General features: G+C 45.4%; 3 protein-coding genes across 7 annotated transcripts; 1 reads left to right on the forward strand and 2 right to left on the reverse strand.

Moving 5' to 3' along the window:
• Positions 1 to 23,597: 23,597 nt before the first annotated feature.
• On the reverse strand, positions 23,598 to 44,272 carry MOGAT1 (monoacylglycerol O-acyltransferase 1). The gene is made up of 6 exons (XM_032193392.1): positions 44,179 to 44,272; positions 34,477 to 34,655; positions 33,839 to 34,040; positions 30,908 to 31,082; positions 27,163 to 27,362; positions 23,598 to 24,972 (listed from the first exon to the last, which is right to left on the reverse strand). The coding sequence occupies exons 1-6, from the start codon at positions 44,270 to 44,272 to the stop codon at positions 24,818 to 24,820; spliced, it is 1,005 nt and encodes a 334-aa protein (XP_032049283.1). The 3' UTR covers positions 23,598 to 24,817.
• Positions 44,273 to 44,693: 421 nt separating this feature from the next.
• Positions 44,694 to 80,977, forward strand: FARSB (phenylalanyl-tRNA synthetase subunit beta). 4 transcript variants are annotated; one of them, XM_032192986.1, is made up of 17 exons: positions 44,694 to 44,770; positions 45,129 to 45,184; positions 46,354 to 46,508; positions 47,089 to 47,161; positions 47,634 to 47,749; positions 48,198 to 48,348; positions 49,538 to 49,646; positions 52,091 to 52,161; positions 53,473 to 53,534; positions 53,621 to 53,672; positions 55,185 to 55,246; positions 55,654 to 55,861; positions 56,288 to 56,368; positions 58,577 to 58,669; positions 60,321 to 60,438; positions 66,697 to 66,849; positions 80,299 to 80,977. In XM_032192986.1, exons 1-17 carry the CDS (start codon positions 44,713 to 44,715, stop codon positions 80,448 to 80,450), a joined length of 1,770 nt encoding a protein of 589 aa, XP_032048877.1. In that variant the 5' UTR covers positions 44,694 to 44,712; the 3' UTR covers positions 80,451 to 80,977. The 4 variants fall into 4 exon arrangements, with proteins under 4 accessions (XP_032048877.1, XP_032048878.1, XP_032048880.1 ...); XM_032192987.1 differs by lacking the exon at positions 80,299 to 80,977 and adding an exon at positions 77,091 to 77,161; XM_032192989.1 differs by lacking the exon at positions 80,299 to 80,977 and adding an exon at positions 68,238 to 69,872.
• A 2,056-nt stretch (positions 80,978 to 83,033) lies between these two features.
• Positions 83,034 to 109,467, reverse strand: SGPP2 (sphingosine-1-phosphate phosphatase 2). Of its 2 annotated transcripts, none has more exons than XM_032193371.1 (5): positions 109,219 to 109,467; positions 99,081 to 99,239; positions 92,507 to 92,686; positions 90,369 to 90,458; positions 83,034 to 85,232 (listed from the first exon to the last, which is right to left on the reverse strand). In XM_032193371.1, the coding sequence occupies exons 1-5, from the start codon at positions 109,465 to 109,467 to the stop codon at positions 84,693 to 84,695; spliced, it is 1,218 nt and encodes a 405-aa protein (XP_032049262.1). In that variant the 3' UTR covers positions 83,034 to 84,692. The 2 variants fall into 2 exon arrangements, with proteins under 2 accessions (XP_032049262.1, XP_032049263.1); XM_032193372.1 differs by lacking the exon at positions 109,219 to 109,467 and adding an exon at positions 107,298 to 107,355.
• Positions 109,468 to 130,106: the final 20,639 nt, after the last annotated feature.

The raw sequence follows: 130,106 nt of genomic DNA on the forward strand, positions 1-130,106 counted from the left end.
TAAAGCAGGCTGGGGGTTGTACCAGCCCTGGTGGCAGCCTCCGCTGTCGGAAGGGTTGGGTTTGTTCTCCCCATACATACAGCTCGGGTTCTCTCACACGGCCCCAGCCCTGAGCAGCACAAGGACCACGAAAGGCGCATTTCAGTGATAAGGGCAAGAGCTGAGCCCAGCCTCACCTGCAGCTCACCCGGCAGGGAGTCACGTTTATACACTGCAATGGATAGCAGCACACGGCATGTGTCCCACCAAGTCCCTCCTCCCTTCCCTTCACAAACACCATGCATTTCAGAGGAAAAAACACGCCTTACATCTCTGGTTGCATGTGGAGCCCTTGAGTGGCAGAAACATGCCGACTCTTCCTAAAAGGTAACTAACAGGGTACGTACTTCTCACCCAAAGAGCAGCTGAAGTCACCTCGGTTACTGGAAAAATTTCTTCCAAGTATTTAGAAGCGGAACACAGGAGAAGACCAGCTCTGAAAAGCAGAACACGTTACCCACAGGAGACATTGGAGACACAGAGGTGGTGAACTGCCCAGCCAAAAAAGATGCTAGCTGAAGGATGGGTAGGAGCACAGAAAAACAGTTTCACACCCATTGGGGAAGAAAAAAAAAATGAAAAAGATAAGTACACTTGGCAGGAGAAGAACCTCCTTTTTCAAAGATGGAACACGTGGGCATTTCTGCAACAGGAGAGAATTCAGATGGCTTTCTGCCAAAGGGTTCACTTACATCAATAGAGACAAAGTAAACTTAATAAATATGACATCTCAATATGAAAGGAGTCCTACATTTGGCTCGTGTAAACTTTCACATTCCAATCAAGGCAAAGAATTTTCAGGATAAAACAAGGAAAGCTCTTTTACAGAAAAGAAGATGGGCAATGTAACACTGGATAGTGGCACGGGGCAGAGCTCATCTCATTGAATTCCTGAGTAATCACCAGTGCCCAACACCACAATACCTAGGCAAAAGCCCCGCTTTGAGAAAGGCATGGAAAACACAGCTTGAAATTAAACGCGACCCTTCATTAAACTGCTAGATCTGAATCCTATCGAAGTACTCAGTGAGATAACAGCTACGTTATCCAAACAGTCGCTCCATGCCTGTATCGGATGAGCTTGCTACAAAACCAAAGCAACCAAAGTACTTTCATTGCTCTAGAAATATCAGTGGCCTAACCCCACCTGGATGCCCTATGGGCAGGACTATACGTCAGGCATTCAGAACACAGCATTTTTTATGTCCCCAAAAGCTGTCCAGTGCACTCCGTATCTTCAGACAGTTTAGACGGGAGTAAGCCATTCAAGTAACAACAAAAATGCCTTGAACGAACTAGGAAATCTTGACAGGTTTTGAAGTTTTCATTCATTAATGATCAAACCAGTTTCTAAGGAGTTTTAATTTAAAAGGCTCGATTGTGTCCAATCCCATTAATCTACAGTGACATCTCTTACACTTTCCTCTGTCCTGTTCAGTGCTGGCAGCTGCTGGAGGCAGTGCTCCAGGTTAGACAGCCTGGCTCCTGCCATTCCCTGTGCTCCCTCATCAGAGGTGAAAGATCACCTGCAGTCCATGCTGATTAAGCAACTCCAGAGCTAGAGACACCTAAGTTTTAAACATACACAAACACATGACAACATACTGATTTAAACAGATTTCTACATATATTCAGTATTCTTTTGAACCTCTTTATAGATTCCCCATCTAGCATAGGCAAAGTTTTACCTGATTTCAGGGACTGTACCATATTATTCTGCTTGAACACAGTTTGGTACAGAGTTGGGTTTTGGAAGGTGTGGAGGATAGCAGTGTAATTAATGTGTGTTTTACACTGGAACGCTTTTCCTGTATAAGGTGCATGTGTTAGAGACTGTGGGAGGCTGCAAGCTTTCCTATACAAACTATGTACGATGATAAGAACTGCCAAGTTAAAATATTAGCTAGTTTATATTTTAAATAAAAAGGCACAGCAGCACAATTAAAGGCAATAAAGAAGTTCTTGTGTCACCCTAGGCAGCAAAGGAGTTTCTCTCACATTCAGGCAGTAAAGGAGTTTCTGGGAAAACATACATGGCTCCTACAAATTGCATTAATATATTCACAAACACTTGATTTATTTATTTTTTTTTCAGTTTCCAGTAAGAAACACTCATTAACTGTTCTCACTTTAAAAAGTTTCAGGCGTCCAGTGAAGGGAAAAGGAACGCTGCCGTATGTTTTGATCAACAACAGAGAAGGAATAGCAAGTAGTAACTAGCAGGGGAGCTTGCAAGTGAGCTTAAGAAAATACTGATTAGGAAATGCAGTCAACTGACTCATCAGGAAAGAGAACAGAGAAGCAATGTTATCTTGTTAAATACGGCCAATTCAAACTAATATCCAGTGGGAATTAATAAAAACAAAAGTAAGAGCTGCACTGAAAGAGGAGAGTCTATGGATGGGTAGATGTGTGTGGAAGGCTGGCATTAATCTTTGATGAGCATACTGCTGCGTACTGATACTCAGGAAGAAGCCAGAGGGGGAAACAACAGTGCCACGGATATAACAGATGTGAAAGCTTTTAGCTAAAAATCCCTGGAGGGACACAAACAAAATTAAGAACTTCAAGAAGGTGCATATGGTTAAACTAAAACCAAATTGACTTCTTATGTGAAATAACAGAGACAATTAAAGGACTTGGGTAGGACAAGTCTCTTCGTCTGGATAGAATGTATTTCTTTTGTATGCCTTCAGACTTGTGAAAAATAAATGACTCTATAATTAGCAAGCTTTCTCCATGACTCAATAAGTTATTGAGCATTACAAATGAAAATAGTATTACTCAAATTAAATGGATTTTAACTAAAGAGAAGATGTTAACTAAAGAGATGATTTTCATTAAAGAGATGAAGTTTTCAAACTGCTTGCTTAGAACTTACTTTGTTTTGGCTACAAACAATAACCCATCCAGCAAAAGGGCACGCACACCTTGCATTTCTTAATTAAACAATCAAATTGGCGTTGCAATGCTCTGTTTCTAAAGATAGCCTGGCAGTGGCATTCCAAATGCCCTCTTAAAACACGGAGAAGGCTGAACCAATAGTGCAGGGGGCAGGGAAACCAGCTGGGCTGCAGGTTCTGGCAGCAGAAGCTGCTTCTGTTCCTGAAGTGATCAATTCCCACAACTACTAATTTGGGGGTGTTGTTTTAAAAGACGGATTTATTTTTCTCCTAGAGAAAGCAGCATGAGGTTTCTGTGCTGAACAGTCTCCACTTACGTATCAGTACATTTGACTCATTTTTATCCGTGAAGCTTTTTGTTTCCAAATAAAGGAACAAATGAGTAAGTTGCTAAGCTGAAATTGGAAAGCAGCAAACTCTGGCAACATCCCCCAAATGATTAATTATTCAGTAGACCAATTGGTAATATGGTCATGCCCAGAGCTAATATGCACCGCCACTTCTCACAGAGAGAGATTGATGACATTAATAATAAGGTGATCAAGGGTAGAGTGTAAAATTCATCATCACTTGACACAGTTCCGCTTTGTAAATGCTTGTGTACTTCTTTAAATGCTTCTCTTGTATTTTCTAACGCCAAACATATTGCTAACCTATTGCAATAAATCAGCGTGCCATTTCAGTATTAATAGTATGATAACCCCCCGAAAACCTGAAGTTTCCAGCTGGGGGAGGCACGTAAATCTGTAAACCAACCTGCAAGGCGCGCTCTGTAACACCACCATGCTCTGGACCTTCCATGCCATGAGAAATTGCGTTGCCCACGCAAAACCAGAGGCAGGATTAAAAATAGATTTTATTTCTGCTCTTGAACTTCCTTGCTCAAAAGCCTCCTGTCACTTTCTAGGCCAATGAAACTTTACAGCTGAGCTGACAGCGTCAAAGGCAGCCAAGAGGAATCAGAAGCGTCTCACAATGAACAGTGACTCCAGCCTGCAGATAAAAGGTGATCCTTACAGGCTCCAAAGACAGCGATGTCCTGAAGGACCAGGGCTTTACAATACAATTTAATCATCAAATAGACCAAAGAAACACCCAGACACGGTCTGAGCCCCTGCTCTGTCTGAGCTCCAACGTGCCTGCCGGCTGGCACCTCACCACACACTCAAACTTCACTCCACGGGCACTGGTGTGCCGGGCATGCCACAACCTGGCGTGCCAATGCCTGCTGCAGCTTTGTGCTCGGTATTTAATCCACCTCATATTTCAGGTCGCAGTGCTGTTGGCAGCACAAGCAGCCTGTGTGCTCAGCGCCCAGCAGGGGCCAAGCCGCCCTGGTGGGACCCTGCTGGGAGATCTTGGCTTTCACAGCACCATCGTCAGACTCCCCAGATTTGTCCAGATCACCCTGTGCTCACCTGAGATTTGAGAAGGAAGCAGGAAAAAGGCCAATTCCCAAGCCAGACTTGCTTTCTTCGACAGTTTTGAGCAAACAAACACGGCAAAGAAGCAGTATTGCAGATGGAGTCGGTAGTTATGAGCTGTTTGTAATGGACAGCGAGTGGCTCAAACAACGCCTGCCTTCCCACTGCAGCAAGTGAAAGCTGCACCGGCCTCTGAGGTTTGGCTTTTCTTTACAAGGGTTTGTTTAGTCAACTACCGTGCAACGTGTTCCTAAAACAGAAACATTTTCCAGTCTGAGACTTTGACGATGAAACAAACATGGTCAAGAGTTTCCGAAAGAGAAAGTTAAATTCAGGCTCTTGTGCAAGTCAAATGTTTGGGGTTATTTGAGAAAATCATTTGAGGTAAACTGCTGAATACTTGGCAGTTTGGGAAACATTGGGAACTTAACTAAACTTGGGAAACACTGTTACTGACTTAGGAGCCTGAATGTGCCTGGATGTGTTTGGGGAAAACATCCCCCAATTCTCATGTCTTCTGTGCAAACCAAATCCCTGATGTAACTCCTCCACAGACATTTGCAATGTTCTTCTGTCGCAAGGGTCTACGTCTGCATAAAAATTTCATGAAATTAGTCATTGCTACCCTACTGTATTTGTATAGCATCACTTCAAACGTGATGCTATAAAACGTGATGCTCTAAACCTGAGAATCGTAACCAACGCCAAAAGAAAATCAAACATGAAAAGCAAAGGGAGGATGAATGAATACTGTTTCTTTCTCTGGCGTATTAGCTGAAGATAAGTAAAGTTGCTTTGGAGCAGAGCAAATTTCAGACACAAAGTTGTGACTAAGTATAACAGTACTCTCTGGTGAACTTGGTTATCCTGGAAATTAATAGAGAATTATAAAAGTAGGGCTAAAAGGATTTAGAGTTCTGCCTAAACTATAAAGCAAGCTGTGGAATCATTCAAGCAATGGATTCATGCACTGCAGGTTCACCAGAATAATTTAATTATAGAGAAGTCATTCCTGGAAAAACAAAGTCGACTTCTGTAAAAAACAGGCAGTTGTTCTATCTCTTTTGTGATGTGTACAAAACAAAAGTTTCTTTCAAAAAAGAAAGCCATTGCAGTAAGTCTCTGGACTGGTGTGTAAAAATCAAGTGTTTTGTGACTCACGGACACCAAAGTGCTGTTGATCAATACATTCAGGGTCAGATTATTCAAACCGCATTATGTACTCATCTTTGATTTCGAATCTGGAGTTGCTTGAATCCTAACACCTGCATCTGATTTCACTTTGGCATGACAAATCAATCATTCTAATACCCATGAAATTTAGTGCGTGAAAAATCAGTTCATGGAACATGCCTGGATGTCCTCTGCAGCGAAGTGCAGCAACGCTTCAGTAAAACTGTGAAGCTTCAGAGGAATGGCTTTCAGCACGCTGTGTACAGGAGGGAGCAGCTACCTTCCCCCTGCCAGAGGCAAGGGAACTAAACTATCACACGGATTTCACTAAGCTCAGATAGCCAGTCCTTCACAAAGTTAGGCCTGCAGCAGACCCGTGCTGTCCTGCAGGCTGTGCTCAGCAGTGCTCCACTCACTGCTGCTTGAGGCTTGCATGGCAATAGTTTGCTGTGTTTAGGTAAGACAAACTGCTCTTTGCACATTAAGCTTCTGTTTTGGAGCCTGGAGCTACAGAGCAGCAGAGGAGGCAACCTTAAACATGTTGTTAATGGATGGGTGGGAAAAAAAAAAAAAAAAAAAAAAAGTTAACTCTTCCCATAAAACCTAATTTATGACAGATTTATGACAGTTGCACATGTATAAAAACTGTGATTATTCAGGGACTTGCATGTCCACAGGTTCTTCTGGGCAGTGCCAAGCAGAATGTCACATCTGCTCGATTCTACGTTTACAGTGTTCCCTACTGATTGCCTCAGACAAATAATTCAACATGCTGCTTAAGGCCACCTTCGCTCTTCAGTTTACTCTTCAGTAATGGCAGGAGATTCAGTTAAGGTTTGACTGATGGATGTACCCCTTTGCTTCACAGTGATTGCCTAGTGATTGAAAATCTGGCATCAGAGACAGCAGACAATAAAATAGAACTTGGCTAGCAGGTAGATTTTCTGTGCCTAATAAAAAGTAATTACAAAATTCAATACATTTCAAGGATTTCTCACAGCGGTAGCAGAGAAAGGGATCAGCAGCTTTAAAAAAGCAAAATAAATTCTAAAACAGTGATACACTTACATATTAATATTCTATTCTATATAGCAAAAATATATTTAAAAGCTGTAAATATTGAACTGAGAACTTATGGCAACAAGTAAAATTAGAATATATATAAGAAAATATCAGAGAATAGAAAGCAAATATTCAGAGACTAAGAACAGGAGGGTTTAAGAGAAAAGTCATATTCAAGAATTTATTCTGCAGGGTGCAATAATGAAAGTACAATACTAATCCTACATCTTGGCATTCTTCTGAAGAATACAAGAAGGCATAAGAACTGGAAGACAACGTGGTCTTTTTGATGATTACAGTGATACAACACTGAGCTCAGATATAGGGTGGTTTGGGTTTAGGGAAAATAGGTCAGTAATATCTGAGAGCATACAGAGAATTCATCCTCACCTGACACAGGAAAGGTCTAAGGATTAGAAGGATTAAGATTAAGGCAGACAGTTCATGCATGAGGAAGACTACAAGCACGTTTTCTTAACAGCAGATAAATGAGGACATCCGCATGACCTACATCCCTAGAAAACGTTTGTTTGGTCAGCTAATGGGCCATAGGCGTGTTCTTCAAAATACTGCACTATGTACCTCTTACCTCTACTGATATTTCCAAGACAAGAGCATTTCCAAGAAATGAAAGTTGAATATACGTGAATACGTATTAAAAAGAAAAAATAGAAACAACAAACACTTTGTATGCGCAGTGAATATTTTTAAGCATTTGTTCCCCAAAATCTTTCCCTTAGGAGACCAAAGATTTATTACATTTGCAGGAGAACATCGTAACTCAAAGAAATCTTAAGTCATAAAGGAGCAATCCACCTTAAACACGAGCAGCATTTCTTGCTAACTACTGCATGCTGGCCCTTGCTGGAGACAACCCATGCCAAGAAATTCTAACCTCAATCCAAATATACGTTACCTTTGGCAAGACGACAACAAACATGACTTTATCCTCTCAAACTATAAATAACTCACAAAATACATTTTCGGCTTGTCTTTGGTGGCCAATTAAGCACAGAAAGAATGCAATATGCTCGGCATGCAGTGCAGACGAGGACCATTGCATTCCTCTGCAGCCTGCTGTCATCCAACAGCGTGACAGATAGCACAGGTATTCAGAGACCTCCTATAAGCAAAGAAAGCATGTTTTTAATATAGTAAGCTTTCATGCCTACGACAACCTGGGAAAAAATGAACATACTTCAGCTAGTAGTCATCACCGACTCACTGTAATATTTTAAAACTATATCTGTGCTTCATTTAGGTTATCTGGGTTGTTTTTAAGGGCGCTTTGTCTCATCCGTTTCTCTAGTTGAGACAAAAGCCTGGAATTTCAAATCGTCCTAATTCACACAGCTCACCCAGGTCATGTTCTCACACAACCTGTTCTGCTCCTGGAAGACATTCAGAGAGAGATTACCAAGCTCAATTGCATCGACTGAGTCAGCTCCATTTTCTTCCAGAATAGGACGCTAACACAGTCAACAGCATTATTTTGCTGGTAGCAAGGCAATGCTACTCACTGGGTGGGGGCAATAACTACCACTTAAGTAAACAAGTAGAAATGAACTGTGTATTCTGGAGGCCCAGGTAAAAGTTTTATTAATTCCTTAAAAATTATGTAAATAATTTTACACAGATGTAAAATCCTGGACCTGATAAACAGTCATCGTACACTTGAAATTCTATTTAATCTCTTATATTAAAGTAATAAAAGTGATTAGCTTTGTACTGTGTGGACTTGTTAGGTACGTCTGCAAACTATAGGGCTTTTTAGCACACTGTCTTCTACGAATAAATTAGAGCACCATTTTTTCAATTTTGAGTCTGTAACAGACAACAATACTACTCTGGTGATACTGTAATTAGCAATGATGTAAATGTAATAGTGAATAATTAACATAGTTACCCAAAGCGTGTTGTGGAATATCTAATCTGCGTGTGAAATCTGGATGCCTCTGGGATATGATCAGCCAGCAGAACTGTCATTAGGTGCCATTTGCTTTGTTCCTGCTGAGCCAGTGAAAGCTTGATACAAACCACCGAGAACTAATAGCTATTAAGAAACCTAGCTTAAAAAGCATTAAACATGTATCTCCTTATTTTTATTGTATAAGGGATATCAGATTTTATGGAAATGTAAAATTTTCTGTGACTTTTTCAAAGAAGAAAACAGAAAACCAATGTGCTTAACTGATCCCTCTTTATTTCTACCTTTAGCAGTTTGCAACAGCAATACACGAGCCCCTTGAGACTTTTTTTATTACTCCAGCTCCTTCTCAGTACACAGCACTGAAGGTAACAATCAACAGCTCAGCAATTACGCCATGAAAAGAGCAGTTATTTTTTAAGCAAAAGAAAATCCAGCTTGCAGCCTGATTTTAGAAGTTGATTAGGGCTATTCTGCAAATTTAGGAAGAATCGTGCAGCGTGGAACAGATTACACCCCACCACCCTTACTCAGTAGTTCTATATTACATTCAGTAATTATCTCTTGCCTGGAGGAATACTAAGTAGCCATGTTCCTAATTCTAAGGCACCAAACAATCTCTCATTGTGCCAAAAAGCAATGCTGCCAAAGCACTTAGTCTTCATAAAAATAAATAAGCAAATAAATAAAAACCAGCAAGTAAGACTTCAGTGCTTAAATAAACAAAGTTTGAAATTTTGACAGGCTCAGAGTCCAGAATGTAAAGGATGCAATGTTAGGTTTACTGATTTTTCTTTTTTTTTTTTTTTTTAGATTTTTGTGGTGCAAGTAATTTTATATATATTTTTTTTAATTGTAGGCTTACAAAGTGGCTTTCAAGAAATACTTATCACCTACAGAACCCAGTCCTTGATTTAGCAAGTATCTATATGCTATGATATCATGGGAACTGACTAACGTAAGTGCAAAATAATTCCCACTTGAAATGCCAGCTGTGAAGCAGCACAGCTGTGCCCTCCTGAAAACACAGCCGGCAGAACTGCAACTGGCATTTCAGGAAGGAGGTGTTATATTTCAAGAATAGCTCTCTTAAAAGAACACAACAAAACTGGTGCCAAGGAAGGAGAGGCCAGCAAACAGGTAACCACCCCGTTTGACTGTGCTTTTTGTGTCCTCTGAAAATTCTGCTTCATCTCCTGCCGTATTTCTCCCTCCCTGCAGTAACTGTAGTTCTCACAAATGACTCCATCTGTACCTGGCTGCTCCCAGCACGTAACTCAAATGCTCCGACTCAGCTGCTGTAACCCCTGCTCTCCCTCACCTTTGCCCTTTTTCTTCTTTGACTTCATTGCTCGTTGTGGCAGGGGCAACACAGCCCTTGATCTTACAACAGTCCCACTAGACCAGCACCAACATTTACAGGCTAGCAAATTAGCATAGGAGGCTGCAACCACAAGGAAAAGGCCTTTTCATACTTGAAAAACAACATGCATACTTCTGCTGCCACGTAAGTGGCAACATGGTTATGGCTAGGCGCATGACGATGACTAACAAGGCTGCAGATTAATACCTCTTGGGTGCACGGAGATACGTTCACACCATCAGGAATGCTTACAGCGTGAGGGTTCTTCCCTGCCTTGCAAGTAACACCTTCCCCTCCGTGCTTTTATTTTTCCACCAGGAGCTAAGATTTCCAAACATGACAATAAGAACACCTGTGGATGTCCTGAACCAACAAACCGGTGTTTACCCACAGAAAGCCAGATACATTTTTAAAACAATTGGAAGTTGATGCATCCGCACCCCATCGCATTGGCACTAATTGCACTAATAGCCCCTCTTCGTAACAGGTTTAATGACCACGTTTCAGGGGCTGCATTCTCTGCCCCTCAGCTCTGCTGCCTGAACCCTCCCCTACTTGGGTGGCAGAGCGCTTGTGTGCAGAAGAGTAACAGACCAGTTCCAGTTCCCCAGCTCGTGTTGGCTCAGCCCAGCTCTTGCTGTTGGTTTTCATTCAGTCCTTCAATGGGTGACTGAAAGGATGGGATAATTGGCCTTTGATGTCATTCAGAGTGGTAATTCCCTGCTCGCCATGATCTGCAACCAGCATTGGCAGGAGAATGCTTCTCACTGGGATCAGTGGAGGCACTGCTGCTCCCCTAAGCCAGTTATTTTAAATCACATCTAAACACGGAATTATCAGCTTAAGATCAGCCTTTCTCCCCTGCAGCAGGTTCAATTAGATGCAATACACGTTAGCTAAAAAGAAGAATTACATCCCTCTCACTTGAGCCAACCCCCCCTGGCTTCGCTAGGTGCTGGCTCCTGTTTAATTAAAGAACTGGCAGCCTGGCCGTAGGTATGCGAGCAAATACCTCGGCGGGTGACGCAGCCGCGTGCCTGTTTGCGTAGCTGCATGCCAGACACTGAGGCACAGCAGTGCTCACTGCACACACTGCCCTGCCTCTTAATTCCTGACATCCTTGCCTAGGGCACACGTGTGACTCAGCGCCATTTCTTCTGCCTGGCAACACCTTGCTCCTGCTGGTATTCATTTGCCTTCTCTCGAGCTCGTCCCCTAAGCAAGAACAAACAGGCACAGCAACAGAAAGCACCCCGGGCTTCTTCCCACCTCCCCTTGTGCCCGTGCCCACTCCTGTCCCTCCTCGCAGTCAGTACCCTGCGTTTTCAGGCAGGTCTTGCTGTGCTGGTCAGCATGCACGTAGTGGCAGCACACCTACAGGCACTTGGCAGTGTGCTGCTATATTCCACGCACAGGCTAAAAGCCCGCCGCAGTCAAGGCCTTGGAAACATCAGGAGGCTTGCAAGGAGGATAACAGAACAAAAACACAGCTATGTTTTTGTATTTCCTATGGAGCTTTTTAATAAATAAATAAATAAATCACTAGGTCACCTATTGAGCAGGATTACCATTTAAAAAGAAAGAAAAGTATGAAAACAAGAAGACATAAATATTGCTCTTGCTAACAACCAACCCCCAGCCCCCAGTGTGGTTGCTTTTGCCAGACCCGGCCGGGGACAGCTCCTGCTGGGACGAGCAGCAAGCGCTGAAACGCAGCCCCCAGCAGGCACCGCTGGGTGGGGAAGCTCAGTCCCAAGGCAAGAAGGCGAGCCCCCCTTTTCTCATTGCTGAATTAAAACAGTGAGGGTAAATCCTCTATCCTCAGAAGCCAGAATGTTTCGTGTAACACCAGCCGGGTGAGGACTTCACCCGGCATCCAAATACCTCTGGAGTTCAGGCGAGCGCAGCTCCAGGTGTGACACTGGTGTCTTCCTTGTGCCCATGGTGGAGCTCCTCGGCTTCCTTTCAGCTTTACAGGCTCACGTCTCAGGCTGCAGCTCCACGGAGCATCTCCTCCTCAGGGCAAGCCCTTCTTTGCGCACAGCCTCTCAGCCAGACTTCTGAAATGATTCAGTGGAAGAAATCCACAAAATACACTCCAATACAGTCCAAGAGGCATGAGCAACAAGTGAGCAGTGAGAATGCCAGGAGCCCATAGTCACAGCCCCTCACTACACTAGATTACATGTAATTAAGATTGTGATTTAGCATTGTTGAACTAATTTTTTCCAATCCTCATTCATTTGTTTTTATTGAAGGGGAATGATCTGGAAGCAGCTGAAATCACGGTATTGGGTCGCCACATTCATCTGCATGTAGGCTTCAGCCAGGAAACTAGGTTCCAGCTTTGCATGTTTCAAGTTTAAAATGGAAAACTCCAGTCCAAACTTCTCTTGCTCGTTGTGCTTGTTTCCTTAGTTGCCAAGATTTGCTTGAAATTGATGCTGAACCAGGAAACTTTAGAAGAATCCAACCAGAAAAGAAATCAAGGTGAATTGTGTACATTTTGAAAGATTTCACTTAATTTTTCAATATTGCTGCACTAAGGAAAATATTTTAAAGATTCCAAGGATGCCCTTCAAATGAAAAGGTGGAACAAACCTAAGGCCAACAAAGAGAATGCTGATGGAACTACTTCATCTTTAAAACACGAAACCCTTTCCTTCAGTAATTTTTTGACTTTGATCTGGGATAGAGCAGAGCAACGGCAACCCTCAAATTGCCTTATACAGCATTGAGCTGGACTTGAAGTACCTTAGGAGAGAACTAAGAAAGCTTATTAGAGTTATTAGGAATGGAAGGTAGATGCAGAAATTCTCCCATTTTATACATACATGCACACAGACGTGCTTGTTTACATACAAATTAACATTTGACTTCTCCCATCCATGGCAGCTCCTTTGCTTCAAGCCCCTCACCAAAACTTAGGGGGTGGCTGCGCAGCCCCCTTCAAACATGAAGAGGGCCTGAACATTATGTTCTGATTCTTTTTATTTTGAATGGTGATAAATTCTTAAAAGGGACACCTAGGTAACTGTGCTGAGAAATCACGTTTTACCTGAGCTCAGGCCGATGGTTTAACAATACCACTTTTTTCAATACCTGGGCAATTAAAATGTAGTCCCAGTGAGCGCACAGATGAAAGCTCTTTTTCAGTTGGAAACATAATTGAAAGTTATCCAAAGTAATAATGACAAGAAAACCGTAGCAGCATTGGCATTAGATCAGAAGTCAGCCCTGGTGCATTAAAAACGTCCCTCTGTACCGCTCCTGATCAGAAGAAAGATTAAACTGCACACAGGGCTGGCTGGCGCTCTCTTAACGAGTTCTGGCAGCTGGGTTACAGCCCTGGCTAGCAGCGAAGCGTGCAGTTTTCACTTACAATCAAGGCTACAGCCTGAAAGGGAGAAGGAATCAAACTCCCCTCTTTGCACTGAGCGCTGGAGAGCAAGCACGCCTGGTATGTTCGGCAGCAGGTGGTAACGCCGGAGCCCTCTAACGATGACGGGATGCTTGGGTGTTCCCTTCCATTTTCCTTGTTTTAATGCAAGCGATTAAAACCACAGCTATCCACCTGCACCCCCAATGAGGGCTGGTTTTGCCTGCTGGCTGCACCCAGCGAGCGCAAGCAGCGGGTGCCTGCAGCGAGGGGAGGCGCTGGGACACCGCCGCGGGCAGCACAACCCAGATGCCCTCGGAGATAGATCAAGGCGGGGTGGCCGTGCCTGACTGCTGCTCAACCAGCACGGGGCAGAGCAGCCCCCCTGCTGCGCAGATGGGGTGAGGAGCTGCCCATCGAGCTGGACAGGAACGGCAGAGGAAGCTGAAAACACCACGCAGCAGTCTCACCTGGGAGCCGCATCCCAGTCTCGGCACAGAGCTGGAATTGTCAGGAGGTGTGCTGAGAGCACCGGGCTACGGCCTTCGTTGGAAGCAGAATCAGAATTTTGGATGCCGCTCTGCATGAAGTGCAATGCGGTTTTTAGCAATTTTAAATGGAAATTAGCACTCTTAAATGGAAAGGCTCTTATGCCTTTCAGTGTCAGGCTCTTATCTATTTTCTTCAGCTCTTACCACCTTGCACTGTGAAATCCTACACAGCAAACATAGAATAGAGTCAGGTGATATTGGAAGAATATCCTTCAAATACTGAAAAGGACACATCACATATAATAATAGCACAACTGACAACAATGCCTTATAAATATTAAGCACGTCAACACTAATATTCGGCTGCCACTGTGGACAATAGACAAATAGTGCAAGAAACATTTTTAAAACTGGGGATTTCCGTGCACGTAACCTTTTCCCCAAAGGTTCAGAGTGCCAGCCTATCAACACACAAAATCCATTGAAGAGATTCTTGTAGAAACAAGACGTGGGTTTTTAGGATTCTAGTTAATAAAATAATTAGTTCAACTTCAAAGTCATTTTATGTTGTTACATTCATACTTTTGGTTTTGTGCCTTCAAGTGGGGACCATTTACTTACATGCTTTGCTTTTTACTAACTGTAAGAAACCTGTTTGCTTCGTTTTCCCATCTCTTACCTGAAAGATCAAACCAGCTTTCAAAACAAAAATTACTGTCCGCAGGACTCTAGGGGCTGCCTTTTCTATGCAGGTAAACAGCAATACCTCAAAAAGAGTACTGCAGTCGGTGATTATCACTTACTGGTTTTACCTCCTCCACGTCATTCTGACAGCATATCCAGATTTAGATAAGGATCAGAGCTTTTCACACCCATGAGTGGTTTTCTTCAAAGGGAGATGAGCTTCTCAAGGCTCCCTGGCAGGGCTAGTCAGCTTGCAGAGAGGGTCAGGCTTTCCGCACTGGATTGTGAGAGACAGGGAAGTCAAGAGTTCACTAGGATCAGGCCGCGAAGATAACTTATTCTCGTCTGCTTTTTACGCCAGCCTGCAGAGACTGGTTATTAGGAGGGGGATTTGCAGGTGCTACAGGAGGAGCAGGAAGCAAGCCTGTGAGAGAGTGTGAGCACCAGCAGGCTTTGGCATCCAGCTGCACTGCCAGCACTCTGCAGCAGGAGCAGCCTGGGGAGCAGCGACAACACAGCGGCCAGAGGTAAACCAAGGCCCAGAGGATGAGGGCCCAGGCTGAGTCCCAGGGCAATCCATTCATGAGTGCTCATTTGTCTGTTACAAAATGATCAGCCCCATAACTCCTTTGGGAGTCCATTTCCTGCACACCAACCTGCTCCCGAGTCCGAGACCAGCGCTCAGGACTACTTGCTTGGTTAAAAGACCCAGAAGGCAGCAAAAGGCCCAATTTCCCCCTTGAAACTGTTTTCAAACACGAGAGACACTGTTACACCCTCGGTACCTATAAATGATATCCTCCTGAGCTGATTAGCCACTATCTGAAGTAACTTTTAACCAGTTTTTAGGACTGAATCAGGACTCTGAAGTTCTGGGCTCCCACACGGATTGTGCCACGGGGCTGCAGTCTGTCATACCTAAGCTTTCTGTTCTCTTCAGCAGCAAGCATTTTCCCAACAGTTTCTAAACATCTGGAGTTATATGGGACTGTCTGGGTGATGAGAAAACCTAAATGCTTTGCTCTGAAAAGGGCAGTCTCCTAAAACAACACTTCCTGCAAGGCAAAGAGGTCTTGAGAACAGATTCCTGCACGGCTTGCAAGAGGACCCCAAGTCTGAAAGCCAAACAAACAAAAAGCCCACGTTGTCTTCAAGGCAGACTGGACCAGCACTTTTTCCTCAAGCCCTACAAATCTCAGATGACCTGTTAGTGACTCTTAACTTCTGCCTCATGTAAAACTGAAACAAGCTTGATGCATAAGACCCAGGATACCACACTACACACCAGGGAAATTCAGCCTTCTCAGGTTTTCCTGCTGACTTCAAGACCTTTTCCCCCGCACTGTATGTTTTCAAAGAAAGAGAAAATGCTACAGTCAACTGCACTTCGGCCTTCCTGCTGCTTGATTCAAAGCAGATCTGAATTAGCTGCATCAGAAGAGTTGCTACACACCAGACACATTGCTTTGGGTTTATTTCTGTAGTGCTTCTCAGCATAGATGCTGTGAAGGTGCTGGTGCTTGGTCACTGAATCCAGAACCCGAGGACAGAGGCTGGGGGAAAGATTTGGCATGTCTGAATTAGCATTTTAGTTCAGATTAGGAATTGCTTCGGCTCATTTAAACTGAATCTCCCAAGCATAACACAAAGAATTGAAGTTACGGTTTGTGATGAGTAAACCCTGTAAAACTGACAGACCAATTCCTATGTACAACTTCACTTCTCACCAGGAAATAACACTTAAGCTAGGATTGGAAATGGAGACATCTCTTGCCTAATTTTTTGGATATGATGAGCACTGTGGACACAGCGTCCATAATGCCTTTTCAGTACACCTGTAAATCATTCTGCACACATTAATTCCTGATACAATGACTGTGAATATTTGGCCTTGGCTGCGTAGCACTTTTTCTCTCTCTCTCCCTTTCTCTGTTGTTAGCACCTGCAATTTCAGCTGCATTCCCTTCTCCGCAGCTTCCCTCCGTGCTGTCTGGACGCTACAGGTGCTCCACACCACCACATACAGGACATGCTGCAATTCAAAGGCCAAAAGTTGCTAAAGCTCTTATGCAAGTGAATTACTGTGCCTGTTTAATCCCACATAATGCAGATTAGCACTGTCAACTACTGCTCCAAGAGCAGTTGATGTAACAGACTGGCCCGCTGTCATTCACACCATCTTCCAGAGCAGCAGAGTTGCCTACCCTGGAGTTAGGAAATGCTGATCAGCGCTGGGAGTAGAAACCTCTCACGCTGTTCCCTGGGTACTATCAGTATGTAGGAAGCAGACACAGGAGTTAGATATGACAAGCAGGTTTGAAGAAGGTATTGGACCCCTCCTTTCCAGGTAAAAAGTGCACTCAGCTTTGATTCCATGCCCTGCTTTTGAATGACGGGATGAAAATCTTCTAAAAAAGGTCTCAGAGACAGCCCCACGAAGGCTGTCCTTTCTTCAAGACACTCCTCAATATTTGCCTATCAAACTAGAAAATCTAAGACATGTTTTTGTATCAAAATGAGTAGCAACAGGCAGTCTGACCTGAACAGGAAACCATCCACAAGGGAAGGAGATGGTGGAACGGCAAGGGGCTGATTGGGAACCTCAGCTTCTCACAACTTGAGTCAAATCTAATTGGATTAATTTACAATCATTACTCAGATAAAATGCCCTTTGGCGTCAAAGTGTGTTTACATAGCACCTGCTTATTCCTCAAAAGAGCGTGAATACCATGTCTTCAGATGCATAACTTCATGAATTAATGGCATGCCATACTTCAGGATTTCCAATAATGCTTTTCCTGTTCTGGAGGAGTAAATAATACCAGTTATCCTGATTTGTAAGTGGTTACCAAAACGCAGTTCGTACGCCACCACTGTTAACTAAGCTACAGTAATAACACACGCTTCCTCAACCAGCATATTATACGAGAGTTAAACAAATATTTTCCACCTCATCATATTTTTTATGGTCAAATTACAGCCTTTATCTCTGGTTCATAGCTGATAAAACTTGCTTTGACGGAGTTAATACTGACAGAATTCATTGATATGTGATAAGGCCTTCACCACTGGCTGTGAGTCAAGGCACAGGATAGTAAACTTATTAAAAGCATTTCTTAATTCTTGTGATTTAGGTATAGATGCAGTAAAACTCAATCATTGTTGCTAATATAAAAAAGGATAATTAAACATAAATCCTTTTTTTTTTTTTTTTTTTTTTAACATTGGAAATCTGTCTTCTGTGTTCTGAAAATGAGATTTTTTCAAGCAAGAAAAACATGAGTTTCAAAGATGAATGAATGTCTGTAAATTTTTAACGAAAACAAGCATGCTTTGCCTGCTAATCCCAATACCTAAGGGAGGACAAAAGTTTGCCTTAAACGGTAAGGTCATGCTGAAACACGTTCCCATAGCATCTGCCTGTCAGCACCCCCTCTGCAGCGATGCTGTCCTGGGGCAGCATGGGTGAGCTGCCACAAGATGCTGGAGCCAGGGCCCTCCCTGTCCATAGCTGCCCCATCCTCACACCCCTGCCAGTTTCTGCTGCCCTGAGTTTCAATGACGGCTTGAAGCAAGATGCCAGGCTGAGATGTGGACGTGCACCTTGTCCTACCAGCTCTGCTAAGGGAGGGATGACGTCCATCGAAGATGGGCAGGCAGCACAGTGGTGATGTCTCAGACACTGTGGCAGGATCTGCAGCAGCACGAGTACTAAAAACACTAATTTTTGCTGGTTCCCCAATGACAGGGTGTATTCAAAGAGGGGATTACCTCTGACTTTGCATGAAATAGAACAAATGTCAGGGAATGAAAGCAAACATTTTGGTCGATCATTAGCCAAGCCACTCACTTCACAGAGTGCTGGAATAGAAAGTTGCAAAAGAGGGAGACAAAAGCATCACGCAGAGACAACACGGCAAGTGCAGGACAGCAGAGTGGGGTTTGGGAGAGAGGCTTTGGGTGTTGTTCATCAAAAGGATGAACACAATGAACAACACATTCTGCTATAAAACATAACCAGGTTCCCAATCTGTGTTTGAGAATACTAAATATTTTTTCCACAGGGTCTTTTCTCCTTTTCTCTGAAGATCACGAAGTGATGAGACATTTCAGATAGCACCTGAAGTAGCAACAGTCTTGCCAGCTCTCTCTTCTTTGCCTTCCCTCCTCCTCCCAGCCTTAAGAACTCGGGAGGAGGAATGCAAAGCCACTAAGTCATTTAAATGGAGAAAAATGTCAGACAAAACACTGAGCCAGGAGGAAATCAGGTGGAAGAAGATGAGACAGCAGCAGGCAATGGATGCATCAAAGCAGCAGTGGCAACTCCTGGGCACAGGAGCACAACCACGCAGCCCCAAGCATCAGGAGGCAAGGAGTGGATGCATTAACCCCAGCAAGCTCGAGCTTTGTAGGGATTCAGCCCCAAGGTTCCCCAAGGGGCAGCAGGACAAGCTCTCCTCCTCTGCTGTCCCTCTCATGCCACCTCCCCAGGCTAGGGAGCACTGCCTAGTCACGGCTACATCCAGTTTCAGAAAGGAGCGCATGCCTCAACCTTGATATCCAGGGAGAGATAATAAAGAACAACCTCTCATAAGATGATAACGAATAGCCCTTGCAACCGAGGACCGGCTGTTCTCAGCACTTGTTTATGACTCTGGGGACCGGACCAAAACCAAAACCGTGCTGCCACCGCGCCTGCCTCAGAGGCTTGCTGTGCATGAGGACACGCCGCACACCCGGCCGCGGCACAGCGGCGGCACCTGGCGGTGGCAGGGGAGACACCGAGCCCGAGACACCGAGCCCGAGCCCCCGGCCCCGGCCCCAGCCCCCCGGGGCGGCCATGGCACCGCCGGCCCGGTGCTGAGGGGACGCGAAGGGGCCGGGGCTGAGATGGCCGCCGGGCATGAGGCGCCATGCCCCCGGGTCCCGCCTCAGCGGCTGCAGCTGCGCCTTCCTTCGCCGCCTGTACTGCGGACAGGGGCCTGGTTCAAATAAAACGTGGAAATGTGGGACCGGCCAGGCACAGCACCGCCTGTAAATGCCACAGCGACAGAGGAGGCTCGGCGAGCAGCTGTGGGACACGGCCAGCAGGGCGGGCAGCGTGAGGGACGCGCCACGCACCCCCTGTGGCAGTGGCGGTGTCCGGCCACCCTGCCCCACCGAGCCCTCAGCACCCTTCAGGTGGCAACGCAAGAGCCGGAAAAGAAAAGAAAAAAAAAAACACAGAAATGGCACCAGGATGAGGGAAAGCCAGGCAGAAGGTGGAGGAGGCAGCTCCTGTTTCTCTCCTCTGCCCCTCCAACCTCAGCCTGTCCCAGCGAGGGCTATGAAGGCACCTTAATGAAACAACAGCCCCTCACAAAGCTGCCCCAAAATCGGCTGCCAGGTGCTTTCCCAGGGCCTCTCATCCGTAACTGCCCCTCTGGCAAACAGCTCCCCAGGGCTCCCAGGGCCAACAGGCACGAGCGTCCCCAGCTTGCAGCTCTCGTCTGCTGCAAGAACCACAACGGTGCAGCAGGCACGGGGCTGCTTGTTTGGGCTGCACTCGCTGCTTTAGGCAGGCCTTTGCTGGGCAGGAAGGCACTAAGGAGGTTAGGGGGAATATTTGGTAGAAGGTTTCTCATTGTATTTTGCAGGAAAGTAATTCAGAGAAACATCACAAATCTTAGAAACACGTAAAGCATTGTAAAACGGGTTCGCTGTCAGAGAAACTGAGTATACAAAGGTAACAAGTATTTCTGGATCCCAGCACACGTCAGTGGAACACCTCTTTTCGCACCGCTCAAGGCCTCTTCACAAACTTTCTCTGTTTGTGAAACATACCTTTACAATATGGAGGGAAACCAAAAAGGATATGGATCTTCTTTTACTTACTTTTTTAGATTGATATCCAGCACATTCATATTTAAGTAAATTTCCTCCTTCTTCCTATCTTCTTTTTCTACAGCCATGTTCTGTCCGTAGAACTGAGAAAAGACAAGGGGCTGCTGGATCTGCACTGCAGGCAGCGCTCCAGCAACTCAGCTGACACAGAATTGATACAACTGTAAGAAATATCAGCTGAAAAGCTGTCTACGTCCTTCAGCCACCAAATTCCCCTCAGAGTCAACTACTTCAATATGGAGGTAACGTTATTTACCCATTACAAGCAGCTGTGATCGGCATTTGCGTCTCTGAAGCACTTTAGAAAGCAAGAAAATTCAGTCACAGTCCATTCCTCATTTTTCTCTCTTTCTTGCTTTCTGGGTATAACTTGCTTCTTTTTAGTATTTCAACAAAACTAAAATGTGATGTTGATGCATTGATAAACCGTGACATACCTCCCAATTACACACAGGTGTAATGAGACTACTTCAAAGCAATCCAAGGCCACTGCTTTTTATTCTTTATTCCATTTATGGTATACAGAGATGCAAAGTGGGATCCTTCCATAAAGGAAGTATTAAAGCAGTAACAAAACATCCTCAGCCTTTCTCAGGCTTAGGAATTTATACTTGCCAGTGGAGCTGTTAGTATAAGCATTGTTTTTGGTTTTTTGTTTGTTTGTTTTTAACATAAAAACTAAAAGGCATCAGTTTTAAGGTGGTTGTTTTTCTTCTTCTTGATAGAAAAATGCTGTTTTTGTTGTTGTTGTTTTTAATTTTATTTATTTATTTTACTTCAAGTGGCTATCTAGTTCCCCAATTTCTAGAGTTAAGTGGAGCCTCTACAGGGTTTGTTCTTTCTGGGGTTCTGATACTAAGAGCTTGACTCTTCAATACAAGTTTAACCTAAAATTCAAACTTACGCTTAAACTCAGTTGAATTCAACTCTAAAAGCTCTATCCCCAGTTCTTCAGGGGAGTCACCCACCCTCCTGTGCTCTAGCTTGCCTGTTGCATCTCCCTGGCACTATTTCTGGCTGTGGATAGCTGCAGCTCACAGCCTTTCCCCTGCCATGGATCCCTTCTTCCTCAAGCTCTTTTGGACCATCAGCAGGAACCTGGCTTCAGGTGACTGCTCAGAAGACTGCAGCAAGCAATCCATCCAGTTTCACTGACCACTTATTTAAGCACTGCCTTACAGCTCCTCTAATATGACCTCTTGAGTTCAGTCAGGCTCCCAGTGTCTGACAGATGAAGTGCAAATCCTGTATCGAATAGTAGTGACAAATATTTGAATTCCAGTCCACACAAGCATTCTTTGGTATAAACTTTTATTATCTCACACCATCTTGCCACATCTATCATTGATACAACTGACATTCATATTTTTCTGGTGTCATGAAGAGTTACAAAGAATGTAAAATATGCTTTGTAGTTCAGGAAGTAAAAAATCTTAAGGACTGCTGCTTAAAGACTTTTTGTGAATCAAATTTGGTAGAGATGTTCACTCACAAGGCAACAGGCAGGCATTGCCAGCTTGAGCACAACAGAGAAACAGTATTTGAATGGTAAACATGCAAAGCATCTATCTTTTTAATAGATGACTAGCTTCCCTGGGATTACCCATCTCATTAAAAGGCACTAAGAGTAACACACCACAGTGCAAGTCACAGTAAGCGTGGGCATCACAACAGATCTACAGTTTCCAGGTTGCTCTGAAGCAACCTGGTGTTCAAGCAGGGCTGTTTTACAAATCCAAATATTATTTGGATTTGTAAAATCCAAATTATTTTAGAAGACAGCATGCCTATTAGAGATTGATACTGTATTTTAAAATCGGCCTAAACATGTAGAAAATTTAATAAAAGGTAGTTTGTAAGGACCATCACAGGCAATATGCAGTAGTTATAGAGAAGAAAAAATACTCATATTGCTCAAAGACTTTTTTCCTCCATCTTCCCGTGTTACAAAGCATAACAAATACTAGTAGTCACAGCAACACAATCCCTACTTGTTCTAACTATGCCAGTTATGAATGATATTCAGAGCCCACAAATAATTTTCTCATGGAATTCAGAAGTAAGCCTATTTGCAGGGTACCCTCTGGACCAGGTATTGCCCCCAAATCAGTATCTTTATATTCCTTAGAATTTTTAGCTAAATTGATTTTATTACAATCACTTCCCATCCTCACCCCAATGCTAATGCTTTCAAATTTACATCCTGAGCTCCTGTATCATTAAGGTATTAGGAAAAGAGCAGGTTGAAAATGAGAGGAAATATCTCACTAGAGCAGATGATTTAGGACGGAAGCCTGACACAGACTCCAAATTCTTCTTTCATGACTGTATCAGCACTCCTCACCAGGGCAGACAGCAAAAAACAAAACCAAAGGAAATTTCACATAGCTGGCTAAGCCAAAATGGGTCAGTGATTATTTAGGGCTCATCACTACAGCACTCAGGATGCTGGAGGCCTCTTCCCAGGTATCAGACCTGCCACATTTGACTTCCCTAGACATACACCCTTCCAAGAGCTGAAACAGCCCTGATCTTAAATTCATGTTAAACATTCACACTCATAGTGCTTCCTCTTCTCAAGCTCTGCTCGTAACTCCCCTGTTTAGCCAATATTCTTTATTTTGTCTGCACACACAGCTCTTCAGAGATCTTATCCCAGGGAGAGAGGAACAAGGCAGGAAGAAGTGATACGTCTACACCACAGTGATCATCAGGCACCAAAAGCATTGGGAAGGCAACAGCAAGAATTCCAGCTCTCATCCTGGCTCCCAGAGAGACATCCATAGTCCTGAAGAAAGTGGGAACAGGATTCACTGGCTGGTCACCTCTGAATGACTGCTATATACCAGAAGGTATATATCGGCCCTCCTAAGGAAATCAATCTGCTGCTGGAGGGTTTCTGGAACTCCAGCCCAACACACATCTGGTCTGTCTGGCAAGTATCTACACAGCTTTGGGGCTTTGGTTCATAAGGAATCCACTCCTCAGGAGTCAAAATATTTTGACCCTTTTCCTTGAAGACCTTCATTTTGCTATGATCTTTTCTTTACAAAGTTTTAACTTTTCCCAAAATTCCAACTGCGTTTCTCCTGAGGAGAATCAGATGCGTCCAATGTAGCTGTGCTTATGGTGCCAGCACCACCATTCCCAGAGCACACCTGTGCTGAGCCGACCCCACTGCAGATGCCCCATGCTGCCCAATGAGCAAAAACTGCTTAGAGCAAACCAAACACTTCAGTAAAACCAGGTCTGCAAAGTCCACACACAGATGAAAAGCATTTACAAATACAAGAATTTCATTTAAATATATATATTTATATTTATACTATAATTCTCTTTACAAATCATCTCAGAAACCTAGGCACTTTAATTGAAAAAGAGTTTGGCTAAGATATTTTTTCTTCTTCTCTTAGATGGATATCCACATTTCAGATAAACCTCTCACATCTAGGCAGCTGGTTTGCACACCAAACATCCTCTTAACCTGCCGCACCCTACAGCTGTCCTCCCACTGCTTTGGCAATTACGGCTGTCACTCCAAGGCACTGCTTTCCACGTATTTCCCCACATCTATCAGTGAGGAAGAAGATATAAATCAAGTACACTTTCCTTGGTGAAATTTCAGAACTAGACTGAACAAATTGGGCTCCCCTTCCTTGTGTGGAAGTGCTTGGCATATGACAACTTTTCATTTGCGTAAGAGGTGAAATTCATGATTCCCACACTAGCTTCGTTGGTGTACTTCCGTCCTGTGCCTGCCATCTTCTCTGAGACTAAAACTACCGAACAAAGCTGATTCATCTTACATACTGGACAGCTGTCCAAAAAAGTCACATTATTGAGTGCTTACCCCCACCCAGCACATATGTGCACAGAGTAACTCAACACTCTGTTCTTCCTGCAAACAGCGTTTGGTCTGCTCCATTGGTTGGACAAACTGCTTTTGCTGATATCCTGTTCAAGGCAGAAAACTCATTTATTCATGATTTCACATGCAAATGGCTCGTAATAGCCATCTACTGAAAATACACAACTTGGTTTGGAAGAGCAGCAGGGTTTTTTTTTTGACATTAAGAAGACAACTTGTGTTTGATACATGTTGGTTACAGTCCCAATGTCTAATGACAGACCTCTGTGGTATATACACTTTTCCTGCTCTTGCTCTCATGCTGGGGCAATTTCCTCTGCTCAAGCTATGGTGAAGTACCATGGTAGTAAGAACATCAGTGTCGAGTCTCTCACTGGCATTTCTAGTACAGATGAACCTAAAAGGACAACTCAAAACAGCACTGGCTTCACGGCTTGCACCCTTAGGATGCTTTTTTTTGTTTTCATAAAATAAAGATCAATAAACTATTTAATAATCCCTTCCTAAAATTATTCCTTACACAAGGATAATTACAGATTGCAAAACACAGATTGCAAGAAAGAACTCTTTCAGCATACAGTAGTTTTTTCCATGAGATTTAGAATGATGGATTGTGGTTTACTACTCAAAGATAAGAGTTTTATGCTCAGGGATCCCATAATTTCCTTTGTGTTCTTCAAACAATTTTCGTAGTTCCTGTAGATATACCGCATGTAGCTGTTCAATCTCTTCAGTGGTGGGATTCAAGTTCCGTTTTACAGGGATGGGGCTTCCCACTGGAAGTCAAACACAACAGCAGGGTTAGCTTCGTTGACATCTCTTTCTGAGTAAAACTGCTCTCCCTTTGATGGCTCTGCCCAGCTCCCAGCAAGCTGGCAGAGTCACAGCACAGCTCTCTTGCTCTCAGGCCTCATCCTGCCTCTCACAAACCTAGGCCCTGGGTCTGTTTTTTCCCTCTCTGTTGTTCAAATTCAGATAAAAGAGTGAAGCCTACAAGCTCGCAAACACGTGAACGCTGAGGGAAATGGAGATATTCTCCAATTTATACAAAATGGGCATCACTGCACCTGCGCCAGAAATTTCATCTGCTACCTCAGCTTAGGGAGAGGAAGCACTTGAAACCCCCAAACCCTGTGAGGTGTCTCTGAACCGTAAGTTGCTCACAAATATTCTTCCAACCTGAACATTCCCCACACGAGACACTGTGCGAAGCCTGCTATCACGCTTCTTCACCTGGAGTCAGGTCTGGAGGGAACATGAGGTAAGCCCACACAAGTCCAGAGGGCAGCCTCCTCCACAAAATGCTTTAGTTGAAAAAACTCCAATTTGCTGACAAAGACTTCCCACGATTTCACGTTGTTCACTCACTACAATTTTTGACAGCTGCTCTTCTTTCACTGAAGTAAATGGAGGCACTGAGAGCATAATAGACTTGACAAAGATTGCAGAGGAAGTAATCTTTAAATCTTCTTTTAACTTCCTTCTAGAAAAACAGAGAGTTAAAAGCACTCTCCAGGAGCTTTTTCAAAAGCACCTGAAAATCCCTTTCAACACATATCGCCACTTCAAATTGGGTGGTGTTGATTAACGGGAAGGAAAGTGCAGCCAGAGCCACTCTGCATACTCCTGCTGCAGGCTCAGCTGCCAAGAGCTCTCAGGTCCTACACGGGTGTGATCCTGGCCCTGGCTGGAGCAGGACTTTGATGGGGGGGGAATCACTGCACGTCAGACGCAGAAGATCTTGGAGCTTGACTGGAAACATCAAACCACGCCCCAAGCCTTTCTGCAGAAGTCTGTTCCAGGAGCAGAGAATTTCTTGTGGAATTAGAAATTACACAGATCTTCCTCGGATTCGGCTTTAAGCAAAATGCTCAAATCAATACTCTAGAGCTGATTCTGTTTCTGAAAAGCAGTAATAATTCACAGGAAAAGCAAAGTTACTTCACTTGTGAAGCCCTAAACACTCACACTTAGACTTCAGGGACCTTGCTTTTACTGAATTGTCTTTCTTTGCTTTAGGGACAACAGCTTCTGAGCTAGTGTCTGCTCCAGGAGGAGGATACTCAGATACCTGGGCCTCATGAACACAGCTAACCGGCTTGGGTGGAGGTCAGTACAACTCTGCAACTTTCGGTAGGTGAGCTAACACTTTTAAGCCTGCTTTGAGCCATACCACAACTCCCCCCACGAATGCAGGGAGATGGTAATAAATAGTTTTCAAACGTGAGGAAACAGAGACACCAAAGGTAAAGGATTTCACGAGATCGTACAAGTTCTGTTGCAAGAAAAATCTCTTCCAAACTGCCTGTCAACGTGGCATGCGTGTTCTTAATTAAACATAGATCTTTCCATAGCAAGGAAAAAAAAAAAAGGGGGGGTGGAGGCGGAAGGAAACACCACAGGGAGCTGAAGGCCTCCGTCCCTGCCAGTCCCAGTGAGCATCAGCTCAGAACAACACCAGCTCCTTCCAGCAGCCTTGCCCTGGAGTGCAGCTGCAGTGGCTGTGCAATACCAGGAACATCCCACCGCTGCTTCACTGCAGGGCTAAGAAATGAAGATGCTGGGCATCTTACAAAATAACTGTGGCACCCAGAATCCACAGCACTGGCTGCAGAGCTGTGTCAGCCCTCTGGTATGGGCTGGACAACTCCTTTGGTTTCCTTGAGGACTGCTGCAGCTATAAGCCTGGGAATAACTATGAATGAACAATACTATTTGTTCTGGGACAGAAAGGGAAAAGGGAGAGAGGATTTCCTCCTTTGACATGGGGGAGGAGAGGAATTAAAAATAAAATAAAAAAAATTTATATATATATATACAAAGGTTTATTTTAAACCTCACGTACTTGTTTTAGCTGCACAGTAGCCAGATATTTCTTAGATTTATAAATTTATACAGATATTAGGAGAACATCTATGCATTTTTAAATATTTGCAAAAGCATTAGAAAAGGCAAAAGGAACTTACCAACAGTGTGAATAGGTTGCCTGAAAGGTATTAAGCCAAAACTGTATTGAAATACTCCTCTAGCATGAAACAATGGTAAAGCAAAGCCCATTATCTTTTGCAGTTTCTCCTGTACGTTTCTGAGCCATGAACCTTTGGGGTTTGCAACTTGCTTGAATAGCTCATTTTCGCCAAAGGAAAACACTGGGACCAAATGAGCCCTGTAAAGCAACACAACGAACAGTGAGGATCCCACACCAGCCAGCATTTGCACTGTGGTTCACATCAGCAGTGTGGAAACTTTCCCAATAACCAGCACAGAAATCTTCAGCAGCTCTAGTATGTATCAGTAGCAGGTTCTTTTGATAGGGAGCTGCTTTTTGGCTGTGTAGGGTTTTTGGGTTTGTTTCAAAAAAATAAATAAATGTCATTCACAACAAGTAGCATTGAGTATTTGGACAGTATTTAGCTGTTTGCTACCCATTACAACCTTTTATGATCATTCATAATAATAAAAAATGAATAATTGTATGCATCATAATTATGATCAAATCCACCACTATTTCAGCAAGTCCACCCTTGTTCCACTGTATTCTCTCCTTTGGCAAGGAAAGAAGCCTCATTGCTAACCTTATAATGCTCCCAGCTGGGTGGTGTCAGAAACAGATCTTAGCCTTCCTCTGCCTTTTGACTAGAATAATGCAGGCACTTGATTTCGGCACAAAAAGCATGATAAAAAACAGACATCCATACAAACACGAGTACAATGCCAAACTCCCCCACTGTCCAACTCCCAGTGAAATCCTACTTCCTCCAGACTTCTTCGAAAACTAGCCTTGATCTATTTTTATCAGAGGTCAAATCATACTCACAGAAATTATATTAACTCATTCTGGCTCCTTCACAGCCTAATGAATTTTCATTCCGTTCATGAACTGGCTGGGAGGAAGGGCACTGACTAGCTCCTGGACAAACAAACAACTTAGGCAGATGGAATCAGTGCAGTCATCTCCAACAGGCAAAAGCATCACTATATTTAAAGCCTCAACTGCAGTATGTTTTAGATAAATTCTGAGCTTGATCAAACAGTATTCTACACAGTTTAAGCTTAAAAACAAAAATAAAGCAACAACAACAACAGAAAACCCTACCAGAGCAATCCCAAGCAGTCTCTGAAGGATACTGAGAGGTTTTATTTGCTTTACTGAAGCCTTAGTTTCATTCATTCCATTCAGCTTACACTATCTTTCAGAAAACACTGTAAAATAGTAGCATTGCCATAATATTGTTGAGATGAGTGATCACAAAGCTCTGAATGCCTGAGGAGGATACGTTTAGGACAGAGCTGTCTGGAAAGTACTGTGGACAACCAAAACTCTCCTGTATGGACAAAACAACTGCTTCTATAGTTTCTCAAGCGTGAAGATCCCCAAATACTGTCATTCCCACTCACTACCCTGAATGGTGTCTGCTCAGGGGGTGGTTTCTCATACAACATATCACCCAGCCACCTGTAAAGAAAATATTGGAAAGCCTGGTACATAATGTGCTGTGTAAATACTCCATTTTTTTACTACTACGTTAAGACAAACAGGAAAATCTGGTGATGCAATAGCACCCCAAGACTGTGAGATTTCTTCTAATCTGGATGGTAAAGACTTTTGCAAGACACTATGTAGGAGGTTGTGACAGAGAAATAAGTAACTTCTGATTGTGAAACTAAGGATAAGTTAGCTGATTCATCACTTCTTTCATATCTTTAGAATTTCTTCACTTCATATCAGATATCTGTATTACCTTGGACCAAAATGTCTTCCAGAAGTGCAGAGGACTTCAGCTTTCATACTTAAGAGTAAATTTGATGAGCTCCCAGCTGAGGAATGAGAACTTTTCTGTACTGGCAGTGTAAAAGCCAGGGCCAGGGAGCACAGGACTCCTGGTCTATGCACTGCCCTTTCCTCTCCTGGTATTTGATGCTGTGGATCACAAGCACCAGAAAGATACGTAGACACTTACAGCATGTGTTCTTTTCACCCTCCTCACGCTGCAGACCTCCCTTGCCCTTTCATTTCCACAAGTTGGAAGTTCATTTCAGATTTTGTTAGTTGTTAGAAACAAATGATAAAAGCAGAAGCATCTACTGGATGCCTTTGGCACAGGATCTCAGGCCTGCCTACAGTGCTGCAGGAGCTGTAGCTGCTGGAGTCTCATCATGTCCTATCATCATACAGTCCAAAACCAGAACAGAGATACAGAAATGAAGTCAGGTGTCCTACAGTTCACACAGAGGCTGTTTGTCTAGAAGGTGCTCAGACCCAGAATAACTCGTAGTCTAGTGGTTAGGATGATCATGTGTGAGGTGTAGGTAAGTCAGTCAGGTAGGGCATTATTTCCAGACACTAGGCCTTTCTTTAAGAGGAGAACCATGACTTGAAGTACTGAACTTAACACAGAACAAAGTGTTCATTATTGTGTTTTGTAAGTGCCCTGAGAGTGTTGTCATGTGTTGGGGATGCTCTTGAAATCAAGGCCTCGAATGGCACAGGAGTACCTAGTTTCTCAATCCAAATCAGTTTAGATGAGAGATAAATACCAGCCTTTGTGAACTGACAGATCAGGCATGCTAAAAAAAAAAAAAAAAAAAAAAAAAAGGACTTAAATAATCCTCCAAACATTATGGTAACAAATAAAAACTACTCATGAATTTAGTAGCAATTGAACAGAGATTAGTACCTTTGTGCGTCTTTGATCAAAGTCCCAATTTAAATACACGAGTGATGTTTCTGGGTACAAATTCCACTAAAATGTTACTTTACCAGGGTACAGCTCTTTTCTGAAAATCCTAGTGACATATATAGAAAAAACCTTCTTGGAATATTCTGACACATGACAGTTTCTAGAAGAAATTTACCTTAGCATCCTTTGTGAAAGCAGAACTCTTCTCAGAGCCCACCTTTTTTCTTCTAATTAGTAGTTTAAAAAATGTTACAGATCTGTCTAGGATTAATATTGTTTTCTTATCATTTTGCATGTCGATGTATAATCCTGGGAGCTTAACAGACAGCTTAGCGGGAATAAGTCATTGGTTCGAATACTTCCAGTAGTTCAGCATAAACAACAGCTCACGCTGTATAAAGCATTCAAAAGATATTAATGCTCTCTCTGCTTAGTTACATACTGATAGATGTTGGATAGTAAGAAGTAAGCTAGTTTTTCTTGAGATTCATTACAAATTTCCCCAAAACATACTTTTGTAAACAACAATCTTCAAAATCAAAAAAAAGTCTTCAGAATAAAGGTGAAAAGAAATCTTCCTGGAATACATTTTACAGCGATTTAATAAAACAGGGTCTAGCTTTCTAAATTTTTTTGGCTTAGAGTGGTAAGAAAATTCTGTCTTATTATAACTCCAATTTACATAAGAGAAAACAACGTCTGCATCGGTCAGCAATAAAAGCCAAGGTTTACTAATATTGTTTCACAATTCTCACTTTTTGCTACTGCAATATAGAACAACTAAAACAGATCACCAAGATATGCTAATAACTCCACCTACTGCTCATAAATTATGAAAGACAAAAAGGACTTTTCGACACCCAGATTGGATCGAGGTGTACAGACTAGCTCTTACATCAGATATCTGCACGTTCATACACAAATAGCTCTTTCAAATTCTAATTCTGAGTGTACTACACATAATTTGTACTATATTTAAGACTCTGTATTCAAAGCGTGCTTACTGGGACAGGCCAGATGGGAAACCTACCCATGTTTCAAGGCCATTTTAATAAAGCCTTTCCTGTTGAGGACGTTCAAAGTCAAACTTCCAGGATGTGCATTCAGGGATTCCTCGGCTCCTCCGATGACAATGATGGACGCGTGGCCACCTCCTTCATTATTCAGCACGTACGAGACACTCTCCTTGGAGGCTGAAACCATCCCTTTAGGAGCAAACATTCCGAGAGTCACTCACAGATGCTTCACTTACAAGTACAGTGGAATATATAAAATATTTTTAAATGATGTCTAAATTATGTTTCTAAACAGTTACAGCACAACTGAGTTGAAAGATTTGGGTTCAACACCCTCACTATGCGACAGATTAGGTCTTAGTTAAGTCCTTTAATTTCACACTGATGAGCTAAAATGCTGCTTGCCTACCACAGAAGTTTGAGATCTTTAGGAAGAGCCAGCTTTGTCTCGGCTGGCTGTCTGCTCAACTCCGCCTCTGCTTCTATGTCTGAGAACAGCACAGCTCAACCGCAGCAGGTTGTGCTGAAGCAGCAGCAAAAGCCATAAAGCACAGAGGGTTTAAGGGAATGACTAAAGGACTTGTTAACTCAAATGAGGACCTACAGTGCCAAGCTGTACCCTTCTTCTCAAAGCTACAAGCAGCAGCTCCGCCTCAGGCCATGGACACAGCAGTGTCCAAAGAGGCAGGAAAGGCCCCGCTGCACGATTCCCAGTGGCTGCATCAGCTTATTCTCTAGTAACCAGGACCTGTCACTCACATTTATTTAGGCTAATCTCTTTAGGCTAGAATAGCTTCCTGGTGCTCCTGCCAATGCTACTACTTCTAATCAGAGGCACACTGATGTAGGAGTCTGTAGCATCGACTCAGACCTTGCTCTGAGCTTGCTATTCTGAGAAGCGTCCTTCCTAACAGGAACAGCCGACCCCTCCAGAGCAACTTCGTGCCTAAGTCCTATTTAAAAGGCTCACACTGGTACCACTCACCCAGAAGCCATGTTTAGTTATATTGTGCTGAATTAATATATTCTAAATGACAATCTAGAAATCAAATCTAGGTTGTTGTGGTTTTTTGTTTGTTTGTTTGTTTTTCATTTTGTGTGTTTTTTGGTTGGTTGCTTGTTGTTGTTGTAGTGTTTGGGGTTTGTTTTTGTGTTGTTGTTTTTACAGGGCTGGTATCCAACTGTGCCGTTCTGGATGCTGAGGGAAAGATTCACCTCCTTTTTTCCTATTGCAGACATTACAAAATGGATTATGAACATGTCACAACAAAGACAATGACTGTGATCTGGTTTTGAGAGCTGGCCACCAAGAGTAGTAGCTGGATCTCGGGGCAAGTTCAGAGAACTCAGTAAAAAGCTATTTCCATTTGCCATATACTCCTTGACAGTCACTGCTGCTCTGAAGAAGGCAGCTGACCCAGGACACGAATCCTGTGAGTGATGCTCGTTCACCACTCAGCATGCATTTTCCCTGGAAGAGAAAGCGAGAGGCACTGTCCTTCCCCAGGACCAACTCCTCTCCTTGCTGAAGTGGAGGCAGGGGACTGCTCCCCACTCTCCCTTGCACAGCAGCTTGGGTAATGCTGTGACTGCTCTTCCCAAGGACAACCAGCAGACTTCAGACACAGGGAGCAAAAGATCCCCTTTGGTATAATACAGGTTATGAGTCAAATTATAAAACACTGGTTTATCAGCTGCACGCTGGTGAAAAACATGCTCAGATGCTGACTATTCTTTAGCATGATTTTTACTGCAGTTATTTCTTGCCTAGCACATAAATGCTTTTTTCTACAGGTCAAGATGGCAAAAAGAGGTAAACTGACCTCCAGGCTAGGCAATGTTCAAATTTGTCATCTTGCAACATTACTAATCCCTTAACCTTGCAAGCCTCAGAAAAACTCTGACAACAACATCTGCACTGAAAGGCGCTTCTGGTATGCTGAAGTGCACGTGGATTTGCAATTCCGGTATCAATCCGGGCACCCTTGGCATGCTTCCACGCAGGGAGCAGATAAATAGTTTGTCTGAAATCACACTGTCCATGTTGCAGGGAGGACTGAAAGCTAGATCTGTCTCCCAAACCTACTCTTGTCCTGCAGACCGTACTTACTCAAATGCTGTAGTTTAATGAATTTAAGTAAAATAACTCCTGTATTAAACCACTGTAGAGGAACACTAGTCCTGATTCACTTATATTTTTCTATTCCCCAAACTCTATTACTTATTATTTGTATCTTTTATTACTGCAGTACCAATGACAAACATGACCCTTTTATATACAACAGGTGCTGGAGGCTCCGTTCCCCTTCGCTGTGGGGCCAGGGAAAGTCAGCAGATGAAATCAGTTCAGCCACAGGCTCCTTAGCTCCTGTTCCTGCTCCCCTTGCTCCCCTTCTTGCCACATCTACAAGTATTAGGCAAAATTTTGCGGTAATACTCTAATGACCAGCAATTACTTGACCTTATCTGTTTAACTCAGATGGTGTTGTAAAGGGTAGAAATACAGTGTTTGACCATAACATTTCAGATTTAATAACCATCATTAACACCCAACAAAATCAATCTATTAATAGACCTTATTCTCTGAGCAGTCTTGCAAGAAGAACAACTACTGTGAGCTGTTCCTGCTGTAAAGCTCTTCCTTGCACCGGACCCACCTGCATTGCATATGCCACATACGATGCAACAGAGCAACTCAGACTTCCAGTAGGATCCATTTTAAATATTGATACATGATACAGTTTAGCAAAATTAATAAAACCTTTCAAAATTACTTTGCAACAACAGTTCATCGTATAACAGTTAGTGCCAGCGCTCTAAATTCAGCACTGATCATTTGAAGTGAAATAACTTCTAGGTACAGCTTATGGGTACAAGAGAAGACCTTACATTTGAAGCAGAAGCTACAATGTGGAGAACAGCTAAGACACTCTGATTTTACCTACCAGCACTCATTATGTATTCTCTGAAGAAGGGGCAGCCGAACCAGATGGGCATAATATGCAGATACGGAGTAAGCCCAGGAAATAAATTTTTGAAACTTGGGCCCGTGCAAAAGTTTCCAAAGGCTCCAGCTACCAGGACCCCATGAGGGTGAAAGCCAAGTAAGTAGTTGTGATTGGGATTCAAATCTGAAGTTTTTATAAGCTGAAAAAGAGAGATGGTGGAGGATGTTTTAATATTCATTTCACAGGGGTTCTCAAAAACAACACGTGGAAATTGCAGGTCGACAGGATACAGAACCAATGACAATTCATTTCTTTCTTCCAAGCACTTTACTGGTCTGTTTTAGCGCTGAATGAAGTTTAAATAGATAAATCTCCAAAAATTATCTCTGAAGCATTTACTGTGCTGAGGCACTATCTTGTGTCCCAACAGTCCAAGCAGAAATCCAGCCCCCGTTCCCCCTCCCCTGCCCATTTCTGATGCTAAATCTCAGGTTTCCCATGTTTTAAAAAGATTTTAAATGGTGTAACCATTATAATCACACCACAGATGAGTCCTAGACATTAGTCCTTGTTCACGGCTATTCAAACCGTCTCTGTTCAAATGTTTACAGTTCAGTGAGAAACCTTTTACTCACTTGAATGGGGAAGTATTCCCTGAAGTACTTCCAGACAGTCCAGCTCCTGACCCACTGGGACCGTCTGCCCCCAGCGCACGGCGTTTCCCAGTCGAGGTAGAGCCACACGAGGTACAGAACAGCAAGGAACCAGAAGTTGCCCAAAATCAAGATCACAAAGAATCCACAGCAAAACTGTGCTGCAAAAGGAAAGAGGTAAAAAAAAAAAAAAAAAAAAAAAGATATCACAACTAGCAGTAATCACGACTGTCTTTTTTAAGATCTCGAATTCCCAGCCCTCACATTGTTACCAGGGATGCTACTGAAAACGTATACAAATTGAAGTTGGCTTGTTCCACCTCGTGTGAATGTTGTTTCACTGAGGCAATTACCTCCAAGGATGCATCACCTCAGCCTGTACTTCTTACTCTGCACAACTGGGGGAATCAGCCTAAGATGATGCTTGATTTTTTAATAGAACAAAAGCACGAGCTGAGAACCAACACAGCTGTCTTCTCCCCGTGGTGAGGGTGAACACTGACACTTGGGAGGTAACATCTGGATTACCTAGGACAGACTAAAAGGAGGCAGCAAGAGCTAACAAAGACATGATGCTCCCATGAACAAGAAGATGGGAGGAGGGCTTTGAAAGGAGAGGGCTGCAACAAGATCTCTTTTCTAATAGGAATGCTGCTGGGCAATCACTTTCCCTTTCTGCTTCTTAGTTTCTCTACCTATCTAGTAGGGCTGGTACTTCTACTCCCTGCAGAAAGTGCTCTGCGACTGACGAAGATGTGCTAGACAAGACCAAAACATCACGAGGTTTCATTTCAGTCTGGACACGTCACTGCAATCAGAAACTCACCATTTCTGTGGGAGCACAGTACCAGTTTTAAGCCCTGCTACTTTCAGACACAGGTTAATGAGGACTGTAGCATCCTCCCACAACACCCACGTGCAGGCAGTGCATTATGCACAGTTCAAAAAGACAGGAAAAAATTATTACACGGAACGCGTTACTTTGGGGCTCAAACCTGAAATTCAGGGAGACTCCCTATGGAGACATTAACTTTTGTAGGATTTGCAGAATTTTGCACTCTTGCAGCAAATTAGGCAGCTATAAGCAGTGAGGTAAAGCCAGTGCCTAGGTGCACGCTGCTCCCTGCCCTGCAGCACACCCGACCAGCCTGCTTCCTCTGGCTTCTTGTGAGCAGAACGCATCAGGTCATGGATCAGAGTACAGCTGCAGATGCTGAATTCCAGGGAGCCTGGGCTTTGGCATCCTATATTTATAGGACAGCAAGCAAAACAGGACCCAGTCCTCACTGGCAGAGCCGCAGAACAGAGGCATTATTCTGAGGTATTTTACACGGCAGATTTTTAAGAACTGCTTTGTATGTCCCACGTTTGACTGGCTTTCAGGAGGGCAATATCCTGGTATGTCCTAAAAGGTGAAACACGTTGGGCCAGGCACCTCAGTGAGGAGAGAGGGGTGAAACCTTGGAAGAATTACATCAGGCAATAATTTGACTAACACAGTGTTAACCTTGGCAGAAACAAAAACTTTGAAACAGGCAGATGAACCAACACTAAAAACCAGTTGTCCTAGTTCAGATCAGCTTCATTAAAGACTTTCTCTAGCAGCATTTCTGGGAGCTGAAAACTCTCAGCAGATTCCCTCAAGCAGGTTTTGAGCTGCTGGAATCAGAGCCTAACTATGCACACTCCTCTATTTCTTCCAACGTGTGTACTTATGTTTTTCTGAACTTCTCCCAGCCTATCCCTGCTCCTAGCCCGGCTGTGCCTGCAGCACAGACCAGGAGATATCGTTGTGAGGTAGCTGAGCAGCAGACAAAGCAGGAAAAGCTGCCCGTTAGACTGTGTAGGAGAGGAATGAATGAAAATGCCCATTTCTGGCAGGAATCAGCAGAATACGGAATTGCATTTGCTCAAAGGAAAGAAGGGAACAACCCTAAGTCAAAACAGGATCGAACACCACTGTCTGAAGGACACTCCGTGCTTCAGTACAGTCAGTACAGAAGCCCACTGCCTCCTGCTTAAACAGGCAAACCTGGTCTCACACAAAGAAACACCTCAGCAAAAGCTCTAGAAGAATACCACGGCTCACTGAGACCCACAGACCTTCAAAGTCAATGTGGAAAACTCCCCCAGACTGCAAGTGAGCTCTGGGAAACACCTGCAACAGAGGACAAGCGACGTGGGTGGAGGACACTCACCTCTGCTCCCGAGGGAGGACTCCCTGGGTACCCCACGCTGGCAACACTTCAAAATAGGGAACAGGAGCATTTGGAGGAAAAGTCATTATCTGTTCTTTAAAAAAATGAATCCTGAAACTACAGAAATTCGCAGCAATGATAATCTGGACAAGATGACAAGGTTCATGCACTAAGCTGGAATAAGCACGAGAAGTTTTGTAATTGCCGTAAGTCAATGAGCTTTTAGTTCTCATGAGCTGGTGAGCATTTGTATTTCTGAGCTTTCCTTTCAGAAGACTTTTGGCTCCTTGCAGAATCCCATGGCTTTTAAGTATCTGTTACCTAGCCAAACAGCTGAAAGGGGCTTTGGATCAAAGCATCCTTGCTGAGAGAGCTAATTAAATCAGCAGCGAGAAGTGCAAGATAGCACTGTTCAGTGCTGTGCAGGCAAACACATGTGGAGATCAGCACGCTTGCTGCTTTGCTTTAGCAAGGACAGAGCCAACGTTACGGGGTGCACCTAAGGGGCAGGAGTGCAGTGTGCTCCCTGCACCTCCTGGGAGAAGCTCGGCGTGCTGTAGGACAAAACCCAATTATTACTGTGCTCACACTGAGACATGCAAAGCAAATTCCTTGCACCGCACCTCCTCATCATCTCAGTGCATTTACTCATAGCAAGGTGAGCTGAGCACCGGTGACTCAAAACCAACGTGCCTATAAACACAAAACCAGTGTCCTCTCCTTCAGAGAAGGCATTGAGCAGATAAATGGCAGCCGCTTTACCTTTTTATTTTATTTACCTTTTATTTATAAAAGGTATATTTACCTTTTATTTACCTTTATTTTATAAACAAACTCTAGGCAGAAGGTAATTGACTTGGAATTTGTCACTTCTTTGTATCCTCCTGAGATGCACTTCCAGTGTAATTTTTTCTCTCGAACCTGGATTAATACCAGCAGTGTTAGGTGGCAGCACCAGCAGCTGTCCTGCCCAAGGATGCTCGAACACCTGGGCACCAAGCCTAAGCTCACCCACGGGCAGAAAGCCTCCCATTGCCCTCAGAGCAGTCACAGACCACGTCCAGCCGGTGCAGGCGGATCCTCAGTGGCCAGGGTGCTGGTCTCTATCCAACCCACACTACAGGCTCCCCAGAGCAGTGGAGTAACAAGCAACTTCAGTCCATTTGCTTCCCAAACCAAGCCGCTCACACCTCTGGATTGCTCGACAGCTCAGGTCTGAACCACGCTGCAGGTCCTGCTGGAACAACGGCACACGGGTGCCCTTAGGAAAGCTTTTTGGAACCACATCGTGCTGCCACGGCTTAAATCGGTTGGAGGCTTTCAGAGCTGACTGATTTGAAGCTCATCCCACAAAGGGTGAGATAAGCAGGACATCTTTATGCCACTGGCATTCCCGTGAATACACATGTAGAGATGGGATTTGTAATATTGCTGCTCCTTTGGGCTTGGAGCGCACGTGCACACAAATACATAAAGCATGCCAGGGGAAGAGAGCAAGCTGAAAATCTTGTGTCTTGCTTCTACGGCCGCAGGGGAAAAATGAAAGATGGCATATTCCTTAACAAGCACAGGGACGTACCTAGGGCAGAGCAGAGCTTTCCTCAGCCTTATTCTTCGCAGCAGCAATGCTTATGAGCTGGCTGCTTGAGGAACAGAACATTGGGGGGAAAGCAGAGAGCTGCACAGTGATGATTTAGTCCCTAATGAGCATTTTTTCCTCTCTAGTATCTCGCAAGGTAACAGTGGTAAGTTGATTTTGGCATTACAAACTAGTTCTGCCTGCTAGTGGCTTCTTTCATTAGAGAAAACAAAACCAAAAAATGAACAAACAAAAAACCCACCAACCTTAGCTTCTGGAAATACTTTCTGAGCTATGTACAGATGGTAAAGCAAGGGGTAGAAACTCAAATGAAGTTATGCATACAGCAAATGAACTCCAACAGTCACACCCAAGGAAGACTTAACAGGAGGCAATCTGCAAAGACAACAGAGTAGTGCTCTGCAGCTTTTACCCTCAAAGTCCCTAAAATATGGAGTATGTAACACTAATACCACCCTGTTTAGATGCTACTAGTCTGCACAATTCCACCTACAAGCATGTTTCCACCAGAAGCACAGGAACTTGCTGCCTCTTTCTACCTGTGGCAGACTCCCAGATAAAAAATATTACCGCAGCAAAAATAAGGGGGAACTTATTTAAACTAAAATTGTCGAAATCCACGTGAATTTGGTAGCCATCTGCAGGACTGAGGTGGTAAGGAGGTGAGCGTGTGTTGAATGTGTACCCGTCCCTTCTCGGGGTATCAGTCCCAGTCACGAAGATATTTCAGCATTCCTACCAAGTGAGCTGTGTTTCAACACTACTGCGATAACAAATACAAACCCTCGGATGCCAAGGTTTGGAGGCTGGTTTGAGGGCTTGTTTACTCGGGAATTTGGTTGCCGTTCCCAAGGAAGCAGACCTTGCAGCGATAAATACTGATAAGCAAGAGATACGGAGCATTAGGCACTACTGACTGCTAGATAGAGCGGCCTGGATATGGCAAATCCCTGAGTTACTGATTACCAAATCCTGAGACAGCAAGCCAAATAATGTGTTAGTCCACGTATTTCCTAGGTCTTTTACTCCTCCTCAGGCATTCAGTACTAGTTATGCTCACATACATGATGCCACAGTAGGTGGTCCTCATGCCTGACACAGCACAGCCGTTTTTCTGCACTTACATCCCCGCAGACACGGCTAAATTCCCTCCCTGAGAGGCAGGCAGCAGCGCTAGCGTTCCTAGAAATACCAGTCAGGCATCGGCAGGTACCCTGTTATGCCCTGTGATCACACACCAATCCCTGCCCGAGGGCCAGCAGTGCTCGTCAGGGAGAGATGAGCACAGAGAGGCGTGAAACCAAGCAGCAATATCAGCCAGCGTGCCAGGAAGGGCTCCGAGTGCTGCAAGTTTAAAAAATAAAAATAAAATAATGAGATAGTGGCTTTAGTTAGCCAGCTACAGCTGACAAATCAAACCAGCACCAGATAACAAAACATCAAGACATGTTTGGGGAAAAGGATTTATTTTTTTTCCCCGCTTTAGCGCATCCCACTGCACACCTGCTTTCTCACCACTGAAGTCACCTATCATTGCAGCAGCAATATCTCACTCTGTGGCAAGTGTTTCATCACCTCTGTTATTTTGGGGAAGCTGGACCCACAACTCAAAGTTGTCTCCAGCCAAATTCAGTGTTTCATCCTACCTGCTGCATGCACAGAAGTTTAATCACTAGAAAACAGGATGCACATTAATATACACCACTGCCTTTAGCATATTATTTTGTGGCTTCATGCATACTAAAGTATAGCTTCTGTTCTGTATTGATTTTCTATTATTAAGTATTTTGAAAATAAACACAGGGGTACACATGCAGCAGTCACTTCCTAGATCCCCAGTAAGGACAAGACCAGCCCCACCACTGCTGGACGGAGAAAACAAGCCTTGAAAGAGGTCCCATGCTTCCCGACCACCTCCTCACCTCAGAACAAGACCCCAGTCCCCTTGGCTGACAAGGTTAAAAACCCTCTCTCCCCCATCTGTGTAAAATAGCTTTATTCGGTCCAATTGCCATTTGATTTATGCAGATCACAGAGCGTGAACAACAAAAGGTACAGCACCTGCACAGCAGCACCATAAGCGAATCTCACTGCATGAAAGGAGCACCTCGACCTACCTGCTGCTGCCCGGGCACTGAGCACCTCCCGAAACAAAGCGACCTCGTGCACAGCCTGGCAGCGCTCAGGCACACGGCTCGCCTGCACACCTCGTGTCTGTACCACGGGTAAAGGGCTGCTCGCTTACTCTGCAAGAGGAAGAAAACCTGCACCGGTTCCTAGCGGGAGGACATCAGGTGTTCTACTAACCCTAGTGAAAAGTGCTCAGTCAGGAACCTTAAGGAAAGGATTTCCAAGCTTAAAAACAAAGATCTCGCACTGAACGCCAGTGACACCTGTTGCATTCATGGCCCGTCACAGTTGCTTTTGGGAATGGGGTGGAAGACTGGAATGATGCAACCTCTGCTCTTGCCCCTGGTCGTCTCAGCAGCACTTGTGGGCTTGCAGGTCTCCTTTCTCCAGGTGACCTTCTGCCTGGGGTTTGGCTGCACAACAGCACAGGCAGACACCAGCGTGCAGCATCAGGCGCTGCAGGAGCTCGGCACGGCACCAGACCTGCCCTGGGACTGTCAGTCCCTTGGCAAGCCGATGAACATCCAGTGACAGTAATTAGACAGAAAAATGCGTTTATCAAAGCTGCAGCTTGCAGCTTTTTTTTCCAAAATAGGTACTCTGAAATTGCAACACTTCGCATACTTGCTGTTTCAGCAGTGAAACCCTTATGACTTGAAATTATGCTCGAGTCTGAAGCTTTTTTGGATTTCTGCTTAACACAGCAAGAAACAGCAGTTTTAGTGTTCCTTGTTTTTCAGTTTTGATAGCTTTAGTTTCCCAGACTCCAGGCTGGCAGTTTTCTTTTAAAAGCAACAAGCCCATTTGAGACACTTTTCTCTTTCATGGAACTTCACCTAAACTATTTTAGCCTGTTGCACTTCCACATGGCAGTTTCAGGCAGCACAGTGCAGGAAATTGTTAGACTAGCTGCTAGACATCACTTACAGTATTTTAGAGGTCATTTTTGCCTCTGGACTCATGCTCCTGGATAACCAACAGAAGACCCACTGCTACAATAAAAACTCGTCTTTTCTGCTTGAGGGGAAGAGTTGGCAGCTTACAGTAACAGCGCAGGAAAGCATGGGAACTTACACCCTGAATTTTAAGGAGGTTCCTTTTGTATCTAATGAAATGCTCCGTACATCTATGCGGCTTTCTGGAGGCAGAGGCAGGTTTGTTCTGCCTACGCTCTAAAGCAGAAGTACCGTGTTTGTAGCGCAGGCCAGTAAGCAGTGCGAAGGAGCAGAACTTAACCAGTTGCTCGCTGACTGATCAGCGCTTTCTCCAAGTGGTGATAAGCAACTGCAAGCTGAGGTTTGCTGTCTGAGGTAGCTATCGCGTGCGTGTACTTTGGCCAAACTGTGCAAAGCCTTTAGCCACACAAGCAGGAAGGCATTCTCAAACATCAGCTCCATGCCCTAAGAAAACCATGCAGCATTGCAACCAAGGTGCCAGGGAGAACAAGGTGCAAACGCCACCACAATGTACTTTTTACTTTAAATTTACCTACTTTAAAGCCTCTCTTAGCCAGGAAGAGAAAAACAATGCTGGATTTCCAGAGTCTTCTATCCAAGTCACATCACGGATTCAAAGTTACAACAGACTCACATCCCCCTTACAGCTTAGTCTGCACAACAAACCACGTTTTCCCATGCCACCTACCAGATTTAAAGGATGTCATTACCTGCTTCAGCTTCTGTCTTTCCAGGCACTAATTTTTAGAGTTCTCTTACTTCATCATTCATCCTACTAGGCTATTTTATTCAGCTGTGGCACCTCACCACATCCTCAATGGACAACTTTATGGACTAAGCCAGTACCCTATTTATTCGTTGCTCTAAACAGAAACACTGCATGATACCTGTAACACAAATCACTGGTTATCATCTGGTGCTACCGACTGATTTTTATATAAGAATCACTGAATCTGCAGAAAAGTCTTGCTTGGTATAAACTAGTTCCAGCTGCATTAGAAAAAATAATGATAACACCCACCCAAACACCACCAACCCCCCTTGACCTTCCCCATGAATTCACACAGTATTTCACTTGTGCCTGGGTATCGCCTGCACGATCTGAAGAGTCACTTTTGAATTCAAGAGCTTAAACAAACACTCTTTCCATGTCTGTTAGCTCAGCAGACACAAAAGGGTAAAGGACATCTACGCATAACTGCAATCCATGGCATTAGGAACCAACATCTTTTTCAGTTCTTACAGTTACTGAAGCCAACCGACTGATTTTTCCTGGATCCACATGGAATTTTTTAACCAGACCATTCTGACTGACCTGTAACTGCAAGGATGCACACACAAAATGACAAAGTCACCCCAGAAAGCTCTAAAAATAAATGAAAGCAGATTATTATTAGCATTAATTTGTCCTCTGTGGGGGCATTTGCCAACAGATTTTTTCATGGTTGTGTGTACTCACTGTATTCAGCTTAAGCAGCTGTGAGACCCACTCCTTGCTGACTTTCCTTGACACTTATTCCTCCCAGGCAGCACCAGCTGCAGCAGACAGCTGCCTGCTCCCCCCGAAATGCAGCAAGGGGGGATTCTCTGCTGCCCACTCCAAGGAAGCACAGAGGGATGGGGCTTCCCATATTCCTCAAGGAGGTGGCAGCATTGTCACCACATATGCTAGGATAAAAATTGTTTCCTTCCACTGCCGCTTGTATCCACTGCATTATTTAGACTGGAATAATGAGATGCGTCGAGATTTAACTCAATAACAGAGAATAAAAACCATGGGCTATTTACAGGGCAGCCACAAACATAAACAGTTTATAGTCCAACCCCATATAATTTAGAGGTAACATAAACCAGCCAAACGCTCGGGATAAGCCTGTGAAGATGCTCCATATCCCCCGTGCTTCCCCCACATACATAAATGACCTGGGTACGGCCACATAACCCAACAGTCATCTGAAGCACATCAGAGCAGCACCTGAATGATAATGGATTTCCAAGCTGTGCAAGGCAGATACGCATGCTCTCTTTTTCTCCTTGTAACCCTAAAGCACAGGTTTCTGTCAGGTGTTCCAGCGCTGGCAGCAGGGCACAGGCAGGCGGTCACCGCATCCCTCGGGTCGGGGCATCCCACACAGCCCTCCCTCCAACCTGTAGGGTCGGGGACCTGGTCCCAGGGGACTGAGGGCCAGCTTCCCTCCTCCAGCGGCTCATTTCAGCAAGTTCCCAACACCTACCTGTAGGCTTTGCTGTTACGATTAGATGTTTAGTGATAAGAGCCTGTTAAGATATTAGGAAAGTTCGCTACAGAAGAACAATCAGTGGAACGAGTTTACTAAGAAAAATTGTTAGGAAAGCTTTCTTAAAGTACGTTTTGCATTAGTTTACAGAAGCGGTCGCACTACTGGCTCTCAGTTCACTGCCAACCTTTATTCAAACTCACCACCCATTTAAACAAGAAGTTTATTGAACTACGGTACACGGAGTTATTAGACAGGATCAGCGTGAGCAGCGTTAGTGATGTAGCAGTCTTTATGGTGACGATCATTAAAAATTTCTCTCAGAAACCCAGTGGGCAGCCCGCGGAGGTGCTGTCACTAGCATTTCAGGAAGGTATTTCTAAAGGATTCCATGGGAAGAAGGAGACCCAGAGGAGGAAAAGCATCCAGAGCCCCCAGCCAGGAGAAGACCCCGAGCCCAGGAGCAGCCCCGCAGCAGCCCGATGCCCGGGGCTCGGGGAACAGAAGGAAACCCCCTCCTCTCCCCTTCCTCCTGGGGCATGGCGGGGGAGGCAGGCTGTTACCCAGCAGCAGGAACGAGAAGATCCACTGCAGCACCGCGACCGTCTGGATCCTCCGCTCCAGGGGGACGCTGACGGGGGCGAAGCGCAGCGCCATGCCGGGCGCCAGCACCGCGCCGCCACCTGCCCTCACGGCAACGGCCCGGGCGCGGCTCCGGCGGGCGGGGACCGGGACGGGGACGGGGACGGGAACGGGGAGGCGGCTCCGGGCACGGCTGGGCTCAGGGCTGGGCTCAGGGCACGGCTCCGGGCACGGCTCCGGGGACAGCCCCACACCCGCAGCTCCCCCTCAGCCGAGCCCCGCTGCCACCCCGCGGTGCCCTCGCAGCCTCACACGGTGGCAGCGCCCAGCGTGGTGTTTATAACCCGCCACACACACACACAGACCTCCCCTCGCCCCCCCAGGCAGGCAGACGAGGCAATTAGCGAGCTCATCCCTTTATTCCCAACACCCCCGCCCCGTCCTTCCCGGCGCCCCGGCAGGCGGCAGCGCTGAGGCGAGCGGGCGCGCAGGCGCGGGGCGGGCCGGGTGCCGCCATGCCGACCGTCAGCGTGCGGCGCGAGCTGCTCTTCCAGGCGCTGGGCCGCAGCTACAGTGAGTGCGGGCACCGGGCACCGGGCGGGGGGCAGCGCGGGGCCGGCACCGGCACCGGCCCCGAGCGGGGGTCCCCGCGTGTGAGAGGCCGGGCCGGCACTCGGGGCTGGGCCCTGACACGCGGAGCCCCTCGCAGTGACTGCGGCAGTAACGCCTCAGGGAACGCGCTGAGTCCTAAGGAAACTGCTGCGCGGGCGCTGGCAAACTGCTTCACGTGTTTCCCCCCCCCCTTTTTTCAAAATTGTCTGAAATTATCAAAATAAACGCCACAAAATTTAGTTTTAGGGTTCCGAGCTCTGCTTGTAAACCAAAACCCACTTTTTTTTTTTTTTTTTTTCCTGCCCCCCCCCCCCCCCAGCTGATGAAGAATTTGATGAGCTTTGCTTTGAGTTTGGCCTGGAGCTCGACGATGTGGTAAGTCCTGGTTTTGTTACCTGATGGAGCAGAATGACAGCAGGTATACACGGTAAGAGCCTGCGCTGCACATTGCCACCGGCTTCCCCGGTATAGTGCTGGACAAGGCCCTCACCGTGCGCCAGAGAAAACATCAAGTCAAGGTCTGGAGGGAACCGTGCCCGTGGGGCTGTGCTGAAAAAGTGATGCAGACAGGACTTCAGCGTCCCCTTTATCCTGTGCGATCCCTCAGCAGTACTGCAGCGAGCTTTTCCACCTGAAACCTTCTCATATATGTGTGTAGCACAGTCCAGAGTATGTAACACAGACCTTTAGGGTCTTGTATAAAATACTCCTGTAACAGAGTGTATTGACACAAGTGGTTTGAATCTGAAAAGGAGACCCCAAAGTTGCTGTTTTAGGGGGCAGGAGGCCCCCATGTGGCATAGTGCTACAGTTTGTAAAGGTTGGCAATCTCTGTTGACAAATAATTCGTTTAATTCAGCAGCATAAATAAGGCCACAAGGAAAATATGGCAAATATTAAACATATTTGCAAGGTCTTATTGGCTGTGTTTTGTATGCATTTTTGTGTGCAATACCACAAGAATGTTTCCCCTGGACATTCTGTTTCCTGAGTTGTAGCTCACTCACATTTCAAGTTTTGAACTAGATTCTGTACTTGTGAAAGTTTGCTGACCCTCTTGCTTGTATCAACATAAATCTTGTTCCAGTAGAACTCATTCTGGTTTTGCTTTTTGAATTAAATTAACAGTTTTTTTAATTAGGTTTTTTGAAAAACATCTAAACCCTATATGTCATGTTGTATTTCAGAATAGAACTGATAACACCAATCTTTCCTGATCTGTAGCTGTAAATAAGGTCCCAGTTCTCTACGGGAATCTGCTAGCTTGCAGACTCGTGCTTCTATCGCTGTTTTAACAATTCAAATTCTAATAGTGGTTTTTTTTTTTTTTTTTCTTTTGATATGTTACATTAAGATCTTTACATATCAGAAAGATATTGATTTTACATTATTTTTGATACTTGGCATGTATACTTGCTGTATAAATCCAAATTATACTTTTAAACTTTTACTTAATAGTTTTTCCTTTTACATTATCTCACTATCATTGTGCTGTCAATGTCAAGATATTTCAGGTTAAAAACATTTTTTTTGCTTAATTTCAGACATCTGAGAAAGACATCATAAGTAAAGAAAAGGGTGAAGGAAAGGCAGAGGGTGCATCTGACACCGTTCTCTATAAAATTGATGTTCCTGCCAATCGATATGATCTTCTTTGCCTCGAAGGGTTGGTCCGAGGACTGCAGGTCTTTAAAGAAAGGTAACAGAGTTGTGAGATTTTTGTGTGTTTTGTTACTTGTTTGAATACGCGTCCTTTTCTGGTCAATAACCTTGCTACTTGACTGGAGAGGGCAGTCTGAGGCATAGATCAGCTGGATTTGTCAGATGTCCATATGCTTCCCTGTTGTTCCTCTGGAGAGGGCCTGTTACATGCTTCTGAGAGACTAGACCAGAATCTTGTTACATTTTGGATCTGTTCTATAATTTTTTTCAACTGCTGCTCCAGCTGATACTCATCCTCTGTAAACAACGACTGCAGAGGCACTTTGTTGTGCTCCTCTGTAATACGTACTGATACAAATTATTTATTTCACTTTTCTGCTATGACTTTATCTTCACTAAGGCGTCCTTTCTATTTTAGTTATCTGTTTAGTATTCAATAGAAAACTTAATGTTTAAGCAGCATAAATAAAATCTACGTGCCCAAATCCCAACATCCAAAACCAGAACAGTTGCTAACAAAATTTTCTACATATAGTTGTTGCCATATTTCTAAAGTTTCCTGCATTTTACAAATATTCTGCTTTTCAACTATAGACTTGCTTCTATTTTTATTCTAGGATAAATCTCCCTAGGTATGAAAAGATAATACCAGCTAAAGGTGAAGGTCAGAAGCTGATTATCACTGAAGAGGTAAAAGTGTTTACTGCACTGTGGTGTATTGAACATTTCTCAAACAGAAAGATAGCTATGAAATTGATTATTGGGACCGATTTTATAGCAGCAGTGAGACTGGGAATCTTATTTGCAGAACAAGAGCTAAAGAAATTTAAATATTTCTACTCAGTTTGATTTGTTTTTAGGGAAGGGGGGTGGGGAGGAACAGACATTTTTCTGGGTGAATTTAGTAGCTAGTAGCAGGTCAAACCAAAGTTTCAGGTAGTTGGATAGCGTTTCCCTTCTGGGCTATTACAGGGTACATTGAAAACCTCATTGCCTCTACCAGACTTGGAGTTTTGTTATTTTTTCCTTGTATTTCTAATGTATTTTCATGATTTTTCATTTTGATTATTACTTTATAAAAGAGGATTTTATGAAGGAAAGGGCACACTTCATCAGTTTAAGTTTTGTATATTGCGTACTTGAAATTTATAATCTGTTGCAGACTGCCAAAGTCCGTCCTCATGCTGTAGCTGCAGTTCTTCGTAACATAACTTTTACCAAAGAACGCTATGACAGTTTCATTGACCTCCAAGAAAAGCTACACCAAAATATTTGCAGGTTAGTGCTTAAATGTAAAGTAGCATATAGTGTTTGTGTATGATTTGGTCACATTAAGATTTCACAGGCCTGTTGGGGAGAAGCATTATATTTATATTTGTGCTAAGGAAAATCTTTTATAACAGCTCTCTTGATCCTTCTCATTTCCTTCCCTGTTTCTGCCTGTTCTCAATACAGGCATAAATAGCTGCTACGTTTTCTGCAACAGTTGAGGAAAAATCCTTTTGCAGTAGTCCTCTTGGATTTGCCTTTGACTGTTGCGTGGGTTGTTAACGTTTGTATCTCATCAGTAGCATGCAGACTGAAATTAATTTCTAGGCTTCTCAACATTGTCCATCTGCTTTTTCAGTAAGATCTATGAACATACGGGAATATTGAGCATCATAACAAGATCTCAAATGAACTCCAGCTATTACTAGGAAAGTCATTATTTGCCTCCTTTCTCTAGGAGAAGAGCATTAGTAGCAATAGGTACCCATGACTTGGACACCATTGCTGGTCCATTTACTTATACGGCTAAAGCACCTTCTGAAATTAAATTCAAGCCCTTGAACCAATCGCAGGAGTACACAGCTCCACAAATGATGGATCTGTACAGGGTAAGTGTCATTTTTCAGAGCTGATGTGCTAAAGGCAGGAAGCTAAGTTTCCAAGAATTTGCATCTTGTATACCCCTGGCATTAAGGGTTGTTCTAACAAGAAAAACCCAGCCATCTTCTGTACCTTCAGCCAATGAACATTCCACATTTTGGTTACTCAAGAGAAATGCATGGTAATACTTAAATTATGTTGCCCATGAAAGATATATCACGTTGTTTGATGTCTAAACATAACTCTTAATATAGTGAATTCAATGTTAGCCTCCCAGTTTTTCAACACAAAGACTGTTTTTCGTGATATTCTTCATAGTACTGTAAAAGGTTTATATACGTGCCTCTACTGTAAATATATTCACTGTACAAAGCTGACAAAAAAGTGGATGTAAATAATTGTTTTAAATGTTATTTTAATTGGGCCAACTTATGTGGTGTCAACGTTAAATTATTTACTCAGCTACATACTATGCAGATGTAGCACTGCTCTTGGCCCAGTATCCTGATGAAACCTGGTCAGCATTAGGAAAAGATTTTAACAGGTCTAGTTTTACACTATTTATGAAGGCCACTTTAAACATCAGTACTTGAAAATGATACTATTATTAAAATATAGAACTCTGTTGGAGCACACATACAGAGGTAAAAAAAACTCTCGAAGATATCTGACTGAAGACAAGTAAAAGCTAGAAAATGAGGCATCAGACTAAAAGAAAACTATTTTTGGTAGAGCATATACCCATGTCATTGGAACAAATGCAAATTTTGAATCAAATTTAAGTGTAAATATGTCAATATTCAGCAATTCATCATTAAAAGCATCATAGTGAACATTTTTAGCAGTTCTAAGGAATGTTCTGATAAACTAAGGATGGGTGCTTGTGGGTTTGGCAGTAGCAGGTCTGCTGTGGTGAACGAGGGCATTGTTTGGGTAGCATGTGTTACGCGTTTTTGAGAGAATCCTTAAATAAATCAGTTATCTAACATTTTGGAAGAAAACAAAAAACAAGCTCTCTGATTTCCAAGTGTTCCTGCTTTTGACAGTGAATAGCTTTTGCTAGTGAAGTACCTAGATGTAAGCCCAATCCTGCCCTCTTTAAAAATTCCCATCAATGTCTCAGTAGAGGACTGTGGTAGAATGGAAAATTTGTAAGTGAGCTAATGTGAAATTTAGGGTTATGCTTTATTTCTCCAGACTGACAGCCATCTTCGGCACTATTTACACCTGATTGAAAACAAACCGCTTTATCCTGTCATATATGACAGCAATGGTGTTGTTCTGTCCATGCCACCAATCATCAATGGTAAGATTTCTGATGACCAGTTTGTGCTGTTGCTGCTGTTTTGTGAGTCAGGGTGTCTAACAGAAACGTTAATGTGCAATATGGTTTATTCTCTTCTATTCAAATTGTTTCACTTACAACTTCACATGGAATTCTATATTTCTTTCAGTTTAAACAAGACCACATTTTTTTGTTTCCTTGGGTTTCTAGTGTTCCTCTTTTCTCAGACAAGACAATATAAAGGTCCCACTGCAAACCTCTGCACTTATTTTCTCATATCCTTCTACATTTTTATAGTATAACCTCAGGATAGGTTTCTTGTGGTAGGAACCTTTGTTAGAAAAGCATTTTGTATACCTAGACATGTTGTTCATTCATCAACGATTTAGCTAAAAGAAATAAGAAATTATTTTGTAAACTGGTTTAAAAAAAAAAGGTAATTCTAAAAAATCTAAATTCTAAAAAAAATTAGTTTACTGGTAAACTGCAATAGTCTGCTTTGTAGTGTTTTAAATGGTTATAGCAGGGATCTTTATCTACATCTTAAGCCCAGTGTATTTAGCAGCAGTGTGAAGCAGTTCTTGTGAATCCTTTTGGTATCACAGGTAACTTCAAGAAGTCTTTAATGGGTTAAAAAAAAAATAAATTGGTCTAAACTTTTTTTGCAGTGTTTCCAAACATGAGTTTCCTCTGAATGCAAAAGAAGCTTTGGGGTGATTTTTGAGAACCATGTTTACTGAAACCAATTAATGACGTGGCAAAAACAACTCCCTTAACAGAGATAATTCAGTATATCTATACATCTACAGATTAATATAGGTCAAAAATTAGTAACCATTTCCCTACAGTGACTGATAAAATCTGCAGGGATAATCACATTGGATGTATTTTTCCTGAAAGTCTTTATCCAAATCTTAAACAGCTAACCTAAATCATCTTACAGGGCAGCTCAAATTCTGTGACAGAGTCTGGTTAAGAACAACTGTATCTGATCCTTCTCGGTTAGGCTTACTCCAGCCTCGGTGTGTTCCGTGTATAAACATTGCACATTGTTTACATTTTATCAGAAAGGTTAAGCTAAATTTCTTAAAAACTGTCTGTACTTTAAAGAGGAGTATTTGATAGAAGCTTCCAGGTTAACAGTTCTTTTTAGATAGATCAGGAAATGTAAATATTTGCCTTTTTTTTTTTTTTCCCATTACCTACAAGTATTTAAATGAAAGGTTATTTGGGCTTCAAAGTGAGGCCAGAAGAGCTGAGTACATTTCAGCTCTAAAGGGGTATGGCATAGCATCCTGGAAAGGGCGTACAGCATCCCTCCCTCAGTCTTCACCTCGCTGCTGTACCTGACTTTCTGTCAGTCTAGCTGTGACCTAGTGTTGCAGGTAGGAAACAGAAAAACAGAAGCTGAGTGACTTGTTTGGGATCAAAGGGAGCAAGAACATCTGTGTCTATCTAAGCGTCTGCTTCCCTTTCACTCCTGTGGGGTGCATCTGCACCAGGGAATGGGGCAAGGAAAGGTGAGAAGGACTAAGGTTTTATTTGGCACCACCTCAAACAATTCTAGGACTGCATGTGTCCACACCATTTGGTGACTAGCAATGAAATTCTTTCAAGGTACGCACTGGACATCTATGCCTAACAGGCAGTGTGAGGCAGATTTCTGTTCAGCCTCCTCACACAACTTGCCATTTACTAACAGAACCCCACTTTTTTAAGGACTTGACTACTGGGGACTTGGCATCCAATTTGCAAGGAAGACATTTTAGATGATGGCCCTGACTGCATTGTCTACCTTGCTTCTTCAAAATGACAAAGTTTTGAGTGCATCAGCCATGTGGTGCAGGGCATACCTCACAACAGCAAGTACAGGCAAAAACCAAAGCCAGGCTTAAAAGGAACCCATCCTGTGCACTAGGCCACTAATGTAGACAAAAGCCAGAGTATCTCAGATGACAGTCAAGATCTTGGTTATTTGCAGAAGCAGCTATGGATGTTTATCAGTGTAAATCACTTTTTAAAAAAACACTTCAATCTTCCCTATCCAAGGCTGCTTTCTTATGCATGTTACAAAGGCAGATGTGCTGCCAGAGCCGGGAAAGGGGAGGTGCTCTGGAAGTGAAGAACCACTCTGCCACCAGCAGATGGCTGCTGTTCTGCTAGCTTGTTTTTTCAACTGGATACAGAGAGTGGCTGTAGATTTGTGTACCTTCCAATGTAGAAGGACAGCCAGGTCAGCAAGTCTGGTCTGCCTTTTCTGATAGGAAGCGCGCTGTTTTTCCCCTTCTTGATTTATAATTTGAAAATAGAAAGTACTGTTGTTCTTGTAAGAATTCTGAGTGTTGGTGCAGTAGACATAGTGGTTTTTAAGCTGGGGAAGGTGCTTTCTGAATCACAAAAGCAGTCAGTGTCATTGCAAGATAAGTAATACCATTTCTCAATTTGTTATTCTCTTCATGTTTTAGGAGATCATTCAAAAATAAACCTAAACACAAGAAATGTTTTTGTTGAATGTACAGGCACAGATATGACAAAGGTAAGTTAATCTTTTCTGCTTTTGATACACTGTAAAGTCCCTGTTTTCCCTTTGGGTAATAGTGCTCCAGTACAAAGACCTGCAGTAGACAGGTGTTTATAGAGCAGACCTCCCATTTCAAAGGGGCAGGATAAGTTGTGGGGCTACGTGGAAATCCCTCAATAGAGTTTTAGACTTGCTTTGTGGACAGTGTTGTGTGTTCAGGGGGCTTTGTTTTTACTAGGTCTTTATGATGACAGTATGTGTTCAGTTTGTATTAGCAAATCTAAGTAAACTAGGTTTATTTTTGGTTTTGAGCACTTCTTGAAGCCTTTCAGACCTAGAAAAAGAGGAAAGTTCAGTAAGACTGCTTACTTCGATGGAATACTCTGTAAAAAATCATTTTGTCTCCAACTTCAAATTTAGGCTGAGGGAAGGGGAGAAGACTTTTTCTTTTTAGTTATCTTTTTCAAGCAGGGATGCTGTGCAAATTATTATGAAATGGAAGTCCTTCCATATGCAAATTCTGTAAGTCAAAGCGGAAGCATGAAAGCCCAGCGGTTATAATTGCCTATTCTCAAATATAGGTTGTGCATTCATTGATAGTTTCCCTAAAATGTGTACGTTGATGCTGAAGAGCAAAGAATGCTTTTAATTTACCCAGCTACACAATGGTGTATTATTGATGCAAATTTACATAGTGGAGAATAACTTCTAAGCAAACTAAAAATTAAATACTTCTTGCTGCTGCTTACTTTGATAGTGCAAAATAGTGCTGTTCTGTTTCCATGAAGAAAATTATACCGTGAGGCATCAAAAACAGTATTTGTAGATTGAGAAGTTGAGCTGAATCTCATGGTTATGTTCTATTATACTAATGTGTTAAAATATCAACTGTTCACTAAAAAGTTTTGCAAGTGAAGCTAATTTAACAGTATTTTCTTAAACAATGCACAATCCTCCAGCCTCTACATTCTCACTTGATTAGCAAAGTAACTAATTAAACTAAAGTTTTGGAAGATGCAATTCCAGCTGGAAATAAAGATCTCTGTGTATCTTCAGAACAGTTTTAACAAAAACATACAAGTATTTCAGAGCCTTGAAGAGCAAGGATTTCTGTTTTTCAAGCTTTAGTGTAGATATCTTCGCAGCAGAAGCAAAACATTTCTTAATACTTGGTCTGGTATTTTAGACTGCTATGATTCTGGATTCTTAGGTACTAAATAGCGTAGAATGAACAGAATGTAAGATTTTTTTCCCTTTTTTATTACACTTTGCTTTCAGTAGAAGTAGAGGACAGATTTCAATGTGATTATCATTTTTATTTTGTAGGCAAAAATTGTTCTTGATACTATAGTCACGATGTTTAGTGAATATTGTGAGAAGCCATTCACGTGAGTATAAATCTAGTCAGAAAGCTATTACATTTGGGCCACATTTAAAAAACACATTTTTAGTTCTGTTTTTCTGTCTCTCACAGTGTTGAAGCAGTAGAAGTAATTCTTCCTAATGGGAAGACCCACATCTATCCGGTAAGCATAGTGAGATGGTATCTTACTATCCTTGGGGAAAGGACTTTAATTACATGAAGTATAAGGGTGCTATTATTGATACTATCATCTCTTCTGTAGAGGTAATGAGTGAGTCAGGGCCTTCTCTAACCCCGCACAAAAAAGAACAGTGCCTCAGTTTCCCCTTATGTTGAAAACTCGTTCTGAAGCTCCACTAATTTATGATGAAGCTAAAAATAGTCTCACAGTTTGATACTCAAGAAAGATGGCTAGGCTTTAAAGTTACGTGTGGAAACCACTACTGTGGGTTTAGAGTTTGTGATAACAGACATTTTGAGAAACAAGCAGAGATTGCAATCAAAGGTCATAATCTGTGTCTAAAGCCTTTAAAACCTACCTGTTCCGTATCAGGAAAAAAGGAATGCAGAAAGAGGTCCTTCAGGCTGAAACCAGTGGGCAGCTGAAATCAGCCTCAGCATAACTTATTATCAGATCAGGAAGCTGTAATGCCTATGAGTTAAAATAACCTTTTAACACCAGATTTTTTCAGTCCTTCATTTTATAGACTCCAACTATATAAAGGTCTATTAGGCAGTATATTGACTACAAGTGCAGGTTTACCTGTACTAGGAGTGCCAGGTACATCTCTGTGCAGTGACAGAGTCGTTTTAGGAGAACAAAAAAGCATAGAGAGCAGTCCCTCCTGTTTCCTGGAAGTGACTGAAGACAGAGATCTGGTTGGGTTCGTAAAATTGGACGTATCAAGCAAGTACAAATTAATTAGGGAGAAAGAAACTTTGTTGTTGTTGAGAATTTTTTCTAGTTATATCTTAGCTCTTTCTTCTAACAATGGTAACTGCAGTCTTCAGAGGAAAGACCTAGAATCTAGAAGTGACATCCAACAAAACAAATCACTGTACTAGGCAGTGCAATTTCCCTACATAAAATAGAGCAAAAAATTCAGAGTTCTGGATGCTAAGGTTTTTATGGATTTGTTTATCTAGAAGTTTAGAAACACTTTAAATATACATACACAATAGCTTGCTATAGATGCATTACAAATTTCCTAGGTTAAATAATGGTAAACATTTCTGTGCCAATACAGAGGTAACAAGTTTTCCTTCCTTTTCCTCCAAATAGTCATTTGATCTGTACTAGACCATGCAGTCTCATGCATGACCATTCACTGCTTTAGGGCTTTGACTTAAGATGAACCGGTGACTGGAAACTTTCAGAAACCCTGTTACTTGCGTTTATCTGAAATTATCAGAAGTTTCAATAACAGTGATTTCATGCTGCATTCAAACTCCTAGCTTAACTGAGAACAGCTTTTGCATCATGTACTGTAGTATTATTTTCAAGAATCATGTTATCATAAAATACTGAATTTAATGTAATATTCCACACCTGTCTTCTGTGGATGACATTTGAGTATCACAGTTAGAAGAAGCTAGATTAGCAAGATGTCAAAACTGAATCCTTTTAGAGGTAGCAAGGGTTGTATATGCTGAAAAGCTTTACCTTTCTTTTTAGGAACTGGCTTACCGAAAAGAGAAGGTGAAACCTGAACACATTAACAAGAAGTTAGGAATCAGGTGTGTTACTGCAAATAAAAGCTTCTTTTATTTAAGCATTAATCATGAAAAAGGTACTTAAACACCGATTATTACATCGTTTTAAAAATGTTTACACCATGATTTTTAATCTATGAAAAAATTCTGGGGTTAACTTTGGTAATTAGATCAGTTCTGTAGGACTTTCTTTGCTGTTTTCACAAAAGAGGAATGGTTCTTCATGGCCTCTCACAACTGTTAAGAAGTAAAGAAAAATGACTGTCTCGGAGTCAGAATCTGAGCTGGCTTTGTTGGAATGCGGAGTTTACGTACAGTCTGTAAAGCACTTAGAGATTATTGGGGAAATAAGGCAACATAGCAGAAACACTGATTACTTTAAAAAGTATAGTGTAAGATCAGTAAATTACTACTCTCTTGTTTTGTTTCAGTGAAACTCCATCAAGCCTTGCAAAGCTGCTGACTAGGATGTGTTTGAAGTCACACGTCACAGGGAATGGGAACAATATAGAGATTGAAATCCCTCCTACCAGAGCGGACATTATCCATGCATGTGATATCGTAGAAGATGCAGCAATAGCTTATGGTTATAACAACATTCAGATGACTATTCCGAAAACGTACACCATAGCTAATCAAGTAAGATTGCCCCTTCAAATAAGCGCTCTGTTGTCAGTAAATGACTAGTGCATGCCAGAAGGGCTTTGGGGAAAACAGAACCTAGGAATTAAATATTTTGACATGCTTTGCCTTGAGAAGTATTTACCATGGATAGGATACAAAACAGATGCCCCACTGATTTGAATAAGTCCAAGACCAGTGGTCGCTGGTACTTGAAAAAAGACAGGGTTTAAGCAGGGAGCCCATATTAAATCTGTAATTGGGAGATTCATTTCCTCAGGCAAGCCTAAAGGCAGCTGGCTGATGCTTTCAAAAAATTTTAAGCACACAAGCAGAGTACCTCCCTAGTGAATTCACCATAATGTAAGAGGCAGAATCACCTCGGGAAAGAACAGAAGAGTGTTTTTAGATGGAAGTCAAAAACTGTGTTTTGTTTAATTTTAGCTCCCCCTCAATAAGCTCACAGAACTTCTGAGACTGGACTTGGCGGCTGCTGGATTCACTGAAGCACTCACTTTTGCCCTGGTATATTGATTGTATTGATTTAACATTTTTTTACTTGCATGTTTGAAAGGCAATGCACAAAAACTGTAGAGGATGGTTGAGACTATGCTGTTGTATAAATGTACCACTATTATCTGTTACTGTTTTAAGCAGGTGACTGCTTACTAGTGCTTTGGAATTACAGTGTAATATTTTGTGAGTTTGTAAGTCAGAAATTGACTGCTAATTGACAGAAACTGCTAATGTGGCATGCAATTCTACGTGTAAAGGCAAGAATAGTTGCTGAAGTACTGTTTTTAGTTTAACTTGACAGTATGAAATTGTAAGACAGCAACTCTCTTCAGGGATTTTGATCACCCAATGTGAAACTCATCATAGTTTGATAATCTGGAAAACAATTTATCAAAATTTAGTAATTTCTGGTGGATATTACTACAGTTCAGAGATCACACTTTCTATTTGTCTCTTCCCAGTATTGTCGCCTGCCCATGGTTCCTTGGATTAGATACCAAGTTGATATATAATTATTCAGTCACAGTTTATTTTAAGAATCCCTGTAGGCGCTATATAATGCAGACTAAGGAATCATAAGTGAAGTTTTGATAACGTAGTCAAAGATTTTAAGATACGGTGATGCAGGCTCCTAAAACATTTGCATGCATTTGAAAAGTTTAGGTATTGCAACTGAGGTTGGTAATCCAAACGGATCAAATAAAATTTTAACACCTTCACATTTTATGGAGCTTAAAATGCAAGATTTATAGTTACTCCGAAGCCTGAAAAATGTATTTTAGGTTTAATATTTTATTACTTGTTAAATGTTACTTGTTTAAGAAACAAGTCAGTCATAACTGATGTTACTTCCTGCAGTGCTAGTATTTGACGAAGATTACCTGTGGTAGTACCATCTTGGGGAACTGCTGTGTAAAACATGGTCAAACTTTTTATAATTCACTGCAAACGTCTCTATATAAATTCCTTTTTTGTTTCAGCACTGAATAGTTAGTATGCTCAAAAATGTCGAGTATATTCTATCACTACAATAGAGAACCTTTATGAACTGCCACAGCAGAAGATCACACAGTGTATTATTTTATCGCATTACATTTTGTATTTTTGCTATGGCACAATGAAACCCACAGTCTGCTGTCACCAACACTTCACTGAAACAGCAACATGAGGTCTGTCCCTATGGCAAACATCAGTTCTGCTACTACATTCTGTAACCCTGTGCTCTGTGACAAGCACTGCTTACATGTCTGTGAATGTAATCCTAGTTTTGGTTTGAGCCCTAAATTATCACTCCTACAAAGTAACATTGCTTTCTGTGGGGGCTTCAAATTAGCCAAAATGCACTTAGTTGCATCATAGTAACATACTGCAGTTTAGATACACATCTGCAAACTTGAACACAATTTTATCCTCCTAAGGTCAGCATTCATATAAGATTCTCTTTTTTAGTCAACAATCTACTCTTTCAGATGTTATCATCATCTGCTCCTTTTCCTCACATTTAGACTATCAACACACTTCTCGGAATGCTGCCAGTGCGAAGGGAGACTGCAGTATACTGGCAAATCCTCAATTACATGCCTAGTCTGCTATTGGTTTCTTAATGCATTAATAAAGCTATAAATTCTGAAAATTTGCAGTGTGGATCTTATCAGTCGCATCTGTTGCTGTATGTGCACAGACATTGTCTGAGCCTGATAAAGTACATGTGTATTGCTTTACTGATCAGCTTAACACTACACCTTGAGAATATGGACTTGAAAAATGTTCCAGCTCAGAAAAACAAAAACAGAGCTATGAGAATTTTTTTGTTGTTGTTGTTAGATAGTACTTTACTTTCTGTCAGTTACCCCAAAGGGATTGTTTTCTTTGGGAGATAGCTTGGGTACCATTCCCGTACTATTTTCCGAATAAGGTATTTTTTCCACTGCAAGTCAGCCTCTGACAGCAAATTATGACAGAAGCTTAAATAAACACTACTTTTTTTAACTAGCTTTATTTTGGTTAGTAATTAACATTTGTAGATAAACCAGTTTGCCTACTTTGTCTCAAGACCGGGGCTCAGTTTGTATTATAAGAGGGTGTTGTACATGAGGGCCTCAGCACAAGAGCTCTGCTTGCATTGCTCATTATAGATGGCAGGTTTTGTCATTGGCTCCCTGTCTGTCTTAACTATTTGACCTTGTGTTTTTTTTTTCTTTCATCTCTTCTTCTCAGTGTTCTCAAGAAGACATTGCGGATAAACTTGGCACGGATATCTCTACAACAAAAGCAGTACACATAGCAAACCCCAAAACTGCAGAATTTCAGGTGAAGTAACTTAATTCAGGTCAAGTTTGGACGCAACAGTGTCACAGATACTATGTATAAAGAGGAAAGAAAGGAACTCACAGAAAACAACTTACAGAGCTATAGAGCTACTTTGTCTTGCAGCAAAGAGGATGTGGGTGTTTATGCACTAAACTTGCTAGCAGTCATTTTCTGTTATATCTTCACTAAGAAATAACTTACGTGGTGTGAAACACTTAGCTTTTCAGTGAAGTAAAATACCATATTCGGTATGATGGCATGTAGCAAAATTGAGCTGTCTTATTACAGAAAATTCCACCCAGATTATTGATTGACACCTGCATTTAGAAAAGCCAGTAAGTATAAATAGAAATATTGGACCTGCAGTTACCTTCTGAGCTCTGAATGAGAAGGTTTTTGTTGTTTGTTTTTTTTTTGAAGTAGCTGTTACCACAGGTTTTTTTTCCTGGATATATATGTGTATGTGTGTATATATATATATATATATATATATATATATAAAATAGAGAGAGAGAGAGGTTTTTTTGAATCTGAAATTTATCAGTGGTGTGAATACATGAATGTTTGATTGGGAAGATGGACCTCAGGTTAATTTTGAAAGCATCTGTTTATCTTTGAAATCTGCTTCAGAGTCAAATAAGCTGGGGATTTTTACTATTCTATTTATCATCATACTTTGTTTTATTTCAAATAATTACCCAAATATGTTAACTGTCAATGATAACATTCCTTCTGCTTTTCCTTGGTGATCCTGAGTGGATCCATCTGAACAGAGGCAAACGTATTTATCTGTACCTGAAATAATCATGAGAAATTATCTTTTTGTCAGGGGAGATAAATGAGCACTTACAAGTAGTGACAGTGTTAGTTCAAGAAGTGTTTTGCTGTCAGACACACGGTCTGATTTTTTGGGTGGTCCTTTGGGGACTCTGGAGTTGGACTCGATCTCTGTGGGTCCCTTCCAACTTGGGATATTCTATGATTTAGCTTATAGGGAAAGTGACTAGACGTTATGAGATCTGTAAAGTAAATGGAAAACAATTTTGAGGCGTATTTTGTTTCTAACCTAAGAAATACAAAGGTAAACACTTTACAGAAAGGCTTAAAGTTTCAGTAAACTGTGGTATCTTCCTCCCAAGACCTCTGGTAAGTCTGATTTCTCTGAATATCAAAGATACCTTTCCAGGTCTTTCCTCTAATGGTAAAAACATTCTGCTGCGGTAAAAAACGTTCTAATTAAGGAACATAATTTTGGGGTAACTTCATGTATTTTCTGTTCTATTTGCTACCACAACTAAACAGTCCTATGAAGCCACTGTCATAAGGCGTTTAGGCTATTATCACCTGTTTGTATATATCATTTTGCATGGTAATTACAGCTGCTTGATACAGAATGTACCACAAACATAAAAGGTACTGACCAAGAACAAAAACAGCTCATGCAGATGGTCTTTCAGGCTATACAGTACAAAGAACATACAGAGAATGTACATTTTCAGTTATAATAATTCTAAAACAAAGATGGTGAAGAGTAAGAGATTAGTACAGTATTTGCACCTGACTACTTCTGACTTCTGGCAAAACATTAAGAAATGTAGCATTAGCTATTTTGCAATGTATCTCACTTGCAGCATCCGTGTTTGTCCTGCAGGTGGCACGTACTACCCTCCTTCCTGGGCTACTGAAAACTATTGCTGCTAACCGAAAGATGCCCTTGCCTTTAAAGCTCTTTGAGATTTCTGACATTGTAGTAAAAGATCCTAGTAAAGGTAAGAAAAACTTCCTCAGCATTCATAACTCTTAAACTTCTTTGAAAGGACTGTAGGCCCAGCTTAGTTTCAGAAGCTTTCTGAGAGACTAATTAAGATTACCATTGTGCAAGTTTGGGAAAAACTTTTTAAAGAAACAGAAGGAATGACTAAGAACTGCAGGGTCAGCATGACCTGGACCCCAAGTAAGTTCCCAGATGGCAGCACTGGGTTTGTCTGCAACACTGATCTACTGGTACAACACCCAGAGGAACAGAAGGGGGATTGATTTGACATAATCAGTTACAGTTCCAAGACTTTTTTTAGCTGTATTGTATCTTTCCTAGCAATGCTGTTTACTCCAATAGCCAGTGGTAGGGTACACACTGTGCAGCTACTGGAGGATTTCATGTCCAGGGGGACTGCACGGGGACTGCTCCAGCTGGTAGCCCTGACTGACCGCTTCCCATGTCAGGGAGCCCAGTTGTGCATACAAGAATAAACTCAAGGCAATTTTACACCAAAAAGAACCTGCTCTGAACATATTTAAGGTACGTTGCTATTAGAGTACTAGAGCCTGCTTAAGCTGCTGCAGTCTCTAAAAAAGTGCAGTGTTGCCAGTTGAAAAGCAAAATGTCTTGAGTCAGGAAACGGCTTGCAGACTGATCCTAATCTGGACAACTGTAACTCAAAAATTTGGGTGTCAGTGCCGTTATCTTACCAACCAATTATCTTACCTAACCTTAATGATTCTGTGGTCTATCATAACATGAAGCCCCTTTCCATCACCTCAAAACAGGATTGCTAGTTTTTGTTCCCCAAATTTGTGTTCTGGAATATTGACAACCGATATGAAGAATCAGATCTGTAGCACGCACACTGGGTAAGGAACAGAGCAAGTCTTTGTATAAACATGTATAAATAAACAAAAAGCCCAACAGTATAAAATTTCCCCACTCGTGCATAAAAAGATTTTCCTTATCTTTCCTTTTCATCCAACTATGCTAAGAAAGCATGGCTGCCTTTGAACTGCTCTGTAACCTTAATTATTTACATGAAACAGCAAAAGCAGCTAGATTGCTTTCCAAAAGCTTCAGTGAAAGCCTTCCTGTGCGATGGGGCCTCTGTGCACTGATCTCACTGTACAGTATCAAAATTTCAGATCATCTTCTTCACCAGGAAAAAGGTACCAAAGTAAAATGAAATACAAAAATAGATTTTTAAAATAATAAACATTTTTCTAAAGAAATTTACGAATTCCTTTTTATATGGTATACCAAGGGAAAAAGAGTACACAGCTACAATTCTTGTGAGTGTGTACTTGTACAGTAGGTTACAACTTGGGATGAAGTTTTGCCTCTCAGTGGAAAAGGCTCACATTATTTTAAATTCAGCAGCAGAAATGGTTTTGTTGTTTCATTATCTGGTTTCAGATTTTAGTGGCTGTGTTTAAGGTATCTGGGATCTGCAAAACAAAGGTTTATATAAGGCATAAACAGAATGGCAAGTAAATTGCTTTGGTGATGAATTTAATTTGTAGATTACTTTTTTTTTTCTTTTTTTTTTTTTTTTTTTAAAAAAAAAGGGGGTGGGAAGCCTTGCCAAGCTAAACAAGCAGTTTTAGGAAAACATGAACTTTTTTTTTTTTTAGTTAAATACAAACGTTTTGGCGCTGCAGTTCATTCCTTGTTGGGGGGCATAAGTTAGCTGAAATGCAAAAAACTTGGTACAGATGGCAGAATAGCATTAGCATTCCTCAGAACCAAGAGTGGGGCTATTTATCTTGGAATAAGAAGCATGTTTATCCTGGCTTTATAAAATTTGCAAGTTAGATTGATTACTTTTATTTTGTTTGTGTTAATTGTAGCTCTTGAAAGCTTTCCTTTATGTGGATGGCTGCTTCACAATGTTGTGAGGAGTGATTTTGTAGTGTACTTCATTTTGATGGGAATCACTGCAACAGATGTAAGAAACACTTCTGAGGCCGCAGCTTTGTACCCTGTGCTCTCAGGCAGCCCTCTCATGGGCTGAGAACTTGCAGGCTGCAAACAGTATCTAAAATTGTTTTAATGTAGTCTGTAGAATAACTACTGTTTTTCCCAAACTTTGAAAATTAAACTTGCCTAATAAGTAGTTTGAAAGGGAAGGGCAGAAAGAAATAACTGGTAACTGCAAATGCTGAAAAATGTGGGATTGTTCTCTCACATATGGAATGAGATTTCTTGCAGAAGGCTTATGTCATCAGACTGACTAATTTAATTTTATTATTTCATGATTTTGGCATGCAGAATTTCCAATTAATAATGTAAGAAGTATGAGTCAAAAGTGTACTGACATTAACTGTATTTGAAATGGCATCTTGTAGTCATTCATGTGTGAATGAACCTAGCTTTTAAACACTGGTTTTTAATAAAATGCCTACTTACACAGAACCCACGCTTACCAAGGTGAACAGAACTTATTTCTCTTCAGACATATCTGGCAGAAAGTCTTGACGTACTAAATTAGCAAAATGTGTGCTAGATTTAATATAACTAAATGGAACCAAATCTGAGCAGAAATGTTTCTTCTCAAGGCAAGAGGAAACGTGATGATTTTGAAAAACTTAACGTAGCATTTGTGTAGTTAACTTGTAACCCTAGTCACTTCCAGTAGGATGGTTATACTGCTTCAGTGGATAAATGATTACCTTACGCTGCTCCCCCTAACACAGAATACCTTCATCACAATGGAAGAAATGAATCCATCATAAAATCACCTCTGATCAGCGATCTTGTGGAACCTGGCAAGCTTATGGTAGCATATTTTTAACATAATTCACATCATTTGAGAAGAGCTGGTGCCTAATTTGGAGCATTTTTCCAAGCTCTGCCTCGAAGTGTTAGTTACAAGCAGAAAATAGCTGTGGATTTTCATGAAGCTGTGATACAAGTTGAAATGAGCAGGTGCCCCCTTTCAGATTAAGTTACTTTTCTGAAGCATCCCTAACATGGAAGGGGGCAGCATACAGCACTGCTTTATCTTCCTCTGTACTCCTTGGACAGCGTATTCCTAACCAGCTGTCCATCCTTTGGACTGCTTTTCAGCAGCATCTCAAGGAAGTGCTTTGAAGTCTCAGAAATTATATATATATAATTTAGGTTGACATACTTGGCAGGCCAATTTGAAAAATAGAATTGCTTCATGGCATGACACAAGAGATCTCTTAAGTGAGTTATAAGGAACTGAAGCATTTCTAACATCCACCAGCTTTTACATACAGTTCCCAATACTTCTTCTCTCCTATTGTCTGCAGTGAATGAACTTCTTGTGTTGTAGCTGTAAAGGAACACGTTCTATAACACAGCTTTTTGGAATGCTTCAAAATGCATCCTTTACTTCACCAAAGATATTCACAGTTGGCTTGAAATCATGAGATATAAGAGTTGTTGTATACATTTCTTTCTGATGCTTTACTTAAGAAGAGTGATCTGAAGACACCAGCGACTCTGACCAGTAATGAAATGAAGTTCAGACAGTTGTCATGTTCTGCTAGCGTAATGGTCGGACAAAAGTGAAATCATGCTACTGCATATCTAGCCCAGAAAGCTTGCTTTCTTAGGAACAAATAAAGACTTGAGGAAGGGGAGAACACTTTGTTCTTTTTCCATTGGACAACACAACGTGAAAATAGATTATCCACCATTCATGACTGTGTAGTACTGACTGGCATCTTATTAGAGCCAGGAAACAGAGACACAATAATGATGCGACTGAACGGCCAGCTTGCTACGAGAACAGGAGTCAGATGTTGTGTTTATTGACATTTTCTCTGCAACCTTTACTTTTCTGTGTTGCTACTGTAATATAAAACTTCAAGATTGAATTCTCCATCATTATTTAATACTGCAAGTTATAATAATGACAGTAAAGGTTTCCCAAGTGACAAAACACAGAATTACTGTCACAGTCCATGTAAGTCCAGCTTTCAGTGACTGTCAAGAAAACTTGTGGCTATATTGCCAGGTTGCTGCTCTAGAAGTTTTAAATGACTTTTGGCTCCAAAAGGCTGTGCTTTCAGCTTTTGTGTAGGCTCTTGCTCCTGTATTTTGCGTTCCTTTTGAAACCTTTTTTCTCTGTCTTTTTACTTGGTAAACTTTTTCCTGTTTAGTTTTTGATAGAATTTTCTTACTAAATGGTCAGTTGGACCAAATAAGCCAGATGTAGATTTACTAGGTATCTAACTTCTCATGTGGTAGGCATTACCAGCTCAGGGAACACCCAGTGAACGCTGGAGTTTCTGCTTGTGCTTAAGCTTACTGCACTTCAGAGATTGGCTGGGGTGGATCAGGCCAAAGGCCCACTTAGCCTAATGTCCTGTCCGTAACTATAGCTAGGCACGTTTATCGAGGGAAAAGCACAAGATCAGGTAAGTATATATAATATTTTCCATTGCTTTGTGGCCAAAAGTCCTGATAAATGTCCACTGCACACACAGTTTCAGTGTATAAAGAACATAATTCACCCTGTAATAAACTAGATTTCATGTGCATTGCTTTTGGCTGATTACCAGGAAAGAAATCTGAAAGCCCTACTCATGCAGCTTTATGTCAGGTGGTACAGGCCTGCCTTAACTTGCAGACAGGTGGAGTTGTTCTTTTTACTCCTTCATTCCTTCACTACTGAAGAAGCTCTTATTCCCCTTTTCCTCTCAAACGTTACAATTAGCCAGAGGTGTTAAGGATTTCTATTATGATTTTTTTTAAGCGATTACTGTCAGTAAATCAATTTTTTCCCTATATCTAACTACCGCTAAGAGGAAGAGGTGAAGATGAGAATGTCTGTCTAGATATGAACAACTGAAAGTCCACAGATACCAGAGGACTTTCTAGAATGGGAAGACATTTACCCATGGAAATCTGGCTGCAACTTGTTGCACTGTGTCAACACCACAAAGCAGTGCAGTTCAAAAAGAGATCTGCCGATGACTTGCAGTCCATGCTGTAAAAAAGCAAACTGTGTTTTTGAACTAGCTGTAGTGAAAATGTGCTGAATGCCCTTTAGTGCTTTAAGGTATTTTGGTGTCCTTCTGGAACGCCTTTCCCAGCCAAACTGCAACTGAAGGACTGCAGTTTATGTGCTGCAGGATTGCTTCACAGGGAACAAAGCATAATGAGTGGGGATGATCAGGAGATTGCCTTCAGAACTGCAGGTCTGCTCCAAACTGAAACGTAATGTATCTTTTATATGCTTTGGAACTATTTTCAGTATAATTTCCAGAGGAAGAAAAGATAGTTATGTAGATAGTTCCTCCCCTGCTTTGAACAAGTTTTTCCCTTGTTACACCAACTTTGTTGAACCCGCACTTGCTGTTCAACTTTAAGAAGTCAAAGACCCGAAGGCAAAAAATGAATTCACTACATCAATCAGTATTTTGAATTTCACCACAGCAGAATTGGCAGCTGTGACCATCAGCTTGTCACTCTGTTCCTAGATCATTTATTTCAAAAAAACTAAAAACCCTGAAGTCTGCAATGGGTAAAGCTTCAAAGCTTCTAAATAGACCACAGTAGTCCTAGATGGTGTATATATAGCAACAGTATAGCCTGAAGGTACAAGTGTAGGAACATACAACTACATATTCAATTTGAAAGTGTAAAAATACATATTTTTTGATGAAATGAGTAAGGTAAGAAAATCTACAGTAGGGAGAAAGTAGGGTTTTGAATTAAGGAACTGTCCAAAGTGGGACACAGTTGTATCACAGTCTCAAGTTCATAGGAAGTAGCACATAGTCACTTGGTTTCGGGAATGTCCAAGATGATGATGAAAAACAACAGTTGCAATTTAGAAACCTGTGTGAATTTAGATTTTGCCATAGATTACCTTGTTAACATTATTAGGCCAATTGTTTTATATAGGTAATTATTCTACAACTGAGTTTTATCAATATCTAGTTTTCCCAGCAACACCACTAGGCAAAATGCAAGAACTCAGTAAGAAAACTTGTCTGTTTTGAATTTCTTTAGCACTTAACTATATGCCTGGTACTTGCCATTGTGTAGAGATGCTTGTATTTAACAGCCCTATTTCCTGCCCGAGACATGGGACACTTGAAATCCACATTTCTGATTGTGAGAGCTAGTAGGCTAAAGAAATGCCCTTATTTCCTTAGAAAGGTGCATCAGAGAGGCCGGTTTGTGTTCTTATTTCTCCTTTCAGCTACTTCAGGCAGTAGCAGAAGAAAACATGAAAAAGGCAAGGTTTCCTGGATAACGTAATCACTTCCTCCTTCTTCAGATGTAGGTGCAAGAAACTACAGGCATTTATGTGCTGTTTATTACAACAAGAGCCCTGGGTTTGAGATTATCCATGGTTTGCTGGACAGGGTCATGCAACTTCTGGAAGTACCACCAAGCGAGGAGAATGGCTATGTGATCAAGGCAACTGAAGGTAAGGAATACACTATATCTGTGAGCTCAGATGTTCCCCTACAACATGAGGTGAACTTCCCCTTGTCAGCAGTAGGCACAAAGATTTTTATTGTACGCTACCACACCACGGTATAAATGAAAGGGCATTGACTGCATTCACTGGTTGTAAAACTGGCTTAGTGTTTTTATGCAAGCTGTTCTTTATATAAACTACAAGTTGACAGCTTTTTAAGGAAAGGAGGAGACTCATAGTAAAGTGCATGCCATAAGCTTCAGAGTGTTTACAGTGCATTAATCCAATGATAAGGTAAGTAGGAATTCACTGAATTAATGTATATGCCAGATAACCACTATATTCTCTTTGGGTAACAGTGCCTGGAAAAGAAAGCTTCTTACGCCTGACCTTTGAGTTTATAGCTTTATCTATACCCTTTATTTATATATGCAACTTGTATTTCTATATTCATGTGAAGATGTACATCTTTTATTCAAAGACCTGCTTGCTGTCTTTGAGACTGCTTAGACAAGCAGTTGTTTAACAGGCCTCTTCATTCTCCATACAGAGTAAGCTGCCCATGAATTAAAAATAACATCCTTAAGTGCAAAGACTCTTCTGTGCATGTACGTGCATATGCATGCAACAGATAAAGAAAGCAAGCTGACCATATTGCTTTATTGAAGGAGTAATGAGGTTGATGCAGGGGAACAAGCACCAGCAGCTAATCTGTTCTGTTAACTAAAATAGCAGTGTAATAATTACACTACAGAAAAACAAGACTGCAGGGATGGCAGCTTGCAATTGTAACTCCTCTCTGAGCACCGGTGCACGGATGCATGTACAGTAATGACATGAACTGGCTCAGCTTGAAGAAGTGCCCTTTTTCTGCACTTACAGGATCCCCGACAGCCTGATGGGCTTGCCTATTTGTAAAACTGTAACGCAGAGTTGGTAGATGCCTTGTTTCACAGCGTGCTGCCAGAAACACCGAACATAACGCTTCAACCAAGGGGTCTCCTGGCACATCTTTAATGCACGATTGTAATACATTGATTCCCTGCCCCTCTCCCATTTTTTTTGCACAAAGTAGTTTGCTGAGTACTACTTAGGCAGACTTTCAAAGATTTTCCTAATTAAAATCGTTATGATTTTCAGGTTGACCAGAGGGCTCTTTAAACAATTGTGCGTTTTGTTCTAATTCTGCCAAGTACAGAACAGGTAACAGCAAATGTTATTTGGGGCATTTAGAAGAGCCTTAAGGAGCTGGGTACACAGCTGCCATTGAAGTGACAGCCAAACCTAACTGTCAGATCCTCTCTCAAAACCCCTCTGTAACTTGTTTTGAATAGACATATCGAGTTTGCTGTAGTAAAAAATACTTAACAAATGTTTTATATTCTGTATTATAGCACTTCAATAGCGTATGACTGACTTAAGCAACTGGGAAAAAGATCTCAAAGAATAGTCCTAACACAATGAAGAAGTTATTTCTAGATCCTAGTACTGTTTAGTATTCCTGATGCTGTGGACTTGCAATAGCCTTTCAAAATCCCTGCATTCCCATGATGTTACTACACAATGCATTTAGTGTAAAGGATGGATTATGCCTTGTCATATGCAATATATTACGAGCAGTTTGTGGCTTTTGGCTGTAGACAAAAGTGCCTACTACCTTCTGTTTCACTAGCGATTCAGAAATTCCCCTGGGATGGCATGTAGATCCTTGCAGTTCTCCTGACATTGGAATTTAACCTCAGTAACAATGCAGATGGCTGATACTCTGGTGCCAAAGGGAATGCAGTGTCACTGCACCAACTTAAAAGACCTTGACTGCAGAGATGGCTGGAAGTCAAAGTAGTTTAGAGGGGTTTGTTTGTTCTCAACTCGCTTTGCGATCTCTGAGTTAAGCGTGCGTGAGAGAAAATAGCAGCAGATGATGGAGTAAGGTCAATTGCAGAGTCGGGGGGAGGAGGAAGGCAGAAAGATATCCTATAACATCTTAAGAGACTGCAGCATACTGAAATAATTCAGAAAGAGAGCAGTACGAGTTACTTCAGGTTTTAAATCAGGACATTACACATGGCATGGATTTTTAGATGCATCTTTATGGAGCATGCTTTTTTATTGCCTGTGCCAAATTAATGTTTATACACTGAGAAATGGCTTTATCCTACAACACGGATTCTGATTTAGAAAGATTCCAGGTACGTTTCTGTATGTGATCTTAAGCAAAACTTGAGACTAGTTTGCAACACAGTGTGAAGGTAGGGCTTTAGTCCAGCTTTATTCCTCGTGTGACTGATTAAAATGGCTCCAGTGATTACTGGAAAACAATTCTGGGAAAAATGTTTGAGTAAGCAACAAAGAATAGACAGAAGAGAGATGTATTGGGCACGTACTTGCCTCTTTCCCAAATACACTTTGAAAAAACGAAATGCCTCTGCTATATTCTTCTTTGATCCATATGTACAAATCATGGTCACTTAAGCCCCTGCTGTCTACCAACACCTAAGCACCCTGTGATTTGACCTTAAGGTCAGAGCCTTTTTGCCTTTATAGCAACACCTGTGGAAAAGAGTACAGATGCTAGAAAATATGGGTGAAATTGTGACGGTCCCCTGGCCTTTGCACTACTCTTCGGTGTAATCTGAGCTAGGTAATAAATGAAGTGTTTAGGGCAGCCTTGAGGAAGGGAGGGTGTTGAGTGGCTGATTGCAGGGATTTCAGTATGCATTTGGTACTCAGTACTGTTCTCAGAGTTACTGGGGATATTTCTTTCCTTATTACCACTGTATATAGAAAACTATAAGATTTCAAAGACAGAACTCTGAAATGCTACCCATTGATATAAAATACACAGAGTAGACTTGCTGAACCCTACAATTACTGGCCTAGAAGCATTTTGGGTATGTTTTAGAAAAGCCAAACGGATGAATACAAATACTGCATCACTCCTCAAATCTGTGTATTATGGAGCATACCTTTTTTGCATAAAAAAACCTCAAAATTTTAGCCAGTTCCATATCATTAATAAAATGTACAGGTCACTATGAATGTGTATGACTAGGAAGTAAACAAAATAAGATCAAAACATTTTTCAAAGAAAAAAACTACAAATAGAAGGAGCCAACAAATGTTAGGTAATCCTATGTCATGGAATTGTCTTTTTTTTATATATATATAAAAAACATGACTTTAATTGGTTTCACCTCCCTTGAAGTGAAAACTGGTGGCATTCTGATAACTATTCTGGAAGGTATTCTTAATTTCAAGTTTTAATTTCTGCAGAAACAGGTACATTTTGTGCCACATTTTGGTCATCCTCTGTCCTAGATGACTGTTCTCTTCCAGAAATCAGGACTGGGATCACAAAAGGCGATGTTACTCATGGGATTTGCGTCCACAGTGAAGTTCTACTTAGGCTAAAAAAGAGTTTATGCATAGTAAATACTAATTTACTATTTACTATAGAGAATCCACATGTGGATTCTCTATCGCAGTCTTCAAGGGTGTGGTGTGAGGTGTAAGGTACAATTACCCTCCTTCACCTTAAAATATTTGAATGACCGTCCCTGATTTAAGGAAAGAAGCCCTATTTTTGCAGTACCTTCTGAGTGTCTCTTTACCTTGCAAATGTAAATGAATTAGGCACAAATTGTTTAAGAAGGGAGAATACCCATATTTTATGAAAGTAAAGCAACTCGACATGTTCACAGAAAATGTTAGTGGTAAATCTGTGAATCAGGACTGCTTCCCTGCGTCCCACTGCCTTCCCTGACTATTGATATGTGATGAAACAATAGTGTTCATGGGAAAACAATCTGTGAATAGCATGAGCTTATGACATCAGCTACTTTTTTGGTACATTTTTGGCTCATAAATTTCAGCTGAAATCTTATATACATATATATTGTGTGTTTGTTTGTTTTTTAATGTTTATGCCATTCATTCTTTTAGGGTAATCGGCAGTTTAGTAAGGTTGGGAAGTCAGCCAGTTTGCATTCAACATAAATGCACGCTTAATAAATGCATACTTACATGCCTACTAAGCCTCATTTGCTTTAGTAATTGACAGTTGTCTTGAAAAAAGATTCCTTTCTTTTTACTGCCCTTAATTAAACAAAAGGTGTGGTAAAGTGTAGAAAATTTTAATTCCACAGTAAATCATAGCAATAGCTTCTCATTTAATAAGGCTTAGCTGTGAAATTAGAGGTGTAATAGTTATCTCCATAACTAAGGACATAAATAAACATTTATAATAATAATTACACAAAAAATCACAGCCTAAATCTCTGTTCAAAGTTAGTCTCAATTCACGAGACAAGAGGAGGGAAGTCCAGGACTAATTCTGAGTTCCGTGTACAGAATTGAGCCCCTGCATCTCTCTCTGGTGATCAGTTTAGATTAGGAGATTGTAACACATGGAGATTTAGTACCCGTGTTGAACTTGGCGTTATTAATACCTGTTCTAGTTTAATGAATTCAGGCTTGATTGCTGTCAGTAGCAATCCTGGCTTTTCAGTTTCCTGTCTTGGCAAGCATTGCATCATTCGTGAGTGTGAATGATTGTGTGTTTACTCATAGATAAATAAAGGAAACGTGTGCTCCTGTTTTGATTTTTTTTCTTACAGTCAGCTTGTGCTTTAACGGGACTAAGAGGTGGGGACAGTTTTTTTTGTGTTTGTTTTTATCTGATTCGTTTCACTACTTTTAAACATATTACCCTAATTCTGCAAAGATTTTTAGGAATTCTACCACTGGGCGTTACAATGGCTTAACTATAAAGCATCTTGCAAAATTAGCTGTTTGTCACTAGTTCTCTTGGCTTTCCTACTTCCAGACCTTATGACTTTCCAATTAGTTTCTCACACTTGCTCTTGAGCAATTTTCCCTGCAGCATCAATAGAGCTTAGTTATATGAAAAATTACAGTTCTAACAGCTGCAGTTAAATTATCTAATGGATTGGGTGTGGCTGTTCACTTTATGTCCTTTTAATTACGTATTATCTCTGCACTTTATTTCCTTCCTGTAAATACACTACTTCCAGTTTAGAGGAACTAAATCCCTACAAAGGTAAGCCAGGTCCTATGAAGCATCTTCCCACACCAGCTTTGATACTTCAAATTTGAGTGTAATTGACTTAACACCCAAGGAGGTACCTGGCAAAGATGCAGAACAGGAGAGAGTTGCTTATTTTATTTAATTAGCCAAGTCAGGAGTCTGCAGTGTCTGGAGTTTCTACAGATAAATGCAATCTGTCAAGATCTGACAGGACGCTGTGTCACTGGACGTCTCAGAGGTGCCTTGCTAGTGGCAGTGAAGCAGTTTTGGCAAGCAACGCTGAAACAGTTTGTGGCAAAACCCATGGTTAGTTTCTGGAAATAAGTCTCATTGCATCAGCTCTGTGTTACATAATTCTCTATCATAGAGAAAAAAATAGAGGTTACCAAATGTAAATTTGAGGAAGGATTTTTTCTATTCCTATGGTCATTTCAGTTCCTCTACTGGAAGTTCCTGAATGGGCCTTCATGACACCCTGTAATGTTTGCACAAAGCTTATCCCAAAACAAAACAAAAAAAGATGATCGGGTAGAAGAAAAGTATGTTCTTTTAGCACAGCATGGGACAACAAGAGGTTAGACTCCTGTCTTTTAAACTTTCATTACCAAGCCATGTTTGACAGATGGTTTTTCCCCGCGTATGAAATGTTGAGTAAGAACAAAGAAAATACTTGTTTCTCGAATTCAGAAGATGATTTCAGATGGCAAACACCTTCAAATTGCCTCACACAGAGCTATGTTTCCTGTGGTACAATAGTGGGAGGGAAAAAAATCCATGGAAATTACAGAAATATTTTGGGGAAGGGTGTCAAGTCAGCTTGCGAGGAGACAAATGATGTTCTTGTACCATCCTCTTCTTTCAAGTACTGACCAATAAAGGTTACAATTCTTCATTCTCATTGCCTTTTGTTCTGACAGATCAGGGATGCTTCAGACAGCAGCAGTGCTTCTCAAGATGCTTAGCCTCTATTTCTGCTAGTTTGTCACCTCACAGAGCCATCTGAAACACTGGCCTTTGTGTTTGAGCCCAGCCGTTGGTTTCTCCTCCCTAGCAGTTTGTCTTTGCTCTTCTGCTGTGCCTTTACTGGGGAGGCCTTTTCAGAGCTATATGAGCTATATTAGTTTTTTGCCCCCAAAGGCAACTATCTTTTTTAATCACACATCACAGCGAGTCTAAGATAAAAATTTTCCTTGCATCAAGAACTTTTGAAGTCTGGCACAACTTTTATTACATAACGCAGAATTAGGTCATTGGCCTTTTTTTAATACCGTCTCCTTACGTTTTGAAATAGAAAACTATTTCTTCATCAGAAACTGTTTTCAGCGTAGCAGTTGCAAAGCCCTCTGTGTGAGAGATGATTCATCCAGGCCGGTAAGCAGAAATAGCAGCAAATTGCAGACCTTGCTCAGCGGGCAGGGGCAGCGCCGGCTGCCCTGGCACAGCATCGCCCTGCTCCAGCTCGAGGCCGGCTACGTGTTCCTCTGAGTTCATCTTCACTACACCAGTAATGCTGTGATTGGGGGTCTCATTAAATTTGGAGCCATAGTAATCACCGCAGTATGTTGGGCTTTCAAAATAATTCTGGTTTTATTTATGCTCAGTGTCATAGCTTTGAGCTGGGGGGGGCAGCTTTTTTTTTTTTTAATTACTTAGTTTTGTTTTTGAAGTGAAGGGCTTTTATGATCCAATGAAAACCTCTTCCCACATACACATCTGTTCTAATAAAGATGCGGGGAAATGCTGCTGGCTGGCGGTTACGAAAGCAGTGTTTAGGGCGGCATCAGCCCAAAGCAGGGTGGCTGATAACAACACAGCGTCGGCTGACTTCTGCACCTCTTCTCATCAGGGCCCTACGTGGAGGCCCAGTGGTGTGCCGGCACGTCTTGAAATTGCTGTGACGCTGTAGCTCAGCAGTTCTCTGGTTTGATTTTTGAACTGCAGTACAGAGGCAGTGACAGCGCTTCAGATTTAGGATGACGTACATTTTCTCACAGATATGCAACAAAACTCTAAAAGTGAGTTTGTAAGATTGTTGTCTCAAATTTCTACATCAGTGTAGATGCAGGATATTGAGATCAGTGAGTCTCATGCCTCTGGTAGAGGACTTGACTCTCCCTTCACTTGTTCTGCACAAATTAGAAGTCGGTAGATAGCGAAGACACACTGAGCTGGTGCAGACTCAGCCTAGGCAAAGACTGCCCTTGTTTGGGTCCAGAAGCAAATAGCCACGTTGATTGCATTCGCAGCCTTGCTTCTGGTCCTGGGCTGGCTCAAGCAGCTCTGCTTCTAGGGGCACAGCCATGTGCTCTGACCAGAGGGCTCTGGTCTACAAAAAAGGCTCAGTTGCTAACACTGACCAACAGCTCCAGCATCCGCTGAGATTCATATCTTAATTATCCACCATTTTGTGGAAGTTTAAGTCGTTCTCTGAACAGCATGCGATGTGGTGGCCATAAAAGCATACCGTCAGGTGGCTGCTGTCTGTCTCAGCAAGTGCTATCAGGTCATACTGGGAGGGGAGCACAGCTTGATCCAGGGCATGGGATGCACCAACATCATGCAAACTGCCACATACTAACGTAGACAGAACAAAAAGTTAGCTGTGACATGATACCAGCTTGGGTTTGGGACTTTTAGGCAGGACAAACCAACATTTCAGATAAAGCTGGATTTCAGAACTGGCCTAAAACCGAAGATGAGCTATGTAATGGTATCTCCACAGTGCAGCTCCAGTCCAGCAAAGAAGTGCTATTTCTTGCAACTGCCACACAAATGCAAATTTATTGGGCTTGGTACACAAATATTGATTTATAGAAAAATAAATGAATGATAAAATTCTTTCTAGGTTTTCTACTCACTTTTTCTGTGAATATTATGTAAGTAGCCACAATGATACTTCATCACTGACTGTGTGATATCCTCTTACCCGGATCAGTGACCCCGGATGTCTGCTTTCCTCAGCACCCATCCACGTTGCCTTCCATGAGGACAGGCAGGGACACACTGCTGTTACCCACCTAATCGTAACTGGCTCTGACAGGGCTGTAATCCAGAGAACAACAGAAGAATTCAGAGGAGCTCTGAACCTGTTACGTTCTTGACAGCCTCTGGACATCCACTAACACCCAACACATCCTCTGCCACAGCAAGAATGAAAAATGAAGTTAGAGCCTAGATGCCTGCATTGCTCTCTGTTCTCAAGGCAGATGAGGGGACCAGGCTGCTACCTCTGCCATCCCCAGTTTCAGTGCAGCTCTTTCTGAACATGACTGTAACAGCTGGCTCCAGGCTCCAGCAGTACTGCAATTACTCCTCACTCCTCACAGTTAGAAGTTATTGCAGGCATTGTAGAAGTAACTAACATTTAGCAGCCAATCACAGAAATATTTACAAGAGGAGGGTTTTTTCTTTGTGATTTTTAATTTCAGACAAATCAGAATAGAGGACAGGACTTCAAAGACTTATGTTCTAAGTCTGTATTTGCAGAACAGTATCACTGATCTCTAAAGAGTCTTAAATACCATCAAGTCTGCTTCTCACTGAAAGGAGAAATAGCCTTACAGTGTTCCAGAAGTCTCACAAGAGTTGAGGTCTCTGATTTTTAAGAAGTAGCTTAAGGTAGATAGTCCCATGACAAGATGTGATTTTGAGGTTGCTGCAGTTTGGGAGCTTTTTGCATGAGGTTTTGGTAACCCGACTGCGCTGCACACACGCACAAGAGAAGATAGTTGCCTATTAAAAAAAAAAATAAAGTATTGTCTGGTCTGATGGCATACTGTGAGTTTGTACTTGAATGCATCTACTTAAAGAAGGAATTAGCCAAAAGCACGAAGAACCTGATCCTAGAAAGAAAAACCACCACTAACCTCAAAACTAAATTCCATACAATGTAGCACAGGTAAAATACTTGGGCAGGTGAGTCAGAGCGAGCCAGGCACACCAGCTGCCCTTTCACTAAGGGCAGGGGGAATTAAGATGAAAGACTTCAGAGGCCCCATGAGCTCCTCTCTATTACCTTCTTAAGCTTCAGCTTCCGATGTTCCTTCAAATTATAGGAACAAACAAGTAGGTTTGAAGGCTTAGTGCAACTGTAGGCCTATAATACTACTTTAATCAATTTCTTTTTGAAAAGGAGGGAGAGTAAAGCAGAGAAAAGAAACTGTGCAAGGTGTTTGACAACAAAGAGTGCAGGGAACTGGGAGCTTTTTGAGGGTCAATTAGCCAGAAAACGTGCTAAAGACTACATGCTCTATTGGATTACTGGCCAAAGAATTACCCCAAAGCAATCAAAGTGGCCCCGTTGCCTGAGTACAGAAAGGCAATTACAGATTTTTGAGGACGTGCTACAGAAGCTTTAATTAAAGGCATTACTTCTACATCACTGAACATTGGAAATTCAATTCTTACTCGCAGCCACGAGAAGTAGCTTTTGTCTTTCACTTGTGTGTAGGATATCAGCATAAAACATGACTGGCTTTGGCATCTCTCCTTTAGGAATGCATATTGTGTTTCACCCCACCCCTTCTTGCAACCAGCAATTATAATGTTGACATATTAATAGGTGGATTTCCACTGCTAGACCTTCTGGTTTCCTCTGCCATTGTGTAAGGCTCTGTCAGCAAGGACAATCCCATCCCTGGCTGGGTTCCAAGGTGAAGTTTGTGAAGGACTATTTGTGTGCAGAGCAGAAAGGATTGTATCCAAAGAGCGAGGAGCTCGTCCTTAACGTGGTTGGGATAGTAAATTGCAATTTTAAGTGAATTTTGACTCAGCATGCTTGATAGCACAAGCAAGCAGCTCCACAAGAGCAGACTGGATGCTCTGCAGCAGCACACACACCGAAGACCATGCTTTCAGGTGTGCTTCAGCAGCTGGCCAGAGCCTGTCTCGGCCTTCCTCTGCCTTTCACAGCCGTCTGGTTCCTAACAACCCTACCCAGACAGGACAGCAGACGGCACTACCAGCGTTCAGCTCCTGCTCAGAGCTGCAGGTCGCTGCGCTGACCCCTCACAGGAGGCACCCTCTGGGTTCCTGTTGCCATCAAGGCTTTAGCGGGGCTTAAGAGCGCAAGGCCTCAGCTTACTGTGTGGCACGCTCAAGCAGCACAATGCTGCAGTTTGTGCTGGCTCCCCACACGTGGGAGCAGTGTGAGCCCCTGCCTTTCCTACAGCCTCTCACTCAGGTTTGTACCCTACTCCAGGAGTCAGCACAACGGCCCAGGCCACAACACGAACTCAAGCTTTGCTAGGAGCCTGAAACACCACTGCTATTTCCTTGGTATTACAAAGAAGAAACAAAACACAGAAAGCAATAAAAATCATCCTTACCTCTGTTCTATGGTCATTTTGATGCCTCCTGTGGGTCGCTGTCCTGTGGCAAGGACTGGCCAGGCCCTGCTGCAGCTGCTGGCCTGCCCTGCCCTACCTCAGCTCTCCTTTTCTAGGCCTGGGTGGTCCTTCACCCCAATCACACCCCTCCCTGCAAAACACCTGTTTCCTTTTCTCCCCTCTTTCTGCTCCCATTTGTTAATGTTTCTTCTGTGTTTTATCTTTATGTGCTTCCCTTTCAACATCAATATTTTTAACCTGAACTTTACATCTGCTCCAAGTTGTGGCCTGGCAGCGACACGCAGGCCGCCCCCCAGCCCCAGCTGCGAGCTCACCTCCCTCATCCAGCACCTGGGGGACAATCCCTGGGCTCAGGGAGCTTCAGGTCCCCCATCTGTTGGACGCAGGCTGGAGGCAGGGATCTCCTCCCAGGCATGCCGTGGTGCAGCCCCTTGTCCCAGTAATAGTTTCATTATTAACCAGAGTCCATAAACTATCTGTAAACCTACTCCTCAGCTCAGGTTTCTCTGGTGCGAGAGCCAAGTGTTGGGCAGACAGATGGGGTCCTGAAGCTTTTAACAGGTTCCTTCATTTTCGTTGGCTCGTTGTCTGAGCTCTGCGAGAAGCCTGTGGCTCTGCCTAGCCCGCTGGGTGCTGGAGGTGAAGCGTAGTGAGGAAAAACACATCTAATTGTTACAGAGATGCAGGGACAGTGGCTGGCTTTGCAATGGATTGATTCAGTGCAGTATTATTTTTGACTCCATTCAAGTATCTAAAGCTTCCAAATGGAGAAGTCTCATGATACGTTTGGGACGAGATGTGCGAGAAGATAAAGCAACTTTCCCAAGGCTACACACAAGCTCAAAAGAACAGACAAATTAGACTCAGTATTTTAATTAACCGTATTGTCAAAGGTTTTTTTCATTTTTTTCCCATAGTTTTGCAGGGGGTACCATGCCAACATTATTAACATATGCTTAGTTCTTGCTGCTGTGCCAGTATAAGCTTACACACAAGTTTCTAAAAGAATGTCACTGTATGCTGCTCACATCCGTGGTACAATACCAGCTTTATGCTCAAATAGAAAAGCCTTTACCACTAACTACAAGGGTACTTTATTTTTAGACTGTGTTTTCACCCGCAATCTGCAGAGTGATCTGTATGTGCGGCGTTTGTTTCTTTTCTAAATTTGTTTCGTCAAGTTTTATTTTAACACTCATTCTGAACACTGCAGCTTGGCAGTAGAAAGTGTCTGTTTGGCTAAAGTCACGTGTCAGTAGGATTCAGGCCTTAAATAATCCCACTTTTGTATGTCCAGTGGAAGCAGTTGGTTTGTGCTCACAGCTAAGGTTGCAACGGGACGCTTTAAAATGTACAGGTTCAGAATGTTCTTCAAAACAGCCTTTGCTTCATGTTCCTGTGATCATTTACTGCTGCCATCGCACTTCATCAGGCAGCCAAAACCCAAGTACCCACGCAAGGTTAATTCACGCTTGCAGCCTGTTGGACATCGAAGAGACCCAGATGCTGCTCGCCTTCCTGCAGCTGCAAGTTACAACTGCAAACCTTACAGGAGACACAGCTTACATGAGCTGCTCCCTCCGGGGAGCTGGCAGAGATCGCATCTCTGGGCCTGGCCACCAGTGAGCAGAGCGCCATCAAAACGATCCTGAGGTTTGAGGTTAATTTGGCCCTTTATGGCCTTTCTACATAGCTCCTGGTAAACACATGGAAACGTCCTGGGCTGGTGCTGCTCCCCGGCAATGCCTTCTCTCTCTGCAGGCCACTGCCATGAAGCCACAGCGGAGGCAGCTTGCTACCAGGGCAGCAGCAAGCCAGGGCTGCAGCAGCCTCGTGTTGTCTGCTAGCTGGCGGCCCCACGCCATGCCTGGCTTCCGTGACATCCAGCCCTCTTCTCATTTTCAGGGTTAAAATAATTGAAGGAAGTAACAAAATAATATATATATATATATAAAATATATACACGAGCTTCGTGTTTCAGCTTAGGCCACAGAGCCCGTTTTTTCTAGTGTAATGTGATTTCTTCTGGAGCATCGCAGTACCCGAACCGTGCTGGAGCTGAACCACAAAAAGAGAAGGGAGATTTATTTTTTTTTCCTCTGTGTAGAGTTTCCCACCTCAGAACACACATTCTGCAGTTTTCCTCTAGGGAAAGGCATTTAAAAATCTTACTAAATCTGAGCAAATGGCAGCTGGCACTTGCCTACAGCTGTTGTGCTGAATTCTGGCAGTGCCAGTAGCTGCACACTTGGGCGGTCCCATCAGGAGGTGTTGGTGTGGGTACCACACACCTGGTTAGCAGAGAACTTAGAAGAAAACATTTGTCAAAGCTGGAAGGGGGGCAGAGCTCTCTGGGTGCACGGCAGTGGAGCCTCTCCTTGTCCTCACAGAAGTGCCAGCTTTTGCTGTTGCTGCTCCCAGGTGGACACACTTGCTGTGAAAGGTGGCTTGATTAGAAGCTTGCTGGTTTGGTTTGGCTCGCTCTTCCGAAGGGCTATCAGATAAAACAGGGACAAAAAATGCAAACGGAGCTGCTGTTAGGAGAGTAGGTCATTGTTCCCCAGTTTTACAGTGTCTGTGAAGCTGCTTAAAAGCCCTTCTCCAGATGAGGAATGTAGCTTGTTTCTAATTATGTGACGTGTAATCAAGCGTGACGTGCCTACTTACCCCTCAGATGACAGCAAACTTTATTTCCTTAAACAGAGTAAGGTGGGAAACATTCAGGTATTAAACAGTGCCTAAAGCCTGCAAAAGTTCTTCATTTCAGTATCCCTCTGACTTGACTTATGGGCACTGCTTCCTTCTGCAGGAGTAACTGAGTCAAAACAACTGGAGTGCGAAAAATGCCCACGCTTTGGGCTTCACATTTTATTTTTAACTCAAACGGTTTCCTTGTTCGCTATCAATCATGACAACTGTTAATGCAAGAAAGCGAGAGCCCATTCTTAGCATCTCAGCACAGAGAACTGTTTAATACTGAGCGCTTTGTTCTCCATGGTAAATGCCTATTGACTTCCTTGGCCCAGAGAAATATTGATTTTTCTCTCGCTTTCTTTACAGGCTCTGCTTTCTTCCCTGGTCGCTGTGCTGAGATCTTTGCCAAAGGTCAGAGCGTTGGGAAACTTGGAGTCCTACACCCTGATGTTATCACCAAATTTGAGCTCACCATGCCGTGCTCTGCCCTAGAGATCAATATTGAGCCTTTCCTGTGAAGACTGGACTTCTGTCCTCCTACAGATGTCCACTTTCACATGCAGCACCCTCTGCTCCTCTGTCTTTCTCTGCAGGGAACATCCGCTTATGCTTTTAAGTTTCAATAAAGTAAAAAAAAAAAAAAAACAAGTCTGGCTCCATGGGTAAATATGTTCCTTACAGCACAATTAGGCAGGCTTCTGCAGCATAAGGATGTGGCATCAAGGGATGAGACTGTGCCACCGATGTTTTTGAGGGAGGGAAATAAAGTATCAAGTTGGGTAAAAGCCCAGTGTTTTACAAGAGAAATGTAATGGCAGAGCACATGATTAGTTTTCAAAATCAGAAATGTTCCACAGACACAGCTTCATACTGTAACTGATTATGGCTGCATAACAGGAATCTCATTCTTTTCTTATTGCATGAAATAAGATAATTGATTAGAGCAAATGTTGAGTGAATGTGAGCAGAACTAAGGAGTTGAGCTTTTATTCTGTACGGTTGTCATGTGCTCATCAGTGGTTGGGGGAGGAAAATAAACTTGTTCATGAAAACCAGAGATATTTTGTAAGCAAGATGTGTGCAATATCTGCTTCCCTACTCCAGACATAACTGTTGCTCCTTTATCATTCTAAATTCAGAAAGGGGAGTGGGTGGAATTAAATTTTTCCATGGTTGATGTAAGCCTGGTGGTTTTTGAAGCTCCAAACCAAATTGGAGCAATGCATTTCAGAGCATATGCCAGCGCTTTTTTGCACGAGGAGCTGAGAAATACCAAAGCTTTTGTTGGGCAGAGGGACATTTGTACAAGCCAGCGTGGTCCCTGCTGCTCCTGCATAGCCCTCCCAGTGGATTCCTTACCCCCAGGTGCACAGCAGGGGCCAAGCAGCTTTGGGCAGTTGCATTTTCTTGCAGCCTTGCCCATGACGTTACACGGACACCTCTCACTGATCAGGATTTTCGTCTAGGTGGATCTCTGGCACTGCGCTGTGCCTCGGCTCCGCGGGGAGCTGGGGAGCTCCATCCCGACACGGCAGCGCTCGGTGCGGCCACGTTGCCGCAAGGCAGCTGCCTGGGTGGGCAGCTCAGTGCCTGCAGCAGGCTCCTTCCCAGCTCCTCATGAAGCTGGCTATGGCTCCTTTGCAATCCTAGAGCCATCGCTAATGCTGCGGGCTAACAATAGCAAGCTCTTTGCATGAGGCCAGCTTAGTGTGGCTCGTCTCCACTGTGGAGCCGGACAGCAGGGCCGGGTTAGACCTCTGGGTGCTGGAGGATGGGAGAAGAGGTGAGGTGCAACGGGGAGGACAAGGCGAGAGGACAGCTCTGGGAGCTGCCGGCACAGCCCTGCCTCTGGAACCCTGCGGGCTTCTCCGTGGGAGCTCTGCCACTCGTCTCAGCAGGTGGGGGGCAGCCAGCAAGGCTGCGGGGTGCAAAGTGCCAACACATCGGGAGAAATGCCCGACAGCGACCCAGCTGGGAGTGCTGCGGCTCCCCCCCGATGGCAGCGCGGTTTTGTACCGATCCCTGCGTGACAGACGTGAAATGTGAGCACGGGCGTTGCACAACTGACGCGAGTGCACGTGGGGAGTGAGGACGCTGCAGCCTTCCCGAGCCTCCCCAGGGATCACCCCGCTTGCCGCGTGCAGGAGCTCTCTCCCCGATGCCTACACAACTGTAACCAAGCAAGCCCGCAGTGTGGGAAGCAATCTGTGCCACAGATGGTAAGAATTAAAAAACCCTGTTTATTAGTGTGTCATGCATGGGGATTAGGACGACAATAAGGCAGATTTGCATTTCAGCAGAGTACAGGCATACTTGTGTGCACTAAATATACTTCTGTACGCACGATTTTCTGACTCTGGGGGTCCCAATTCTCCTGTCAATTTACTGTCCTGTGAGGCTTAGGTTGGCACTAGGGGCTTGAGCTGCAGGGCTTTCAGGGATCAGCTCTCCCGGCTCGCAGTGTTTCATATCGGTGCCGGGCACTCCACGAGCAGGACACCAGCTCCATGCCGCAGAAGCAGCACTGCTCGCCAAGAGCAGAGTCAGCAGTGAGGTTCAGTCTGAAGCCTCCTCAGGGCCACTGAACCTGCTCCCTGCTGTCCGCGATGCCCGCAGGGCTGCTCCGGCTCCGACACCCAAGCTTTGCAGAAGCGCCGTGTTCAGGGCTGTCGACGCCTGGACAAGCATTGGCTTTTTGGAACAAAAGCCACGGTGGAAGAAGGTGAAGAATGGGTTTATTTACGGAAAATAAACCCATTCCGATATCTTTCATCTGGCAAAACTACAGAAGGAAGAGGGTTTTGCCAAATTTCCAGTGTCTAGGTCTATTAATGACTTCCTTGTTTAGTCTTCTTTTGTCCTGGGAGTCTTCACTCCCCTCCAAGGTCCCTGGTACCGTGTCCTCTCAGGTTTTCTGTTCTTCCTCAGATCTTACAATGCCTCACACCACAACAGCTCTCCCTCTGCCTCCAGCAGAGCGAGCGTTGTGTTGGAAGATCACGAGGGGGTTGTATGGGGGGGCCTTATCAAACTGCGAGCCATTCCCCTCAAACCAGTCATTTACAAGTGGGAACAGAGGACAAGACGAACACAGCCACACCAACTCTTGCAAAATATCTGTATTTTAAAATCTGAACCAAGTACAGCTTGCATGTACCGCACGAACCACATGCAGGTGAATGCTATAAAAGATAAAAATATTTATTTAGTATCTAACATGGAAGTGCTTGGATTTATCAAGTATAATTTATAAAATTCTGATAGCATAAGACAGCCGTGATTCAGCAGTGAAGTTTTACACACAGACCTGCACAGACGTCCCCGCCGCACCCACCCCGCTCCCCACCGCGGGCCCACCCCCGACCGGCTGGGAGCCTTCTCCCAGTTCCTGCCCAGCTGCCGTGCCTCCGATCCCACACAGCAGGCATCAGAGAGCATCCTTGGGGCCAGAGCCAGGACACTCTCTGGCGGTGGGGTACGAGGAGAAGACCGAGAGCATCCCGATTGAGCAGGGACCCACCAGCTTTGGTGGCTCGAACATGGTGCAAGCGCGCTCGTGCCCTGCTGGAAAATTTGCTTAAGCTGTTCGCATGCACATGTGGAGACAGACGTGTCCACACACACCTTTTAAAATAGTTGAGCCACAGCCTGGGCAAATCTACAGCTGGCTAACGCTTCTGCCTGCACTTCTTCTGGAGATTACTGCCTGGATTTTAAAGCCATGCAGCTCTTGCAAGTGCTCCAGCCGGCCAGCCAAAACTTCCAGCTACGGTTTTTGAACTTGATTCTATTTGCACAAGCAGCCAAGGGATGGCAAAGCACCTCCTTTACATTCTTCAAGTTACTTTATTTATTCTTTATCAGCCAAGAACACAAATGTACATGGTTAAAACGCTTTTACCACACACTGGCAGGAGAAGGCGTGGCGGCCATCCTTGCAGCATTACGCTTCCCTAGCCGAGCAGAACACGTTCACCGCTGTATTTCCCAACAGCTCACGGGTCCTGGAGCAGATACGCATTTCCCAACGTGCAGCCTGAGAATGAAAGCCCCGGCAGCCCTAACTGCCATCCTACAGCTTTATACAGGTGTTGCAAGGTGTGTGGAAGACCACTGGCAATGCTGCGCAGCACCACCAAGTTAGGGCAGCTCAGCACCACCTCTCGCCGTACCCTGATCACTCCCAGACCAGCCATGAGGCGTTTTGAGGGCACTGCCTGTCCCCCAACCCCAGCACCATGGGGACAGCCTCGTCCCGGCCCTACAGGGAGTGAAGTCAGGGCAAGCAGGCTGAAGGCGAGCCTCACCGCTGCGGTAACTCTGCTCTGCTGTACAGCACAAGAATCTCTTCCTGGAAGCTGGTTAACATTAGAGAGAGATGTTAATAATCACTTGACATGCTTTGGGTTGGGTTTTTCTTTCTTTTGCTTTCCTTTTTTTTTTTTTTTTTTTTTTTTTAAATAAAATGGGATTGCAATGGGCAAAACCAGGCCTGCAGGAATGGCTTGGCTATCAGAAGCCGGTGTGAAGAGCAACAAGCACATACCTCATCTGGAACACGGGGCTCTGTCACAGGGGTGGTGACACCAGGGATCACTATCGCAGTTATTTGTGGTCGGTGATTCCCCTCAGTCTTCAGAAAGGGGCATTTGGGGTCAGCGCAGAAAGGCACGAATGCTTTTTGATCAAGTTACCCGCCTTGAACAACTTCTCCCTGAAACGGTGATGCTACGATTTACTTTTCAAGGAGGGAAATGTGCTCAAATCAATCCTAACAGCCCATGCAACAGTGGCACGATGACGGTGGCAGTGAAGCCCACTGAGGAGTATGTCACGAATTTATAGGGCACTTCGACCTCCAGCCTCCTCCGGGCTTCCAGGTCGCTGATGGGGAACTTGTAGCAGTAACACAGCGTGCCGAGGACCACGCTCTTCATCAGCTGACGTGTCAGCAGGATAACAAAGAGCCCTGTGAAGAACCTGGCCAGCACGAGCACCACTGTCATACCGGTAATGAGAGGAAACCCCAAATTTTCGCCGCTGTAGGCTGGTGCTGCGTACTGGTGATTTAACCAAAACCCCACAGTAGCTCCAGCTCCGGCTCCCAGAATAGTAGTGGTGTCCGCCCTGGTCGGGCTGTAATAGTCCAGTTTGGGGTAGTTGTAACACAGGAGGAGAGGCACGGCTATGGACAGCAGCGGGCAGAAGGGGCTGGTGAGCAGCAGGTGGTCTATGCTGTCCCACGCAGGGTACAGGAGCACGAGCAGCACAGCCGAGATCAGCGCCCCACCGATCACGTCCTGGAAAGAGATCAGGTTCAAAAGCTCGGTGAAAGGCCAAATGGGTTCCCAGACGACTGCAAACACCAACACCCACACTCATAAGCAGCAGAACTGCCTGACCTCAGCACCTCCAGGTTCACAGATAAGGGGTGAGGGGGGGTTTTGCAAACAGCTATGAGGCAGAAGCGACGAGCACCCTCTGTGCTCCTTCCCACCACCACCTCCTGCTCAGGTGCAGGCTCACACAGCCACAACCCCCCCACCAGCTTCCTGCCATCGCCTCCAAGCCCACAGCAGCCAGGATGCTTCCCTTCCATTCCCTTCCCAACCCCAGCAGCCCCGTGCTGTCAGCGGGTGGCTCTGTTCCCCTCCAGCTCTCCACCAGGGGAAAGCATCTCTGGCTTCAGTCGCCTTCCCTCTGCACCCAGCAGTTCCCAGCTCGGGCAGTAACACGGCTGCTCCCAGGCTTGGCAGTGGGGTCCCCATTTTTGCCCGGAACAAACTCATTTTTGCCCAGAACAAGAGACTCTTCCTCTCCCCTGCCGTCATGCTTTACAGGCACTCTGTACATCACTTGAACAGCAGAAGCAGATGCCCAAGTGCATCTCACAGACAACGTTATGATCAGCTGCCTCAGCACAAACCTTCCTCTCATAATCCTACAGGTAATTCCATCACAGCCAGATTGTTGCTCGCTTTGCATCAACAGAAGGACGCCGATGAGCGCCACCAGCCCAGCCAGAGCTGGGCACCTGTGGGCAGGAATAAGCCCGTGAGAGAGCTCTTGCCCAAGCCTCCGAAATCTGGCTGGTACTAAAGTGCCTGAGGCAAGCCCGTAGTTAAAACCTAATTTATTAACAGAGGCAAACCGGGTGTTTGGAGAACTTGATTGTTGTCAACAGCCGTGCTGGGAAGGCGGGCGGAAGGCAGCCCCAAACAGCAGCTGTGTGTGAAAGCAGGTGAATAAAGAGCAGAGCAAGCAGCGTCACCGTGCTGCCCCAGGTATGGCTCGGGATGCAACAGAGTTTGTATTCTGACCAAGAAATCCACTGCCCGTGCTACAGCTAACCCCACACAGCCGTATCATGTCCTGTTCCCAAGGCTGGGCCCTCCCCAGCAGGTCGTGAGAGCTGAGTACTTCTATGCCTGGTCACAGAGCAACATGAATTATTGATGAGAACTCACTGCTGGTTACGCAGGAATGGGAGGACTTGCTCACAACTGAAATATTTAATGAATTCCTGCTAAGAGCATTACTCAGGTACACCCCAACGTCAGCTGTTCACAGCTACCAGGTAATGAATTCACAGCACACTTGGTTTTAAGCAGCTCCAAGTACCATTTTGCACGTTCCTCACACAGATTTCCACCTACGTTTATCTCCTCATCCATTACATTAGGATAGCCATGGAAATACACGAAGTTGTTTACAGATAACTAAAATGTAAAATAATATCAGGTGTCAATATTTCACAAAATAATCCTTCTTCTGATACCAACTTTTAGATGAGGATTTTACACACCAAGACACACTTGGGCCTGGTGCTAGCACACGGCACTGACTCAGAGGAGCTGGGGCTTGTTCCCAGCACAGACATCCCCAAACCCCACCACTGCTGTGCAGGTCGCTTCCCACCCCGCTATCCGTCCACCTTACACTAGAAGGAGGAGTCCTGACATCCCGATGCCTCCTCCCTGTGTGATGAAGGACAGAAATTCAGCAGCTCTTCACCTGCTTTTCTGTCCCAGCTGTAAGTATTTAACCAAACACACAGGCTCCACCTCCACAGTCACCTCTGCATTTTGCACCTTCTCCCCAGCTGCCACCCGCATTGTTCTGGCACTGGAGCTTTCGTCACCCTCTGCTTAGGGACCTGATTAAAGCTCCCCAAATGGGTGTGGGAAGGAAATCTGTGTATTTATTACTGGTAGAAATATATTCAAAAAGTAGCGCTAATTTCTTTGGTGCTAATTTAATTAGAAACCCTTCACTTCTATTTCTGTGTATGTTGTAATGTGCACAAGCATTAGTGCAGTAGCGCATGTATATAACCTATAAATACACACGTATTGGGGTGCATGGTCAAAAATCTCTTACTGGTAGGGGTGTGCAACCAAAAGAGCTCAGAGGGCAGTGGTTTATACTGCTTGCAGTATACAGGCTTGGCCCTCCTCCTTTTGGAGGGCCCTTAGCAAACACAGCTTGAAGCCAGGGTGGGACGTGCCCCACGGCCCCACCAGGCTCCGGACGCACCTCGCTTGTCCCTCAGGTCCAGTATCGCAGGGGACAGGCTTGTGCCAAGGCCAAGCCCCAGCCCAGGGCTGTAGGATGACATTTGGCAGTGCAGGATTAATGGTTCTTCCCCCTGCTCTGTCCAGCAAGGGGGAAGACCAGCAGAGGAAGGATTACCCTGATGTCTTGAGAGGAAAAATTGCTTTTCTGACATCTCCACACTGTGCTTCTCCCTGTGGTGGGGACATGTCCAGTGCTGGCAGAAGCACATTCTTCGTCCCCTCTCCTCCATTTTGATTTTATTTCTCAAGGCCTTACAGCACTATTTTTTATTTTTTTAAGGACTGCAAAAGCACGTGGCCTGGCTGTCTGAAGGCAAGACAAGACCCTGATGTACGCCTCCTGTTAAAACCAAGCTGATGCCGCTGCTTGGAACGGGGAGCACCAAAAAAGCCCCCAGAACGTCAACCCAGCACCCCAAACACAGCCGCACTCAAAAATATCACTTTGACTGAATGATCAAGGAGAAAGCAGTTCTGCTCTGTAGGCAGCCACTTACTGCCTGAGCTCCCTGGCTTCATTCAGCACCAGTGTGATGTGATGCGATGCTTCCCCTTCCACCCTGAAATGCCTTGCTTGTGCTTCATCCCATGAGGACGGCACTGCTAGCGCACGTGAAGTGCCACTGCTTGTTTACCAGCTTTACAATATTTAAAGATAATTTCAGGATGAATGGTGTTATTAAAAGCCCGTGATCAAGCACGGAAAACAAGCAGGGTGAGCATCACAACATAGCCCATCCCCAGGGGAGTGCTCTGGGCAAAATAAAGGCATCAGCCTGACCCTGTGCTTTCAGAAAAGGAAAAAACAATTACCTGTGTTTACAGAAACAGCTTTCAGGCTTCTTTTTGGTGATAAAAAGCATCCTTTTGACTTCCCCAGCACTGGGCAGGACTGCTTTCCCATTAGGGAAAGCCGGGCACGGCGCTGTCTGCACTGCAGCCAGGAGAAACCCAGCAGCGTGGTGCATTCACAAGGTCCCACTGCTGGCCCCAAAGGGCAAAGGGGAGATGAAAGCCTGCCACATTGCTTTGGGGGCTGCTCTCAGATCATATGAACACAATCTGCTGTGGTATTTCTCCTATCTATTTGGGATACTGCATGCCAAGGAGAACACCATCGCTCTGATGTTCCTACATCGGATGACTCCAACATGCCCTGGCAGTGGTGAGACCAAACTCTGTTTGTCCCTCTGAGATGGGGATCAAAAACCGGGCCATGGTTTTAAGAGGGAGAGGAAATACATACATACATTTCCAAAATACAGTTGTCTGGGGGAAAACAGAACAAAGACAACCCACCACCACCACCAAACCCCAGTCCTACTTTCTCCCATTGCTTTTTTTCCTCAAAAATAATCTCAGTAAAATCACAGATTGTCTGCTTCAAAGTGCACCCAGATTTTTGCTTCTCCCTTTCCAGGTAACTCCCATTCCCACTTTTCACCTCCTTGGGCCCCATAACTGGAGACACACAAGGAAGCGACGGACCCTGCCTCTCCTCTGCTTCCTGCAAACGGGGAATGCTCTCAGGCAGCAGAGGCAGGTTTTGCAATTAAATTCTCTCTGAACAAGGCAACTGTGTTGCTTCCATTCCCTTTCCAAGGCAGAAGCTCCTGGTAACAGCTGAGGCCACTGGTGCTTTTTCCCTTTCTTCTAATCATCGTATTCCTTCTGGTGTGAATACAGCAACATGGACAGCCCTCACCCCACTGAGTGCATCCACAGAGGGCTTTTAGTGGTAACCCCTTTCCGAGTGAAGTGGCTGTGCTCTTTGAGGCCCCCCGGCCCAGCAGCACTGCCAGCAGTGCTGACACAGGCTCGTTTTAGGGCTGGGGCTGCCCCACAGCATGAGCCAGAGCCGCAGTGGAGCGCAGGAGAACCGCCTTGCCCTCAGTGCTCTGGGTCCTTACATGGAAAAATCCAGCTACGCTCCACGTGGATACGTTTTACCTCTTCATTTGCTTTACTAAAACATTACGACTGCTTAATTATACCCTTCGGTATTCACTTCTGGGACGAGCTCGGTTAAGAAGCCAGGAGGCAGCACCACCAGCAGCGGCTACGGGGTGCTGTTCGGGCCAGCCACACGCTGTCCCTACAGCTGGGGCACGGCCCCAAGCCCCAATCCTCCCTCCAGAAGCACCTGTGGCCGATGCATGGTGCGAGGCTGAGTTCATGCAGCTTGCCCAGCGCTGCCCCAGCTCCCTGCACAGAGAAGCCCCTGGCGAAGGATGCTCGGCCCTCTGAAAGGCAGCATTTCTCACGGTGACACGAAGGAGCTTTTCCCCCCCCCCTCACCCCCCTCTTAATTTTAAAGCCCTTTTTAATAGTGTCAGAGGCACAAAGGACTTTTTCTTCTTTACCCTAAAAATCCATCTATATTTAGAGGAGTCTTTCATTATCGTGGAACGGCAAGGGAAATATGCCAAGAATTCTCCCTGATTGACTTAAGGTCACTGGTGAAGAAAGGATGGCTCCAGATCAGCTTTAAGATACTGTTTTGATCCAGTAGGCCTGGGCAGGGAGGTCAGGCTATATTTTATAGACAACCATCACACAAAGGGCTCTCTTTCTTACGCTCATCTATTTGCCTTATTATAGCATCACTATTAGTTATAAAAAAACGCACTATTTCTTCACATGCAGCCAACAAGCAGCGCATCTCCAGCTGCCAGAGGAGGCTGCTGGCTGAACAGGGTTCATGCAGCTCCTGGGTTTCCCCGTGGCTGCCTCTGAAGGCACAGCTTACAAACTCCCACAGCGGCACAGGCAAGGCGAGCCCCCCATCCCACAGGGCCAAAGCTGCGCCGTGCACGGGGTGAGGGCAGGGAGGGCAGGGGTTGGGGCAGCGCGGCTCACCAGCACGGTGTGCATCCCTGTGTACAGCCTGCTGAGGCACACCAGCGTGGAGAAGACGAACGCTGCCGTCAGGCCGAGCTCGAAGGGGTACTGCAGAGAGAAGGAGAAGTGCACAGGTTAGGACATTACCCACGTCCAAAAAATCAAGCTGGGAAATCAAACAGCCTGCGGCCTCACACACCGGAGCTGTCCAAAGAGATCCTAGCAGGGGCAGGCCTGGGAAATAGGTGGCACCCGCAGGGTTTTGCCCCTCGACATCCACCTGGCGCGAGGCCTTAGCGCTGTGGGCCTCCAGAGGAGAGGGGCAGCGCGTCCTGCGGGCGATCCCCGAGGTCTCGCTGCTGCCTCATGGCCCGAGGGGAGCCGAGAGCCACGCTGTCTGCCCGGAGATCGATCGTGCTGCGGCAGCGGGGCCGGGGAAATCGATGGCTGGGCTGGAGCTGCCATCCAGCTGCTAGAGCCATCAGAGCCGCTCTTCCCTCCAGCGTTTAAGGTTTAATCAGCCCCTTACAAAGCTGCTTTTACATAATTCCCTCTCTGGGCTGGCTGCTAGCACGGGGAGAAGCGTTGAAATAAATCAACATTCTTTCTGTAAAAAATCACATTAGATAAAGAATAAGCTGAACACATCAGCCCTTCACTCCACTCATTCAAATCCCATTTCAGGGCTCCACTGAAAACAATCCCAATGGGTTCATTTCACTCTCTAAAGGGCAGTTTTCTGGAGGATTAAAAAAATTTAAAAAGTGAGATGCATTCACTTAATGTAACCCGGCCTCCTCCTCCTCCCCAGAGCCTGACGCCTGGCCAGGCTGGCTGCAGGTGAGTGCAGAAAAGCTCCCACAGCACCGCTGGGCACACCAGCTCCTGCCGAGCCTTCCCTCGGTCGTGCCCCACTGCAGATGCCCCCCCAGTTCATGCAGTGCTATTTCTGCCTCACTCCTCCAAGCCCCCAGCTTATTTATGCCCACTTTGCTCCCCCTGCAGCCTGGGAGCTGGCCCAGGCCAGTAACTGATGAGGAGGGCAGCTCTGGGAGACAGCGCTGTAATGCACAGGGAGATCTGTCCTTCTTAATGGAGGCAATTAAACCATTTAATTATTTTGCAGCAGCTTTGTTTGTTTCACAGCAGTTTCCAACAAGCACAAGGCAGCCTGTGAAGAGCTGCGAGCCCCACTCCCAGCTTATCAACCAAGGAGGAGAAAGCAGTGCTGCCCAGGTCTTTTTGGCAGACCCTGCACACAGTACCACAGGCAGGGGTGATGGGGTGATGTATCGCACCCCAACAAACAGAGGAGACGTGCTGCTTTTATACCAGGAGGCTCAGCCCCTGCGAGCAGCTCCACGTCTGCGTCTGGAGGGCAGCACAGCCAGCAGGGAGCTGACAGCTGGCAGCACGGCCTCCGAGGAACCCCAGAGGATCTCCCAGCCAGGCCATGATTCCTCTGGACTGATTATAGGGGGTTATCTTTGAAATATGCTTGAGGAGAACAAGAACCATGCTTAAAGATGATGCAGCCAGGAAGTTATTACTGCTAAAATACAGGAAATGCCTGTTAGTATTCATAAAATGACATCAAAATGACCATCACAGAGTAAAGATTTTCCAGGAAAAAGCTTACAGAAAGATGAAAGGTTGAAGGTTTGGGAAAAATAATAATTATAGGATCACCCCAAGCAGCCTACAGCAGCGGTGCAGTGAAACTGATGCTACTTCTGCAATAAACAGGTTTTTAAATTGTGTTATGCACTATTAGCCTAACACAAGCGATAGTCAGGGCATTTCCAAGGATGCTTCTCCTTGCATCAGACAAGAACAGGTGACATACGGTTCCCTCAGTGTCACCAGGAAAGTGACAGCCTCCAAACCGCATCTCTGAGCTGGGTTTGTGCTAAAGCAGGGAGACTGCCACACAAATTATTCTCGTATCCATTATCGGCCAGCTACAGATCCCAGGGAGAAGTGTGCAGCAGTGGAAATGAACATAGCTCCTCTGGAAGTGGCAGCAGCTTGGGATTTGTGGAGTTTTCTGCAGTTTGCTGGAAGGAGACTAGCAGGCTTGGTTTTTGTTGCTGTTTATGTTTGTTTTTGTTTTTTTTTTTTTTTTTTTTTTTTTTTTAACATTTTTTAGCCCTTACCTTGTACTGGTTCATGGTTGCAATGAGAAAGGAGAAGGAGATGGCAGTAGCTGCCATGGCATGGGTGGAAGGCATCCCGTACTCCGCATCCGTCCGCACCTCCAGCTTCACGACAGGTGGTGAGAGGGGACGAGGCCACTTCAGGATGTCCTTGGAGACCTGCCCTATGTACATCACGATCTGGGGAGAGGAAACGCCACAGGCTGTCAGCCCGCACAGGGAATTTCCACTCTGCCCACCCCAGAACCACGGCTATCTGAGCTTTTCTGCTGCAAAATCCACCGCCCCAAGAGCAGAGCTCATCCTGTGAATTATTAAAGGATTTTCCATTATCCTGGTCAGCGAAGGCAGCAGCTGTTTCCTATGCAGCCCTGTAACCCGATCACAGCTGGGACCATGAGCAGGGCTCACTGACGAGTCACCGCAGCAGCACAGTGCGAGGAGAGCTGGCTCCCGTCCCACACTAGCCAGGTGTAAGTCCCCAACCCGTCCCTTTTAACTCCCGTCCTGCGGCACAGAGGCACCTGAGACGACACCTGCACGAGTGAGTGCTGCGAGATCCCAAAGGGATTTAATGCTGGGAACAGGCGCAAGAGGCAGCACAACAAGGACACGAACAAAAAGGAAGACATTTGCTTTCTGGTATCCCCACCCCTCCCCGGATAGTACACCCAGATACGTGCAAAGCAAGCTCTGCAGCTCAAAACTTCTTTTTTAGCACACAGATCGGGGTAATTGACACCTGTCATGAAAGCTGCTGCACGAGACAGCTCACTGTTCTGCTTCTTGCACTTCCAGTAGGAAAGGAGAGCTCTTAAAATACCATCCTTCCCAGGCTGTGCTGTTCTGGCACGTGGCTAGCAGCACGCCCATCCACTGCCATGCTCGCCACCAGCTGCACTGCATCCCTCTCTCCCACCAGCCACTTAAAAAATACTTTCACCTTAAGAGCAGAATGGTGAGATTGAGGGTTCACAAAGCAGACCCAGAAAAAAGAACAGAGTTCCACATTCCTTCATCCTCCCTACAGCAAAGGACACACCGAGGGGAGTCCCTGACACCCAGCCAGCCCGAGCAGCCTCCACTCATTGCACGATAACCAAATGCCAGGGCTGAAAGCAGAAGCACTCTGCAGCAGAGGATAAAGCTCTGAGGCTACCAGGTGTGATACCACTTCAGAGGCAAGGTCGGACAAGCCAGTTTATCAGCAGTCCTCTCTAATGACTTCCACTTGTAGAAGTATTATTAGCCCCAATACACCAATGTATTACCGAAAGGGAAGTGAGTCACCTTGGAAATGAGGGCTGTACTTGGGCTCCTGATAGCCACAAACACACCGGCTGCTGGCAGGGGAACAGGTAAGCAAAAACACCAGGTGTTCTCACAACACGTTTTTTCTGTTCATTGCAGGATAATTCCTGGCCCTTGTATATTTTTTAAAAACACGTTGTGTGGCCACGTACGGCAGGGAGAGGTGAGACAGCCTCGGCAGGGCAGCGAGGGGAGCCCAGCATGCTCAGGCTGAGCGCTGCTCTCTGCAGTGCCAGACCCTCACCTTCAGCTCCCCCGGGCACAGGGCTTCACGTGCAATGTCCTGCACCGGGGAGCAGAAGCAGCACCCACGGGTGCAGCAGGACATCCCACCAGCTGAGCCGACGGGTTGCTCCAACAAGCAGCTCCCAGACGTGAGGCAGAGCACAGGATCACTGGGGCTCGCCACACGGAGCCCCACAAGGTGTGGGGACACCACGGGGACAGCCACTGCCTTGCGGGGGTCACACCAGCACGGGCTCACAGCAGGGAGCGTCTGAGCTGTGCTCCAGGCAGCTCTCATCTGCTGAGGACAGAAAGCACCCGTCTCCTTTAAGCGGTGTGCTCTCTTACGCCACACTTCACTAGTTCCTGACCTTATTTCTCTGTCATTCTGGATTTATTCTCCAGCAGCCCCAGGAAAGAAAGCAAGCAGCCTGCAGCAGCTTTTTCCAACGTAGCAGATGAGAAAGGCCCTGTAACAAACCCTCTAATCATAAACATTGGAGCACTGGAAAGAAGAAGGGAGATGGAGAGGTGAGCATGGAGACAGGCTGGAGATGAACACAGAGCTAAGCTTCCCCCACAGGACTTGACTTGAATTACTTGTTTGCACAACACCAGACACCCTTGGTGGCCCAGAACACATTCAATACGGGTAGAAATTACCCCAGTCTCAGAACGTCAGTAACTCAGGATCATTTAGGTCACAAAGTCGGGATCAGAGGACTGAGGGGTTTTGCTGCAGCTCCCAGCCTACCCTACAGGAGACAAACCACACACTTACGGTGGCTGTGGACAAAGAGAGGACAGTGGGTCAAGGCTTGGCCCTGCAGCACCCGACCACCAGCATGGGTATGCATTTCCAAACCTAAACAGCCTAACAGGCATCATTTGATCTGCTGTAGGCCAGGGACAAGAAAAGGAACCTTGAAGCAAGTCATCTCTTTATGCTCTACTGTTCTGTTTGCTTCTTCCTTCCATCACTGACGTTTGTGTCCACCTCCTGTCTCACGCCGTGGCTCCCGGTGCTGTTCCACAGCTCTGGTACCAGCTGTGTTTCACCCAGCACCAGCCCCAGACCAGAGCGATTTTCTGCCATGCTGGTGGAAAACCATTTGCAGGCATCTTCAGTGTAAATAATTTTAATTTGCATATTAAAAAGTACCTCTGCTTTTGAATGGGGAAGTTTGTCTGAACCTGGAGACTTTTCCATTACTGAAGCAACAAAGTCAAAACCGAGATGGATGGCGCAGGACGTGATTAACTGCGGATAGCTAGGAGGGGACGTGCAGGAAGGTGGCTGAGACAAGAAGCACTAACACTTGGGGAGAGACTTCTTCCTTGCTGTCCCCCTCTCCAGGGGCTGTCCTGCAGTGCCAGAAGCAACACAAACAGGGCTGTCCCCGTGCCATGCTGCCCACCAGGCAAAGTCCTTCCCCGCTGTGGGCAGGGCAAGGCTCAGTTGCTGCCGTGGGTCAGCAGCCTCGCATTTCACCCCACGAACGCAACCAGCAGCTGCTATAGCAGCACAGCAGCCTCTGGGTCCTTTTCCTGTGACTTCCCTGCTCCCAGTCACACGCGGTCCCTCTCCAGGCACGCATTCCCACCTGAACCTTTTGGCAGGAGGTGTGGGTGGGGAGCGGGGCACGTCCTCCTCCCGTGCCAGGCCCCGGCCTCCACCCCGGCCTCGGCGCAGGGAGGCTCCCTGGAGCAGTCAGGCTGGTTCCTCCTTTCGCTCTCCTGTACCTGGTCTGCCAAGGGTGCACCAGAACACATCCCTTTTAAACTCACCGTTTTGCAGCTCTCCTGGCCATGCTCTCAATCTGCTAACGGGATGAAATTTTGGAGGTGCGGGGTCAAATGGCATCGGCAGCTCCTGCCGCGCCAGCCTGACTCGGGACCCACCGGTTTCAGCTCTGAAACAGCAACTCAGTGATCTGGCTCTGGAAACCCTGGATGGACTGCAGAGGTATTTGTCACCTTCCCAGGAAGGAAACTTACAGCTTGAAAGTGATGTCCCTTTTGTTTTCCCTCATACTCACTGTGTGCTGATAGGAGCAACAGAGCACATCAGGAACACCGCGGAGAGGGGGGAAAAAAAAATGAGGATGCACTAATAATAAACTGGCGTTTGCAGCAGATTAGCCAAGCAGAGGCAAAGACTGCATCCTGGAAGCGCCAGCTCCTTTCCAGGGCTGTCAAGGCAGGCGTGACTTTGATTCAAGGCAGAGGCACTGAGCCAAGCACCCAGCCGGCGCCGCCCGCAGCCCCTGCAGCCTGGGCTGGCAGATGAGGCTGCAGCAGGAAGGTGCCCCTCGGGGAGCTCTGTGCGCCCCCTGAGAGCCACCCAGGGTGAGGACGGGCAGGCTGGGGAGCCCCAGCACCCAGCAGGCTGCGATGTCCCCAGGCCCACGGCCGCAGGCACCCGGCCGCTCGCTTATCACCCCGGCACACCTGCAGCTCCCCACCCGCCCCAAAGTCCATGCTGGGCGGTTCTTTATATTGTACAATCGGTTGTTACTTATATCGTGCAAACTGCAGCTCCGTGGGCTTAAAAGAGGTGTGGGGACACTTCACTTTCACGCACTCCGAAGAAAGAAGTACTCAAGTGAGCTTCCACCTTTTAAGCTGAGATGTGGCGAGCTTAAAGCATGCCCGAGAGCTGTTTTATTTGAAGCTGTTTTATTTGAAGCTGCTTTCCACCTCCAGATTTCCTGGCTGAAGCAGGAGCACGAAGCATCAAAGCCACCTTTGTGCAGGTTGAGGAGCATCCCCTTCAAAGGGCTGAGGAAGGGACGCGCAGACGTCGGGATGCCTTCAGCACCAGCCCCGCACCTCGCTCTCAGACACCAGGCAGGTATTTCACTCATCTGCCCATGAAGAAAAAGGCAAAGCCCACGGATGTGCTATGAATCCCCATAAGAAGGGCACCGTGGAAGCATCACACATGATTTAAGCCCCCAGAACAGCTGGATGTGACCGCAGCCCGTATTTCCCACAGCCACCCCACTCAACCGACACAAGCAGCTGGTTTTGAGGGCCTAGGACTGGAGAATGCAACCAAGGTACCAAGGGCAGCCTCACCTGCTGCTGAGATGCACTTTGCACGATCCTCCTTACTGCCCTCCTGCAGCTATGAGCCTGGCCCTTGTGTTTCAAAGCTTCCAGCTTAGATGTAGCTTATTCACGACTACCTTGCACACATCTGCTCTTGTGACTGTTTTTATTTCAAGCAGCTCCTTCCCTCCCCTGGCGTTCCCAGCCAGCATCCTTCTCTCCCCGACTTCATTTGGTTAGGGGCTCATCTCAGCTTTCAGCCTCTGCTCAGAAAATAGCCTGTTCCCTAGCCATCCCTGGCCCTGCTCCAGCTGGAATTTATCCTTCTTGAACGTGGGTGATTGGCTCTGCAGAAACTATCGCAGATAAGATGTCGTGTAGGCCTTGCAAACAGCATTAATACTTCTAACTTTTAAGGGAAGAATCCCCCTGGTTCAGCCTGGGACCCCAATTCTATCATTTGCACTCCAGCTGCTCCGTGCCATCGGACAGCAGCCTCGGTGTGCCTGCCCCGTGCTCAGCACAGACAGCTTTCTTCGCGGCTGCCTTCCCTGCTCTGCTAGCAGCTGTTGTTAGACACCGCTGGGATACCTTTATTTTCCTCTGTGGCTGTTTGCATCCCATCACCATCTACACAGAAACAGCAGTGTGTTCAGATCCCGATCCTGCCGTAGCACATGTTAGCGAGCTGTCTCGGACCGACCCAGACCCCTCACAGCACCATGAACCCATTCCTGCTCAAAAGCAAGCAAGCCATCCAGCTGAGCTTGCCATAACATTAATGCCAAGTCTACACAATACTTCAAACCCTTTCATACTTAATATAATTAAAATGTTTCTAAAGCTACAAATTGTCCAACATCTGTGTATGTGAAACAGCTTCCCCTTTTCAGTATAAAAAGGCAGCCCCACAACTCCCTTGGTAACTGAGAAATAATGTTGATAGGCATAACATCAGACGGTTGTGTACTCTAATTACGCCAGGCTAGATCTGGCCAGTAATCAGGTAGCCTCCTTGCCAGGTAAAGGCAAGGCAAGTCTTCAGAGGCACACAGGCAGCTTGGAGGAGTCACTTTTGAGCAATATGCAAAGCCAGAAGGCAGTGACTACCAATTATCATTCTGTGGCACACTTCCAGAAGCAGTAGGTGTACTCCTGGCCAAAACCCAGCTCTAATTACACAGTGTCCACCTACTTCTGAATTTCATCTGCAAGTTATTTTTCCTGTTCTCTTTATAAAAAATTATTGACTAGGGTTACTGGCACAGAAGAACTGATGCCTTCCATCCAAGACTGGATGCATTTTAAATGTATGACCCAATTCAAGTTGTTTTTATTATTTCTAATCACGTTATTTGGACAAAAGTCAGGATATTATTAACCAGAATTGACTAAGTCAAGGAGAAGCATTGTTGTAATGAAAAAAGCTAAGTATCACATCCAAGTTTTAATCAAGTTTCAATTTCTCAAATCAGTGTAGACTGACAAACAAATCTCCAGGGTCCATCATCTTCTTACCACCATGCTTCTTACCTCCCTTCTTTGGTCTAAAACAATCTTATTTGGGCAAAGATGTAATAAATATCAAGATGGGCAGTGGCAGTGACAGAACAGACGTTCCTGTATAGAATAAAGTGCCTGTTTACCCACTGGTTTTCAGAGCCAGAAGAGAAACCCACTGCATTTAGGAAGGCTGAAGCAATGCTGAAGCCTGCTGATTTGAGAATGCTTCAGTATTTCTGATAGACAACACTGCAAGTAGCACCCCAGGTATGAGGAGGGGAGCAGTAGTCAAAGATATTGCCAGGTCCATGTTCAAGCATTCACCCTAGCAAGACTGAAGACACTGAACCACATAAATAATGTTGGGTTCTTCTGTTTGTTTGAAGAGGTTTTGTTTGTTTGAAAGGTTATTCTTACTCTTAAATACCCTTTTGCTACAGGTAAAGAATTAAGTATGTGCTTAAGTGATTTAAATACTTACAGACCAGATGATTATCATCCTTCTGGACACAGAGTGATCGATGTTCCAGTAGGTAAATGGAAGGAAAGTGATATAAAAGATCTCTTCACCCAGAGCAGCTGAAAACTTGAATAAGTAGTAGTAGAAGTAGTTCTTCACAACATATTTCTGTGGACAGCCCTGCAAACAACAGGATTTTAGAAACGTTTAATGAGTTAGAAAACTATATCAAACATCCAAGGAATTTCACTGTAATGGTTCCCAACCCCTAAACTAAATAATTTGTTAGAACAAATGTCAAGAAAAAATTCAATTTTTATACTCAAAGACCATTGTAACAACTCAATTACACTTAGCAGAGATCAGAAATCCATTAGGACTAATTAAGGGCAGCAGTCACATCTACGAAGGTTTTCCAGAGATCAGATCAATCCTTGCTCCAGGCAAATTATCTACATTTAATAAAAGGGCACTGATGCTTTTATTTCCAAGTTTCAACATCTGCAGTTAAAAAGAGCCACTACTGCTTTTGCTAGAAGAGCGTTTTGAGATGAAATAAGTGAAATGGAATCACTGGACTGCTTCTTTTAAAATGTGCCTCATTAAGTCAGACAAATTTACTTCAACAGGCCTGGAAATTTTACTTTTCTCTCTTCTGAGTGGCAGGCAGCCCGCCGGAGCTGGGAAGCCACACGGAGCTGCATGTGGCACAGAGGACACGAGGGTTTGCTGATGATGATATCTAGGACTGGGACATCACCAAGCAGCCTGCTATGTCCTGCTGCAGCATGCAGCCAGGTTGTATGCAAACACCTGTATGCTTCTGGAGAAAAGGGAACGATGTGTATGAAGAGGATTTGGGAGGCAAAAGCTATACACGAGGAGGATTTGGGAGGCAAGAGAGCCAAACTCTCTTCATCTCTCCTAAGAAAAAGAGACATGCATGGGATTTGGCTGGGTAAATAGGGGCTGAAAGAGCATCCTACAGATTAGGGCTGCAAAGGGAACACAAAGGTTTCAGAGACTCCCTAGGTAAAAGAGCTTTGACGTAAACTCCTAAAGCTCAGAGGAAAGCTATCATGCTTGGAGCTGATTGTGAGCCTAATCCACCAGAGAAAAAGCCTCATCCTACATGACAGTGCGAAAGCATAAGAATTGTCTAGGAAGTCTAGACATCCAATTGTGACTCATTTTGAGAGCAATTAGACATTCTAGTCCCTTCATCTGCCTTCAGTACGGAGATGAGGCGAACTGCCTAAAAACCACCGAAGCAGGATGGAAAAAGACTGCATTCATTCACCTACTGCAGGAAAAAAAAAATATATTAAATTGATTTTTGCATCAATAAAGAGAAAAGATGAGTCAACACTTCTGAAGTGCTCGGGCTGCGGGAGCGTTCCCCCATGCATTAGTGCTGGAGGTGGCAGCTCAGTTACCGGCACCGATGGAGCTCTCAGCTGAAACGTCTCGAGCCTCACACACCAGTGAGAGAACACCCCCGGTGCAATTAGCTGCGATGCTCCTGCCTGAGATCATTAAACCATCTCTGGTCATATCTGCGGGTCCCCGAAGAACGCTTTCTGCCAGCGCCGTTAATTCCTCCATCAGGCGGCAGTCCCCAGCGCCCCAGGAATTACAGGCTTTAGATAAGAGATGAGCAGACACGTCCCCACGGTAATTCTTTTCTGCTTGAAACCTCGTGGGGTGAGGGATAAAACTTCCTAATTACAATAATCTGTTTTGTAGGGGGGAAAAAAAGCAATTGTATAATTATTCAGGTTCTAAAAGAAATTGGAGCTAAAAATACTTGGTGGCAGAAGGCAGGGCCAAATCCTTCCACACTGCTTTTTAGAAGCCTTTCTTTTTCTCTCTTCTCCTCCATCACAAGTCATCTCCCACTTGCTAGTTTGACTTGTTTAAACACTTTTTTTTTTTTAATAACACACCAGCAGTTCTGAACGAGGTGCAAGACAAAGCCCACAGCCGTGACAGGTGACGGCAGCAGCCAGAGGACAGGCGCGAAAGGCATCTCGGAATAGCTCCGCTTGCTTTCAGAGTGCGTGGCAATGAAAGTTCACAATCCTCATGATCCTAAAGTCGTAATTATGGAAAGCCCACCAAGCCTGCTCCTCGTGCCTCTGGACAGCAGCCCACAAACCCTCAGCTAACGCTTACTCCCCACATCCCTTTTTTTCTGACAGAAGGGACTATCGCTGCCTTTCACAGAGCGTGTGAATTTGGGTGAAGGTTTAGCATCTCTCAACGCTCGGAGGTTTTCTCAGCCCACATTTTTACACGACTGAGTTTTAGCAGATGAGTTTGTGCCTCATGGACTGCCGTGACTCGCGGCCTCCCGTAACCTCAGAGCACCCGCAGTGAGTCAGCCCCTCCGTCCGTCCCCGTCACTACTCGGTCAGAAGCAGAGAGCTTTTAATGGGCAGTAATTAAGGCTGTAGGGAAAGCCAGAATTTTAAGAACATTTCAGAAGAAAAGTACAACAAGCCGCAGCATTCCCAGACACGGGAGACAGATAATTTCAAACAAATGACCCTTCTCATCTACTTGGAACAAAATCAGCTGCTCAAATTATAAGCGATGCGCGTGAGTGTGCAAGTCTCCCTGAATGAAGCCCCTGCCCAAAATATTCACACAGGAGCAGCTATTACAGCTCTGCCCAACTTGCCCATCTCCGCACACTGACGGTGGGAAACCCCTCTTCCACCCCTCTTCCCAGTCCTGTAGGATCTCCCATGTAAGAGCTGAACGGGCACTGGCTTTTCTGCCCCATCTCCAGGCACCAGCCCTAGGGCTCAGAGCCTGACCCAGAGACACCATTAACCAGCGTTTTGATACCAGCTCTCAGTTACTTGGGATCTTTCAGGAGATGAGCACGATTAATTAAGGTTCTTGAAATCGCTACATGACTTCACTTGCAACAGAAACTTGGCAGAAGGTTGGGAATTTCTCCCCCAGAGACCCTACTGAATGCATCGCGATTCTTCTCACTTTGGGGATTTTTTACACTATAAAAAGTCACGAAGTCTAGAGAAGCTGCTGAAGACAAGGCACATGAAAAAAGCCCCAGAAAGAAGCCCCTGCTGTACATGCAGACAGTAGAAACCAGACAGCTTGGTCCTGCAGTGCAATATGGCACAGAGCATAAATCTGGGGGGGTAACACTGGGGGGAAACACAGCGCCAGCCTGGAAACTCGCTGCCCCAAGGTGGGATGGTGGCAGGACAAGGGGGCTGTGTCCCCAGGAAGGGGCCCTGCATGGCTGCAGCACCATAAGCTTCTCTCAGGGATGGGATGGAGGGCACAGCACCAGCAATAACGTGAGGAACAGAAGCATGGAAACAACTGCAGAGATGTTGGAAAGATAGGAGAGGGGAGAGCAGTGGCACACAGCCTACAAAATGCACATAAGGAGCCCCAAGGCTTGACAAATCTCACCTAACCAAACTCATGAGTGTGCAGCTCCCTGCTCTGCCCAGGCACTTCTAATTAGGTTGTGATTCCCCCTCTCCAGAACGTGACGCAGCCAGGGTACGAGAGCTGCCCAGGTTTGTGCAGTGTCCTTGTCCTTGGAGAGAGACCTGCGGCTAACTGAAACCTGAGAGGCTACAGGATGGAGAAAAGCCAAGCAGGAGAAAACCCTCTTTAAATGCGACAAAGTTCCCAGAAATGGCTCGTCTGCCCCGTCGGTTAGTGCGCAAATAGGCATCACCCAGCCTGCAGCCGCTGTGCACGTATTTATAGGGGCATGCACTGATGGCATAATTATTAGGGACAGCCTTGAATCATCGTTTATTGAATCATCATTTAATGCAGATGCAAGAGGTGACAGTGGGAGAGCTTCCAGTCAGCCCCGGCGCTTTCAATGCTCTCAGACAAAGCAGCAGTCTGAAAGTCAGGGGGAGTTCTGGTAGCATTTCAGCAGCTTAATTCATCCCAAGCACCAAGAAAAAAAAAAAAAAAAAAGTCAAAAAGCCATTATGCAAAGCTCTCAGCAAGGTGTCTTAGCAGCTCCCCAGCCGCTGTCTCTCGCGGCTCTCATCACGCCTTGATCCCACCTTCCCCCTTCATCCCCAAAGGATGGAGGCACACATGTCATCACCAGCATGGCCAGCACAGGCCCAGGACAGAGAAGAGAAGACACCTCAGCTCTTTTATCTTCAGATGCTTTTCCTTTCCGCCCTGATTAGTGCTTGGGATGCAGGCTTAATTATATATTTCTGTACATCATTCTGGAAGCAACATAATTAGGCCTCCTTCCTTCACTGAGAAGGCACAAATAGACATAACAATCTGCTGGGTTGTTTGAATATAGCATGGAATATGGTGAGACTAGAGCTGACAGAGGACTTGCTTAGCAATTAATAGGAAGAACTGATGAAGGAAGAAGAATCATCTTCCTAAAAGAAAGCTTTCTTAATTAAAAAGAAAAAACCTGAAGTCTCTCAGAGACATAAGGCAGTGGCTGCCAACTAGGCAGATCTCTCGTGGAGGACAGTGCCTGCAGCCAGCTGGAGGACACCCACTGCTTCCTGTAAGACATGAGCAGAAGCCCTGTCTGTCTGTCCACCCAGGACGGACAGATTGCACTCACGTCACTGATAGCAGGCTCTAACCTGTCCTCGCCGACACCAGCGATGGAGGCTCCGCTGCTTGCTGCAGGCCATCTCATATTTATGATACCCCTGGATCAAAAGGCATTGCATAGCAGTCAGTTCTCAACCCTACCTTCAACTTGATGATATTGATTTCTGTTCTTGTCCTCCAGCTCCTCCTAACTCCATTTCTCCAGCAGCAGCCCCCACACTCACATTTCCAGCTGGTTCCTCCCACGAGGCTAAGAAACCTCTTCTGAAGAGCCTCCGTACTCACTGCTTTCTGTCCAAAGAGGTTCCTTGTGGCACTCCAACAACTCCAAGCCACTTAACTTCATAAATCCCTTCCTTAGCAGATGCCTGGAGAGCTGACACCCCAATTCCTACCAGCTCCTACACTTGGGATTCCTAGATATCGTTAATAATCATACTCATCCGATCTGCCCCACACAATGGTGTCTTGGTGCCACAATTGCATTCCCTTTCTCCTAACATCACTCGGGCAGCACCCTATGTTCTGTGGGACCTTGTCCCTCTCATCACTACTCTAGCTGCCCAGGAACTCCTCAGGCTTCCAGCTCTTCAGCTTCTGGTTTTAACCACTGACAAGTGGCATCAACAGCAGCCTCCTGCCAAGGAAGGTGCACAGCACCAGCACTGCTTATGCATAGCAGCTGCTTATCCACAAGCACTGGGAAGGCTTAGCTCAGCTCCTCCATCCTCTCAGCAAGCCACCAGCCCTTCTGTCCCTGCCAGAGGTCACGCAGGTTGGATGCGAGCTGCTCCAGGAGCCCTGATGGAGGCAGAGGGAGAGCTTCCCAAGGGCTTCAGCATCTTCCTTACTCCAGGAGGACTGGCTTGTGCAAAAAGAGGAAGGAACGGGGCACAAAAGAGGCAGGAGAAGGAAAGACAGAAGGAAAAGGCTGCCCTTCCTCCCTGATTTGCAGTGGGAGAACAGGTTTGTATAATTGCGTTTTAATTCTCCAGAATTACACTGCAATTTCATGAGGTATACCACGGAGCCTACGCCTCAAAGTGGTAGAGGAAGATGTTTCAGGGGTTAGATAGCTGCAGTAGTACCTGCGGAGAGAGGAAAGAACCCAAGAAGACAAATTACTGACTGCTCAAGAGGACAGGGATTCCAGCCACAAAGCAGATCAAGAAACTCCTCCACAACTCAGCGGCGTTTTGTACTCCACAGGCTGAGTACCAGCAGCAGCAGCTCTGGATGGGAGCTGACACCACCGCCTCCTGCTCGACTCCCTGCCAAGGTGACCCGAGTCAGAGCCATCCCAGCACTGCCACGGCTGCCGGACACCCGGGCTGGGGTGTCTGGGAGAGAAGGGGCAGCCCCACAGCACTGCTCCCAAAATGAACCCCTTCGTCCCACCCAGCAGCACGATGGACCCAGCCGAAGACCGTTTCCACAGCAGAAGTCTATCTGGAGAGGCACGGAGCAGCCAGGCTCCTGGAGGAGCGAGGGGCAGAGCAAGGCCTGGGGTTCACTGGGCAGCCGTGGTGGCAGCCACACAGCCCCCAGCAAGGCACGGGGCGTTTCAACAGCAGCCAGGGCTGCAGAGGCAGCTCCGAGGCCACTTGGGATGAGAGATGTAGATGGGATGCATGCAGCATGGAGCTTAACAAACGCCTCTCCCCATGCCAGCTCACCCCAGCACTGACCCCATGGGGTCACGTCCCTTCTGCTCCCCCAGGGGCTCCTCCTGTAGCACCCGGCAGCCTGGTCTTTGCTCTCCTGTGGCACAGCTTCGGTGCCTGACACCAAGTTCTCCTGCGAAGCGAGGCACCTGCACACCCTCCACATGCACACAGACCCCATCGGGTCTAACTAGCTGCAAAAGGGACAGACACAGGGTGCTGCTGGAGCCGTGGCATCGCCCCGTGGGCACCTGTGCTGCCAGGCTCGAGGAGCTCCACAGCAGGACGTTGCGCTGCCACTTGCTTCCAAAAAGACCGATGAAATACCTTTTTAATCCAGCAATATATGTTGACTAAAGTAGTAGTAAAATGGTAATAAATTAGCAACATAACCCTGCATGAAAGCATTTGTGTACCTCTAAATCTAGACCAGTAGCTGTTTACCTTGGAAAAAATAAATTACAGGTGCCAACTACATGGAAGGGATACGGAGCCCCATGAAGCAGGAACCTGAATAGTCTTATTAAAAAAAAAAAATACTTAAATGTTTCTCTTGCTTTAGACAACACCGTCCAGACATTTAAGGCCTCAGATGTACTTGCCTGCAAGGCCATAGCAGGCAATAGTCCCCTTCCACTGCCCAGATGACCTGTAAGTGCTTCCCATACAACACGCACGGGAGGTAATGTAAGAACTGGCTGTCCAAAGGAATTTTCCAGGAGAAGAGATTTCCTCTGGCCCCTTGCCCACGGAGCCTGCCCCAGACTCCAGAGATACAGAGCAGGAAAATGACAAGAGATGAACTCCTACTCTGCTTGATAGCCGAACTAATGGCCTGAGACATTCAGCAGAATTATAAAGCAGCAAGTGGCTTGCCTCCAAGCAGGGGAATTAATCCCAGGATCCTGACAGCTCCTCATTACGAGGTCCAGCAGCCTCCAAAGGGATGACTCAGGCTGTGCTGAGTCACGAAGCGCCCGGTCCCAGCACCACCACAGCCCCTCCTGTACCCCCACACCAGCAGCAGCAGCCCTAACGGCACCATACAGCTACACACAATCCCTACTACCATCAGCGAGTGAAGTTTCACAAATGTTTATTAGCATTGGGTGCTTCTAGAGCAAGATCTGCCAGGTCACTGAGTGCTGGTCACAGATGGCACGTGCCAGGCTTCGACACAGCTCTCCAGCCATCCCGTCTGGGACGGGGCTGTATGCCAGCGCCAAAAGGGAGTCACAGTCATCTCTTGAAAGCCTCTTGCACTTACAGACAAACTTCCCTCAGTGGGAGATGAACCTCAGTGGTTCCAGAGGAACCTTCAAACAAATCTCAGATGCAAAATCTGTTGCAAAGGAACACTGCAGACAGACCCCAAAGCTCCGGGACAAGTCTGTGTCAGGCTGCCAGGCACCCTGCCTGCGTGCTGCCAGCAAGTACCCACACCTCCAGATGGAAGCGTGTTTTTATCCACCTTTTCCATTGCCCTTACCCTCGCCTCCCTGCCATCAGTCCCCGCGCACGAGGCAGAGCCGTGCGATCGGTAACGGCGAGCAGGCAGCCTGCAAACACCACACCGCCCGGAGCAGTTCTGGCAGTTAAGGTATAACTGCAGAGTAAATATGAACTGTGCTCCTTCACAGTCTGAAAGAGAGATTGCAGGAGATGATAAAGCATCTCGGAAAAGGAAATGGGGAGAAGAAATGAGTAAATCGCTACAGAAAACTTGAAATAAGATTTCCCCCCCCTCCTTTTTTTCCCCCCTCTGTTGCCTTTAATTCAGGATATCCGCTTCAGGACAGAGCTTCCATCAGGAGCCTACAGATAAGCAGCGCTCTGCTTTTCGAATACACAAAGCATTTTTTTAGTTATTCACTGAAAGACTGAAGAAGCCTTTGGAAAGTTAGTACTTGTTTACATACAACTTACAAGTATATAAACTTAAAGAATCAACAAAAAAAATCAGGACAAATACCTTCCAACCAGTTTCCGATGTAGACTCCCTGTAAATCAGACTAATGGTAGAAAGGAGTGCAGAAGTCCTAGCTAGAGACACTGTAACTATAAGAAGTTAATGTCTTGTCTTCTGTAATGATAAAACCCATCAGTACCGTCAATTAAAGCCCTTGGGTTCAATACTAAGCCTGAGCCAGGGCATAAATAGCACATTGCATTAGCAACACCATGAATTATCCTCAGATATCAGTGTTTTCACTTGAAGTTGCTTTTTTTTTTGTTTGTTTGTTTGTTTGTTTGTTTTTGTTTTGTTTTGTTTTTAAAAAAAGCGGGGGGGGAGGTTCTAACTGATCTGGCAGGGAACACAGAGCATGGACTAAGCAGCAGATCCAATGCTTAAGAAACACTTTACATCCAGGTACGTCACTCCTTGCCTTGCCATCCCACAGCAGCTCCTGGGGTGGATGGGGCTGAGGGATGAATCCCAGGAGCACAGCCAGCCACAGTGCTGCTGAGAGCAGCCACGAGGCCTTAAAGAACACATCAGCTGCAGGTGATACCTTGCAGAAGGCACTGCTACACCATGAGCAGCAGCACCAGCAACAAACATGTGGGTAATTAAATGTCTCTCCCCCAAGTCCCATCTCACTGCCCTCCCTCGGGCTCCTCCATGAGCATCCAACCCTGCCAGGCATCTCCATCCCCTCCCAAACCAGCACCAGCTGCACCCTCAGCACCCCTACCCCCATCCAGCCCACCTCGGATGGGGAGCCCAAGAGAAAAAGTGGGTGCCAGGGGGATGGCGCTGCTGCAGCCCCAGCAGCTGGCCAGCAGCCTCACTCCAGCACACAATTACATGCTCTACAGGTATGACCAACCTCCTGGTCGCACAACAGCTCACACAGGAGAACCTGAGAGCTTCCAGACTACTGTATCATTGCAAGAAAGATGAAGTAGTATGGAAGTTGTTACACCACGGAAGCCATCTGTCCCACTAACACAGCCTTTGGGGTCCCCGGGCTTCAGGAAGGGGTGGCCCCAGCTGAGCACTGAGCCACCAGGGTCACCGGGGTTGAGCCACAAGGGCGGTGCTCTGGCACCTTGCTGCAAACGCCCACAGCAAAGAGCAAGAAAACATCACTGATCATAAAAGCTTATAGCTGAGGACTTTGCTACTCGTAGCAGGCTCCTAAACCTGTGTTTGTGTTTTTTTTCCAGATTCATCAAGGCCACCCCAGGCCATTTAGCAACAGAGAATGGAGGACGTTTGTTTGGTGTAAGGAAAAGCCACGCTCAACTTTGCTTTCTGCACCAGGATGGAAATCCCGAACCCCCCTGCTGGGGCTGCCAGGGCCCGTTCCCGGGGGTGCATTAGACCCTCCTCACAGAAACGGGCTCCGCAAGAGCCAGGAGCCTTCCTTAACAGCTCTAACGCCACCCTTAAACACTTGTCAAGCTGTTACTTCCCTCTCCATTTCCTTGAGATCTAAATTCAATGCGTTCCAGGACCGGGCAGTGAGTTTTTTAGGTGGAAAAAGGCCCTCCCGCTCCCACGGCGCGGTGCCGTGCCCAGGCAGGACGCATTCTCCCTTCCAGCGAGGCGCTTTGGGCTTTCCTTATTGCCGCGGCAGCCGCAGCGATCGCTCCAGGTGAAGCGACCGTCCCTGCCGGCGGAGCATTACCCCGGGGAGAGCTTCGGTGCCAACACCGCTCCATCAGCCACGCTGAGGAGGCAGCGGGCAGGGCCGGCCGAGGGCTCCCCACGGCTCGGGGCGAGCCCGCACCCACCGGCAGGCACCGTGCGGGGACCGCAGCATCGCGCACCCCCGGCCGGGCTCCCCCATCCCCCGGCCGCCCCCGGCCCTGCTGAGTCACGGCCCCCCCTTCCCCTTTCCTTTCCCTTTCCTTTCCCTTTCCCCTTCCCCTTTCCCCGCACTCACCCGTGAGCCGCGGCCGCCCCGCACCCCGTTGTGCGGCCGGCAGCCGGCGCTGCCCCCCCGGCGGCGCGGCGGCCCCGCGGCGGCCCCGTTGCAGGCGGCGAGGAGCGGGGACTCCTCGGCGGGGTCTCCGCCGCCTCCTCCTCCTCCTCCTCCTCCTGCGCCCGCATCGCCGGCGGGGAAGAGCCCGCAGCAGCGCTGGAAGCGCGCCACAGGCTGGGAGCCGCGCAGGGCCCGCAGCAGGCGGCCCATGCTGCGCCCGCCGCCGCGCCGCAGGTGCCCGGCCACGCCCCGCTAAGCCACGCCCACACAGGTGCGCCCGGCCACGCCCCGATAAACCACGCCCTCCTCCGGACACGCCCCGATAGGCCTCGCCCCTCTGAGGCCACGCCCCGGCGGGTGGCTCCGCCCCTCCGTGCGCCAGGCCACGCCCACTGGGTGCATGGGGGCTTGGCGCTCAGGGCATAAAATGGCCGCCTGGCGGTGTGGGATGGGTGCACACAGAGTTTGGGGGAATAGATACACCTGTGTATGGATATATAGAGAGATAGATAGATATTTATATATAGATAGATAGATAGAGATATAAATAGGCATGTCTGGGGAAATAAAGCTGTACCTGTGAGCATGGGTGTCTGGGTACTGCTTGTCTGAACAGGCGTGCCTCAAGTTGTGCCAGGGGAGGTGCAGGTTGTCAGTGAGGGGACGTTTCTGCTCACAGAGCAGTCAGGCACAGGGACGGGGTGCCCAGGGAGGTGGTGGTGTCACTGTCCCTGGGGGTGTTCGAGGAAAGGGTGGATGTGGTGCTTGGGGACAGGGTTTAGTGGTTGACACTGGTGGCAGGGGGACAGTTGGACCAGGCAGTCTTGGAGCTCTTTTCCAACCCTAATGGTTCTATGATTTCCAGCTCTTGGTTAATTTTCTGTTCACTGAGGCCTCCGCAAACACCAAGGAGGGATGTACCTTCAGGAATTTACCATCTTCCTGGCTGCACCTTAGGACACCTGTGGCATTAGATGACGGCAGCAGATTACTTCCACCAACACAGATTATTTTAGCAGAGGCAGTACTGTGCACAGCCTTACCCCCGCGTGTCCCTGGGGTAGCCTCAGTGACAAAAGGCTGGAGCCAGAGAAATGACATGGTGCAGGCCACTGGGTGGCCCCATGCAGGTCACTTATTTCCAGGGACACAAGGATGCTTGCAGGGCAGACTGTGGGATCACAAGAAGGGCCACAGAGTAAACGTGTAGGGCCACGGGGACGATGGAGGGTTTGGTGAGAGAACTGAGAGCACAAAAGTGACAGTTGCAGTGGAAAGATCGTAGTAACTTGGAATACACATCTATAGGAAGCTTGTTTTATCACTGGCACTGCTCAGGGAACAACTTGTTTGTTCTTGTTCAAAGCAAGAGTGTGAATCATTCCTCTTGATGTTCCTCTTACAGAGCAAGGCTCTAATACCCTTTTCCTGAGACCTGCCTCACATTATCTCTGACTGCCAATAAAAACATTCGGGATTTGGCTCCTTGAAAGGTGAAAACAAGAAAACGAAACACAGAAATCTTCAGGAAGTGCCCGTCCCACTCTCTGTATGCCCCATGCAGGTTTTCTGGCATTTCAAATTGCAGTTTTCTGTAAAAGCAGTGGAAGCAGGACCGCTGCAAAGGACAAGCTATGTAGCTCTCTGAGAGTATGTAAAAGGACCGGCTGCAAAGAACATGCTAAAAGTTTTAACCAGTGAAACTCCCTCATCTCAGGCCAAAACATCACCCCAGCAGCTGGTCAGCACTCAGCGCCATTTTCATGGGGGAGGAAATTCACCTCTGGGCTGAGCACACAAAATGAGAAAACAAAGGGTAACTTTTCAGTAAGCTGAAAATAGTGCCTTGCACCGAAAGCATTTCCTTAACAACAACTCGTGTCGCTGTCGTGCCAGCGTATCATTTTGCCTCCAGCATCAACAAAGCTGAGAGCTAGGCACAAATTCCACGACCGGGGGAGGATAATGCTGCCATAAGAACGCAGCTCCACGTTCAGATGCCAGCCTGTTTGCAGCCCTGACAGTCAGACGAGTCTTGTTTTGACTCGTAGGCTGAGGAAATGGGGCTGAAGGAGCAAACACAGCCAACAACCAGGCTTCACCCTGAAGGGCAGCACCTCAGCCCTGTCAGGTGGCAGCAGGTTGTCCTTGTGCCCATGAATGCCACATCCGTGCTTCTCCAAGGCAGACAGCGAGGGGGGAAATGGTGTGGACACCAGCACACTCAGCACCCATATTGCTCACCGCTGGGCTGCAATGCCTCCGCTACACCATTTGCAGGCTCCTTTGGCCATGCACTGAAGAACGAAATCCCAATGATGCATTGGCATCACGGCACATTGTCTTTAAGGAGGTGTTGGCCACGTTTTCTTCACCAGCATCATCCTGTATCTCTTCTTTATCCTCAGTCATTTTCTCCATATACTTCAGAGCCCAGCTCGCTTTCATCTTCCTTCACTGTTTTTTGGTAATTTGCATTTTTCACTCTTCATACTGCTAAGGAAACTGTTAAAAATTGTATACTTTTAATACCCTTTTTAGAAGTTTCCTGCAATTTCTTTTTTATTTAGTTGACACGTTACTGAACAAATTATTTTGGATAGGTGACTCTTCTACTGCATGTCAGACCCGACCACCCACCAACCTCACGGGGAACAAGCTGGAGCTTTCTCAGTTTATCTGGAAGAAGCAAAGATTGTGAAGTAAGCTGCAGAGATGGCAAAGTGCTGTTCAGTGTGCCCTTAGAAACCACCCCACTGTGGTTTTCACAGCACTTCAATCCTTCACTTTTGATTTAATGCATATCGAAGTACAAATAAAATTCTATTTAAAGAAGATTTCTGAGGGAAAAAAGAAAAAAACAAAACAAAGCAAACAAAAAAACCCTTTTGCAACGTAGGTCAATAAAAAACATGAAACATGAAGCTTCAGCAGGCTTTGCTCTGCAGCAGCAGGAGCAGCTATGTGTCTGCCATGTGAAGCCCAGGACAGGCACTGTTCCCACTGGATCTCTCCCAGCTTTGATCTCCATTTGAGAGGGGATAACACAAAACCAGCTCAATTAAGCACAACAGAAGTCCACACACATGTAATGAGTTTCAAGCCTGCCTGTTTTGCATGGCTTTTCTGGCTTCGAAAAAGCGTTTTCTACACAAGTACCTTCTTCGTTAGCTTAGCTGAGCAGCACGGCAAGATCGGAACATGTTTCTGATACATCAGCAGCCTTCAGTGCCCTGAACATGCAGCCAATTGTCTTTGCACAGATGGTCTCAAAAATGTGAAGCTCCAGCAGCACACGGTGTTGTGTGTGCTAAATATATCGCTCCTGTAAGGTCCAAACTGCTCATCAGCTCCTGGAAGTTTAGGCACAGAAAAAAATGGAATTGCTGACCCTTGTTTTTATAACGTTCATAAAATTTTCTTATTAAATCCTTATGGTCATCTTTCCAGTTTTAGAGAATGTAGAGTTTTAGAGAATTTTCTTTTCTTCAAAAAGAGAAGTGAATTTCAGAACTTGGAAAGATGAAAGCATCTCCAAAAGCTGCACGAAGGAGAATGTGCTGAAGCTTCTGCTGCTGTTTTGGGTAGGAATAATTAACTTTTCTGTTTGCAGTGTAAGTAACCAGATAATGCTATGTAATTGCGTATGATTTGCATTGCTTGAAATGGTATTGCTAATTTCCAGCAATGATTAGCATGTCATTTAAATAATTATTCTGCACCATATCATTTGGACACTTCAATTGCATGCATCTCTACTGTGAAATTCCTGGAGGTGTTCTCAACATTTCTAGTTATTTGTAGGCTTATCCCACACCTTGGCTGTTTCAGTGTTTGGGGAAAATGATGACAAAACGGAATTTAATAGCACTGTGTTTACATAACTAACTTAACCCCTAAGAATCTTTAAAACCTTGACTATCAATAGAGTTGCATTGGTTTCATTCGCAATTCCATCTCAGCCCTCTGGAGAAATTGTCTCAACAAGAGCCCAGGCCTAAACTGGTGAAAACTCCTCTCTCTCTGGGCTGAGTTTTGCCTCGATGTACGTGAAACCAGGGGAAGAGTTCCTGGCAGCTCTCACCGAGGCCACGTAAAGCCATCTGCCTGGAGCACGGAGGGGCTCCTAGATCACAACAAATGGATTCCCCAAAACAGCCAGTCTCGTGGGGCAGCTGCCCTGCAGAGAGGCGGTCTCTGCTGAAAGAGGTCAGCTGAACAAACAGGCTTTCTGTTTGCTTGTTTTGCTCCCCGAAATCTCTTAGCACGCTATCTTGAACAAACTCTCGCTCAGCAGATGAAGAAATGGTGACAACATGACAGTTCTTGAGTGATTATTACCGAACGCGGTGTAACGCCCTTCTTTTTACAACTTCCCTGTCTTTCAAGCAAGCCATTATTCTTGAAAAGGTCGGCTTTGCTTGGTGCCCCTGTGCACAAACAGAGCATGTTTTCTCTAAACTGCTGGCTGCTGATGGATGCCCTCACAGCCAGCACATACAAAACTGAGCGAAAACTGAAGGAAAGGTTGGTGTTAATCACATCATCTTCCCAGAGGAGAAGAAATTGATACCCACTGGTGCTGGGCAGCACTGGTTTATCCTGCCCCGGCAGAGACCACTGCCAGAGCCCTCTGTGCGCCGCACATTGCTCCGTGGTTCTCTGTCCTGTTCAGAGCCAAGGATTTAAAAGCCAGGTCCCATTCCCCCAGGCAGCTTCATAGTTTCTCTTCAGTGGCCCCTTACATGTAGGAAACCTCAGCCACCATTCCTGAAGCTGCAGCATGATGTTTTCTAAGTGTTTATCAGTGGCATGAGTCACTGCTACCAAGCATTTGTTAGGAATGCAACAGGCTGGGAGCTGTTCTCTTTCCCCTAAGCTCTGTGTATGCAGCACGGAGCTGGGCATTGCCACTGCATGATAACCTGGACATCAGAACTGAATCCATTCTGCTGTGGTACAAAACCTCTGTTTTTGGCAAATGTTTTGGTCCGTTTTTCTACCCTATAAGAAGGAGGGAACCTGCAGACTGTCTGGGCTACTGATTTCTTTTACTTTGGCTCATTTTTCTCCCTCTGCTCAATTTTCTTCCCTGATTTTTTGCAGTCAGTCGTAAACTAAGTATATCTTCATATTTTAGTTAGAGCTTTATAAATGTGCAGTGCCTAACACTAATCCCTTCTGAAAATCTTCTACTGACAGCACGTTAGTTCATAGGGTTTATTTTGCTTGTATGCATGAACCTAGGGTAACCACCGCTTCTTAAACCACCAAAAATGTATGTTCAGTCTTTTCATTCAGCTACAGAGAGCCTTGAGATTCTCTGCTTTTCTTTCTACTGCCACCCACCCTGCAGATGCCATCCTAAAACCATAAATAGCTCTTGGGTTTTTTGCTTTATTTCTACTATTTACATGACAAACCTTAATGTCATTGCTCCTATTTTAAAGACAGCAAAAAATCCCACACCCATATGTCAACTTTTTAACGCTGATTGACTGGCAGTACACCAAGAGGGATATATATGTACATCTTTTATGGGATAGTGGATAGAAACAGCCATTAGGCAGTCTGACAGTGTTTGCCTTTGTTTCGGGTGACGTTAAGGCGATCTGCACCATCCCAGAGCAGGACTTTTACTGCCTGTGTCAGGCAGGCCTGGCCCAAGCACTGCAACAAGCGTAAACCATGGCACAAACCTGTGTTTCCTGAGCATCAGGCACCTTCTGAAGCAGGGTGCAACGTCCTCAGACTGGAGAAGGGAGGAAGGAAAAGGGACCCAAAGGAGAGACAGAAATATGGGGCTCTCATGCCCACACTGGCCTCTCTGTGGGGACAGCACTGAGGAGGCAGCTGGCCTGGGCAGCGCCATCACCCCACGTAACTCACCACAGAAATGATTTTCTCCCGTGCCTCACTCTTAACGCAGATGCTTTGCTGTTGAGATGCATCAAAATACCACCAAATGGCAGGTATCGTCAGTATATTTTTGCAGGGGAGAGTTGTGGTGTAGCTGGGCTAAGCCTTTAGTGTTCCTGAATACCCAGAGCTGTATCTGGCACGCTGGACCTTACTACTCGTAAGGCACTGCTTTACGTTCCTGACCCACAAAATAATCTGAGAACAAGACTTCAGCCATTCCCTCATTGTTTTTCATGCGTGCCCAGTAAATAGTTATCTCTATTTACTTGTTCTCATTTGGGGAATACACATTCTTTTGAAAGACAATGGTAGCAACTCCTGAGCATTTAACTACCATTGTTCACATCCCTCATGGATCATCCATCTGGTCAGCAGCTTTCCTGGCACTGGCTGAAGAGAAAATCGTGTTTTAACTCCCCTCCTTCATGGTTACGAGGTCTCTAGCAGTGCAAGAGCCGAGCAAAGATGCAATTCTTGTGTGCTTTCCTGCCTTGGCATCTACAAACCTGACCCACACTGCTAACTCAAAGTCCGTGCTTCTAATAGAACTAATATAGAAACTTTGGATGAGCTTCTGAAATCTCATTTGAAGCTTCAGACAGTCAGAGACATGAGACAAGACTATCGAAATAAATAAAACAAAAATATTGATCTAAATAAATTGTGCAAAAACATGTCTCTGAGATTATGGGACGAGGTTTCTGAGGGCGGAAGAACTTCCAGAGACCTGAAGTGGCCCCAAGAAATCTCCCAAATACGGTATTTTTCCCTCACTGTGAAAAAGTCAGTACAGATCCCATCTCCCAGAATGAGATATACGGTGATTCCTAGCATGAAGAATGAATTGCATCTTCTGCTGTTGATAAAATCACCCAAGGTCTCTTTTAAAGTAACTGCCAAACCAAGCTTGTTTTTCAGTGATTTTATAATCTGCATATGAAAGACTCAATCTGGAATAGGACCTCAGCCTGGCTCCCGATTATATTCCCTCAGGTCTAAAAGTGGAAAAATTATGCACGCAGAGCCTGATTCTGTACTCACAAAGGAAGGTGCAAGTAGGGTAGCTGCAATGAACTCAGTGGAATTTTTCCAAATTGGCACTCACTAGTGGGAGTACAAATTTAGTCCACATTTTTGTGGGAAAAACAATTGTGTACCAAAAAAAAAAAAAAATTGCAATTGAATTCATTTGCAATTATTCCTACTCATAAAACTCAGGAACCATATACTCCTCAATTAAAGTAATTTAGATTTCAAATTGGGATAAAGGAATCTCTTTCTTGACTCAGCTAGAACTGCATTTTCAGCTAATTGGAGGGCTTTCTCTCCAGATCGAACATCCTGAGTTCTCACCCCCATCAGAAAGACATCCCAGTTGCTGGCCTTTTTTGTTCCAAAATATTTAATATCTAATCAACCCATTAGAAGCTAGCTTCTCATCTTCCTTTCCAATATTATGAAAATGAGTGGGCCAGCATAACAGAATATACAGCAAAAGTATGCCAAGGAACAAATCAGATATCCCCTTCCCTCTAGAGTTACAGGCACCCTTGGCGGTGCCGGTTTAAAAGTTGGCAGCAGCTCTTTTGGCAGTCTGCAGCCCTTTTAATGCCGGAGATTCATTCGCTGTGTCTGAGCTGCTTGGCTGGTCGAGCAGAGACAACCAGACCGCTATTGCATCCCTCTGAGCTGCCTCTTCCTCAGGCCGTGGGGTCTCAGACCACTTGCTCCCCTTCCCCTGGAAGCTCTTCCCAGTCCCTCCTCTTCCCTGCTCTTCCTGAACATTTGCTGCCCTAGATGCCTTCCTAGAGAAAGAGCACCAGAAGCACACACAGTGAACATGCTGCTGATGTACACAGGAGAAAAATTAGGCTTTGTGTTGTGGTCTGTGGTTGTTCCTAATGTATCCCTAACACTTGGAACTCAGAGCTCCTGCTGCTCTGCAAGCTACCTCTCACAAGCTACCTTAGAGGAAGCTCGGGTGAACCTATGAAGTGTCTTCTCCCCTGCCAACAAAGGAGCTTCTCGAGCATAAACCTGGGATATATCTACAATGGAAAACTGAAACAAACCTCAAGCCCAGAGAAATTGATAGAAATGGCCCCTTAGGTTCCAGCTAGCAATAGATCCAGTTTTAGGTTCACATCATGTGAATTTTAAATCTGGTATTTCCTGTGAGATGTTAAAGTTTGTCTAAAAAAAAAATAAGAAACTCCTATGTGCTTGCTTCAACTCAAAACAAAAGAGAATACACAATTTTATTATCTGAACTGATGCAATAGTATGAATGCAAAAATCTCCAAATCCTTCATCTGTTTCTCATTCTGAATAAAATTGATTTAAGCACATATACATAATATTGTGGTCTGGGCAATAGCAGTTTTAAAAAGCTGTGTTAAAAAAAAATGTGTCCCTGTCATTACTAAGGATAAAAATTTGTCCCCTTTGAAGCTGATGAGAAAATGCTTACCAACTTGACTGGATGGGGACTTTATTTTGAAGATAACCATCCTTACTTCAACTCAATGCCAATGACGTGCTGTATCTGAAATCGGTATTGTGTATTGCAAATAAAGTTCCCAAAGCACTACATAATCTTTTTAAGTGGTTCCGCGCAGAAATAGCTTTTCTGTCTCAGTAGAACGCAAGGACAATTTGGGTAGCAGGAAGTCACTGCCCAACAGCAAGTAGCCGTGCTGCTATTCAGTAATTACACTACCCACTATTAGTGGTAATTATTCGTTTTAGCAGTATTTTCAAATGTGGGTGCTTTAACGTGGCCAGGAGAGCCCTAAGCTGTAGGTAACATAAGTCCCAAGGTGCTACGTGAGGCATGATGTGCCTCATCCCCAAATGCCCCGTCTCCTCTAGTCTCCCAGTTTAGTGATGATCCTTGCTGCCGTTCAACCCGGGCTACTTGAGAAGGATATTGCACTAATGGACATACCCCCCCTAGTTTTAAATGCTTTTTCATCTTGTCTTAATCAAGCCTCACCATGCGGCGGCCTGTTTGTGACATGCAGAAAACACAGGGATGTGGAAAACATACGGGTGGGAATAGTCAGAAATGGTGTCTGATGTGTTCGTTCCCAGCTGAAAGCCCACGTCCCTCACCCTTTTATTGCAAACGTGCCAGAGTTTTGTCAGGGCTCGCAAAGGAGACACAATGTCAGCTCCTGGCCTTTCTCACTTTGCAGGAAGAGGAAGCTTCACTTTCAGAAAATCTGGGATCTTTCACACGTTCCTCGTTGCTTGAGACAACCAACACAGGACCCTATTTAGCAACTACAACACAACAAAGAGGGTTTTGGAGAGAAGAGGGGTGTCAAATATGGTACCTGTGCATCCATTTACCTCTGTATCATTCATACCATATGCATTAAGAGAACAACACACGTTGCTCTGATGTGGCATTGCTCATAACCATAATCCTTTCTCTTTCCTTTCTCAGCTCCCCAAAATGGCACACAAATACTATTGGAAATTAACATTCCCTTCTGTACTGAATGCAATAAACCACGCGTGCGATAGCTGCTCAAGTAGTTCCAGGACAGAAAAGGTAAAAAAAAGCACTTTAATTATAAATTATTCAGAAATACATTATATGAAATAAAATGTTAACGTGAAGAAATCAGAAGATGATGTTGCAGCATCCCACAATCCAATTTGAGGGCATAAATGTAATGTGCAGCTTCTGCTGCCCCTGAGAGGTGAGTGGAAATGGGGCTGGAGGAGGAAACCTGGGTAAATGAATTTGAGTACAAGGATGAAAAGCAAGACAGTTCTCTTCTAAATATTTACCAAATGTGCTCTAGCCTTAGTTACATAATGCACTCTAGAAACTCATACAATAAGCAGACTTTTATAAAGTAAAACACTCTTGATCTTAAAATATTGGCAAAAAGCTTCTGTTGTCAACCATGATGCCAAATTAAACCACAAGGACTGAACAAAGAGCTGTGTGACTTCAGTGATCTTTGCATCAGTCCTATACAAGCCACTTCATTGTTGAAATGTATGGAAAACATGGGCATCAAAAAGGGATTTGCAGCATTTTTACCTTGAATGGGCTGCAATCCGATCCACTCCTGTCTTATGAATGCATCAGAGGTAACATCCTTCCTACCTACAAATAAAAAGCAAGATGTCTAGTTTCATTAAACATACTTGTTGTACAGTAACACAGAAATTCTGGAGAATTAAATCAGCTAAACAAAGCTCTATTGCTAAGCGAGAGATGCATGCCAGTACACTCCTTGTGACCAACGTGAGGATTCTTCTGCGACATCTGGGGCTTGGCTCATCAGTGAGTTCACTTCTCACTGCTACAACTCCTCTGGGATCAAGGCTTACACCGGTGCAGAACTGGCATGCTGAACTGGGTAAATCAGGCACAATATTTAAAATTCTAAAAAATCAATTCTTACCAGCTGCAGGATGATTATTTTAAGTGGAAAAATGTGTATTTCATAAGGCTTGTTTGCCACTTTTGCTCAGAACTCATAACACAACCTCTGCTGAATAACATCCAAAGGCACAGAAACTGGTTCAGCCAAAAGTCAGCCCTCAGATTCGGCTCAGCTGCAGTTCAGTTTTGTTTTTTTACAATAACCAATACAACTTTTCCATTAAAGAACAGGCCCTCCAAGCTGACAGTCCAGAAGACACATGCTAATTGCAATTTAAGCAACTAAAGGAGAGAGTACATCTGGACCTTGAGAACTGCAGTAACTCTTCCAAAATCTGGAGACATTTCTGCTCTCTTTGATTCCGGCCCACAAGACGTTTAATGAAAGGCCTATGGAAACGTTTACCCATACTCATTGGCCAGTTCCTCCACCTGGAGAGAACAACGGGCCTGGACAAGGGAAGAATCCAGCCGGGATGGAGGCCAGGCACCCTGGGGACACGGGTGATGGAGCCCACATCTGTGGGATCAGCAGCCTGCCCACCAAAGCTGCACGCCCTCACTGGGAAGGCTGCCAGCAGATGTGGGCAGGCAGCTCGCACACAAGCCTTGCTCCGGACCGTGCTGTCCCGATACGCAGGTGGCACAGCGCTGGGCTGATGGGAGGGCTGAAATCATTAGTGGTTTTGTTCCACAGCAAGGTAAGGGTAAGTAAATCACAGCTGCTGTGGTCCCAGTCTTGTTTCCTCTCCTGACCACAGCCACCAGGGTTTCTCCTTGTGCTGGCTGCAGACCTTGCGCAACCAGGCAGCAGCAACCCGCTCTGCGGAGCTGGTCCAGCAGAAAAAATAACAGAAAACGGGACGGCGTTTGGTTGTGCCAAAGGGTCAGGACAGGCAGCACAGGAACCACTGGCCATCCAAGCAGGTAAATGTGAGCTGCATCCTTCTGCAGACAACAGCAGTAGCACACCACTCGCTGGGACGGGGACAATTCTGTCACAATTCTCCATCCTGCTTCCACCTTCCATTAAGTCTTCGCTAGGACCTTGTGCCACATGATAACCTTGCTTGGGTGTGATGGAGTTAGTTCCCACGACAAAAAAAAAACCAAGTTTTTCTCATTCTTAAGTTTTATTAAAAAAAAAAAAAAAGTAAAGCTCATCCTAATTTCACCCCTGGCATTTTTATTTTTCAGTTACGCTCAGCTTTGCCATTTCTCCTGTGTGTTTTCCACGCCTGAGTTACAGGAAGCTTTCCCAGCGCTGACTTTCCTACCCTCATTAGGCGGGGTTTCGGCTGACCTGGAGGCAGATACAGCTCCGATAACAAACCTCGGAACACCAAAGGCTGGAGCAGCCCCACCGCCGGCATACCTGGACCTCATTAAACCCTTTGCTGCAGGGTGCAGCCGGGGGCGGCCCCGGGGGCGGGCAGCGCGCTCCGGCCGCCCCCCCGCGGCCCCCGGCGGCAGCGCGGCCCCGGCGCGGCCCCGCCCGCCCCTCCCCGCCCCTCGCCCACCCGCACCGGGCTCTCCGCAGCCCGCGGGCGCGGCCAGGAGGCGGCGGCTGCCGCCCGCCCGCCGGGGGCTCCCCCGCTATTCCGCGGCGCTCCGGGCCCCCCCGGCGACATGTTATGGCCGAGCCGGCGCAGAAGAAGGGCGGCGGCGGGCGCGGCGGGCGGCAGGAGGATGAAGCGGCGGCGGCGGCGGCCGCCCCCCCCAGCTACGAGGACTACGAGTGCAAGATCTGCTACAACTACTTCGACCTGGAGCGGCGGGCGCCCAAGCTGCTGGAGTGCCTGCACACCTTCTGCCAGGAGTGCCTGAGCCAGCTGCACCTGCGGGCCGCCCAGCAGCCCCCGGCCGCCGCCGAGCAGGGACCGGCGGGGCGGGCGGGTGCCGGTGCCGGTGCCGGTGCCGGTGGCGGTGGCGGTGGCGGTGCCGGTGGCTCCCTCGCCTGCCCGCTGTGCCGCCACCGCACGGCGCTGCCCGAGCACCGCGTCCACGGCCTGCCCGTCAACACCAAGCTGGCCGCCGCCTGCCCGCCGCAGCTGCGGGCCCGCGACCCGCTGCCCCAGGACCGCCTGCCCCCGCTGCCGCCCCGCCGCCCGCACCGCGCCCGGGAGCCGGCGGCCGCCCCGGCCCCGACCCCGGCCCCGCCGCCCGCCGCCCCCAGCCGGGCCGGGCCGCGCTCCTCGGGCGGCGTTGGCGGCTGCGAGAGCTGCCAGAGCTGCAAGCGGGCGGCGCTGAGCGCCGGCTGCGTGTGCGTCGTCGTCTCCTTCCTCGCCATGGTGGTGCTGCTCTTCACCGGCCTCATCTTCGTCAACCAGTACGGCGCCGAGCCCGCCGCCGCCTCGGCCTCGCCGTCGCCCGTGGGGCCCATCTGCCTGTCGGTCGCCAGCATCCTGGCCCTCTTCTCCGTCGTCGTCACCTGGCTCATCTGCTGGCTCAAGTACCGGCCCGAGGCGGCGGCCGCCAACGCCGCCGGGGCCGCGTCCGACGGCGCCCCGCGGGGCAGGGGGGCGTCCCGCAGGACCGACTCGTAGCCGCCCGGCTCCCGCAGGCCGGAGCGCCGCCGGCTTGCTGTTGCCCCCAGCTGGAAGATGCTCGGATGCTTCGCCGCCGCTGGCAGCAGGGCTGCTGCTGCTGCTGCTTGTCCCTGCACCGGGCTGCGAAGCGCCCGGGGAAGCCGTGCCAGGGGCGCTTGGGCTCGGCCAGGCTGAGCCCGGGCGCCCCGCGCACGGTTGTGTTCGGATTTTACTGGAAGGCCGCCGGGCCCTCTGTTGGTTGCTTAAAATAAGCTTTATTATTTAATTCCTTGAAGTCCTCATTTAATGTGGGAGGCTGAAGCGCTGCGTTGCACACTTTGAAACGGTTTACGGCAGACGATTTAAGTAAGGGAGCTCTAACGCGGAGCTGGGAGGCTCCTGTGGCAGAGAACCATGTTTCCCTTATTCCACTGGCCCCTTGATTTCGGTTTGATACAGCGAGAGAAACCCACATTAAAACACGGACGTTCGGCGTGGCTGTAAAGGTGGGATGCAGCAGCGTAAGGCGCGTCTCCAGCCCTTACCTTCCGCCAAGGCGGCTGTCACGGGGCCGTGTTTTTCCCCTCGTGGAAAGTTTCTCTTCTGTATTACGAGTTTCTGTGAAGGCCAGTAGAAAATGCTCTTGCTTTGTGCGGTTGGCACGCCAGAGATGTATGGGAAGCGCGGGGAGACGCTCGCACTATGAAATGAAAAATATTGCCATACAACTGATTTTGTAGTATATTAAGGAGAGCACTCTATATAGGTACTATTCTGTGTTGCAGGATAATTCATTTGGTGCCTGAATTTTTTTAACTTAATTAGTTGTTATAATCTATTACATGGGGAGTAAGATGCTGCTGCTTATTCCACGTTTCTACACAGTACTGTATTGGAATGAGGTAATTATTTTCGTGCTTAACAATTCAAGAATTTCAAAAGTGATCTTTTAGTATGTGTATTTTGCAAGCTGTCTGCATGAATTCTGACAAGTATCCTCTCAATAGACCTTTACTTGACCACTTCTATTTATCACAAGTGCAAAGGAATTTACTCTGTAGACATGTAAAGACAGCAAGTGAAGATGTGTGATGTGTTTTATGACTGCACAAGTGATGTGTACTGTGCATAGTCTTACTTATCACAAATCTGTGGACCCCTCTCCCCCTCAAAAAAAAAAAAAAAAAAAAAGAAAAAGTGGTATTTATACAGCCTTTGCTATGATGGACATAGTTTGTGGAAATAGTATATGATTTTTGTGTCACGTTTATTTACCAGATCCACACCAGCCTTTTAAAGTTATATTTAATAATAAAAAGGCCCTGAGGAGATAAATCACTGGGATCAATTCTGGCTCTGACCGTGGGTTGTGTATTTAGACCGGTGTTTTCAGACTTGGAGGTGTCTGGTGGCTGTGTAAAAGGTACGCCTCCTAAAATCAGGCCTGACTATTAGCCCCTGTTGACTTCAGCAGTAGTTGTGGATGTTCTGCACCAAAGAAAACCACGAGACTTTTATTTAAGCATCTAAATGAGAATTTAGATGGTTGACTTCAGGTACAAGCATTTGAAAATTTTGGCCTTAACCTCTCTGTTTTCAGTTAATGCATCTGTAAAGTTTGATAATAGTGTTGACCTACCTCACAGGCAAGATGTGAGGCTTTATTTATTAAAGTTTTTACGCAATTGGAGAACCTTGAAGAGGAGGTGCTATAGAAGTGAAAGTATTATTATAAATGATACTGTAGTAAGAATAAATATATGTAAATCAATGGACATAAACAGCGGCAATGTTTTCTAAGAAAAATAAATATCTCGAATATGTACGTGTGTACATCATATGCACCAAGTTACGATTTACCTGCTCGTGCTTCTACTGCAAACGCAGCGTGTGTGCCGGCCTCTGTGCGCAGTCAGGTGAGCCCCACGTCCAGCAGCTCAGGCTGGCCTGCTCTAACTCCATCTCCTGTAAACATGCTGCAGCTGCCTGGCAGGGCTCGGGGAGCTCAGCTGGAGCTCGTTCCTGCTCTGCCTGACTCCTGGGGGCCCTCCGGGTGCGATGGACGTGCTGCCAGAGGTGTCTGAGCGGGCTCACGCCGACCCGGCCGTGTTTACAGGAGCTGCAGTCACAACAGGAGCTGTTACGTAGCTGGGCCCTTAAATACTGATTACAGTAAGAAATCGATACTCCATCTTTCTCTTTTCTTTCCATATCGTAGCTCCATTTTTGCCTTTTTTCTCTGTAAACAGTATTTGCCATTTTGTCTAAACCAATGGTTTCAGCTGGGATCCGTGGACTACTTCTAAAAGATCTGCAAAAGGTAAGTAAGAAAAGCAAATCAATCACCAGAACCTTAAATTTCTTATGTGAGGGTCAACTTTACATTGTTTAGAGGTTTGCACATTACAAAAAGTTGAAGATCACAGGCCTAAACAGGATTTTCAGGCTTATTTACAATTGAACAGTCATATTACGTATCAGGTTCCTACCCATACATTTCAAAATATTTCAGAGCCAAATTAAAATGGACAGTCTGACCACATGCCAAATCCTTCTCTGTACTTATGCAAATTTTGGGAAACTCCACTGGTTTCAGGAGCGTTTGTCTGGATCCACATCACAGTACCAGTCAGAAAAAAAAATCATGCATTGTGTACATCTCTCGAATCCCAGTATTATGTTTGTATTTTGGGTTCCTCTGAGTGTACAGATCGCTTGTCCAAAGCCAAACTTTGCTCAAGTTTCAGTTTGAAAACAAAAAAAAAAAAAGAGTAAAATACAGAAAAGAGAAAAACCGTGTCACTGGTGGTGTTTTGTTGTTGTAATTATTTTAGGCAGAACGCTTTTCTGGTCGTTCAAGAAGTGCGTGGAGATACGCAGCTGGAGGGGTATGCATCAGTTATGCCATCCACACATCTAGCAGAAAAACAGTGCTCTGGGGCACGCGGGGGGAAAGCAGGGTATGCCACAGCACCATGGGGGAAAGCCATGGGAAATACAAGCTGGTTTGTTTTGTTTTTTCTTGTACTCTTTTTTTGCTATGTAACTGAGTTGCACGGCCTGTGGCAGGAGCTGCTGCAGCCAGTACATGGGAGCACCAGGAAAGTAAATGAAGACCTGAAGCTTTCCCAGGAATTGTTTGACCTCTGCGAGTGCACGGGCTGCATGAATTCTGAGAGATTGCTGTAGTTTCCAGTCGTGCCAATAGATCTGAAATTTTGTCTCGTGGTAGCCCTCTGTTCCTGCACCGGACGGGAAGCACGCGGGACTCCAGACTGGGAGGTCAGATTAAATGCTACGCTGATGGTGATCTGCAGTGTGCTGCTGGGCAGCGGTGGTGCCAGTCCAAGGGGGCAGAGCAGAGCAGGTACAAGGGCAGAGTTCAGCTCACCGACACTGCACCTGGGTGGCTGACACTCGGTGTTCAGCAGTTCAGTCCTGGGAAATGCTCCTCTCCGTCATACCTGGGATTTCTCAGCTGAGGAGTGCTCACAGGCTCACTGCAGGGGATAAGGCTCGACGTGACACAGCCTCAGGGGCAGAGTGGAGCTTCTGCCCCTTCAGATGTAAGGGGATGTCCTAGCACGGTCACCACCGCATTGCAACTTCTTTCAATTTCCAATTCAATTTTTTAAAGCACCATTATGTTCTTAACACGCACCGAGCACCATCCATGCTAAAGAGTAGGACTTTTTATTTCTGCTCTCTCATTTTAAGGTGTCTCTGATAAACGCTGTGACCACAGGGAAGAAATTATATTCCTTTCAGCATCACTAGCCCACAGGTAGCAAGTAATCATACAGTGTTAATTTACCTACCAGCAGATATCATCTCATGAGAGTCAGGCTTGACAGAAAAACACTTGAGCGTTTTGTAAATGCATGGAAGGAATAAAAACCTTGATTATCTAGTTGGATTGGTCAAAAGGCCTGCATACAGAGCCACTTTTGTGTTCCTTTATCATGCAAAAAGGGATGCAGTTACTGTCCTGTACTGTCACTAGAAATGTACCACAAAGACAAATAATAAAAAGGGAGCTACCAGCAGTGGGTACCGAAGCATGCATCACTGGAAGTTAGATCGATGACCTGAATTTCCAAAAGTGACTGGTGGTTGGGGTTCTATTTTTGCCTGCGTTGAGGCAACAGAGTCTGATTTTTTCCAAAAATATCTTTTGCAAATCAGGCTGTGTAATAGTAATGCGGGCTGAGAATCCAAAAGAGCATCTTACTCTGAGAAGTGAATTCCTGTCTGGGTTCATAATTCAGAAACAAAACAAAACAAAATTACTTTTTCTTGCACTACAAAACACATTATTAAAATTTGGCAAATTACAGGTGCATATGGAAGCACTGTTGCTTCTTACCTTAGTGCTCTTCTTTTGTAGCTCAAATCACCGTTCACAGGGATTCAGCTTTGTTGTCAAGGCTTAAGTCCCAAAGTAGCTTGCTGTGCATTATGCTTTGTGTAAGATACCTTTTGCAAATGAAGAAAGAGTGAATTGTCTTCACACTGAGTTAGCACACTTAGGAATACAGATATAGCTACAGACTTCACGTGGATTAACTAATTAATAGCTGAAATCCTGTTTCAGTGAACACTGCCACTGGAGTGGGTGCACTTTTCAATTGGCCAAGACTGGGGAGTGTACAAAAAGAAAAAAAAAAAAAAAAGAAAAAAAAAAAAAAAGAAAAAAAAATCCTGCAGAGCTGGAATTTTGGACGTGCGTGAGCTACAAGTTTCCCTGGAAAGTGGTGTGCAGTCCCGTACAGAGACCTGGCGCTGAGAGCGGTCACCTGGGGGAACAGCAATTGTGAATGGCAACCCAAGCTGCTGCTGCAGCTCCCTTGCTTGTGTCTGGGGCTGGCACAGTCTCCTTCCTATATCAGTGCGTTGTGCACATCAGGCAAAATTTAACAACTGCTGAAGAAACCAATAGTTAGATATGAATGTGTACATCATTCAGATAAATGGGTATTAATCAGCTCTGCTTGCAGACTCAGGGATAAGCAGTGCATTTGATACTAACACAGCCTGAGAGATGTTTATGGACATGATATCGAGTGCCTGATACTGGAAATAAAAACATAGGAGAATTGTTTGCCTAATGTGGGAGTTCTTGGTGTATGCATAAACCCTCCTGAACTCACTGCCCCTTTTCCCTGTGCTAAGGATGTTTTGCAGCTCCGAGGTCCCTGTCTGGTCTAGAAAATAGGTTTAATCTCACTGGAAGTTGGTGATTTTGTTAACATATTATATTGCCAAAGAAAACTTGCATCTTTGCTGGTATTAACCTCTGACCACTTAAACCACGTGAGAGGCAGCTCCTGCAGTATCTGTACGCAAACACTGCAGGTTTCTCGTTATGTTACAAACGGGGCGAGGAAGCAGGTTGTGTGACAGGTCTGTCATGGCTCTGATTTCTAATGTTTCTGACGGGTGTTTAAATTTGGTGACTCGCTTGTAGTACTGCTGGACAGCCCCATGACCTACCCTGCTTTTTCCCTTGGTCCGGGTGCGTGTAGAGGTTGAGGTGTTTGGAAGAAATGCCACAGCTGCTTTAACAAAACGCATGTATTGTCCGGGGGGATGCTTCTGTGGGTACCTGATGTGTTTAGCTACACGGATCTCTGACCGCTGCAGCACAAAACACCTCTGCTCGTGCTGTGAGGAAGGAGCAGTACTGGGATCCGGTTGGACACATCTCCTCTGCCCCCAAAAAACCACTTCTGACACCGGCCTCACAGCCCTGATCCCGAGTTGGGCTCAGGCTTACTTTTAGCTTTGGATTCGGGTGGTGACATTTTGGATCGAGGTGGCTGTAATCTCTTCCAAATAACTTCAGTTAAGAAACGCCTCGGCTAGTTTAAGGGGATTTTTACAGTAAGCTGAAATACTGCGAGGTTGATCAGTCCCACTGGAATACAGAATTTGGGAAGAATAGCTTAGAAGTTTTTGACATCTTTATTTGAATTTATGCCCCAACCTACCTGTTCGTTATCAGGGAATCTAAATCTTAGATTTCAGCTCCTTACAGGTCCAGATCTAAGCAGTTTCCCCACCCTCCCTCTATGTTGTTTAGCCTTCCACCCTAACAAATCCATTCGGGTCGTTATTTTATAACCGTTTGATTAATAGTAATAGCAAGAAAATGATTTCTTTCTTTTTTTTTCTTCTTCTTGCTTTCTGTTTTGTTTTTTTTTTTTTTTTTTTTTTTTTTTTTTCAACGACTGAAACCTGAGAAACATGCTCGAGATACAAATCAAAATTTGCTTTCCTTTAATGTGGAAATAATGAAACTTTTTACGGCGTAGAAAACTCGGCGATGAGCAGTACTTGTGGCTTGCTGTCCACATTGTGAGTTTCCTTCTGTGGGGGGGGGGAGGGAAGAGCCTCCGGTTCGGCCCTCCGAGGTCCTATGCCAGGTACCAGAAGGTCGCCTCGCCCCCCGACCCCTTCTGTGTGCTGGGGGCTGGCCCCGCTTCTCCCCGCCGGCTCCGGGGGCCGGGCAGGCTCTGTCCCCCCCCGGGGCACCGTCGGGGAGGCTCGGGGGGCAGCAGCGAGCCCCGAGGCCCCGGTCCCGCTGCCCTACCTGGGGCCGCGAGCAGGGGCTGCGGAGCCCTCGGGTCCTTGCCCGGGGGCAGAAATCCTGCGGGGAGGGGGACGGGGCCGTGCCGACACCCCCGGGATCGGCCCTGCTGGTGCTGGCGCTGGTGCTGGTGGTGGTGATCCTGCTGCTGGTGCTGCTGCCCGGCCCGGCCCCCCGCGGCCCCACGGGCGGCTCCCCTCCCGCCGGGGTCTGCTTTGCCTCCTGCCGGGCTTGCTTCGTGCTCGTCTCCTTCTCTTTCCTTTCCTTTCTCGTTCTCTTCCCCGTTCCTTTCTTTTCTCTTTCCCTTCTTTTCCTTTCCTTTATTCTTTCGTTTCCACTATCATCTCCTCTTCTCTTCCATCTTTCTTTTCTTTTCTTTTCTTTTCTTTTCTTTTCTTTTCTTTTCTTTTCTTTTCTTTTCTTTTCTTTTCTTTTCTTTTCTTTTCTTTTCTTTTCTTTTCTTTTCTTTTCTTTTCTTTTCTTTTCTTTTCTTTTCTTTTCTTTTCTTTTCTTTTCTTTTCTTTTCTTTTCTTTTCTTTTCTTTTCTTTTCTTTTCTTTTCCTCTCCCCGTTCCCCCTCTCCTTCTTTCTCTCACTCTTTCCCTCTTTTCCGTTCTCTCTCTCCCTTTCATTTTCTCTCTTTCCAGGTCCCAATCCAGTTCATCCCCAGAAGAACAACTGGTGAAATCCTCTATCCGCGGCCGAGATACCGATGACCGAACTGACTGTCCGAGCTCGGAGCGCTGCTTTCCCCCCGCGCCGTCAGTCCCTGGCCCCGTGGCGCTGGGTGCAGGGCGCGGAGGCTGGGGACGACCCCGGAGTCCCCTGGGGACAAGGCTGGATGTTTGCCTGTGTCCGCTGCCTGCCGGCAGGCCCGGGCTCTCTCTCCTCTGCCGTGGGTCACACCGGGCTCCTCGTCCCCCCCCCGGCTCCCGGTGCGAGCCCATTCGGCCGGGCCGAGCCTTCGGTGCGCGATACCCGAAGGGCCTCGGACTGCAGGACGGCTCCCCGTGGAAATCCGCCGCGATGCCGCTGGAATTAATCATTGCTGGTGTTTTCACAAGTAATTAACGAGGATTAGCCGCTTCGTTTTGAAACGCGGCTGTGAGCGAAGGGGGAGGCCGGGCCGAGGGGTGCCCCCCGCCGCTCGGCCCGGGGGTGCGGGGCTGCTGCGGCACCGGGGGGCAGAGAGAGACCTCCTTCCCTCCCTCCCTGTCTCCTCTCCTTCTCTCCTTTCCTTCCTCCTTCCCTCTCTCCTTCCCTCCTTCCTCCCCTCCCTCCCTTTCTCCCAGCCCCGCAGGAGGCCACCAGCCCCTGCCCTCCGCCTCTCCCGGCCTCAGGGGAGCCTCGAGGGGCTCCGGGGGTGCCCCCTGCCCCGTGTGCCCCCCCAGCACGGCCGAGCC

The sequence above is a fragment of the Aythya fuligula genome, chromosome 9 (genome assembly GCF_009819795.1).
Source record: "Aythya fuligula isolate bAytFul2 chromosome 9, bAytFul2.pri, whole genome shotgun sequence".
Classification (NCBI taxonomy): Eukaryota; Metazoa; Chordata; class Aves; order Anseriformes; family Anatidae; genus Aythya; species Aythya fuligula.

Bases quoted from the DNA above. Each gene is read 5' to 3' on its own strand.
- SGPP2 (XM_032193371.1), bottom strand. From the start codon at position 109,467: ATGGGCCGCCTGCTGCGGGCCCTGCGCGGCTCCCAGCCTGTGGCGCGC. The intron at 90,459-92,506 runs GTAAGGGCTAAA...TTCTCTCTGCAG, and splicing joins CAACCATGAACCAGTACAAG to TACCCCTTCGAGCTCGGCCT. The intron at 85,233-90,368 runs GTGAGCCGCGCT...ATCTCTTTCCAG, and splicing joins CAGGGATGCACACCGTGCTG to GACGTGATCGGTGGGGCGCT.
- FARSB (XM_032192986.1), top strand. From the start codon at position 44,713: ATGCCGACCGTCAGCGTGCGGCGCGAGCTGCTCTTCCAGGCGCTGGGC. The intron at 47,750-48,197 runs GTTAGTGCTTAA...TCCTTTCTCTAG, and splicing joins CTACACCAAAATATTTGCAG to GAGAAGAGCATTAGTAGCAA. The intron at 53,673-55,184 runs GTAAGCATAGTG...CTTTCTTTTTAG, and splicing joins GGAAGACCCACATCTATCCG to GAACTGGCTTACCGAAAAGA.
- MOGAT1 (XM_032193392.1), bottom strand. From the start codon at position 44,272: ATGGCGCTGCGCTTCGCCCCCGTCAGCGTCCCCCTGGAGCGGAGGATC. The intron at 34,041-34,476 runs GTGAGTAAAAGG...TCTCTTTTTCAG, and splicing joins GGGAATACTTCCCCATTCAA to CTTATAAAAACTTCAGATTT. The intron at 27,363-30,907 runs GTAGGTTTCCCA...GTTGCTTTACAG, and splicing joins AAAATGGCCTTGAAACATGG to GGCTCATTTGGTCCCAGTGT.